The 142,861-nt window shown below is 43.0% G+C and overlaps 5 protein-coding genes and 1 long non-coding RNA gene across 19 annotated transcripts; 3 read left to right on the forward strand and 3 right to left on the reverse strand.

Annotated features, from left to right (window-relative positions):
* Positions 1-369: 369 nt before the first annotated feature.
* PANX2 (pannexin 2) lies at positions 370-25,740 on the forward strand. 6 transcript variants are annotated; one of them, XM_054821463.1, is made up of 5 exons: positions 370-861; positions 1,334-1,652; positions 19,807-21,258; positions 22,230-22,303; positions 23,149-23,224. In XM_054821463.1, exons 2-4 carry the CDS (start codon positions 1,427-1,429, stop codon positions 22,259-22,261), a joined length of 1,710 nt encoding a protein of 569 aa, XP_054677438.1. In that variant the 5' UTR covers positions 370-861; positions 1,334-1,426; the 3' UTR covers positions 22,262-22,303; positions 23,149-23,224. The 6 variants fall into 6 exon arrangements, 5 of the variants coding, with proteins under 5 accessions (XP_054677438.1, XP_054677410.1, XP_054677428.1 ...); XM_054821435.1 differs by lacking the exon at positions 22,230-22,303 and having other exon boundaries at positions 23,149-25,740; XM_054821453.1 differs by lacking the exons at positions 370-861; positions 22,230-22,303 and adding an exon at positions 16,560-16,646 and having other exon boundaries at positions 1,514-1,652; positions 23,149-25,740.
* LOC129204842 (endogenous retrovirus group K member 9 Gag polyprotein-like) lies at positions 20,018-54,055 on the reverse strand. Of its 5 annotated transcripts, none has more exons than XM_054821549.1 (6): positions 48,782-54,055; positions 47,382-47,432; positions 42,627-44,536; positions 39,376-39,420; positions 38,220-38,313; positions 20,018-20,142 (listed from the first exon to the last, which is right to left on the reverse strand). In XM_054821549.1, the coding sequence occupies exon 1, from the start codon at positions 52,685-52,687 to the stop codon at positions 51,701-51,703; it is 987 nt and encodes a 328-aa protein (XP_054677524.1). In that variant the 5' UTR covers positions 52,688-54,055; the 3' UTR covers positions 20,018-20,142; positions 38,220-38,313; positions 39,376-39,420; positions 42,627-44,536; positions 47,382-47,432; positions 48,782-51,700. The 5 variants fall into 5 exon arrangements, with proteins under 5 accessions (XP_054677524.1, XP_054677514.1, XP_054677532.1 ...); XM_054821539.1 differs by lacking the exon at positions 20,018-20,142 and adding an exon at positions 35,123-35,187; XM_054821566.1 differs by lacking the exon at positions 20,018-20,142 and adding an exon at positions 35,129-35,187 and having other exon boundaries at positions 42,830-44,536.
* A 7,394-nt stretch (positions 54,056-61,449) lies between these two features.
* LOC129213318 (tetraspanin-7-like) lies at positions 61,450-62,571 on the reverse strand. The gene has a single exon (XM_054843128.1). The coding sequence runs from the start codon at positions 62,337-62,339 to the stop codon at positions 61,623-61,625; it is 717 nt and encodes a 238-aa protein (XP_054699103.1). The 5' UTR covers positions 62,340-62,571; the 3' UTR covers positions 61,450-61,622.
* Positions 62,572-79,952: 17,381 nt separating this feature from the next.
* On the forward strand, positions 79,953-116,714 carry TRABD (TraB domain containing). Of its 5 annotated transcripts, none has more exons than XM_054818278.1 (10): positions 79,953-79,973; positions 91,359-91,421; positions 93,573-93,651; positions 96,266-96,432; positions 97,429-97,569; positions 103,384-103,494; positions 104,909-105,048; positions 107,318-107,490; positions 110,101-110,212; positions 113,127-116,714. In XM_054818278.1, the coding sequence occupies exons 2-10, from the start codon at positions 91,398-91,400 to the stop codon at positions 113,302-113,304; spliced, it is 1,125 nt and encodes a 374-aa protein (XP_054674253.1). In that variant the 5' UTR covers positions 79,953-79,973; positions 91,359-91,397; the 3' UTR covers positions 113,305-116,714. The 5 variants fall into 5 exon arrangements, with proteins under 5 accessions (XP_054674253.1, XP_054674234.1, XP_054674225.1 ...); XM_054818259.1 differs by lacking the exon at positions 79,953-79,973 and adding an exon at positions 80,496-80,626; XM_054818250.1 differs by lacking the exon at positions 79,953-79,973 and adding an exon at positions 80,497-80,622.
* Positions 116,715-116,968: 254 nt separating this feature from the next.
* On the reverse strand, positions 116,969-121,496 carry LOC129203588 (uncharacterized). The gene is made up of 3 exons (XR_008576085.1): positions 121,004-121,496; positions 118,732-118,822; positions 116,969-117,090 (listed from the first exon to the last, which is right to left on the reverse strand). It is a non-coding gene; the product is annotated as an uncharacterized LOC129203588 (long non-coding RNA).
* Positions 121,497-123,166: 1,670 nt separating this feature from the next.
* SELENOO (selenoprotein O) lies at positions 123,167-138,873 on the forward strand. Its single transcript, XM_054818238.1, has 9 exons — positions 123,167-123,761; positions 125,163-125,366; positions 126,307-126,487; positions 129,976-130,106; positions 130,513-130,793; positions 131,153-131,303; positions 133,233-133,418; positions 134,468-134,624; positions 135,306-138,873. The coding sequence occupies exons 1-9, from the start codon at positions 123,175-123,177 to the stop codon at positions 135,498-135,500; spliced, it is 2,073 nt and encodes a 690-aa protein (XP_054674213.1). The 5' UTR covers positions 123,167-123,174; the 3' UTR covers positions 135,501-138,873.
* Positions 138,874-142,861: the final 3,988 nt, after the last annotated feature.

A 142,861-nucleotide genomic window follows, 5' to 3' on the forward strand; every position in this document is an offset into this window, starting at 1 on the left:
GCTCCTGAATCGTGATGTGCCCGCATGTTCAAGACCTTCAGGGCACAACCTGCTCGGGGGAGGGCCTCTCTTTCGCTGACACACACACACACACACACACCGCTCCTCACAAGCCACTGGGCTGCGGGAGGCGCCGCTGTACCCGGGTCTGAGCTCCGGTGTGCGCTGCGGGGCGGCCTGCCGGAAAGAGAAGAGAAGGGAAGGGAGGGGAGCCCGGGCTTCCTCCTGCCGGGGTCACCCGCCCCCGCTGCCTCCAGGTCCCCTTCAGGGCCTTCCCTCCTCCACCTCCCCCGCCCCGCCCGCCTCAGCGCCCCTCAGCAGCGGTAACAGCCGCGGTCCCCGCCCGGCCCCGTGCCCGCGCATGCGCGGTGCCGGCGCGCGGTGGCTCCTGCAAGGGACGCGGCCACCGCCGCCGCCCGGGGCCGCCGCCGCAACGTGTTGCACGCTGCAGCCTCGCATGTGTTGTACCGGCTGCCTGCAGCCGCCCTGCTGCGGCTGCTCCCAGCTCAGCAGGCTCCAGCTGTTCGCTTTAAAACCTTAAAGGACCTCTGCGTTCCCGCAATTCATTCCGCTGCTGCTCTCGCCTCCTCCCCACGGCTGCTGCAAGCCCCTTCTTGAATTGCTCTGCACGTTACAGCTGCTTGGTGCAGGCGGGCATTTCCATGCAAGCGCAATAACAAGCATCAACACATCCTTCGCCTCCCGCTCCGAATCCGGAGCGATTTTATTACTTGTGGAGGTGCAGGGACCTTTTTCCGGCAGGAAGGTCCAGTGTAAGTTTATTTGCGGCTTCCGCTGTTATTTACAAGTCATCGGTTTTGTTCACCATTCCCTGGGAACGGAGGGAACCGAAGTTGCCAGGTAAATGCCCTCTTCCTTGTCTGCAGCACTTTAAGAGAGGCAGCTACAATATGTCTTGTTGCATGGCTGCTTCACCGCTATTGTACGGCATGAATTGCAAAGCGGAGGCAGCGTTTAATTGCATAGCTGTCACCGGGCAGTTCTTTTCGTTGCCCGCCTCTCGTGACATTTCTCTGCACGGCTCTGGGGAGAGGGAGGCTGCCTTGTACTGCACAGCTGCCGCTGCACTGCTGCTGGACTTGCGGTTGCCCGGCTGCATCGTTAATTCCGGCCCGTTTGCACCGCTCTCCCCAGGGCGCGGGGGTGGGCGAGGGGTATGTCCCCGCGGGGCTGTCGGCGGGGGAGCAGCGCGCAGGGCCCGGCGGGAGGCCGGGGGTGGCCGCAGCGTCCCGCCGGCCCAAACATGGTGCCGCTGCGGCAGAGGAGCCCGGCCGCGGCCCCGCCGTTACCACTGTCGGTGTTGTCCCCGCAGGCCGGGCGGGCGCCGCCAGCAGCCAGCCCGCCGCAGCGCGCCGCCCGTCCCCGGGGAGGCCCGGCGGCGTGAGGCCGCCCGCCGCCACCGCTTATGCAACACATCATCGATAACCACCCTGACATGGCCACCGCGCTGCTGGCGGGCGAGAAGCTGAAGGAGCTCATCCTGCCCGGGCAGCAGGATGACAAGGCGGGCGCGCTGGCGGCTCTGCTCCTCCAGCTGAAGCTGGAGCTGCCCTTCGACCGCGTGGTCACCATCGGCACCGTCCTCATCCCCATCCTCCTCGTCACCCTCGTCTTCACCAAGAACTTCGCCGGTAAGGGCGGCGGGAGGCCCTCAACGGGCAGGGCGGGCGGGCGGGTCCGTCAGCGCTGAGGGGGCAGCCGCCGCCCCTCGCCTTCGCGCCTCGGCGGGCGGGGGCAGCGGCGTCGCGGCGGCGGCCGCTCCCTGGCGGCCACCAGCGCTGAGGGGACAGCTGCTGCCTCTCGCCTCGGCTGGTGGGGAAGCGCCTTTCCCCGCCGGTGGGGAGGGGACCCGCCGCCCCCGCTCGGCGAGCGGCCTCGGGTCATTGGCCTGCGGGCAGCGACGGCGCCGGGAGGTGGAAACCTCTAGCTGAGAGCTGGTGTGGGTGGCACAGGATGCGGTTTTATGCGCCTTGAGGTGGATCTGGACAGGTCCTGAGCTGGACCCTGGCTGACTTCAAGCGTTTGTCCTGACGTTAATTCAGGTATCTACAACATGAGCGTTTAACTGGCCTGCTAGGGAGCGGCAGATGCTTTTGGGGAGACTGATACAATATATGGAGACACGTGCACTCTGTGCTTCATCATATTGTACTAGTCAAAATCACCAATGTCTGTTTCTGTTGAGGGCCTACATCTTGCATGCAGCCAGTAACAATTTAAAAAGCCTGGTTGGATTGCCCATCACTACCACTGCGGAGTCCTTCCAGTCTAGGAAGGTCAAGTTTTGATGAGCCTTGAAAATTACTGACCCAGTAAACTGTTATGACACCTTTCGGGCCATTAGCGCATATGTGAACACTGTTTCACTTCCTGAAGTATAGGCTTGATGAGCGTAGCTGCCAGTGCATGACTGCTCTGTACTGAAGATTTACATGAAATTATTAGCGCTTTAATATACAGGACTGACCTGGCTTGTAGCTCGTGAGGGTAGTGGAAATTGGCTGTATTCAATCAGTCTAAACATACCAGAATCAGGCTCTTGCTTTGCACACTGCTTTGGGATTGACTTCCAGCACTTACATATCCTTAATACCTGTTTTCAATATGAGATAAAGTTAAATTACCTAGAAGAATAACTGCTTGCAAATGGAGTCTTGAGATTTTTCTTAATTCTAGTTAAAACTTTTTCAGTCTACCTCATTTTTTAAACATACAGTTATATAGCTCAAGATCTTCAACCGCAGTTAATGGTAAGAGCCTCATGTTTTGGATGGTCATCCAGAGGCATCTCAAAGACACCATCTTTTCAGGGCATCCGGAGCTTGCTGAACATCTGAAAACTGTCTCTTCATAGCGACTGAAAGGCAGGATTCAAGGTCACCTTTGGTGATACTCTGTAGAATGCAAAAGTTTTGAGATCCCTTCCTCTATTTGGTTTGTAGAGAAGTAAACTAATAAAAAGCCAATCCTACAGAAGCTTACAAGAGTGCATACTTATATATGTGCCTTCATACTGTTTGTGATGTATAGGTTTGAACCTCCATAGGCCTAAAGATAGCCTTGAGTGCAGGAAAGGTCATGCCCCTTCACATGTACATTGTGCGAGTTTCCTAGCAGAAGTCCTTTGATGACTCACTGCTTGTGCAGACAGCAGTAACTTGTTCTATAGGAACAAATCCTCCGAGACTGCAGACTGCAGAGGAAGCTTCAAGTCTAAGAGACTCAGATTAATACAGTGGATGTCCTTCTGCAAGGCTAAACTGTAGTCCACACAAGTATGTGGAAGAGAGGGGATCTACTTAATTTCTGCATTTATTTTACGCTGTGAAAGAGTATTTTCTAGGCTGGTGGTTGTGTTTCCAAATTTGTTTTTCAGAAATACCACAAGCAGTATCATTTGTGTCTGCTTACGGACCACATATGCTCATTTACCCAGTAAGATATAGGGCAGTAACCTTTTGTGTCCTGCTAGGACAAAGCTTACAAGGCAACACAGAAAACACCCTTAACACAGAAAACACCCTTATGTCTTTGAAAAAATGTGGGACAACACTCTTCTGTCTTATGATGTCATGCATTTGTTCAGATGGCCTGCAGTTGGAAAAATAATAAGAAGGAAAAAATTAAAGATAGAATATAATAGAAACACTATGAAGGTCTGATGAAACTAAATAGATTCCTTTTGGGAGTGGAGTTTAACAGCCCAGGATTAGAGGATTCCATTCTGCTTCCACAGAGTTCAAGAGCAAAACTCGTATTAATTTTAATGTGACCTGAATCAGGTGTTACTCTTTTAACAAAATGGTATGTACTCAGACTCTTTGCTAAGTCAAGCTTGTCTAGAGACACTGATGGTGGTAATAACAGTAGTCCAGCTGGATACATGCTTGTTACTGATTCTGCAGTTTATGTTATGTTTCACCCATGCACTGCCATTGATATTTAAAAAAAAAAATCTATGTTCGTTTGCTTGCTCGGGATACTGCTCCCTGTGTGCAATTTGAGTAATACATTTGAAAGTTCAAACTTTGATGACAGAATTGAATAAGGTTCCTGCTGCCCTCTTGGTTGTGACTATCGTCGTAGCTTCCCAAACTTTGCTTTGAGCCCTTGTGTGCATCAGTTACAGCTTCAGAATGGGAAATAAAAACTGATGCTTATCATTATTCCAAATTCTGTTAATCATATCCAGTGCAAGCCATGGAAAGCTACCATCATGCCACTAAACTGACAACAACCCCCTTTTCATGGGTCTATCATGTCTTATTTAATCAGTGTTGGTAAAGCTCTTGAAACAGTGGTGTATGCACTCGAGATATAAAAGTGTAGTGATCAAAAAGCAGTGGTTTCTCACAAAATTTTTTTGCTCTGGATTGGAAAAGTCTGCATGATTAGTGCATAGAGGAGATAAAAGCCTATGTACTTCTCTCATCTACCTTTGAATTTATGTGTGTGGGATCAAGCGTAGCTTAAAGCATAGTCAAGAGCAACTGTACAGTCCAGTGCAAGTGTAGTGAGGGCTGCCTGGCCAAGCAGCAGGGGTGTCCTGCCCTGGGGTGCGCAGGAGGCACCCCATCGTCGCAGGAAGCCTGGGCATCCCAGGGCAGCGCTGCGCCTTCTGGGGACAGAGGCTGCGGTGAAGCACATATGAAAGCAGAGTTCAGCCCCGTGCCCAACACAGGACAAAGGAAGTGTGTTATTTATTTAAAAGATTATAATTAACAACTGTAAAAATCATTATATCTGTAGTGTAATATATTGTATACTGTAGTTTGCCAGTGGGTGAAGATAAAGTTATGTAGTTAATTGTGTTGGTTTAGTGCCACGGGCAAAGTCATTGTTTAGGTTAATGCATTTGCTGTTCATGTAAGCGATTTGTTTGTCCTTGTATTGGAGTGTTCTGCTCCTTACTTCATTTTTGAGAAATTACATCATAAATTTCTCTTTTAGTAGTGTAAAAGGCAAGACCTAATTGTTTAGCAGCTACTATGCTGATTTTCTGAATAAATCACAATCCAGCTGAACTTAATGTGTTACAAAAGGCTTTAAATTAGGTATTGGGCTGTTCTTCTATTACCTGTATCATAGAATGGAATGCTTTGGATTGGAAGGGACCTTTGAAGATCAACTAGTGCAACCCCCTTGCGATGGGCAGGGACACCCTCCACTAGACCATGTTGCCCAAAGCTCCATCCAGCCTGGCCACACTTCCAGGGATGGGGCTGCCACAACCCCTCTGGGCAACCTGTTCCAGTGCCTCACCACTCTCACCGTGAAGAATTTCTTCCTTACATCTAATCTAAATCTACCTTCCTTCAGCTTAAGGCCATTACCCCTTGTCCTATCACTCCATGCCCTTGTAAACCGTCCCTCACCATCTTTCCTGTAGGCCCCTTCAGTTACTGGAAGGCCGCAATTAGATCTCCCTGGAGCCTTCTTTTCTCCAGGCTGAACAACTCCAACTCTCTCAGCCTGTCCTCATAGGAGAGGTGCTCCAGCCCTCTGATAAGCTTTGTGGCCCTCCTCTGGACTCGCTCCAACAGCTCCATGTCTTTCTTGTGTTGGGGGTCCCCCAGAACTGGATGCAGTACTCCAGGTGGGAGGAGTAGAGGGAGAGTAGAGTAGAGGGGCAGAATCACCTCCCTCAACCTGCTGGCCACACTCCTTGTTATGCAGCCCCCCGGTGCCTACGGTATCCTTACAGTCTGACGCAATGTAAAAAAAAAAAAAAAAAAAAAAAAAAGGCTATCAACGTTCGTTCAGTTTTGCCCTATAAGTGAATCTGTAACCTAACCAAAATTTATTGGGTGATAAAATTTTGTGTCCAAATTTCACTACTGGATGGCAGTGCATTTTGGGTGAAATTGAGCCCTCTGCAGAGGGACGGTGTAGGGCATACACACTGCTAGCATGTACTCCTGAGAGTTAAATTCAGGCTGTGAAGGAGTCAGTAGGAGTTTGACTATTGACTTCAGTGGGGACAGGACTTCACTCTGATGGCTGAAGTAAGGTCCAATTCTTGCACTGGCCCATCTGCAAAGAAATGCATACAGCCTTTCTTTGCACTTCCTAAATTTTCTTTCACAAGAGTAAAGAAACTCTGTCAGCTAACCTGTTATCTTGTCATTTCTGAGTCTCCCAAATCTCCTTTAACGTTTTTCAAGCAAACCAGTGTGATTCCAGAAAGGACCTCCCTAGAAAGTTAATTAGAATAAATCCATGTGCCATATTTATACTGGGCATGAGATCGTCATAAAGTCATTTAGGAGCAATAGTCAGCTACCCCACACAAAGAAAGCCCACGTGAGTACCCACAAGAGAAGAATTAATATTGTTTCCCTTTCTAAAAGTCACCCATGGCCAGACTTCATATCAACCCAGGACATATTGAATTTAGGGGCCAGTGTATGTTGACCTTGAAGGTAATAAGGAAAGTTTTGGAGGTGTGTTTCTCTTACCCAGTGGATGGATCTGTATTTGAGTGGAATTGGTATTCTGGAGTCACAGGACTCTCAGCCCTGGTGAAGGTGCCTACAGAAGGCAGCATAGGCTAAGGGAAACCTTTCCCGCAGCAATGTTCTTGTTGAGAATAACAATATGCACAGTTGGTAGTCCCGAGGGAACTTACCTTGGTTTGCTCTGTTTTCATTTGGAAATTACTGCTTTAAATATAGCAATTAATTTTTTTATTTAAATATGAATGTCTTTGAATTTCTGTCGGAACAGTGACATAACCCCCATTATACCCTATATATTCTTAGGCATCTGCTGGAGCACTCGTGCAAATGTATATGCAGTGCTTTGCAAACGTCCATGCTTGTGTTTGACTCTTTAAGAGTCTTCTCATACCTGAAGATCGAGAAGCCTGACTTTTCATTCCCTAGCAGCTTGAGCAATTAGTTGTTCCTGTGCAAACTAGAAATGAAATACAACCAATGTGAACAGAGAGCTCAGATTTGGTAATACTGCACTGGCCCAGTGCAGGAGTAGGTGACTATACCAGGTTCTGGATGGTGGAGAAGTAAATTGTAAGCCTGTAAGTATAGGTTATCACTTTTGTCCTTCCATTTTATCTGTGTTGGAGCCTGCTGGATTGTTCCCTTTCCCACAATAAAAGGTTTGGGGTTCTTCATCTATCTATCTATCTATCTATCTATCTATCTATCTATCTATCTATTTTTAAAGTATTTAAAGTGTTTTCGTGTTGAAGCAGACTAGTCTCAGATGAATATTTAATGAAAAAACAGTAAAGCACTAAACTCTAAATGTTAGTAGGTAAGACTCTAATATACATAGTTCCAGTCCAGCTACAGTCTGTGTCAGTGTTCAGCAGTTGTTTTTAGTGATGGTGTTTCAGTATCTTCTATCAAGGCATGGCCAGTCTGGGGAGGTATGGACCTAGATAAAAAGGGATCGGTCTTTTAATACACTGCCTTTCCATTTTCACTTCCTTTCTAAAATGCACAAAATGCAGAGTATTATTAGACTGTAACATTCATTATCAGTTTGAAGTGGCTTTGTTTGGTGTTCCGTATGGTTTTCATCCTTTCCTTTACCTTCCCTGTTTTTACCATGGAACTAGTACCACAGCCATGAGTAGGATGCTGTTGAGTACTTAATACTGGTCTTCACCAGCAAGTGCTGTATTCTGTCCTCCATGAACAGCAACGATGCTACTGGCAGCGAGTGGCAGCTTTCTGTAGTGAAACATCTCATGGCATTTGCTGAACTTCCAAGACACTGTTCTACAGTCTAGTAGATGAAGAGATGCCTGGCTTTCATGATGTGATGCTTAATTTGTTTGTGTCATTTAATGTTTTTACTAAGTGGTTTAAATACCCTGTTTCAGTGTTGTGCTGTGTTCTGAAGCAACGCTATCAGTCATGTCTTTGGGAGGCTCTCTGTGTGAGGGACCAGAGAGTAGTGGGCCCAAAGGAGGATGCATTGCTGTTTCTTGTTATCTTCATGATATTGAAATATTTTAGTTTCCAAACTTTCAAAAGCTTTAGGACTGATGTGGTCAATTACAGGGGTTGCTAAGTCATATCCCTCTTGTGTAGTGCCTCAGACTTTCTATTCACAGTGAATTATTCTTTCTGTATTGCAGTCGTGTTTGCTTTTCCCTCAGAAGCTGTTAAATACTAATACTTTTTATTAAAGTAAAGCAAAACAGTCATCCAGCTGATTTTTATACTTTAGTCAAAAGCCAAGCTTTGGCATTGATTTTCTTGCTAGGTTTATAAAACAGTGCCTACAAAATAACAAAAAGTTGCTCATAAATACTGTATTTCTATGTCTCTTAGCAGTTACGTAGCTCAGCCCTCTACCACCCTTCTGCTAGAAAATTCTCATGAGGAAGTAATGGAAGGAGACAGTAAGTTAAATGACTGAAGGGTCAGTTCAAGTTTTTATGTTTTATTTTCTGATTTGTAACCATTTTGCATAAACAATGCTTACTTCACTGTGTAGTACAGTATATGCGTGAGTTCAATGTCTTTTTATGCATTTCACCCTACGGTATGTTTGAAATAGTATATGTTGAGGATTTCTCTATTATAAGGTGGAGTTTTATTTTGTACTTGTGGTCAACTTTTCTAATTTGTATTTCTGTTTCAAGTTGTGGGCAGCATATTTACACATACTTACATGACTTATCTTATTAGATGGCTTTTGAGCTTCTTTTCCATTTTTTCCTCTTTAATTGCACATAAAGCCACATACATTAAGAAGGTGAAGATGACATTTTTCCAAGTGATTATTGTTAGTGCTAAGAGTACAGGGCCAGATTGGTTTATGTACTTGACGACACCAGTGCAGAAATTGGTTCTGAGGTGGTATTAGCTGTGATAAGAGAATTTAAGGAGTGTCTCAGTACCAATTGTGTTTAAGTGCTTTCTAATCATGTATTTTTAAAAAGAACTGAAATAATACAAGCAACCACAGGCTGGCTGCAGTTCAGCTGCTGGCTGTTTGCACTGCTGATGGAATTTTTCCCAAAGGGTAAGGGCAATTCACACACAAACACGAGCTGTTCACAAGATACACGAGTTGGTTTTCTGTGAGTTTTGGTCATTTAAAGATTTGAAGTTACACAGTCAAATGTTAAATAGAAAGGTAATCTTGAGGAAATGCATGAGCCTCACATGTAATCATTCCTGCAGTTCCTAGCAGCTACAGATTTTTTCTTTTGTGAATTCCATTTCTTAAACTTCATTGACACATATACATCATCTTTTTTCATATGAAATTTCATGACCCTGTTTGTAGTATTAAACCCTTCATCTTCCTAAGTGTCATGTATGTGAAGAGGTCCAAAATGTGGATGAGATTTAGCTTAGTACATGCTTTCAGGTAACTTCAACAATTTGAAAATATTTTTCTTTAAGAACTACTTCATTCATTCATCTTAGTCAAAAGGAGACCTTATGAATAGATGATTGTAAGGTCAAGACTGTTTTTCAAAGCTACCCTGAAGTATTTTGAAGCTTTTTTTCTCCCTAAACTGGATATAAATCCATGATCTAGAAGAAATCTAAGCTTGTATTGTTTCTTAGAACTGTAAAGCTCTTCAAGAAGAATCCACATCATCAGTGAGTTCCTTAGCTTTTGTTAGCATTAAAAATTACTGCAGTGGGCACCTTCAACAGGGATACTTATTTAATTACAAAAGCTGAATAATTTCACAGTAGACTGGCATGATTCTTGTAGAGGTTTCCTTTGTTTCCCATGATACAGGATTTATTCTAAGAAAAACACAGAAATCAGTGCAGATATTTCCATCACCAGGGATTTTGTCCCAGGCCTGTATTACATACTTTTGCATTTGAACTGGGAAATACAGCAGTTCATTCTAATAGCAAAGTTTGGGGATTTGTTTGCTTTTCTCTACTGGCACCATGCCTGTTGTGCAGAGTCTAAGTTACCAGAGCAGTGATGCAGTCAGGTGCTGAGGTGCGTGGTGTGGTTTTTTGCAGCTTAGTGCTCAGTGACTATTTCTAGAGCAATTTAGTTATATGCTGAAGTAATTATTTCACCATTTTGAGATTGAGGTGCCTTGTCTTCTGTGGGATTCATGACTTGTTCAGGTGTGCCTGAGACCTCTAGACTGGAAATGGCAGAGCCCCTGGAGCCATGGGAGGCTGATTCTCCTGGCTCTGTTGTAATAGATCAGAACACTTCTGACACTTTACAAACCCAATTTCTCTGCACATGGAGGAACCAGTTTTCCAAAAAGCAGTAGACTGGCCATCTCTGCCTCCGAAATCCTATGTTATTAAAATAACATAATTACCTAATGAGCTAACTATTGGCATTTTTCTTCTTTTTCAATATGAAGTTTTCTGGGTACAGTGTTTATGCCGAGAGGTATTTAATACAAGCCATCTATTTTATTTCTAGTCATTAAATAACAATAATGCACTAGAACAAACCTGCCATTTCCCATTGCTTCCTGTGCTTCTATTTTGTGCTTAACTCTTGACTTAAGGAGCCACCCTTGCCTGTGCATCATCAGTTTCACTGGATTTTCATCATTCATTTCACTTTGGCATTTACATGTTCTTGCAGTTTACTTTAGGTGTTACTCTAGTCCACATTATCATAGTGTCTGGGTGCTTGCGTAGTTGCTTTGGGGTTCCATCTCTAAAGGAGAATTTTTGAATTACCCAAAAATATTTTTTTGATCTTTGGAAAACATAAAACACTTATTTTCACACATCACTTCTTCTCCTCTGCAGAAGACCTGTACATCACCAAAATTCCACTCATCTCCTCATGTAAGCACTAAATTTAGAAGTAAGTATTACATAAATTACTTTTGTAGGACCATCTGCATGGCTGAATTTCATTAATTATACTTTGATTAATACAGTCTTTTAAATTCAGAGCTAACCTTCCCTCAAATCTTAACATAATACAAAGCACCATTATAATACAGAAACATACCTCTATGTACAAATACAAGCATTTTAATTTCCTTCCAGGTGTTTTCTGTGGTCTCACAGAGCTCTCTTGAGCACAGGAAAAAACGCTCCTAGTGATGTTCAACAGTACAGGCACTATAAATAAGCTCTCTTTCCAATGATGTTACCACCATACTGCATGGCCATCACATGGTGGATAATAGCTCATTATTGAGGAAACATTTCTCTATGGGAACAGCGTAAGGGAATTCATTTAGGTGTTTCTGCACCTTCTGCATAACAGTTGCCATTTCGGGAATAATCTTCTCCAACAGACTTCAACATGTCAACCAAGTAGGAGTAGGTATCTTTCTCTCCTGAATAACCTGGGCAGGCGTTACGAGTCTTTAAGCCTCAGATTGCTGGTAAGTGAACTCAGCATACCAGCTGATTTTAGAAGAGCCAATGTTTATTACATACAGGGAATATAGTTCTGTAAGTTTATATATATACACTAGGAAAATACACTACTAATTTATTGATGATGCAGATCCAAAATACATGCAGTTCAAGCAGCAGTCCTGCAGGGAAAAAAAGACCCAAATTGTAAATGCGGGGACACCTGCTGCTGCCGTTTCATTGTAGTTACCCCTGTGGGGTACGCATTACTTATCAGTCTTTGAAACTGCTTATCTACATCTCACCCATTAGACTAATCCTTGTAGAGTATAGGCCAGTAAAACTTAGTAGCAGCAGTGGTTTCCTGTCTCATTTCTTTAGGGACTTTCTTTTCAAGATTTTTTTCTTAAACAGGACAAGTGGTTTCAGAGAGTGGGCAAAAAAGGCTATACCTTACCTTGTTGATCATGGAGAAATTTGTACCTTAGGAAGACTTCATGGGCATGGAACCTATATTCAGATTTGGAAAGAATATTCCCTAAGAAAGGTAAAGGTATTGTCTTTTTGTTTTGATAAAAGTAATAACAATTAGCTTGCTAAGTTAAGGCTTAGTTTGATAAATGTTTTCTTATTTGTTTGAGTAAACTCAGTGAGTTAAATAGGACTGTATGAGTTACAGTTGATACACAAAAGTAATTTCAGGAATCCATCCTCATGCTGTACTAATCTCTAACCTTTAAATATCCTTTAAATAAAGTAGTTGAAATAAACCAGTTAAATTAAGGGCGTTTTTCCTTTGGCTGTGAATTAATTTGAGGATTAGCCAACATGTGTTAAAATCACATTCAAAGTAGAGAGTTACATATTCCTTGTGGACTGTGTGACTGAGATGGAAAACCTGTATACTGTTTAGATAATGATATGATTCCTTAGACTACGTTTTCAACCTCAGTAACATGAATGGGTTTTGTTCTTTTTTTTCCAGAGAGAAGAGGATCCAGGACATTTCTTCTTTTCCATTTAAAAATTGCTGAAAAACTACTAAATAAATTATTTGTGTTTCTCAAAATAAACAGTTTGCTACCTGCTTTCTTGTGCAATCCTTTTAGTACCCAAGGTGAATGAGGCATGTATGTCTGATTGCTTACACGTATGTGATACAATGTAAGGAGAGCAGTGTGACAAGGACTACCTCTGTCAAATACTGGCATTTATTGCTGAACTCAGAGAGTTTGTCATTTATCTTGGCTGTTACAAACTTGTGTTCTGGCATCTGATGGGCAAGGAGATTCAGAGATTCTACCTAAACACTGAATTTCTCCTTTAAGTGGAGAGGACCTTAATGAGGAGTGCTTCAGAGAACTTTACTGGAATGCCAGCTTTTCTTCATAGGCAGGTTGGGCACCAGCATAAGAATGACTTAGCAGCCCTCTTCAAGAGGGCAGAAGGCCAATTGCTAGGAAGCAGTAGGCCCAGGGTGAGTCTGTAGTATATTTAACTCAGTAAGTAGACATGAATATACTTACCTGATACCTAACTCAGGTCTCCAGCATGAGGGCTTAGCCACTTGTCCAGAAGCTGGGAGATCCACCCTCTTCGGCAGCACCTAAGCACCACTTCTGCTGCCTACACCCAATGTAGGGCCGTGGTGGTCAGGCTGAATGTTTACTTCTAGATCCTCAAAGAATTGTTTGCACAGGACACATATTTACCTTTGTCTTGTTCTAGCAAGCACAAGAATTATCATCTTTTTTCATTTTTTAATTATATTTTCTGAAAACTGAGTTCCTTTTTTTTTTCCTGTCGACTGTTAGAAAATTGTGCTATTCCTTCTGCATTACTGAATTACTGCACTAGAATGCTGAAATCATGCAATTCAGTTGGAAAATTAATGAGGTGTGATTTCTTTTTCCAGAGTAAATTCTAAAAGCTGGAGGTCACAGGAGACATAGACCATTTATTATTATGGTTTATATTTTGCTTTGGGTGAATATACTTGATTTCACTGGGAATACAGTAGGTGTGAAAAGTTATTTGCCCTTTTATATAGGGGCATATACTGTTTATTCCTAATATTTTCCTTTTTTACTTTTTAATGTCTACCAGAAGCATTGTAAATGTGTTTTCCATATTTATTTAAATAACTTTTACTCATAACAGTATTTGAGAAGCTTGAAATTGACCCCCCTCCAGCATCAGTTCTTCAAAGAGAGATGCACATGCCAAATTTTATGCACTATGAGTAATCTCATTGGCTTCAAAGGAACTGCCCAATGCATGAAGTCACTTAAGTCTTTTTAGGAGCAGGTCTAATTTTTTACAGTGTTGAATACTAAGAGATTGGCATTGTTATCTTCATTTTGAAGGGGCAAGTGAACATTTGTGTTAGATGCAATTCACTCACTTTCCCAGGAAGAGTTGTAAAAACTTAACTTTGCGAAGGTAATGGAGAAGGATACGTATCTACCAACTTCACTGTGTCTTCTTGGCAGTGTCATTTCTCCATACTGTACACCAGCTCACATTTTTTGCAAGGTTTTTTTTTTTTAATAGATAGGCAAATACACGTGTGTGCTTGCGTGCATGAACACACACAGCCTCCTTGGTGAACTGTGCTGTTGATATCTCTTCCTTTGAAAGAGATGCAATGCTGAGACCTGAGTTCTACCCACTTATATTGCAATGGTAGCCTTCTAGCCATACTTTACCTCATGTGTTCCTAGTGCAACTGGCCATTGCATTCACTTTTGTAAATGGCCATGTCTCAAAAGTGAAAAAAATTACTCCTGTGTGAATCAGCTGTTCTTACTGGACATTACCTAAAGAAAAAGAAAGTTCACCTTGAGGACAGTCAGGCATTGGAGCAGGTTGCACAGGTGGTTTGTGTAGTCTCTGTCATTGGAGGTTTTCAGATTGGACAAAGCCCCAGTCAAGCTGGTCTGAACTCAGTCCTGACCCTAATTTGAGGAGGACGTGGGACTTGGTAAATTCTGATGTTCCTTCCAGCATTTCCGTGATTCTCCATTGGGATATAACTTCAGGGAATGGTTTAGACAGCAGTTACCAGATTTTTCCATTGGTAGCTCCATTTCCAGATCTGGGATTCATTTTTGCAGTGGGAAGTTTCACAGGAGTTCCAACGCCGAACCTCAGAACCTCAGCATCTCAGCCCCTCACCAGAGGAATTTCAGAACTTACAGTACTGTGTCTCCTGCGTGAAATTAAGCAGGAGATTTATTTGTCTAACGTATTTTCTTGCCTAGCACTTACAACCTGGCAAATGGTGTTGAATTCAGGACCTCTTGAAGAGGGCAGCTGAAGATATGCTGAAGTATGTGGAGATTGGGGAGCCATGGAAAGGACGTGGCTGACATTGCGTTGGGAACAGTACGAGTGGGAGCCTGTGCCTGCAGGAAACCCACAAGCGTTTCTCAGAGCCTTTACTAACAGGCAGCAGACTCAGCAGCTCCTAGTTTCCACACTTTGCTGTCACTCCTTTCCACACTGTCTATTGAGATTCTTTCTAAAGAGTTTTTTGAGCATAGCCCCTTCTTTCATCCCTTTCCCTACCTTGGCAATCTTCTCACAAACACATACCCTTTATCATTCCCCTAAAGTATGCCCTTTGTACCACAATACTTCCTGCAAGTTATTTTTCTCTATTTAAGTAATACTTAAACTGATGGATTGAGATGGTACAGAATGGAGCATGTGAAAGAATTTAGTTGTCGAGGGATTTTAATTCTTCAGGTGGCATAACCAAATCAAATATACCACACAACTGACTAAGTAGCTCTGCATTGATTATTTCATGTTCTTTGCATGTCCAAAAAATATAGTGAGATGTCTCTCATACCTTACCCATGAGACTGTTTTTTGTGGACTTCTAGAAACTACTTATGTGCACAGTGAGCAGGATAAAATGTATTTATGTATTATCTCATGTAGTGCTCCTCTGATCATCTAATAGTATCAAAAAAAGGGAAGCTAAGCTTCCTAGTATGCATCTTTACAGTCAAGTCAGTATATGATAAAGTATAATATACTTTATAATATATTAACATCAAGGACTTTTTTTCCAATGTAGTAATTATTTCTGCATAGTATTAACACAGGGTTGTTTAGTGTCTTAAAAATTATTCAGAAGGAATATTTCCTGGGAATGACAGTGACTGTAGGTAAGTATTACTGAAGACAGGATTTGTTCTTAGGGACTCTTAGTGATTTTTTTTCTGAAATCGTATTGAACTTCTTACTCTGGCATGCAGTTAACACATTTGTGTAGGTGGACCTAAGGGCAGATCTTCAGACTTTGAACTTACTGAGATTTTACTCTGAGCATCAGAACTAAAAATATCACAGTAAGCCCATCACATTTAATGCAGAGAAGTTGAGTTTAGTATTCCAGCCACCAATAACAATGGCAGGTGAGTTATCTTAGTGGGTTTTGTGCCTTTGCTGTAGATGCACATGTGTGCAAATCACAGATCCACATCCACCATGACCCATCTTTTCATTATTGTTTGGAGCAGGCAAAAGATTATTTTGGAAATGATGACCTTGCTCTCCAATTTTTTTTTTGGTGGGAATTTCTGGCTCCTGGGCTCACAAGAATGTAGTTATCAAGGAGAGTGGAGGAATAGGTTATATTCATGGTCTTAAGCCTACACAACATTCAGAAGGTGACCAACCTGCTCAGCAATAATAATGTCCCCTAAGCTTTTAAAAAAATTTCTTTACAGCATCTTACTCTCTTGTCTTTTCCTACACAATTGAACGGTTACACCATATGCAATTAAAATGTGGAGTCTTGGGGAAAAGCTGCATTTCATGGTGGCTGGAGTGATTATATGAAAAAGTTCCTAAACTGAGGATTTTCAGGATGAAAGAATATCAGTAGAAACTTTATGAATATAAAGTTAAAAGCAAATACATATTTTTATATTGAATGCTCCAATGACAGAGCTATGATTTTAACACTGCTACAACCTTTTTTAAATTCTACTTACTTGTCAGGAGAACATTGTAAAATAAAAAAATATGCCTGCTGTGCCTTCTTGAAACTGCGTTAAGTAGGGCGCTCACAGCTAGAGTGAGCTTTATGTGTGAGAACAACTTGTTACTCCCCTACCCTCATCAGATCTGCATGTTGAGATCCAGCTCTATGTTACTGTCATCTTTTCATAACAAACAAGATTAGTTATTGACACAGATTTTTCATTTATTCCTGATTGACAGAGATTGCAGTAGAGGAGAAACAGGTCCATATCCTACTACGATGGGATCAAACATCTTCCTGGTGTTAAATGCCAGGTTAAATGAAAAGTAAAATGCTGCCATCGCCTAAGAAGAAGCATTCACAAAAGCTAACTCAAACCTAGTGGCGATCTTGCTTCAGAACCTGTTGTGAATGAAGAGAGACAGGTTCCTCCAGGCAATGGCTAAATTAGTCTTCTGCTTTGAATCACTGTCTGGAAGGGTCTTCCTCTCTTTTCCATCGTATGGACAGTTTTCTAGATGAATGATTTGATGCTCGGCTTTGTGAGTCAAGTCCTGTGCTAAGAAGGTTAAGCTAAATTCCCCTGTGGAGTAACTTTACCAAAATTAGTGACATTCACTGATGGTGAGCATGGCTCAAACTTGCTGGAAGATACTATTTGAATAAAACTGCATTGTAACCTCACTGCCCCTGCTTGAATCAGTTATAAGAAATCCCACTGACTTCACTGAGGATAGGATTTCATCTGAAGGGTCTTGATATTTACATGAAATACAATGAAAATCATGTCAGTTTAACAAATATGCAAAGAAAATATTAGACTAGCATCAATAAATAACAAAACATTGAATAAGAATGGGACACCATGCTCAGCTATCCCACTAAATTCAAGACCTCTCACAATTTACCAGGCAATGGGAGCAGCTTAAAAAGTGCTTAACAGAGGAAAAGCAAACAAATTCCTATAAAATGGCATTTGCTTTCTTTACTAGGCTGGGCAGCCCATTTTTGAACTAGTCTCTAATGAAGCTGTTCAGTCCAAACTGGAGTTGTGAAGCTTTTCAGACTTTCTTCACTGAAGCAGTAGCAATGGACAGAGAGTAGAGTTAGTCTGTAAGTGATCTGTCCAACATAAATGTAAATGTTAAGACATTTTGATTGTTTACTTTTTTAATTTATAAAAACATAAACATATTTGATTGTTGTTGTATATATACAGTTTTGGCAGAAGTCACCTTAGCTTCCAGGTCTCAGTGAAGAGAACTGAAGAGAACTGTTCACAGTTTGTTTGGTAGCAACAACAGATACATGAATCCAAAAATAATCCTTACAGATTATTTGTATGAATACTTGTTGCCGTCTTCCCAAGTATTCATGGTGTTGAGACCCATGTATGTCATAGGAAACTAGGGTTCATATTGGCAGGTTCTGCTGAGACACCCAATTCAGAATATTTCTGCTTATGAGAAATGCACCAAACTGCTTTGCCTTTTTTTCCCCCATGGGAACATTTTCACATAGGAATCTACTTTGTCTCCTGGAAAATCATGCAGTAACTCTTTGATAGCAGGAGTTGAACTTTTTTGTATGCATCCCTTCATGGGTAGGGTTGGGAGGGCATGTAATTACCGAAACCGAGAGAGACAGTGAGCATTTTTCTTGTAACACATGGCTGTAAATACACAAAAATAGTCTAGATGGGAAGCTGTGTAACATAAGAGTGCTTTAAGCTCTCCTCTGAGATTGAAGTTAGACAATTTTAAAATAGTCTTCAAAAGTGATTTTAAAGAATTTGCCAGGCTTACTCACTTTACATGCTGTCTTGGGTAACATCATTTATTCTATCATCTCTGTTTAAATTGGTTGTATTTATAGAGAAGAATCCTCACTAAATCACTTAAAAAAAAACCCCCACAACAATTTCTGTGCAGTCCTCAGCATGTAGATCTCTGTAGGTGACAAAAGAGGTTTACACTTCAACATTTTACCAAAATACTAGTAAATGCTTTTCATTTGCTTGCATATGAGAAGTAGTTGGTCAAGTAAGGAGGCCTCTGTTAAGCCGAAAGGATTAGGGGGTTTGCCTACCTATTAATTTTTTATATTTATTGTTATCAAATGACATAATTTTTTATTATTTCCCTTCATGATCTGTATTATTAAGAGAACAGTACCACCACTCTGTTCCAGCCAGCTGTTCTCGATCGGAGTTGTAGACTGTGTTCAGAACTGGAGCAAGCTGCTTGTTCTTGAGCGATTCTCAATTCAAAAGAACATGCTTTCTCCCTGTGGGTCTCATTTTGGGAAGTTTTTTAAAGATATACCAGAACACTGTAAAATATATTCCCTTTGTTCTGCCTGCCAACACATGAAAATATGGTCTTCCTCTTTGAAGAGGGTGTTTTGATAATGGTCATTGTTCTTTGAGCAGTTAATACTACTCTAGCTTTCACAAGTTTTTCAATCTTACTTTCATGTATTGCTAGAAAAATGTAATTGTGTAAGAACATAACTTATCTACTGGGTGAAGACAAAAGTCCTTTTAGCCCAATATCCTGTCTCTGATGAAGGCAAAAAGCAAATTCTTAGGAAGGAGTGTTAAAATAGACAAGCATATTGTGTTACTTCCTTTGATAAACCCTTCCACCCTCCAGCAACCTGTGGCTTAAACATGTCCTGAAAAATTGCATCACTATCTGTGTATTTAATAATCCTTGCTATACTTTTCTTCCATTACTTTGTCTGACTGCTTTCTTGTTCCACAGTATTTGTTTCTTCCATAATACTGTATGACAGTGATTTCCACCATTTAATTGCACACTTTGTAAAAAACAATATTACAGATGCAAATGTAGAATTAAATTTTCATAGTGATAAATACAGTTAACACACCAGATTCTTGTCCTGGTCAGTCGCACTTTAATGCAAGAGTGTTAGCTGGGAGGGATACAGTTAACTAAATGCTTGTATGTCTTTAGGTTTTAATTTTTTCTACCATATCCAATGAGTAGACTTTGTTAAAAAACAAACAAACAAACAAAAAAACCCATTGCCTTCAGCTATATCTAACTTCTTTCTATTTAAAAGAATATTTAGCTGGGGTGAACCTTAAATTTCAGCGAAACGAGCCTTTCAACATTTGCACATAACATCCTCAGCTGCTATATAGTGGATATCAGGTCTTTTAGCTTTACAGAGTTTAGGTCACAGTTGCTTAGAGTATTGTTCTCAGTGAGGTAATTAAACCAAAATGCATATTTATTGCTGACATTTCTAGCTCAGGTTCATTCTAAAACTTCCAGGTAAATAGTTTTGCCTGGAGGCTTGTGAAGATATGTGCAGGCTGAGCTGTCTCATAGACATGGAGGGCTTAAAGGTAATGTAAAGATACAGTAAAATAAAATTGATATCATTTGAAATGTTTATTTTCCAGAGCTCCTTTTGTAGGTTAAATGCACAGCAGTGACTTTTCTCTCTGTTATACAGAGGAGCCAATATACTGTTACACACCACACAACTTCACCCGCGATCAAGCCTTGTATGCCAGAGGATATTGTTGGACAGAATTAAAAGATGCCTTGCCAGGAGTTGATGCCAGCCACTGGCCCTCCTTGTTTGAGCATAAGTTCCTACCTTATGCGCTGCTGGCTTTTGCTGGTATAATGTACATTCCAGCTCTGGGCTGGGAATTTCTGGCCTCCACCCGACTGACTTCAGAGCTTAATTTTTTGCTTCAGGAGATTGATAACTGCTACCACCGTGCAGCTGAGGGGCGGGCACCAAAAATAGAGAAACAGATTCAGTCCAAAGGCCCGGGGATCACTGAGAGAGAGAAGAGAGAGATCATTGAGAATGCAGAGAAGGAAAAAAGCCCTGAACAGAACTTGTTTGAGAAATACCTGGAAAGAAGAGGACGAAGTAACTTTTTAGCTAAGCTTTATCTTGCGAGGCATTTGTTCATCATCTTTTTAAGCATCATACCAATTACATACTTATCCACCTACTATGCTACGCAGAAGCAAAATGAATTTACATGTGCACTAGGAGAGCCTCCAGACAAAACGAGCAGCTCCAAATTGCACATCAGAGTGAACTGTAAACTGCCATCTGTCCAGCTCCAGCGGATTATTGCTGGTGTAGATATTGTTCTCCTCTGCTTCATGAACTTGATAATCCTCATCAACTTAATTCACCTCTTCATATTTCGCAAGTCCAACTTCATATTTGATAAACTGAACAAAGTTGGAATAAAGACCAAGAAACAGTGGCAGAAGTCCCAGTTTTGTGACATCAATATTTTGGCCATGTTTTGTAATGAAAATCGGGACCACATAAAATCATTGAACCGTCTGGATTTTATTACGAATGAAAGTGATCTGATGTATGACAACGTGGTACGCCAGCTGCTTGCAGCGTTGGCCCAGTCCAACCATGATGCCACTCCAACCATGCGTGATTCAGGGATCCAAACGATAGACCCAAGCGTTGATCCAGCAGACATTGATGCTAATGAGCAGCTCATCATTAAGAGACCAAGGAAGAAGATGAAATGGATCCCAACTACCAATCCCCTTCCTCAGCCATTCAAGGAACAGTTAGCCATTATGAAGGTTGAAAACCATAAACCTGAAAAACCGAAGCCTGTGCGGAGAAAAACAGCAACGGACAGCCTTATAGCTCCTTTGTTAGAGTCTGCTGCAAAAACCTCACAGCAATCGTCCGCTCATAAAACTGAGCCAAACGCCATCCCAAGCACAAGCAGTGAAAAAAAACACACACGACACTTTTCCTTGGATGTTCATCCGTATATACTTAGTAGCAAAAAACCCAAGCCAGAGATTCAAGCCATCCCCTCGATGCCTACGTCAAAAAGCCAAGAGGGTGGATTTTTAAACCAGGAAGAGAATGTTGTAGTACACGTTACCTCCTCTCTCAAAGGTACAGTATGCCATAATGCCCGTACCACCTCCATAGACCATAATTTGCGTAGCGATCTTCAGAAACTCAAAGCTTATCTGAAATGTTTGACCTACCTTGCTAGATTTTGGGATAGCTAATAATCTTAGGGCTTGCAGGCCTCAGAAATAGGGGTTCTCTTTCTTTAGCAGCTATATGGAGGATAAGGATTATTACAGGTAGAGCTGTAAAAAACAGCCTGCAGGCTGTTGGTGCAGAGAGTTTTTCAAATGTAAGCAGATTTTCTCAATTACAAATATGGTCGTGCCTTGCCAAGGAAATGAGGAGAGTTTGGCCTCCTTGATACCCTTCCTGCTCCACCAGCACCTGGCACATTTCAAACCTGCCATATTTTCAAGTCATATGGAAGCTGTCATGGTAGATGACTAGTAACAGCCACTTAGGAGTGTGTGAGAAACTGTGCTAATGGCAGTTAAAGCTGCCTGTAGAAAAAATTCTCTTTAACTACCAGTTCCTAGGGGTTGGCATGTGTTTGTCATCTATGAAATCACAACTCGGATCATTTATATTGTTATTCACACAAGAGACATTTTAAATTGCCCTTCGTGTCATGTGGACCAGAGAGGATGGATGGTCTGAAGTGTCGGTGCTGGTCGGGGATTCAGGAATTCTGCCATTCCCTTCTCGTGTGGCCTCACAGGAGATTATGCTCTTTCTGTGCCTCAGTTCCCTGTGTGTGTCTTGGAAATCCTCTCCCTTTCTTACCTCAAAGGAGTGTTTTAAATATATCAGTAATTGTTAGGTGCTAGAGTGATGGGGAAAGCCACGTGAGCGCTAAAGAAAAGTGATAGATCAGTAGATAGACTGATAGACAGATAGCTATCTTCTTGTTTATTTTTGTAAGCTACTGAGATAAGAAAGAAGCACTATGCACTTGAAGTTACAGAAAGATTTGTACTTACTTAAAGCAATGGCTCTCATCTCATTACAAGCTAAGACCTCCCTCTGGGCCTCGACAGACTGACAGCTACCGTCACCCCACTGCCCAGCAAAGAAGTGATTTGAGGTATAAAAGTTTCTGTCACTTCCAAATCCTTATGCTCCTTAGAGCCCTCCAACTCCCCAATGTGCATGTGAGCTATTCTACAGCATTCCTTATCCAGTCACCTGCTCTGATTTCAACTCCTCAAAACTACTGGAGTTTTCTGGTCTCAATTACCTTCATCTAAATTAGTGCTTGAATATTTTAAGGGCAAAAAATAATTACTGTAGTTTTGGGGCTCTGTTACTCCCCATTCCCATTAAAAACTTTCAGCTTTTCTTTTGAGTTACACCAACGCTGCAGTCCATCAGGTAAGGTAGACTTCTCTGGAAAGAGACATCAGTTAATGTCAAATTGCTGAGTTCTTTCTAAAGGCAAGTGGCTTACTATGTGTAACCACTATTTTTTCCCATTGAAAATATCAGTGCTTTTTGTATTCCATGCTGTGGATTTCAACATTCATAACGTTTGTCAAAACATTAAATCATAACATTTATAAAACACCTGCCAGACTGTAGAGGAGAATAAAAGATACTTTTGAGTTGTTTTCCGTTCATTTTACGAAAACACCATTCACATAAGGAAGCATGAGCATGCGTAAAAAATAGCAAGATTTACAAAACCCATTTGTTGTTTGTCCTGTTTCCCTGAGCTTAAAATCCTGTTGTTTTGAAACAGTCCTGTTAGATTTCTGAAAGGGTCCCAAGAAAATTTCTGAAAGGGTCCCAAGAAAATTCGGGTTTGGGTCCACTCCTGAAATCAGTGCCAAAACTGCCAGTGGTTTTTATTGGTTCAGAACACTCCTCTCTGATGGACTGGAAGGGTGAAAGACTACCTGTCTTTTAACTGGCTGTTTTGTTTTCTTTTAGACACCTCTCATCCTGCAAAAGAGATCCTATACTCATCTGAGACATGCAGAACTGTGCCTGCTGCTGGGGCTTTTGTCACATGTAACCACAACCATATAGCCACGACTGCTGCTGCAACAAGTATGACTTTGAACCAAGTCAAGCCGGACCCCACGCCTGCACTGAACTGCAACCCAGCCCACCCATTGCTGCACATCAACACACTGTACGAGGATCACGAGGAGGACGTTTCAAACATAATGGACAATGGTATTCACTCCCCGACTGACACTGGGGAAATTCTCTCCATCCCAACCCCAAAGCAGATAAGGTTGGCAACGTTTGATGAACCAATGGCAATCGTGAGCTCGGTGGAGTACTGAAGACGCCGGGCTGCAGAGCTGTGCCCTCCTGGCCAGGCCCAAGACCACCGCAGTGCCGGCCGTGGTCCTCCCAATGATGCAATTCACTGCATGAGCATGGAGAGTTTTCACACAGACTACAGCTTTTGGTAATAACGCCAAACGGTTTTTCAGGATCACATCATGAGCCCTGTCAGTCATTTGCAAACTAGAATAAAGAAAATCTGGTGGAATTAGACCTTTAACGCCAAGACAACCATTAGCTCTAGCTCTAAACTATAGCTTCCTGATTTAAATGGGGATTAGCACAATTTACGAACATTAAGAGTCTGACGGCATGCCACAGTAATTTTAGTGAGTGTTTAAATCCTTTGCATTCAGAATCACTGATTAAAGTTAAAACAACATGGAGGTGAGGTATACTTTCTTAATGGCAGCAGTTAAATAAGAGTTTTTTTCTAAGCAGAGAGGGTTTTTTTCAATTCAGGATTATGAAAATGTTATATGCAAGCAAAATTTTTGTTTGTTTGTTTCTTTAGCTCACTAATGTTGGGCTTGATGGAGACTTAGCTGAAAGGGCCTTACTACCACCAGCATTTAAGTGCAAAAAGATTGATACACTTGATCTCTTGCATTTATAAATGAAAATACCTGAGGTATGCACTGCCCTTTAACAAGCTTATATGTTTGATGGAAGATGATGAAATGAAGAGTTTATTTTTTTAAATATATTTTACCATGGGAAAAATTACTTTAATAACTTTTCAAACCAGGTGTTGCTTTTAACAAAATGTGTAGAAGAGAGTCATTGTAGCTGCTTATTTTTTCATAGTGTATTTATGAACCAGGTTAGAAACTTTCATGGGTGCTTCACTGATACGAAAAATCTTAACGAAGGTCGTTACAAAATACCTTACAAAAGATGAAACCAGCAAAATTGTTTTCAAATAACACACGGTTAAAGAAGTCTATGAATTTAGGTCTGCAGACTTGCCTGGTCCTTGGTTCAGCAAACATTTAAGGCCATGGATGGCACTGAACGACTCACATGTCTAAAGCTAAGCACACACTGAAATGGCTTTGCTGGATCTGGGCTCTAGTGCAGGCAGACAATAATCCTGCAGTATGTGCTATCACTCCGATTCAATATTTGCCTTTCTTGGCTCAAAGCACATCTTCATGCCCATCTTCCTATAACTACGGTATGTGTGATTTAATAGAAAACTCTAGTATAACTAAAACATCTATTAAAAGTGTATCATGCAATAACCATTCTCAGCAAAATTATAGTGAAACAAAAAGTGACTGTGTTAAAATAATATCCTAGCTGCATTCAGAATTATGGACTATGTGTGTTTGCTTCAAAATTATGTATAATGGTAGAAGAAATATGCAGCACAAATATGGGACTGAAATCTTGAATTTATTTTTAATTTATTACCTCAGACATGGATATATGAAACCAATATTTAATGAAAATAGCACTGAAAATAAATACCTATTATTCTGAATAGTTTAATGTGTACTACTTCCTAGCTTAGTTACGTACAGGTGGGATTTTATTATAAGCAGTGGGCGGGATGTATAAAACCACCATTTCTCCTTACGTTACTTCAGTTCTGCCCAACCTTTTTGGCCTGAACAGGCAAATACAAAAAGGCAGCAAGGCAGAGGACACGTGCCGCAGACGGGAGGGGGCGCTGGGGACAGCTGAAGGACCTGGCTGTAACACCCCAAGGTCTCGGCATGGAGCTGACGAGGCAGATGGAGCTCGGGCCAGGGCAGCTGGGAGATGCTGGCTGCAATGGCTCCTGCTGGCTTGTCTCCTTCCAGCCCTGGGCATGTCAGCATTCCCCACAGCCCGCACGCCGGCAGAGCCGGGATGGGCAGGGATTTGAGCAGTTTATACGCCACCTGTGGCTCCAGGGCCGTAGGCTAGTCACCCCTCTACTAACTCGCTCAAACACAAGCTGCAAGGTGTTCGGTATCACCGGCTGCGTGACCGGTAAACTGGTGTGACTTTTTACATAACAAATCTGCACTTGTGTCATCAGGGCTTCATTCTGCCCCAGGTACGGGAGGAAGCTTTCTGCAGCGAGGCAGCCATGGCATGGAGCATCACCTGTGACGGCACTGCAAGGAGGGTCTCTGCCCGGCCTGATGGCAGCTGCCGTCCGTTCAGAGTCACCTGAAAGCAACGGCACATCGAGACTCCAGACGTGAGCCGAATGCCCCACTACATCCCAGTCACTGAAATATCCAGTACTGTAGTTAGAATTAATTTTTTTGGGCAAATTAAAACCATTATAGGTCAGTACTTCTTAAACATCAATAAATAATTAGAAAAAAAGATGGAAAATTGCCTTAAGAAAATCAGGAACCTGTTAATAAAAGCAGAGTGAAAGAATAGGACCCTGAGGCCAGAGTTAAAGAGCTGCAACTCCCTTACGTCACTGTACTTTCACCTGCCAGAAGGCAGCACGGTGAATTTCCTCAGGGTTGCAGCAGCTCAGCTGACAATGTTATAAATGCATGAGGAAATCTTTGGGGTTGCCTGTTCACTCTCCACTTGGTATCACACATTGAGCAAAATATCAACCATACTGGCCTGAGCGACAGTGATATGCCAATATTCATATATATCGGTATCAGGCAAAGCAGACCATGTCTGAAAAACTAAGGATCCAAACTTTGTGTAGTACATTGAAAATAGCAACATTCAGTAATTAGAGGGATTTTCATCACGCAGAAAATGCAGGGCTGGGTTCTCGGGCGGGTGCAGGTACCGATCTAATGAGGGTGGTGTTTCTGAGGAAGGGTTGCCCGCTAAGGTGCACATGTCCCCTATTCATTCAAGAGCAGGACTCAAGTCTGTGTGGACACACTGTCATTCCCTGTGATATCTCTGGTTTCTACTGATTTAGGATCTGCTGGTGCCCTTGTAGAAAGCAACAGCAGACTTGACTGGACCAAGTTAAAGAAAAACATACAGCTTTCCTCATCCTCAGGACAAGGTGGAGTGAGAGAACAGCCGCTTTACTCATCTTCACTTGTTGTGTTGCAGGACTGTTGCACCATCCTATTTCACAAGCCGGAGGCTGCAGATACGGGCACCCAGCTGTGGGTGCTAACACACTAACTACTTGCTAAGGGCAGGGTGGTGGCCCAGACATGGTATTTCACTGACCAAGCAAGTAGAGAGCGAGTGCAGCTTAGTCTCAGCTGCTGTGGGGTGGATAGATAGCACTGATGAAGGCACATAGCAAGCACTGTCTTGCTGAACTGAAAGGAAGATGTTAGTGCCCTACTCACTGAGAAACTTACCTAAACTGAATGACCAAAGATGAGAAAGATGAGACACATTCTCATTTTTAAATGCCTCTTTAGTGTGACTCACATTAGTGTCTCCATCTGCCTAGTCTCTGCCTCATGGTTTCAGCTTCACAGATCAGATGACTCATATTCTCCAAGGTTGCTTTCCCATTTACTTCTCTGGGAAAAGGACCGCATGTTGAGAGCACAGAACCCCCTTCCTTCAGGGTACTCTTATTCAGAGTACGTTTGACAACCAAACAGGAAAGTCAAGTGTGTCAGAAGTATCTTCTGAGCTCTATTTAGGCTGACCAAACCAAGCAGATCAGCCATTTCTGTCTCACACCCAGCTAGAGAAGTGCTTCTGTTGGGATTTTTTTAGTGCAATAATGCTTTTTAGTATTGATGTTACTAACATTTAGCTGTACTGAGTAAATGTGCACATACACACACACGGATATTTATATATAGGTACATATGTAGTACACCTACTGTATACCTACAAATTCTATATATATAATGTAAATATGTATCTGTTGCATAGAAATGTTCATCTTCTCTACTTTGCTTTGTAAATGAATTGTACTTAGTCATTTCTTTTCTCTTCATTTGCCATTATCATTCATTAGGCCCAGCCTAGCAACGCTATGCATCTCTCTGACTTCACTGGGATTTTCTGATGCTGGGGCGTGCTGGTGAGGACGCTCTGTTCCGTGCAGAGTTAGGAGTGCTGCATAGTTTATATTTTGATATTGACTGAGTCAGGCCCTGATCTTGGGAGCTCTGTTCCGTGCTCCTTGGCACCAAAACACAGAATTTATCTCTGTGCTGGGGGTGCAGGCAGTATAGCTGACAGCTATTTTGCACATCCTTTGTATCTCCAGAGCTGGCTCCCAAAGCCAGGGTTGGATCCCGAGGCAGGCAAAGCAGAGTTGAAGTTCCTCTCGCTTGTCCCTGGTTACCAGCCTCCAGGTTATCTGCCAGTTAAAAGCACCGCGGGGATAGTGCTCACAGGCTCTGTGTCTGCAAGAGAAGGATGCTGCACTGAGGGTATTTCATCTCTAGCTTTGAGAAAGCTTGTCACTGCCCTTTCTGGCTTGCATCAAAAGGAGGACTAATGAAAAGCTAAGTCTGAGACCGTGAGCCCAGGCTCCTAGAGCCACTGACTCAGTGAAAACCGAAGACAGCCTTAAACACCCTTGACCTAGCACTGTGTAAGGGAAAATTCTTCCCTTCAATCATAGTCATACAAGAGTATTAACAGGAACAGTGAAAAGCCAGCTTTAACCTTTCAGTCAGAAGGTTCAACAAGCTCTAGAAGCACTCATCATCGTTGTCCCCAGCTTACAGATGCAGACACTGAAGCACAGGAAAGTGAACAATTTGTCCCAAAGCTACTCAGGCCGTGTCTAAGCTATCTAAACTAGAGCTGAGAATATGCCATAGGTAGGGCACTGCCCTACCTGCCAGCAGAAGCAAGTGAAGCTGGGTTTGGGTGCTGCAGGAAAGCTCTCTGAATTCTTCTCATAGCTTGCTTTTTTTTTTTTTTTAATTCTCCCAGAAACATTGTGGAATATTGATCAAGGAATGTTTTGCTTTAAAGAAACAATGGGTTTTCTGATTAAAATAATTCTGCTAAAATACAAGTCACAGAGCACACTGGGAGTTTTAAACAGGACAATTATTTTTCAGACACCTTCCAATATTTTATGGCTTTGCATGAGGAATATTCCACTCTGTCTCTAAACACACTGTAAATAATGGGAAAGCATTCTATGTACATTATTTACAGGCAAGAATTTTTCAGCTTTTGCTATTCTCTGAACAGTTTTAAAGCATTTCTTAGCTGTTTTTACAAACAAAAAAATTTATGGATAACTGCCACACCAATAAGGATCTCACGGCTCTGCCGGTCAGATTCAAGGAAATGCTGGCCTGGCAATCCTGTTGTCCTCAGTGGTTATTGATGCCTCTGACTTAATGCTTTACTGACTTGCTATTTGTTCACAGAATGAATTTGCCTGGAGTCAGAGCCAGCTTAAGCTGAAAGAAGTTGTTGGGCCTCCTGCTGGGCTCGAGAGCAAAGTTTACTGACTCTTTTGGTTAACTAGAAATAATTTTCCTTTATAATCTCAGGGCTCATAGCATTCACCAGTCCAGCTTTCCAAAAACATATCCAGGGAGTGCACAGAATACAATAAATCCCTGGAAGAGGAATGCACGATTCACAAACAAAACTTGATGTCTTGCATGAAATGAGGCAGAAACCACCCATATCCTCCACTGCAGATGCCTGCCTGTAAAGAAAAACTACATGCTTAAAAGATTATACCAGTTTTGGGTCTTAGAGCTTTTATACTATGTCAGTAAAGCCACGGCAGTTTTCTGCAGTTATTGCTCTGGGATAGCAAGCCTGTGCCCAGCCCCTGGGGCGCACAGCAGAGGAGACAGATGGGTACGTTTTGTTGCTGAGGGAAGGAGCTTCTGTGAGCAGTTTGGGAACTTCGTTTGCAAAGTGATGGATGTGTTCATCCACGCAAACTTGGAAAAAGGATGTGCCAGAATGGGGGCTAAGAAAACTCTGTACTATTTGTCCTCTATGTACAGTCCTGCGGACTTCACATTGACAGATTGATCCTGGTTTTGGAAAGGCCTAAACAATGTAAAGGAGTGAATAGAAGTACAGAAGAAATTAATAGCCTGGAGAAGAGAAGACTCCGAGGAGACCTTATTGCAGCCTTTCAATACTTAAAGAGGGCTTGTAAGAAAGGTGGAGACAGAATTTTAATAGGGCCTGTAGTGATGGGACAAGGGGTAATGGTTTTAAACTAAGAGAGGGTAGATTCATACTAGATATAAGTAAGAAATAGTTCAAAACAGCAGAGCTGAGAGCCTGAGGAACCAGGTATCCCAGCAGAGCAAAGGGATGCTTCAGATGACAAGAAGAGCGGCAGAAGAGTCAAAGGAGCTTCTAGGAGAAGCTTTAAATATGAGAATGACTCCAAGGCAGTGGCAGAGAATATTTTAACGCCTGGGAAGAAGACATTGAGTGAGGGGCCACAAAGATGATGGAGGTACTGAGGCATCTCTCCTATGAGGAAAAGCTGAGAGAGCTGGGACAGTGCATACAACCTTTCAGCTCGGCAGGCGGTGCCTGTAAAGGGACAGCATTCAACACACCTCAGGTCTCTCCATCACGCGGACCCCTGACTCCACGCTCCCTAGCAGCCTGGCTGCTCTCCTGGAAACTCCTCTCAGACCACGTGAAATCAAGGGACCCTCTGTGGTGGAAAGAGACCATCAACCTGGGAAAAGCCAGCAATAAAATACACATGCAGATATGTATTTTTCCCTTCTGTATTCCAGGATCTTTGCAAAAGTCTGTTTAACTCTTTCCCACAGATTTGTCAGAATGTCCCACAGCAGCAAAGTATTTCTCTGCAAGCCTGTCTTTACTTATAAGAGTTGCTGGCTTGGTCTGCCACTACCTAATTTGCTCTAAATCATCAGTTTCTACTCAAGTGCGGAGGAGGCCTGGTCTCCTGCCATAAGTCCTTTTGTTTAAACAAAGTCTCATATCAAAGTAACCACAGGATAGGAACCCAGGGCAGATTCAAGAGCAAAGTCTTGGAAAGAGGCACTTGGACATAAAACAAGAGCTATTTCATTTCCTTATTTTCCCTTTTACCATCTAAATGCAGGTTTATGTTACACTGAATCTCTGGGAAACGCCAGAGGAAATGTGGGCTGGCAAATGAAATGTCCTCTGCAGGCACACTCCTCTTTTTCTCAGCAGACCAAGCATCTCCTCTGGAGGTTCTGGCCCTGGGCTTTACTCAGTTACAATTAAAACTTTATGGGTTTATATTGTACTGACTTCCTCAGCAAATACATATTAAAATAGAAATGTCATTTTCACTGCGAATGGGAATTTGCTTTTTGATTTTTACCCTAAGCATTGAAACCAAAATCCATGAAAGATTATCTAATTTCTGCAAGTTTTAAGTCATATAATTTAGTTTTGTAAGTTGTGTAGTGAATTAAGATTAGTGTAAATCACTAGGGTTTTTTTAAAATGTTTCTTGTTTGGGCTAACAATAAATTGCAAGATACTTGATGACAGGTTTCATGTGCAAAATCAAGGCAGGAGACTTCTGATGAGATAACTTGCTAATTTATTACATGCTACTACCTAGTGCTTGGGCAGCAGTAACAGTTGGGAGCTGCTGTCAGAGACCAGTAACACAACGGCGGCTCCAGCCAAGAAGCCAGCAAGCCCACAGCCTTGTACTGCTCCTGCACAGGCAGCTTTGCCTCTTTGCCTGGGCTTAGAGCTGCCCCTGCTTGGAGGGCTCCTGGGCAAGCACTGAGCAGCCTCAACTTTTTAGTCATTAAAACGCACCCTCTGTTCTGGAGGGCTGCCCACTTTTTTGTTTCTGCAGGCCAAAACATTGCCCACCGAGAAATGAAAGCCCACGGATCTGCTGCCTGGGCCGTGCAATGCGCGGGGCCACGGGAGAGACTGCTGGACCTGCTGGCTTGTGCAAGAGAGCAGGCGGTGAGCAGGAAGCGGGCGAGTCGGGACCCAGAGCCACCGAAGGCAACAGGCATCCTCTGGGAAGCCAGCCACAGCCCGAGGCCACGCAGCCAGTGCTTACCCTTTATTGGGCAGGTCGCTAACTTATTTCTGCTGCCCTTCACCCAACGTCCACAGTCTGCGACGTCCCTGCCTGCTGAGGCCTCCTCTGAAATTCTGCCCTCTTCCCCTGCCATATACCTCTCTGCAAATAAAAACTACCCGTCTAAAGCCAATTCTTACCGACACCGTGCCGAGCTTTCACTGACTATTTCTTCATTAGCCAGTAACATGGTGTCACAGGAGCAGGTCAGTAAATTGAAGCAGTCGGTGCCGATTTCCTCATTCCTCATTACTCCAGTATATGGGGTTTACTCCAGCCTGGGAGTTTAAATTCAGGGGACATTTAGCGTGCTACCCTGGACTAAACATTCCTGCCAGGTGTGCATGAGACCTGTCACGTGTCTGGACCCTCATTTCTCTGTCAGGGGCTGGTTTGTACATCAAGTGGAGCCTCCAGGGCTGTTTTCTCCTGGAGAACCTGCATTCACAACAGATCCACTCTGCAAAATGAACCAGCGTGCAGCTGGCAGGTCCATCAGGGACCGTCCTCCAGAACTACACTACTTCTCCAAGCCAAAATGCCAAAGCTGATGCCGTTGTTAAACGCTCTTCTCCCGTATTGTCCCTCCCCCAGCCATCCTGTGAGCGTGCTCCCCCCCAACCTGACCTTTTCCCGTAACCCTGCTCAAGCGATAACCGCCAGCGGTGGTCGTGATGGATGCGTCTGGTCGTGATGGATGCATCCAGCTCAAACTGGATTCGGGGGGAGACAGATAACAACGCAATAGCCAAGGGCTAATTTATGGCAACACGCCTTCCTGACCACAGAGCTGGTCAAAGTCTGACTCAAGCCAAATTTGGAAGAAACTAACACCTGCAGTCGGTAGGTAAATATGACCATGAGTCAATCATCTTACCCCATAAATAGTGTGCAGCCCAGGAGCCCTTTGAGCTCTCCTGCACGGCAGCAGGCTGCACACCAGGATCTCCCCTGGAGTAGAGACACCTCTCAAGGTTACTCCTCAAGGTTGAGAGATTCCTTGCCACAACGGATTCTCGGTAAGTGACTAATAGCATGCTAAACTTTGAAATCTCAGCTAAGTGATATAAAGGATTGATTGTGCATATATAAAATCCTTTAGACATAAACCGTTGATCAAGTCTGGGACTAGGACTGGATCCAGCCGCACCTACGCTCCTCTCCAAGAAGTTTAGAAAGCAAGGGGGTCCTTTCTGAACCTCATGACTTAACAGGAGGGCCTCTCTGATGGTTTTGTCTGACCCTGTCCCCTGTGCAGTAAATAACCCAGTGTACCTTGCCATTGAATCTTGTTAAACTACTGTCGCATTTACGGTTGAACTTTGTTAATTCATTGTTTTATATGACTAAAGTATATTGTTGCTTCTCTCTTACGAGTGAAGTGCACCACTCCATCCGCGACACATCCTCACGACAGCTACAGATCCTATATTGGCTGTGCAGCACCTTGCTTTGGCTCTGCCTCACCTGAACACCTGCCCGGTCGCAGCACTCCACCACAGCTGGCACAGAAGAGGCTGAAGAACTGTCTCCTCTACCAGCGATGAAGAAAATGAGGAGAACCAGGAGGTGCTAATACTGTTCACCAGATCTGGACAGCCAAACTCAGTGGAATTTATCGGTTCATGTGCAAGGTGAATTCTGCCCGGAGGGTAAGATTATGCATGTGAGTGTGGTAACATTCAGCTACCATGAAGTAAAATTAGACTGTGGATTTACAGTGTATTAACTAGCTCTGTATGGCAACTGTGCGCATGCATACTCTTGCCCCATGCTAAGTGTTTAATAAATCCCCCATTCTCCCTGAAGAGCAAGCTTTTCTTTACCATAGGATGGACATGTATACAAGAGTTGTTACCCCAGAGTACCTCACACCTCCTACATCCATGTCGCAGCCTTTCCCACCAGCTTCTTGTATTCTGTGGAGCTGACTCTATTAGGAAGCTCCTTAGAGACAGGAACATTAATGTCTCCATTGCAATATTGAAATTTTAAATGTTAATTTGTTGGTTTTGCTTAAGAAGCCAAAGACCATGTGATAAGTGATACCAAATGTGTCCAAATAAGCTATGATTGTGCTGAGCAATCTATCAGGTTCAGAGTAATAAATGACTACACAAATAGCTAGTTTTAATGATGTTTCCTCTACAGATTTATAGCAGAAATAAAACCCCAAAGCATTTGGCTCCTGAGGAGCACTGACAAGACTTGTTTAGCATGGATGGCTGATACATACAGATTTTGAGGCACAGAAGTTGCTATACCCGAATGCAAACTGGGGATTTTATGGTATCATTTCCATTTTCTTCCCCCTGAATGTTAATCAAGCAGCAAATGTATGAATAAGATAACATTGATTCTGTTAGCAGGCTGGCAATCAGCTAATTGACTTTCTCTGTGCACTAGGTAATGTGTATGTGCTGCTCCAATTATCTCTTACTCCTGAAGAAATAATTCCTAATATTTAGCAGAACCATTATTCCAATGATACATTACCTCCACATGTTTCAGTTAAAATATCTTCCCCTTGATAGCTCCCTTAATTGCCTTTTGAAATGTTAACATGTATCTGCCCTTGCATTGATATATTAAATCCTTTTCTTTTAATTAGGGAGTTCAAAGACAAAAGCTTTACAAACGAAATAGAGTCAACTGTCCTCTACATTAGCCTGGACCATTTATTTTGCAATCACTTGGGTTGGAGCAGGAGTGTTTCCCGCTGACCTGCCAAGCATGAGTCCTGCTGGGCAGTCAGGATGGGCTCCCTCATCTTCAGCAAGACAGAGGCAGCAAATGTCTTGGCCCTCATCCTCAGACAGGCTGTGACCAAAAGGCCACCCACCTGTTGAGTGCCCGTCACCACGGCACATTTGGTCCGATGAAGCCTGTACTTCTAATCCCAGGCCATATAAATTCAGGTGGAATTCAATATAAACTTCTTTATTCAGACACGACTGGCACGGGACATTTTTCATGACCTAAATTATTTTCATTATTTATTTATGTGTTGGGTTTTGTGTGGCAAGGTTTTGGTAGCGGGAGGGGCTACAGGGGTGGCTTCTGTGAGAAGTTGCTAGAAGCTTCTCCTGTGTCTAATAGAGCCAATGCCAGCCGGCTCCAAGATGGATCCGCCCCTGGCCAAGGCCAAGCCAATCAGCGCCTCTGTGATAACATATTTAAGAAGGAAAACAAAAGAGTCAGAGAAACTTTTTGCAACCGGAGAGAGGAGTGAGAAGAGGTAAGAAGCTCTGCAGACACCAAGGTCAGTGAGGAAGGAGGGGCAGGAGGTGCTCCAGGCGCCGGAGCAGAGATCCCCCTGCAGCCCCTGGTGAAGACCATGGTGAAGCAGGCTGTCCCCTGCAGCCCATGGAGGAAGGATGAGGGGGTGTAGAGATTCCACCTGCAGCCCGTGGAGCACCCCACGCCGGAGCAGGTGGAGGCACCTGAAGGAGGCTGTGGCCCGTGGGAAGCCCACGCTGGAGCAAGTTCCTGGCCGGACCGATGGACCCGTGAAGAGGGGAGCCCACGCCAGGGCAGGTTTGCTGGCAGGACTTGTGACCCTGTGGGAGGGACCCCACGCTGGAGCAGTTTGTTCCTGAAGGTCTGCACCCTGTGGGAGAGACTACGCTGGAGCAGTTCGTGAAGGACTGTAGCCCGTGGGAGAGAATCCATGTTGGAGCAGGGGAATGTTGAGAGGAGTCCTCCCCCTGAGGACAAAGAAGCGGCAGAGACAATGTGTGAGGAACTGACCGCAACCCCCATTCCCTGCCCCCTTGTGCCGCTGAGGGGGGAGGAGGTTGAAGCCGGGAGTGAAGTTGAGCCCGAGAAGATGGGAGGGGTGGGGGGAGGTGTTTTAAGACTTGATTGTATTTTCTAATTCCTGTACTCTGTTTCACCTAGTAATAAATTAGATGAATCTGTTCTCTACATTGTCTGTTTTGCCCGTGACGGTAATTAGTGAGTGATCTCCCCCTGTCCTTATCTCGACCCAAGCCTTTTGTTATACTTCTCCTCTCCCATCCCGCTGGGGGAGGGGTGAGTGAGCGGCCGCGTGGCACCCAGCTACCGGCTGGGCCTAAACCACGACAATTTATTAAGGTTAGCCAGAGAGATCTGAGAGCTCATTACTTTGGAATATGTCAGTAGAAAAAGAAAATAAAGCACAGTTGTAAAATATTTTCTTAACTAGTGCTCTTTCTCTGTCTCCTGCAAAATGTTGGGACACGTATACAGAAAAAGGGATGAACAAGACCAAAAGAGAGGACAGGAGATGCATGAAATTACTAAATGAAAACTCAGTGATAATATAACCAAACCAGCTTGCATTTTCCTGTCATGAAAGCAACCTATTCAAAATTGTACATCTACCTGTTCTGTTGGACTGCACAGGTAAAATAAAGGAATGCTGTATGCGATACCTAAACTAAATGTCAAAATCAAATGCCAGGCTGCAAGACTCCTCTATGAAATAGGTTTTTATTGACCATCCTGCATCACCCCTCTTGCCTTTCCCCCTTTCAACACACAGTGCCAAACAGTGTGGATAACAGATGCTGGTTTTGGGAAAGGGGTTTGGTGGGTGGAAGCCTCGATGGCTTTTGCTGGGACATTAAGATTGTGGCCTGTCTGGTTGTATTATTAACATGTCTGTTGCCAGCTGAGTTACCATACACGAAGAGATTCATCTGGGCAAGCATAACCGCTCCTTCTCTGAGGGGTTTAACATTTTTTAATTCGAAGGTAGCAACACAGGCTGAGGCACACCTACACCCTGCATCTCTGTCCCTGAAGCATCTCCTTCAGCCAATGGCACGTGCAAGCCTGCAGAAATTGGGCTCCTGCCAGGCTGCTTTGGGACTCTGAAACGAGGATTTAGATACCTGTCTCACCTGCAGGAGCCACTCCAGCAATGTTCTGGCTATTATCTGAGGCCGTGTAAAAAAAAAAAAAAAAAAAAAAAGACAGTTCTCCACCTCAGACTTTTAGGGTGGACTATATGAGTATAGGCAAGTACACTGATTTATTCAGTGGTTACAATAATTCCACTCCCTTCCCATAGCTGACATGAAGTGAGGAATTCAGCTCAGTTCTTACATTTCATAGAAAAATATATACAATTAAAATGTACTTGGCAATTTTGGATCAGTGGATAAAAACACTGAAGTAGAGGGATTTTTTCCCCTTTTCTTAGAGACTAGTGTTTTGAAGTAGGGCGAGGTTCTTTCTCTCAGCACCAGCTCTGCTTTACTGTCAAAGTGGCCTGATCTTTAAGAAACTTGCAATAAGAAAGATTTTCTAGCCAGTAAGTCTGATACCTTTACTAAGTCAGAGAGCGAGTTAAGGATGTGCGGTATGAATTGTATTGAGCTAAAAGGTGCTGTTCAGTATGCACTTGCTGCCTGACGGGAGCCTGACAGGTCTGCTTAGCGGGAGGCTGGCTGACCAGTGCTGTGCGCATGTGGGAAGTATGGGTAACATAGCATTTCTACATACACTACATAACAAGCATTTCTAATTAGCTTATGCCAGCTCCTCCTCTCCTCCTAGGAGACTTGAATAGTGTCGACAGGAGCTACGTTCAGTACACACATGGAAATTAACTCCACTAACTTGAATTCTGCATTTGGTCATAGTCAGTGGAAATGAAGGGGAAATGAAAGGTTTAGAAAGAAGTGACTTTCTATTCCCTCTGATAAATTAATCCAAAAGCTGACATTTCATATGTGATTTAACTAGTCCTGAATAGACTCATTAAATGTCCAGTTTTGTTGGTTAATATTCCCACAGAATCCATTACCAATGTCATTAGAGGAGATAAAATAGTATAATTTCTTCACTTGATTATGAATGATTTTAAGGTTTAGTAACAAGTATTTGTAACAATCTCAGCCATTATCTAGGTAACTAGTATCAATAACAGGCTTCCTAAATGAATTATAAGAATTAATCGGACAATACCATAATTGCATATTGCATTAATTATACATTCACCCAGTGACAGCAGTCAAAATTCAAGCCTTGCCTAAAGGTAGACTTAAGAATCAATAAATGCATTTTTAACAGCTTAAAGGTAAAATCACCTTCTATGTAGTGTCTTATTAAGAGATAATCATAACATTCGACTTGCAAGACACAGTCATTTATCTGTTTTTTTCATACATACTCATTTTTTGTTATTACTCATTTGCTACCATCCAATGTACTTAAACATCTTTGCACATGTTGTACAATCTTGTCTATCAAGAGTTTTATAATCAGTTTGTCAGGAAGAAATTAAAATTTTTCAATTGCAACATTCAATCCAAAACTAGCGCAACTGCAGATGACAGAAATATAGAAAATATGTTTCCACAAAGCTTGTGTAATAAGATCTGAATTAATCTCAATGATGGACAGGGAGTAGTAATTCTTTTACTAAGCCTTCTGCAAATAGACACCCTCCTAGCAGTAAGCAGCAACGTTTATTCTTTTACTATCACGAGTCATATGTAGCTAAAAACATTCATCCCTCACTTGTGAGCCTTCACTCACAGCTTTGATAAATAACATATTCATACTGCACAGAAAGGACTTGGAACAGTTTCCCATATACCTATCGTGTGCTTTGTGTTTATGGTAATTTATTTTACGGATTTAGAGTGCTCCCAGTGGTACTGCAATGAAATCGGTGCAGTTATTGTAATTGGATTTACCTTGCCGGAGGAAAGGTCAGCTTTCAAAGAAGAAGGAATTATTTTACCTTTTCCTTCATCAGCCAGGCACCTCTCCGATGTGTACACGTAAAGCTTCAATTTCCATATCCTTTGTTGACTAACAATTTTACTGCATTCTGCCTGGAAAAAAAAAAAAAAAAGCCAGAGTAACCCTCAGCTGAAAGCATTTTCCAGCTGCATTTAGAAATCACTTTACCCACTCCTGAAGTGCAATCACCACAAGTGAAGTGAAATGGCTTTTCTAATAGGAAGCCGCGACAGACAATTTCAAAGCGAAATTTCAGGGGGAATGGAGAGAAGGCAGGCTGTAATTACACCTGGTGAAAATTACCTGGGATCAAAGGCTAATAGAGCATCTCTTTTTAAGTCCCACGGGAATGCTTAAGGGACTGAAGGCAGCAGAGAATTCCCATGGTGGGACAGGAGCGGATGAGGTGGAACAGACAGACAAGCGCAGATCTGCTGAAGGGCCAGAGGCGATGTAAAGGATCTGGGCAGTCACAACGCAGATGCTGAGGCTGGCTCTGTGCGAGCTACCTCCAAATTGCCGAGCAGGGTAACTGCTCGCTGAGGCGTGATACTTATTGCAACTGTGGGTCGGGCTGCTTTGGGGCCCGAGCCCATTTCTGTGTGGCCCCACGGGGCCCTGCTTGTCCGCATCAGCGCAAGCCAGTGCTTACTCAGGAGTTTCAGCATCTCCATGCAGTCTGACACATTCCTGTGCTCTAAAGTATCCGAATAAGTGCATTTATAGATATCCAGAGACCCCAACAGTTCCCACGGAAATTAAACATCTTTTTCTGGGCAGGCTTTGTTGAATCAGCCTGAAATTAAACTCCTTTTTGGGAAGCGTTGACTTTGTATAAACTAAATTTCTACCAAAGTGCTCTGAGAGCAGTTTCACAACTGGCATGCATGGCTCCGGGTAACGTAACTGAGCACAGCTGGCAGCTCAGCCCGTGCGCAGGATGTATCCGCAGTGTGCAGCAAATACAGCGCTGCCGGAGCCAGTCTTTCCCTCAGGTCTCTGTGTCTCTGGCTGCAAGAAGGATTAAACATTTTTCACTTGTATATTTTCTGATGGGCAAGGTCAGCCTCTGACATGATGGGTATTGGATCATGTCACGCCTGAACAGAAGCGTAAATGACCCATGAAATTAAAGGACATTTTCTGGCACTCACTCAGGACAGCTCAAGTTTCCTGAAGGTAGATCAGCCTGGAAAGTCCTAGCAACAAAGAGAAGATATTCATCTCTAGGTGGAAGAAATACCCCACACAAAAATACACAAACAGCAAGAGCCTAACTTGAGTCCAATGAAACAAAAAGATGCGTTTTTTTCACGTTAGAGAACAAAATACGAAACAGGGAAAGAAAAACAATTCTATAGAAGTGTCATATCTTAAAATGTTTAAGGAACTAATACCATATAACATCAGTGATTAGGACAGCTTATAGCAAGCATCGGACAACAGCACTGCGGGATCTGCAAGGATGTGGCTGCTGCCTTGGCTTTGGCAAGAGTTTCAGTCATCCGAGCCTCTGCGGGGTGGGACAGCCTGTGAGGAGCCGTCTCTTTCCACTGCTGTGGGCACAGAAGAGCTCCTCTGATATTTCCCCCCAGCCTAGGGTCCAAGACTGTTTACTGTGAGGTCTCTGAGACATCCAAGTCTGCTGCCCTCCGAATCTGAAACTGTCTAGATTTGGTGATGCACCGAGCGAGCTGTCGCAAGACAGCTAGGATCTGCCTCTCTTCTACAGGGCTTTGGAGGGGCTTTCCACAACTCCCAAAGGACATGACACAGCATCCAGCTGCCTGATCTGACCCTAGAAAACTAACTTGCTAGCTTGGTATCTACCACCTTTTGGATTTCACTATGGCCGTTGCATTGTTAAAAACTTGCTGGGGTGCCTACAGCCATATAGGCATTTCTGTCTTTTTAATAACATTAATAAATACATTTTCAGAAAATCAGTATAACAGCATCAAGCTGTAACAGTCCAATCTTGCCCATTAGATAAATGCCAAAAGTTGTGCAGTTACTGGGTGACTAAAAATTGCTCAGCCTGATGGTCTCTAAAAAGGGAGACAAGAATTACTTTTCAAGCACAAAATCTGCGGGAGATGACAGATGTTTGCACCTAGCAAAATAGTCATGTCAGCTTTCTAATATCTAATACAATTATGTCAAGCACTGAGCTCTTTTTTTATTGTGTAAAAAGGGCCCTCTGTGAAAACGTACCTATGCACCATTTTAATCTGAATGACAAGCAGCATTGCCAGGCATTGCAGTGATTTCTCCAACCTACCACACCTGCTTGGTAGTTGGAGCCTTCAGTTATATTCATGGTATCACCCCAGGGTACAAGGTGGAGATTTGCAGGAGAGTGAAAAAATAGCTTAGCATGAAACTGTATACTACAGATGTTGTAGCCAGAAATGGCATTAATAGTAGTGACATACCGGCCCTGTCAAAGTGCAAACATTTTCTTACAGTCAGCTTTATAAAACACGTAAAATAATCTGCCCAGAAATGAGATGCCTGGGAGTAAGGTGAACAACTGACTTCTTGTCTGTTCTTTACATAAGGGGCTTTAAGTGCCCTACTTATTAAAAAAATAATAGTATGGATTTTGAAGCTGGTAATTACATGTTTTAAATGCAGGAGTTTGTTTAAAATACAAGTGATAAACCAGGAAATCATTACATACGAGCATTATGAAAACATTTCTGGCGTTAATGAGATAAACTTAAGTTACACAATATTGATGTTTTCTCTAGTGTTCTATAATCGTGTTTTCAGAGAGATGTTCCACTAACCCATTGAATTACTCTATTTTTTCCAAAATTTAAAAAGTGAGCTGAAGTATTTATCTTTTCCTACTTCTTATTTCCTACCAAAAAAAGTGCTAACTGGATTTCATGATTTAGCTTTACCCACGCCCAGTAAAGAAATTAGGAATATGGTGCCTTCTACTTTGAGCTGGTTTCATTTTTGAGCATCCCGGGTTTCCAAGCACTGTGTCAGATGACATGTCAACAACGAGAATAAGTCTATCAGAACAGCTCTGCTTTTCAGTAACCTCTTCATCACTCCCAGGGAGAAGATCTGTGGCCCAGAACAGCCAAACCATTCCCTCTTGCATTCTCAACATCTTTGTAGTCCACAGCAGTTGAAGTCTAAATGAGACATGGGCATGTGCTTGGTCTTCTGCTATTTCTTACAGAGCAAATGTCTCTTACTGCTCTTCCTGTGTCCTTTACACCTCTGGCATAGACCTCTGAGTGAGGTAGAAAATGTCCCTATTACCAATCTCTTTTCCTAATAGGGACTTGAGACATAACGAGCCAACAACATACCGGTAACTTAGTACTTACTGTCTTTCCAAGTATTTGTCAATTGACAAAGCCCTCTAGATACTAATCTCGTTTTATTTGTGTTAGAGATACAGCTCTGCCACTTGCATCACTGGACAAACAGCAAGATTAGGAGAGTGCAGGCTGCCGTCCTCACATTGCACATTCTTTTGCCAGATGAAAACTGGTTTAGAAATGACTGATGAATTCTGGACATCAGTGATTTTTTTTTTTTTTTAATTTACTGCCCTGTAAAGTCAGTAATCTTCACTGAGCATTTAACAGCCATCTAAAGTTCCTAGCACTGAACATGTGAGAAAAGGTGACTGTATCACTGCCTCCTGTTTTACATGTGCACACAAAGGTATACATGTAAGGTATGAATCTCTTCAGAATAATGTTTGCCCTCACAGGGCCAAGCTTAATGTCCACGTTCCTTGAATTTTCTTGCAATCTACTGCTGCACAAAGGACTTAACTGAAAGGAAACCTTCCCACTGTGTCTGTAGAATTCCTATTTCCAAAAAAGCTTTGTCCCAGCAGGCAGTGTACTTCAGCAGAGTGCCTAAGGGTACCTCCTGAGACGATACCTTTGGTCTCCTGCTTTCTAAAATGTGCCCACACAAATAAAAATACACAACTATAACCTCAAGGCACACTGTTTAGTAAGTACAGTATCACGATGCGAGCATGCAACCATTCTACTGAAGATTACTGTAAACAAAATGTAGCTGAATTGTGCCAAAAAGCATTGTAGCATATTTTCAAAATCAAGTTTCTCTTATCAGCTTAGAATTTATAACATATTTGTAATAAGCATTTATCCTGTTCTCTACAGAGCATATAACACATTCCCGTGACACAGAACATAAAAATGCAGGACTGTGTTTAGCCATATTCTAGTCCAAAAGCGGCTGCGTGCCAAGGCAAGGCCTCAAGAACACTTGACTGGTCTAGTCACATCTGTTACTACTCAGTGACTATTGTTCAACATTTGGTTATATTTTTCAAGAGGTTTCATTCAATCCTTCTATGAACCAGCGGTTTGACTCGTGTGTACAATGAGTACAGACTCACCCAAGCTGGTAACCACAGTGGGTAAACCCCAGAAGCGGCATGCAGAGATGCTTCAGTTAGCTCTGCGGGAGCCATCACTGCAACCAGAAGCAGGGTCAGCTACGCCAGTGTGTGCTCTGCCTCAGCTGGACAGACCTGCCAGGAAGCCTCGCAACCCAGGCTGGCAGATTTACACGGTGCTCCGCTGAGCCACAGGGACTCACCAGCTGGGATGTCTGTCCTGGGTTCCTCTGGGTTTCTGCTCGTGGCTATGCCATGGCTCTTCCGTCCCTTCTAAGTGGAAAACTTCCTCAAGAACGGGTGAAGGAAGGACAACTGCACAATAGGAACTCATACCACTTCATCCCAAGTGCCTCCACTCAGTACAGTTTCAAATCAGTCAGCCCAGCTTGAGAATAGGAACAGGAGATGATGAATGATGTACGAAATCTCCGGACATAAATATTAACTGAATTGTCCTGAAATGGCTGGATACGGTAGTGAAAAAAGTCACTGCTTCTTGTCCCTGACATAGTGGGACTGAAATCACGTATTCATCTTCCTTGCAGGTTAAGATAGATTGCCAGGATCCATCTGGAGGTGCAATGCTGTAACTTCCCAGTAGCAATATCCTACACACTGTTTGGCAGTGGTAATGGCTGTTCTTTCCCTCTCGGTTTTGCCTCAAACCTAAAGTGTGATTAACGTGTCTCAGTTCCTACAAGTGGCCACTGTGTGACAGGAGCACAGGTTCTGCAAATGTAGACAGCTCTGATAACCAGAGAACTGCATATTGAGCATCCTAAAATCATGCCACGAGACAGGTGAAGACAGCAATTTGATGTCCCACCAAGCCTTTTCTTCTCTGGACTGAACAAACCCACCTCCCTCAGCCTCTCCTCATGTATCATGCTCTCCAGCTCTCAATCAGGCTCGGTGGCCCTCAGGCAGATGAGTTCCAGCTGGTCAACTCCTTCTTGTCCAAAACTGGACACGGCACTTCAGACAAAACCTCATGAGTGCCAGAGACAGACAATTAATCTTTTCTCTGGTCCTGCTGGCTACAAATTTGTTAATACAGCCCAGAATGTGTTTGACCACCTTTGCTGCAAGAGCACCCTGCTGACTGTTGTTCAACTCATCCTCCACAGCTGCCAGGTCCTTTTCTGCAAAGCTGAAAATGGAACAAAATTATAGAGCAACGGACTTCAAAAGTAATCCCAAGGAGAATGATTCAATATTTTCATCTCGCCTCCAGTGTATACGCTTTGATGAATTGATATCTTCAGCTAACATTCCCATTTCACATTAGCTCTTTATTTCCGAACCTATGCTCACCCGTGTCAGCAAACAGCCCCTACATCAGCTACGATCACTCACGGTGCCAGCACGGCACAGCTAACATTGCATTGACCCATTCCGTATGGACTTACCTGCTTATGCACACTAAAAACACAGCACCAAAAGCTGTAAAATCACCAAGAGGATACAGCTCCCACAAGCCCTGCATAAATCAGCACAGATGTGGGCAGCTGTGGTGGGATGGACAGTGAGGTCTGCTTTCTCCTTGCTGTCTGGCAGACGGGGATGCGTTCTTCACAGAAGGTTTCTGTCCAAGGCAAGACAAATGCAAGCACTCCACTCTCCCTGTTGCCACCTGTGTACAGCTCAGTAGCACTGTGCCGCACTGATTGAATTAGGAAGAATGACTGAAGAAGAGCGCTTTGCTTTGACCAGCACTGGCAGTGATAGAATAAAGAGAGGGTGTTTCTCCCTTTCCTCCTTTTTCTTCTTCTCCTGCGACCACGTTGTATCACAGCTGGCTGCTTTTAGAGGTGTCAGCTGTTTTGTCAGAGCAGCTTTATTGAATGAGAAGGTGTCAGGAAGCATGTAGGAAAACTCCTCCTGCTTTTAACTGTAGAAAATTTGCCCTGAGAAGAAAAAAACCCAGTTATTCCAGTCAATTAGACTGACATCTGCTTTCATAAGTGGCTTGCTTGGAGTCAGCACCCCAGGAAATGCCATGTGTCACAACCAGAGAGTCCTGCAGTTCGCCTTTCTACATCCTGAACTCTGCCATCTCCCTTACACGCTGTTGCAGTTCTTACAGACCGCAGCTGCCCTATGCCGAGCCCTTCTGACTTGCCTCTGTCCCTCTTCAGCTTCTGACCTGCACAGGGACCTCTGCCTCTCCCCAACGGTGGGTTTAAAAGCACCTTCTTGTCTCCGAGTGGGATAGTGGTATGTCATGGGAGAATCACAGCGTCGTGAAACAATGGTGATAAATGCCAGATGGGAAATGGGACATCAAGATAATGTTTACTTACTAAAAATACACCCAGTCCTCAGGATCCCTCAAAATTGCCTTTTTACCTCTTCCTTTACTCAGTGGCTTCCCAAATCTAAACTAACTTGTGGAAAAAAAGCTATAACGTCATGTCTAGGTCTTCCACAGCAAGTGCAAACCTGAAATATGAACAGCTTTATGAAAAGTATAGGGGCACTCCTCTTAGTATCATAAAAACTAATGACTTCTGGGTGATAAGCATTAATACGACAATACTGAGATCCAAAAGAAATGAAGGCTTTGGCCTCAGCTAATATGTGTTTAATAAAAAAGGCATTTTTAATAAAAGTACAGCCTTAGCAGAAAGCTGATATAGTACAATTTCCACAAGGCAAATACTCTTGGGAATAGAATATCATTTAGATTTACAAAGGGATGATTTACAAACCAGGGGCATAAAAGAGAAAATTTGATGGTTGTGGTTATGTTTTCTGCAATGACTGGCAAAACAAAGGTATAATATACCCTAGAACTATATTTTATATAAATTGTCTAATCTTAAACAGAACTAAAAAAATCCAAACTTGTCTTAGCTCAGATGGGAGGTGTATTACAGCTAAGGATGAGACTTGCAAGGCATCTCATAAACTGCAGGAATTAGTGCTATTAACAGATTGGATATAATTATTTGAAATTCTGTATTAAACATTAAGATTATTTTTTCCCTTTTGGTCAGAACATAGCAAGAATTTGTTTCAGCTGCTTGTGTTGCACAGGGGTTTGTGCTAAGCTCTGTTGATTACCGGGAACCAGGCACTGAATGAAACCACCCTGATAAACACCTTGGCTGTAATCATAGAATCATGGACTCATTGAACCGTTTAGGTTGGAAAAGACCTTTAAGATCATCGAGTCCAACCGTTATCCTAGCACTGCCAAGTCCACCACTAAACCATGTCCCTAAGCACCACATCTACACGTCTTTTAAATACCTCCAGGGGTGGTGACTCAACCGCTTCCCTGGGCAGCCTGTTCCAGTGATTGACAACCCGTTCAGTGAAGAAATTTTTCCTAATATCCAATCTAAACCTCCCCTGGTGCAACTTGAGGCCATTTCCCCTCATCCTATCACTTGTTACATGGGAAAAGAGACCAACACCCACCTGGCTACAACCTCCTTTCAGTCACAGTCTACACCCCAGTCAGAAGAAGGCACCTTAATGGAGCAAGGCAGCAAATGCCACAGAAAGACGCTGCTTTCCGTAATAAGGCTTCTGTCTGAGCAAGGAGAGCACAGAGCTCGCAGAGAGATTTCCACAGCACGCTATGCAGGCACACGTATCATCAGCAATGTCATCTTCTCTGTTTACTTCTCAGGTTTACAGGTTCACATGGGCTTTGGGTTTCACTAAGCAGTGTCTGACCTTTCTGCCATCAGCAGTGCACAAGCCACTGATAACGGAGCACACCACAAACTTTCTGTGGGCTGGTATCTGAAGGGTTGGTGCCAGCTGCCCCGACCACACACCCTTCACTGCGTTGGGCTGGTCAACATGGCCCTTCCCATTTCTGGGAGGATGAGTGCCCTCAGAGAAAACACTGAGCAACAACTGCTGATTCCCTGTGTTTTAATCCGAATTAGCACCGTCCTTGGTGAAATTGTTCAGTTTCTACCAGCTGTCCTGGCCCTGCTCTGCGAAAAAGGGCAGTACTGGTTGAAATCCTGGAAGACCATATCTCTATTTCTGCCAATGCAGTCATAATGTCTAGTGGCTGGGCCTGGGGCAAATGATATATGGATACGTGTGCACACAATGGTATAGGTTGCACAACCATGCTTTCTATGCTCGTGTACACAGGTCTCCATCAATAGTGCTATAAACCAAAAGAACCTAAGGACCCTACTTTAGCAAATGAAATTTTATTTTAAGTTCCCAATGGCTTCCAGCTTTGTGCCAACCAGCTCTGGAAAAGAGTCCCAGGAATCAATATTGTAATAATTTGGATCAAGTTAAATATGAAATAAGTGATCTGACATTTAGGGTGTCAAATGCTTTTAAAATCTCATTTGAAGCAGAACAGTATGTCCTGAAAACATGTAAATACCAGATAGAAATAATCAATATGATAAAAAACAGGGTGAAGAACAAAGGAAATGCAGTTCCCAAAAATGTAACAATTAAGGAGCTGACCAGAGTCTGCTGATTGTGCTACAATGTCATAATTAAGAGCTGGAGAGGAAGCAGCATCAGGGGAATTACATGAATAAAGCTTAGATGGTACCATTGAGCAAACTCAGAAAAATAAATGGTTTAAAGGCAAGTAATGGTTTTTATATGATAGAAGGCTCTGTGGGCGAGAAGATTAATCTGTGTTTCATATTATAAACTAGAAGCAAACAAGATATTGCACAGTGTAAACTCAGTGAAAAACAGTACTGTCTTTTTTTTAAAGGGTGAAATATGTAGGAAGCTCTGGAGAAATCTTACTGGATCCACTTGCAGGGACAGAATGGTGTTTCAACACTGCTGCTAAGCCTCCTGCAAAAGGAAAAGACCATGATGAAAAGTGTCTTGAGCCAAAAATTCAGTATTAAATAAATGTGACTGTCATAAGCACATAAGGAACATCATACAGAATGGAAATAAAGGATGACATCCCTGATACACTGGAAGCATGACATATACAACATATGCTAGAAAGCTGGCTTCAGAACAGCACTCACATCTCCATTTCTACTTCTTAGAGAGAGCTATATTAACCAGGTGTATGTCTCAGTGCCCTCTATCAGAAGAATTAAAATTAATCTCTATTCCGCTTTCAAACCATGAAGCTCATTTTCTGGGATTCTATCTGGAAGAGAGACCTGAATTCTACCTCTACTTTCTCCAGGAAGTATCTGATTACACGTTTATTTTCTGATGAGTTTGCTCAATGGTACCTTCTAAACTTCGTTAATTAAATTATTAACATAATCACTAGAGCTGGTCCAAACCCACTTACTTTCCTTGTAAAATAATTAGCTTAGCTTAGTATTATCATTCTAACAAAACAACAGCAACAACAAACAATAACATCAAGCCAACAAAGAAAGAAGATATACGAGAGGTGGGTGGTGGTGGTGGTTGGTTTGGCAAGAAACAAGTATTATCTAATAGCAAAACAGCTATCTGAAATTATTGTTTAATTTTGACTTTCTGCCAAATTTTTCATGTAATTAAAAAACATAAAGGTCACTACTAGTGCTAGAAAGCTGCTGCTACTAAAGCCAGGCAGATCAAGAGGCTTCTTTTAAAAATCCTGCCCAACCAGGAGCTCAGACCTGGAAGGACTGCCTGACTCCTGGGGTGGGCAGCTCGAAAAGAAGGAGGAGTTGTTCAAGGGACCCAGAAGGCAGCAGAAAATTAACAGCTGAGATGAGCATGACCGATAATAACACTCTGTGAATAAGAAGTGGAATTACAGACGTAGGTCTTGCAAGGGCAAAACGGACAAGAAAGTGTGAACACGCTACACTGCTGGGAAATTTTGCAATGAGTTTCCAATTCTGCTTATTACCTAGCCATCCTGGTGGTCTTTTTACCAGTTTCAGTGAACAGATCTATTCCAAATCACGAGACAGATAAATTTAGCTGTTGGATTTGTGCTTTTCTTTCGTTGTTATTTTGGCTGAACTCTGCGCTGAAACTCAAGGTGCTACTGCAGATGGCAAGGCTCCACCTCTATCTCTTCTGAGAGTTCCTAGACAAGAATGACAGTACCTGGGTGTGGTGTAAGATAGGCACGGACTCCGTAGGATGCAAGTACAGAATCCACTTTATTACAGAATTTTCTGAATACATGGTATTTCTTGTTAAAAGGGGAGGCTCTCTTATTCCCCAATCATCACCCGATTTGTGTTCCCTGCAAGATCTGTTATTCTGTTTTTCTCTTGCACCTGACAGGCGCCTGGCTGTCTGTTCTCAGCTCCTTATCTCCTGGATTCGGCCAGTCACATGTTATTTACAAGCTACTGAAGAATGCAAGGCCCGTTTTGTGCATATCTTTTCTTTGAACCGCTGTTTTTCGCTGCTTTAGCGCACAGGTCGAAATCGCACATTTCCCACACCATCTTTATTTGCTAAAGCGTTGTTCTCCATATCTCCCCCTTTTTTGTTTATGACAACCCCGTTGAGCAACAGTGTGTCCATAACACGTGCCTCTATCTTCTGCACTCGTCAGATAGCCAACCGTAGAATCTGTAAAAAAAACCACCAAGAACAAGAAAAACAACACAGTGCCTATGCCAATAAAAAACCCCCATTCAAAAATTTAAACCACTAAACCAAGTTTTCAGATTTAGCCATGATAGGTCATTTTTTAATGTGTCGAATATACTTTGACTCATTAGTTCCCGTAATTTTTTAATTTGGTCCCCCAATTGATCATGTAAAGATTGAATATTATGTTGAAGAGATAAATCAAATGTGCTTGTAAATGTTGTTCCACAATTCCAATCATGCTGGGTGTCATTCCATAGAAGAGACGTGACACACAAGGCCTTATATTTATGTTAGTCGAGATAAGACTTATTTTATAAATCGCTAAAAGTTATACAACTCCTAAAGTCTGGTGAAGACAGAGTAATACAAAAAGATCCATTACATGATAGAATAGTAGCATTGGAGGTTAGAGCAAAAGATAAGGATGGGTTGTGCAGACCATGATTTCTGCTTCAGACAAAAGCGTTACATTAGCCTTAGTTGCGTTCTCCATCATTAGTACTTGATATAATTGTCACTTAAAAAAGGAAAGGCCCATCTGCCAAATATTTGAATGAGCCGGGAAAAAAGATAAATCTGATGTGTTAAAACTATCATTATAATACATCTGCAATTCTATAAACCACCATATCTTAATTTTGAGGTTGATCAATCCCAGATGCAACATCATCTTGGTGTTTCTTATCGTCCTGTTCATCTTCAGTATGCATTTTCACTTGCGCTGGCTTTACATATCTTGCAGGGATCCAACAGGGACCTGAGGGAAGAGAAACACAAGCATATCCCCGTCCCCAGGTAAGCAAGGGGACCGGTCCTTCCCATTGACCAGATTCCAAATTTTTATAAAACACCTGAGGCTTCATGGTAGAGGATTCCTCAGTTCTAAAATGTCTATCTACTGCGGAACTATATTGCTTAGATCCAGATAGATTAAGAAAATTTAAAACATAAGTAGCTTTGTCTAATATTTCCTGTGGTGTTGTCCCTACTGGATTCCCCCTTTTTTGTTTATCAAAAATAGATTTCAAAGAACGGTGGGCACGTTCTATTATTGCTTGACCAGTAGGGGAACGCAGAATTCCAGTAATATGTTCAACTCCCCAATCCTGTAAGAATAACAGAAAACGTCGAGAAACATAAGCTGCGCCATTGTCTGTTTTAACTTTCCATGGGACCCCTGTGGTCGCAAAACATCTTAAAAAATGCTTCACAACATCTCTGGCACGTTCTCCGGAATGGGCAGTGGCTACCAGAAAACCAGAGAAGGTGTCAATAGAAACATGAACATACTTAAGGCGTCCAAAAGAAGAAATATGTGTGACGTCTATTGCCACAAATCATTAGCATTTAAACCTCTGGGATTAGTCCTTGGCAAAACTGGCAAAGGGGACAGGCGCTGACAATCCGAGCATGCTCGAATTATATCTTGAGCCTGTGCGGTAGTTAAAGAGAAGTGCTTTCGTAATGAGTGTGCGTTTTGGTGGAAAAATTCATGAGCTAATTTTGCCTGATCAAAACGTCGAGGAAAAACCGCAGCCATTGTAAATTGGTCTGCTATTGTATTACCTTCAGCAAGGGGTCCTGGTAAGTTAGTGTGAGAACGAATATGGACAATGAAATAAAAATGCTGTCTTATTTTTAAAAGTTGGGCTAGCTTTAACAATAAATCACACAACTGTTTGTTGTCTACCTCTCGTATAAAAGTGGATTCTAAGCACTGAACAATACCTGTAACATATGCAGAATCTGCAACGATATTAAGAGGTTCCTTAGAAAATAACTCAAAGGCACGGACTGCTGCAGCTAACTCTACAATCTGCGTCGATCCAGATAAGTGAGAAACATCTGAAGCCCACTCCTCGCAGTTTGCTTGACGCCATACAACTGCAGCCTTACCTGTTTTGCCAGAACCATCGATAACCACAGTACAAGCATTTTGTAGAGGAACAGAACTCAACAAAGACCGTGGTTGAAGAGGTAAACAGTGCAGACAACCTAATAAACGATGGCGTGGCAAAGAATACAAAATAACATTAGTATAATCAGCCAATGCAGCCTGAAAAGTCAAACTATTACACAATACAACATGAAATTCTTTGGCTAATGGTAGATGAAGGAAGGTAGGATCTTGTCCCGTCAATTGTTGACATTTCAAACAACCCTGCGAAAGAAGTCTAGCAATCATTTCTAGGGCAGTGGTCAATGTTTTCACAAAAGAATGTGGCAAAAATAACCACTCCAAAATGCGTAAAGCATGCTCTTCCTTCCGCACCTTCTCATCCCACTGACCTAGGAGAGCATATGGTTGAAAGGAATGATAAATGATAAACAATCAAACTGGCAATTGCAGAGAAATTCAATAAGCAAATGTAAAATTAATTTTATCTATCACTGTCTGCAGCGCTGATTGGGCTGCTTCTGTAAATTGTCTAGAAGAAGTTGGTTCAGGATTCCCCTTCAACAACGAAAACAAGGGGGACAGTTCGTGTGTCATTATTCCCAACAGTGGTCGAAGCCAGTTAATTGTCCCCAACAACTTCTGTAAGTCATTTAGAGTACTCATTGTAGTAGCAAGTCATATAGACTGTGGATATACATGCGAATGTCCTCCCGTTTCCCGAGGTATTCTCAGGGAGTGGATTGCCCTGTTTATCAAACTTAGAATGACATTGATTACCCCAATGGTATCCCTTTTGACAACGAGGGCATAATCGAGCGAGTTGTCTTCCCTGCCCTCCTTGTCCTCGTCCTCCTCTTCTCGCTTTTGGACAATCTTTCTTCACATGCCCTTCCTGACCGCAGGAGAAACATTTAGTAGCAGCTCGTGCAACTGCCAACTGCTGAGCTAAGGCAGCAGCTAGCATATCTGCCTTATGTTGCTCAGAGCCCACATTTTGGCATGCTCCAGTAAGATCATTCAAAGTTTTGGCGTGATTACGAATAGGATCAATGGCTTGCCTGCAGTCCGTGTTTGCATTCTCAATAGCGAGCTGCAACAATAACAATTCTGCTGCTTCAGAAGAGTCTATCTGTCTCTGTATAGCAGTTTGTAAACGATCCAAAAATTGTATGTACGGCTCCTGAGGTCCCTGACGAACGGAAGCAAATGACGACTCTTGCTTGCCGAAATCCGGCACCCGTCGGAGTGCCCTCAAGGCTAACCCTGTGGCTTGGGTAAGAACATTCTGTGATAGTCCAGCCTGTGCTATCCCGGTAGCATAATGACCTTCTCCCATTAATTCATCAAGACCAATAGCAATTCCTGCCGTTAAATTGTTCATCACCTGAATTTGCACCAGCTCACGGTATTCTGAAAACCACACAGAGTACTGTGCTGCAGACAACACAAGACGTAGGATGGATTTCCAATCTAAGGGTGTCAGTACGTAAGATTCCCCTATAACCTGTAACAAGTTCATTGTGAATGATGCCTGCAAACCATACTCCTTTATCGATTTGCGGACCTCCTTTATTACATCATATGGTAAATGAACATATTCGGGGGGTCTATTCGGTTGATACAACACAGACATGGCTTGAAGAAGTGATATGTCCCCTCTTTTTAGTGCCTCTGTCCGGCACTTGTCAACTAGTCCACCCGAGATTCCAGACTGAACAGTTCCTTGTAATGGGTAACTCGAGGGGAGGGGTGGGGGTGCAGAAGGGGGCGGGCGCGCGCCAAGTGGGGGGGGTGGGGGGGGTGGGCGTCAGGGATATCTGTGAGAGAGTCTTTTGTCTCTGTTGTTGCAAAATCTCTTCTGCTGTGGGGGCAGAAGCAGCCATCGCTTTTACAGGAGTAAGAGGGGGATAAAAATCCGGCTCTCATTCGGGGTCAATGGGACCTGGATCAAAAGGATCCCCAGGGTCTGCTCCACCCTCCGACATCGGGGGTTCAGTCACCACCTCAGCATAGTCTGACTCCAACTCAGGATCTATTAATTCAAACGAACGAGATTCTTTTTTCGTATTTGTCTCAGCGGGTGGTAATATGGAGTTATTCACTTTCTGCAATACCTGTTCAGCAGGTAGCACAGTCCTGAGAGCAGTATAAACCACACGCCAAGTAATCAATATATCATCGGGGAGCTCCAACTACAAAAGCTGCTTAGCTTGCAGCTCCTCTCCAACCTTCTGCCATTGAGTGAGATCATATGAGCCTTTAACAGGGAACCACGGACAATAGTCCCGAATCCATACAAGCAACCTCACCAACTGCAGCGGAGCGACCTTAAAACCTTGCTCTCGTGAAATACGTTGTAAATTCTCTGTATGCAACTTCTGTTCTCGAGTCGCTGACTGTCCCATAATGAAAAAACAACAGTCTAAAAAACTTCCCCGCGGCTGCTCAGCTGTGTCGTCCAGTGACCGGTGATGAATATGAGCGCTCGGTGCAGTGCAATTTCCTCCGTCCAGCTACGCAGGGGTACACCACCGGTAATTATCCGCACTGCCTTTCCTTCTTCGGTTTTTCAAGTCCCTGTTCTATTTTTCAAGTCCTTCTATTCTTCAAGTCCCTGTTTGGGCGCCATTTGTGGTGTAAGATAGGCACGGACTCCGTAGGATGCAAGTACAGAATCCACTTTATTACAGAATTTTCTGAATATATAGTATTTCTTGTTAAAAGGGGAGGCTCTTTTATTCCCCAATCATCACCTGATTTGTGTTCCCCGCAAGATCTGTTATTCTGTTTTTCTTTTGCACCTGACAGGCGCCTGGCTGTCTGTTCTCAGCTCCTTATCTCCTGGATTCGGCCAGTCACATGTTATTTACAAGCTACTGAAGAATGCAAGGCCTGTTTTGTGCATATCTTTTCTTTGAACCGCTGTTTTTCGCTGCTTTAGCGCACAGGTCGAAATCGCACATTTCCCACGCCGTCTTTATTCGCTAAAGCGTTGTTCTCCACACCTGGGATTACTGGGACACGAGTACACTACGTCAAGGAACATGACATAATACTCCAGCACAACTACTAAGAAAAGCATCTTGTCAAAAAGGTGGTTTCAGGAAACTGAAGTGCTGATGAACTCCAAAGTCTAATACTCAAGGCAGTCCCCTCTCAGCAAACCGCTATGTGAGAAGAGATTCCTGCTGCGAACTTAGCACAGCAGAGGCTGACATAAGCAGAAGGGACACCATCACTCCAGTCCTCCAAGGGAAGCTTTATCATGTGGAAAAGCTTTCATGAAAAAAAGACGTATTTATTACCCTTTCAATAAACAACAACAAAAACAATGTAAAAGACATCCGCTACCTAGAGAGGTTTCCTTTATATCGCAGCAGGGACGTTGAAGGCTCAGAAAGCAGAGAACTGTATTGCACAGGTCATTTTCCCAACAATACCACTTGAGTTACTTTGCCTGTAAATTACTAAAAGGTAGCAGGCACCCTACATAGTGCTGTCTGCAAGGTCAGGAAACCAAACCACAGAGAAACAGCCCTGGAAGATGCACTCAGAACAGCAATAAAGCAGAAATATGAACCAATCATTGTAACGGGGAGTGCACCACTTTGTAATCTTTGTAATATTTGTGTATAAATATGACAAAAAAAACAACGTTAATTGTGCTAGATTTGTGGGTACCACCTAGCACCCGGCGCCGAATAAAGCAGTATCTCCTCTCTAAACTGGAATGAGTTTTACTTTTTAGATAACAGTAAGACTACTCTAATTGATACTGACATTTTAACCAAGATATTATCAATCCCAGCTCTCCAGCCGATCCTAGAACTGACCAGGGATACTGCCAGCACCCCATCTCTGTGACCTGGAAGAAGTGGAGCTATCAGAAATGATTAACACTAAGCATGAAAGATCCCTTTTCTTAGGTTTTATTATGAAACCATATCCCTGCTTTAAAGTGCCGATACCTTAAGATGCATGCATCTCATGTAGGCAGAGTAGAGCCGTAGAACTGTTATCCTGGGCAATCCAATAATGTGAATAACCAAGTGGTATTTGACCTATTTGTTGCAATGTTGGGATGTAACATTCTCTTCCAATAACCTCCAGTTCCAAGGAGTTGCTGGTCTTGGTCAATATGAGCATTGCACCTCCCTTTATTTTGCTGTGGTCTTGCTTAACACTCAAGATATTGTTCAAAACTAACAAACACAGATGTTATATCAGTCTGAGTACACTAATATGATAAAACGGGAGTGATATTTACCAAATGGGAATAGTTTAAGATTCAAGCTTCAAACACTGCTTGTATCAAAACTTTTCTGCTGTGAAGCCAGCCTAAGAGTGACTCCAGACATTAGCAGAATGAGAGAACAGGAGGAAGAAGGCTTCACAGAAATCACTTGAAGCAGATTAGAGAAATCTTTATAGAATTAGAGCATTTGAAATAATGTTTAATTTGATGATTTTAATCCTGTAGCCCAGATAAGATTCTCTACTATATTCTATCACATGGATTAAAGTCATTAACAAAAGATTTCCTCTCTACAGTACTGAGCGTTTGTTGCAAATGAAAGCTGATGTCAAGGACGGAACGGTATGTTTCTTCGATAGATCCTTTTTTTTCTGTCACCGTCTCATCCACAAGCAAATCCAAATATCTGACCAATAGATACAGAGCTTCTGAAAAATGTGTGTGTGTGTTCTCTTTGATAACATGGGAATGCTATATCCTTTGATATATGAATTTTACTGGCCCAGAAAGTACATCAGAACAGTAGACGGCACAAGAAAACAAGGTTAAATTGTGATACTTTAATCGTGTTTTCAGCAAACTACAATGGCATGTCGAATAGATTAAAATTTATGGTTTTCAGTCAAATTGATTTGGCTAGAAGCATGCATGTTTACCATTTTGAAGCATAATGGGTGCACAACCAATGAAATATAAACTGAAGTAAAATTACACAGATGGATACATTTAGCCAATTAACATACTGGTGTCAAAAATCTTACCTTACAAAGAGGGTCAGTCTCACTGCATCTGCCTTCACCTTTGGGCATTTTCTTTTTCTTTTTTTTGTTTTCCTCCTTTGAGTCTCTCGTCAGATCTAAATTCTTTTAGCTGTACTTTTGTCTGGAACTATTCCTTCATGCCCTGCCACTGGACCAACAAGCCCAAGAAACAATATGGGGGCAAAATAAATCAATGTGAACTATCTGCTTCCCCAGTGAAAAAAAAAAAACAAAACAAAAAACTCCTCCCACAAATACTTTCTTTAACTGTTTGAGACAGAATTTAGGATGTTATGGGGAAGTGACTGTGGCTTCGATAAGCTCCCTGAGGTAGAGATGTGTGGTTGGATGAAGAGGAAGGACTGGACATGTAACATCTTTACAGATGTTCCCCTGATCCTTACAGATACCTTCAGAAACTACAGAGATCGTTTGAAGTTAGGACTATCCTTTGACTTGCTCTGCTCCATGCTGGTGTCAGCGCAGCTCAAACGAATATAACATCAAAACCAGTGCTACCTTCCTGATGCTATCTGCTGTCCTTCTGGGCTGAAGAGATTTCACGTGAAAAGAAAGCCTCAGACTCTGTTAGATGTGTGACTTTTAAATTTCTGACCAATATTTTGTGGTGCTTCAGGACAAGACTGTGGTCAGGCTTCTTAACTTGACCACCCAAACTTTCCATGGATGTGCCTTTTTTATTGGAAGCCAAAATATTTGATTGGGAAAACACTGAATTTCCAGCTGTCTTCCCATGCTACCTGATTTACCAAAATCTCCCATAGATTGGCAGACCTATGAAAAAGGGCACCTTTACTATAATTTATCTGTGGAAATAGAAGGATGAGTACTCTTCTTGCCATGGGCTTTATACAACATCAGCTGCTATGAGTGGAAGTCACAGAGGTAACAAGTGATTGTATTTTCTCCAGAAGAAAGAAGATAGTGTTATAATAAGTTAAATACATAAATAAAGATGAAAATTACTTTTTGACAAAAGAAATCTTTTTTCTTCTCTGATTTACCCAGTCTTACTGCTTACTTATTAAGTTTTCTGACCCCAGAAAAGCCATCTCCTCTCTAAAAATTCACAATCCATTCTAAAGGTCATTTTTAGTTCTGGTTATCTGTAATGTCACGTTCAGCTACACACAAGTCCAGTGAATAATTGATGTTGGACAAAATATCAAAACACTTTTGAAGTTTGAAAGGGTCATATTCTTGCTATTCTAGATCAATGTTATAAAATAGTCCTTGTTTCATAACAAGGGTCTAATCTTACCACCGTGTTAATCCTAAATCTCAGTTTGTCCAAACAACAGAGCTATTGTTTCTCTGACTGCCACACAGCTTGCTCCTATACTTAATTTGGTAGGGTTTTTAATTGATTAATTAACCAGTGATGTTAAAATTGAGATTAGCTTTTTGTAAAAGATGGGATTGGCATTTATTAAATCATACCATTTTGATGAGTGACTTTATGCTGAAGAGGATGACAGAAAAAAAAATACGTATTTCAGCAAGGGGTAGATGGTGCTGTCCCATGTAACGTTTTCCAGTTACAGACATTCTGACCATCCAGAGCAAAACCAACATTGAATCTAGATAATTTTAAAAATTAAATTAAAATTTGGTTACTGAGCACAAAGAATTCAAGACCACCAAAACAGCTACTGGGAATCTGCTAGTCTGAGAACTAATTAGGGAAGAATGACATTTTTTTCTATACATCTACAAAAGTTAATGTTGCTTTTTATTATTCTAGGAAGTAGCAGTAAACATTCAACTAAAACTCACAGCCAGTCCATGAAATCTTCAGTGATATAAGTATACTTAACATTTACGTGTCATTGCCAAGGTTTATCCTATTTCAGTGAGTATAGGCCAGGAGTGCAGAGTGATGGTTTACATTTTGAATTATTCATTACATTAAGTTGATGTCCTGAGATTCAGGCCTGGCCACCACACAAACATGGACTGATATGCTTAAAACTTGGTTATATCATTCGTATTTTGACATTCCTAGCGACTTAAAAACACGACAAACTGATTGAAGTGAGTATCTACACAGGGGTTTGGTTCAATGTGTTTTAACAGCGTCCTTCATTCTGACTAACTGCTGTGTGTCATACAACGTAATCAGGGTCAGGATCAGAAATAATTTTAGTAATCAGTGGAGTGAAAAAAAAAAGAGCAATGCCATATTCTTGTAAATTTTCAGAGCTTATTGATTCAGATAAACAAGACCAGTGTGACAAACCCAGTGCAATTCCATGTCCCTTTCCCACATTCTCCACAACGCCTGTTTTATTGCTTCTTTAATGGATCTTCTGAATAAAAAAACCACAATACGCTTCTGTCTTTACATTTCAGTGTACACTTCGTTTCACTTGCACTTAGTTGAATCATGCAGAAACATACAGAAATACAAATATTGAATTAGATTCAAAACTGGTTTGCTTGTAGGACTTGCTAAACTTTATTTCTGATGTACCATTTCCCATACAAACTATACTTTTTGCCCATTGTTAAAACTGTAGGGCATGACATTGATTTCCAGAAAATAACAGGAGTTCCACCAGTGCATAACTCAAAAAAAAGTGGTGTTAATACAGGGACATTTACAAACAAAAATAAAAAAATATATTACATAAAACAATAAACATCAGTGCTAAAAAAATGAAACATTGTTTTCTCTATAAAGACTGGTTCCCGACACATTTTCAAAGTTCATCTGTGCAGATGAATAGTCAAATGACTGAGAAGCCTGTTCACATTGCACTCTTCACCTGGAACGTGACCATCGTAGTTACATAGCCACCTAACACCCGAGCAGAGGGACAGTGAAGACAGAGCCACAGCTAACACCCCAGCACAACGTAACTCTTAACGCAGAATCCTAAGATCCATTCATGCGGACTAGAATCCCTCTCCAAAAAGGAAAACTCAGTTTCTCTTTCTCTGCTTTTGATCTTGTGAGCTTCGGTTGAGAGAACTGACCCTGAGGGAACTATTTCTGTGAGCAAAGATAATTTTTATAAATTTAGTAACATCGGTTTGTGTGCCTGGACTCCAGTGAGTGCTGGATACTCCTTCCTGGTCCTTGTAAATACCGTTCTGGATTCAGCAGACCTCAGCTCAAACTTCATTTAAACTTTAGACTATTTTGCATGTGTGGAGAGTAAAACATCACTTTTGCATGGAAACACCTATTTACATTGTTTTGGCTTGTTTTTTTCTTACATTCTCAACTACCATCAAGCTTGTGCAATTGTTAATATAAGTTGGGGGAATTCCCTTTATGTTTCCTGGACAAGCCTGCGTCGCTCTGCAGGACCACTGCACCTTTATGAGGACAGTCCCACAAGGTGGGGGCTGTTATTAGCACGCCAAATTGCAGCACTATCCCCAGGTCAGAAATAGTTACAATCCTGAAGGTGGAACAAATTCACCATAGAATTGAGCAATCCCTCTCCCAGAAAAGAAAATTGATGGGAGAGGAGGAAAAAAAAGAAAGGGGAGGCTTATCACAAAAGACAAGGAAGTGGTAGCATTTCCAGGTATTTTAAGTGGTATAAAGCATTAAAAGCAGTAAAGATACCTGAAATCAGAATCTTTCCAAGTGAATACACATTTTGCCCTGGTTTCACCCCCAGCAGCACTGTCAAACAAAATCCTAGAAGCTTATGTTCAGCAGGGAAAGCACAGAAATACCAAGGCAGGGTTCTTTTAAGTGTAGAAACTGTGAAGATTTAAACAGCGGGAGGAGAGTTAGCTCTGCATTTGATCTGGCCTTCCCCGTGGAGAGGCAGCGATGGGTTTGCTCTCCCTTTGCCTGCCTCACCAGGGTGAGCAGGCATGGCTGCTCAGTGGGCAGGAGCAGCTCCAGCTCCCAAAGCCAGCGGGAAGAGAGGCTCTCGCCTCCTGCTCCGGTGGGACGGAGGCTCTGCCTGGCTCGTCCTTGCAGCCACGCAGTCGCTCTTCAGTGGGAGGAAAAGAGAAAGCCAGAAATGTAGTCAAAAGGCAAGCACGGAAGAAAATGGTCAAGCCTTCCTTGCCCTCACCCCATGCATTCATTGCCCGGGCACCAGAGCTTCACTGCTATTCCTCTTTCCCCCAAGGGTACTCCACTCCTCCCATGAAGCTATCAGTCATCTTCTTCATTCAAGATTTCCTCTCCTGCTCGTATTTGTTGGCATTTGACCATTCTCCACAGCTTTGCTAGTCACGTTCCTAAAAGACACCACATCCTGGAGTTCCTTTGTGGTTCTTGGTTCTTTCCTGAAATCCTCTCTCCCCAGTTTGCTGGGTAAGGCGGCTGTTCAGCAAGTCTGTGCTGTGAGACAGAGAAACATTTAATAGTCCAGTTCACAGGTTTTAATGAAGTGGGAAGAAGCAAGGGTGAAACTTGGAAAATTCAGGACCCTCTAAAGTGCAGGGTTTGCTTATCCTAAAGCTCAATATGCAAACGCAGAACTGTTGGGAAAAACAAAATCCTGTAGATTTACACTGCTGTCTGTCCTGCACACACCCAGGGCTACACGGCAAGTCTTGATGTCCTCCATTTACTCCCAGGTTGTACAGAACTGGCTTCAAAAACACAGGTAGGAGCATACTTCAGAGACAGATACTTTGAAAAAGGCAAAATGTCAAAGAGTCTGAGGGCTGGTTTTTAGAAACCCTTCTATAAAACAGAGAGTCTGTTCCACTCACCCTGAAGTTAACAGCAAAAGTCGAAAAGAAACTTCTGAAGGGCAATGTGCCCTTCCCTCCTCTTGCCACCCCTAGTCAGGTCCCATCCTGCAGCTTTTGCCATCCTCTCATGTGACAGGGACCCAAGTTTAAGGTCTTCTCAGCCCCACAAAGACATAACCAGTGAAGCAGTGGCTACCAGGACAGGCACATCCTGAAGGAGGGAGTAGCACTTGGAGCTGCAGCTCCACCTTTAGATGGAGATCAGCATCGGAACACCACAGCGGGAAAAGCACCCGTGGCAGCCGGACAGCTCGAATCTGCACACAGCAAAGGGAGGAAATCTGCAGCGGTGAGATGCGTGCTGCTGGGCAGTCCCTCGAGCAGACCCCAATGGCAGCTGCTGGCATGGCTACCTGGGTGCCCCTTGTGCACTCCAGCAGTTTTCCAGTAACGTAACTTTCCAGTCTCAGAACACTCACCCGGTGTAATGCTGAGAGACACCTCTCTTGCTCTCCCAGACCCCCTCCTCTTTCCTGGCCCCCATTTCAGTGCCTCGGGATGTTTACATCACCCAGAAAACTGGTCAGCCTTGACCCAGCTGTCCTCACTGCCCCAGCCAGCCATGTCTGTCCGTGCTGCCACCACTATCTGTGGGAGGAGTCCAGAGGCTCCAGGGGGGCAGCGGGCATGGCCAGACCAGGAGGCACCTTCCCAGGCTCCAGAGGGGGAATGGAGTCTGGAGGAGGAAGCTCAGGTGGAAGTGGGGAGGACGAAGGGACGATTTTCCCAATGGACTGCACCCAGATCTGGGGGAAAGACAGGAGCTGGAGGGGATAAGGGGCAGGACCAGGGGGATGTCAGCGAGGGGTGGCAATGACCAGCAGCTGGGCAGGGATGCGGATAGCCATCAGGCAGGCCAGCACAATGCCGATGAGCTGCAGCAGTGCCAACCCCAGGGAAGCTGTGGCAACATAAAACATGTTGCTGCTGACGAAGGCCGACACCTTGCTGAAGCACCCATCGCGGTGCAGCCCGCGTGCGTTGGGTGGGCTGTGCTGGCAACCCCGGCGGATCCGGCAGCAGCTGAGGGGCACTGAGCCATTTTGCTCCAGTCCCCAGGGTGAGGTAAGCCAGTCACGGTAGCTTTCCACACCACAGCAGGACAAGGCATGCTGCAAAGAGTCCAGGGCATTCGCCATCCCCTCGTCCTCTCCATAGGCGAGCAGGGCCTGGCGTAGCCCTTCCTGGAAACCCTGCGCAATGTTCTGGCGGTAGAGGAGTGCCGAGAGCCCCGCCGTCAGCCCAGCCGCCAGCACAGCAGTGAGGAAGGTGCTGTAGGCACGCAGGAGGCCCCGGTGCTCCGTGGCAGCACCGAAGCAGCCCAGGAAGCCCCAGATGATGATGGCGGCGCCGGTGGCCAAGAGGATGGCAGGGGCGCTGGGGTAGTCATTGGCCGACAGCGCCAGGTAGCTCCCCAGAGACACCTTGGCCCAAAGGCCGATGATGAGCATGGTCAGCCCCGCTGCCCAGAAGACGAAGCTGAATGCCATGAGGGACAGCTTGAGCATGGTCATGGTGCCGTGGTGCCGGCTGCTGCTGTTGCGGTGAGGGGGTGCCGCCGCCGTCGGTGCTGCCGGGCGGTGGGGGGGCGGGGGGGCCGCGGCCGTCGGTGCTGCCGCTCCCCGGGGCTGCCGGTCCGCGGCGCTCGGCGGGGAGGAGAGGGCGCCCTGGCGGTGCTCGGGGCGCTGGCGGGTCCCGCCGTGTCTCCCGGGCGGCACTCGGTGCGGGGCCCGGCAGCAGCCTCCCCACGCCGCAGCCGCTGCGAGTCCCGCCGCTCTTCCGCCCCGGCCCCTTTTTCAGTGCCCGGCGCGGGGGCGCGGCCGGCGGCGGTGCTTGTCCGCGCTGCGGGGCTCGGCGGGACGGGGCGAGCCGGACCCAGCGGGCGGCCTGCCCAGCCGGGACGGGGCGGGACGGGGCGGGACGGGGGTCCCCGGGTCCCCTCCGCTCCTCTGGACCGTCCTCCTTTCGAGGAGCAGCCGCCGGACGTTAGTGCGTATCCAGCAACCTGCGACAGCCGGAGGGAGAAGCACATACATACACACACTCCTTAGCTCTCCGGGGGCTTGTGGGGTACAAATGGGTACGGTGTGCGGACTGGCAGTTCCGGCTGACCGCGGTACTGCGGGCCCTCAGATGGAAAGGTTCTGCAAGCTGAAAACTCAAGACCAGCATTTGCTGGAATATGCCGCAGCCCAGGTTTACCCTGGGCAAAGGATTAAACTTTTTCTTGTGAGCATTAGGAGTAGCACCTAAAAAATCCCACAAATAACCCACTGGAAGCATAAGAAATCTATTAAATGAGAGGTTTCATTTTTATTTCTTATACTGCACCAAGCTATGTTATTAGGACACTTTGCAGAAACAAGCATAAATCCATACCTGAATATTAACTACATGGTCATTCATTGTCAGTCAGTCAGTCTTGATTTTCCCAGCTGGTAACAATTACCCGGGTGCCCTGACTCTGTTAAATATTCACTTGATTTATCCCATGATAACACTGAGCCACAGGGAAGGCATTAAATGGCCGTGCAAGCATGTGCACAAAGAGATACTGTTATATAAGTGGCCCTGGAAAGTCCGATATCAGATCCCATCATGAGTGGTACAGTCTCACCGCAAAAGATAAGCTACTCCTACAAGCCAGATAAGTAAAAGATGAAAAGGAAACTGTAAATGAAGCAAGATCTCAGGCAGGGGTAGAATTAGCATCCTCAGTGCTAATTCGATGTTTAGGGAGTCTTCGATCACGCTAAGTGACCAATTTCTCTTTAGCATTTCTTGACAACACCACAAGAGGTATGTAGTACTCCTCAGTTCAGGATTTTGTACCATCTTCATTACTATGGGTCTTTGCACCGAATATGGAAACTACTAAAAGGCATTGCGAGGCATGGAGTTGGCTTTCGTATGTCTTCAGGCACTCAAGAAATGAATTTTGTTATATGCTAAGATACTGTCAAACTTCTATGAAATGTTTATATTGCTTTTTTAAAATGTTTTAATAAAATGGTTATTATTACAGTTTCATTAGTTGGCGAAAGATCTTTAACTTGTGCAGCTTAATGGATCACTGTGCACTTCAAACTGTCAGTCTTTTGTTCGGTAATTCCTCATCCTGCAACAATACTAATTGGGGTTTTTAGTTTGTATATGCAATAGTCACACCAAAACATCAGGTCAGAGTATCCTCTTGTTCGCATCTTTATCAAACTGCTTTGGGGCTGAATTCTAAGGTTTAATTGTGTTGGTAGTGGTAATTTTTGTGTCGAAGTTTGAGAAAAACATTCTGTTGGTTTCCTTCTGTTACAGAGTCATGGAAGGAAAGGAGGTGCTTTACATACCACATTTTAACATAGTTGTCAAAGCTTTAATACGGCATCATCATCACCATTGACACATCATCTGTTCTTTATTAGAGGCCTTAATTTAATTAGTAGAAGACTAATTCCTGCATTTCACAGATTCTCTTCTTTTGCCTTTTTACAAGATTAAGCTCTTCATCAGTTTCTTGACAGACCAAGTCTGAGCTAGTTCCTTTGATCCCTAGATCTTCTCAGAAGATTCCCAGATCTTCATGTCAAGATGATTTAGGAATGATGATTTCTGTGCTCTAGAAGTACTCCACAGTACTTTGCATTACATTACCCATTTTAGCGCTAAATGATATGACTAATATCCACAGTGAAGAATTAAAGCTCATGGCAAAGACAAACTAGAGGTCTGCAGATATGGAATTTCATAACCAATGGCCAAAAGGTGATGGTTTTCACAGTTTCACACCTAAGTGAACCTACAGCGTTGGGAGGCTCTGAAGGTGACATTCATGTTTCCTCTGAAGTAGCGAGTCTCTGCTGGCCAGGCAGTTGTCAGCCGTGCGGGGAAAAGTCCTTGCTGTGCTTGGAATGGGCTGATCATTGCTGTGCTGCCGTCTGCCACCACTTGTTTTTTCTCTTAGGATTTTATACCTTTTCATAGCAGTGTTTTTTTTCCTGTTAAATCCTTGAACTGCTAACTATCCACATCTCAAAACTACCCGCTGCCGGTTTGCCTTTCTAATCTCGCATGACTGTGCACTTTCTCACAAGAGAGCAATTTTTTCAGAAGTTTCTCAGAGCTGGTGCTCTCAGAACTAGCCTTGGATCGCAGACAGCTGAAACCTGTAGGAAGGCTAAGAGTGGCTGCGTTGGCCAGTGCTAATGGGGGCTACAGCCCCTTTTCTCACGACAAACCTGTGAATGCGTTGTCTGGAAGCTGTCTCGGATCTGAAGCCACATTTGGCTTCAACACCAATACAGAAACCAAAACGAACACCAATAAGTGGTGTTTTCTGTTACCCTCACCCTTCCTTACAGCGAAAGCAGCTAGGCAAAATAGCTTTAGAAGAGGGTTGTACGGTATCTTGGGATGCGTTATGCCAGGTAGGAGCAGTCAAAAGGGCGTATGGGCAGATCTGTTGCCACCCAGGTTCCTCTAGCACGTGTCAGAGATGAAGGGTGGTGCAAAGGGTACAGAAACCTAAAAGTGTCTTCATAAAGATGTTTTATGATCTGTCGGTGCTGTTGTGAAGTATTTAGCGCATCATAACAACTATTGGTTTCACCGGCAGTGAAGTGCTGAACTTCCTCCAAAAATCATGTTAAGCATTCAGTGTTAGGAGATGCCAGATGATATCAATATTCGTGCTTTTTTTAACCGGGGTGAAATGGGTATACGGGGACAGATTCTGTCCATTCTCATAAGCTGTGCCACTGGAACTGTTTGGATAAGCAAAGGAGGAAGGATTGGGCTCCTTGAGTGTATGTAAAGCCATAAACGATGAAACAGCTTCAGTGTCTGAAAAATAATCTTACTAGAATGGCTTGATTTTTCAGACACTGGCAGAATCATAAAACATGTTTGCATCTTAATAAGAAAACTTACAGAATCTCATGAAATCGTACCAGTGAACAAATGTTCATGATACTGCATGTGATATGTGGACTGACAATTTGATGAAAGAGAAGTGATACCGCTTTACATGTCATTTTGGAAAGCAAAGTGTTGCGGAAATCCCGTAAGAAGTGAGGATTCAGAAGTGCCTAACGCGCTAGTGAGAGCAGTAATACCGATTATCGAAGAGTGGTTACAAACATGGGTAGCAAATACACTGAGACTGACCTTGGAAAACGCAAACTGCTATATCTTAGAGAAAACCGGTACTTAGTGGCAGGAAGAAAGCTGCCAAACAGTGTGTCTGAAGGATATGTGGGTGATAGCAGATAGCTAATTAGGCGGCGCTTTGCAATGCTATTTGGCAAGGAAAAGCAGTCTGCTTGAAGCCTGAATTTTCCTCTTTCCTTACTGTTTTGGTATGGGCACGCCTTAAGTGTTACATCTCTTCCCTGGCAGAGGCATGATGATTTTAGTGCAATTTTCCATCTCCGCTGTCTGTGATTTTTTTTTGCCTGAGTTTACACTCGCAATTCTGAAGTGACTATTTCCTATCAGTCCGTAACAGAGAGAAAACCGATGCAGGGATTTTTCATGGCTTCTCAAGGAAACTGAATCCTTTTGTGGTCCCCAGTTCATGGCTATTTAAGGGAACTCCGGCTACAAGGACAAGTGGCCACACTGGCACGGACAGCACGATCAGGTAGTTAGGAGCTTCACTGTAAAAATACGGGTAGCAAGAGTAGCTTCAAAAAAGCAATATTAGTTTAGTGTTCACAGGCGTGCTTTCCTTAGACACCTGAATGAGATTTTCATGTCATGACACATGGAGAGGTATTGTAGCTGCCAAAGTACCTGCATTTATTTACTCTGGCAAAAACTGGAACTCCTGTGATGCCACCATAGTGTCCTGCTGATGTTATACCAGTGTACTTTTGATGTCGTAACTATTTATTATTGGTATTTTCTTGTCTGGTTATATGCTCATGAGCTCCTCCCATGGACAAGATGCCTACTGGGTATGGTAAATACAAAACAAAAATTTTTTTTTATGTTAAAGTCTGATTTTTTGATGCTTTGTCACGTTGAGTGATCTCTTACACCATAAATTCAATTCCATTTAATTCAATAGAACTGTTAATAAGAAAAGCAGTTATTCAGTGTGAGGAAAGTTACCAAAATCCAACTGAAATTATTTTTATGTAAAACTGAATGATATCTTTATTCTAAATTGAATCAAATGGAACAGAAGTCATAGTTTTACACTCTTCTAGGGCTGTGCAAGCATAGATCTGGTGCAAGTCCAGGCTGGACAGGAAAAGAAGATGGACTTGGAGGAAGAGACAATTTCTCCTTGATCTTCCCATTAACTCTGGGAAGGAAATGTGTTAATATTTCATAACACAACTCACTTCCAGCATCAAGCCCCTTCCAGAAAAATGAATAGATTATAAAATACCACCTTGATCCAAGAGGAAATATTGGATAAACTGCTTCTACTCCATCAGCGAGACTGAGGGACGCAGCCTGAGCAGACCGGAGCAGCATTCGTGTGGGATTCCCGCCAGCTTGCTTAGCTGAGCAGGAGACGTCTTCGCCTGCAGCAAGTATGGTCCTAAGGCAGAACCCAGCCTGCTGTTTCTTGGAATGTACTTCACCAACAGTAATAGCACAAGTGCTATTTTTTTCACACTGAGTTTATTTTAGGAACTCAGGTATACAATCTCTATTACAGATCAGCCACTTTGCTATTAATAGCAACAATCAGAGCTCCTTCGGATTAATGATTTACGTCTAATGTGTTTTTTAACCTTAAAATAAAGCACAAAAATTAATTTTAGCTGTAGCTTCCCCATAGCTACAGAGGATAATATGATCCATGCCTTGAGCAAGTCTCTCAAGGAAAATTCAGTGCACGTTCCAGTTACCTCACAGAAAAATACTATGATGTCCTGAACATCAGATATGTTTAAGCACTAGTATATCCAAATAACATGCAGGCTAGATAGGTGGGAAAGACTGCCAAAATACCATGTCAGAGGTATTAAAAAAGAAGCAGGTCATTAGGCTTTTCATTTTAGGAAGCAATGGGAAGACAAGACAAGGTTAAACACTGTCAGATTTTATGCTTGATGTTAAAAAGATCTGAGTATATTGCTACTAATTTTCAGTTCTCACTTATTGTATTAGGAGCTGAAGGCATTAAGTATTTCACATATTGGAATCTGTGTAATGTGTACGTTGACAGCAGTTAAGTGTACTTGACAGGTCATCATTCATATAATGCTTACCTACACTTATCAACACGGATTTCCCTATATGAGGAGGATTTCCAAGATCTGCAGTAGTAAAAATCTATTCCGCTTTTCACTTGGTTGGTATAATTTTGTATAATCTTTGCTGGTTTTGAAAATTAGAGACCTTGTTTCTATAAAATCTCCCCCTCCCCATTTTATCTTAAGAAAATGTCATTATACTAATTATGTATGTACTAGTCGATCCAAAATAAATTAAGGCAAATTAGGGAGTCATGTAGCATAGCACAACCATCTCTCTGTCTACTTTTATCGCAACATTGGAGGCTTCCAGTTCATGAATGCTGACGCAGGATAATAGTGTAAGGGAGAAGACTGTTCATCTGTGGATGACATAGACCACAACACACCATGTAAAATTATTTTGATATATTAATGAATAGTAGGCTTTTTAGTAATATTGTAAGCATGGATTTATAAAATGAACATCTGTCATTGCTGTTAAAATTATTATGTACACAGCCTGATACCTAAAGGTGATCAATACATTGCCTGTAACGTATGTATCAACAAATATCTACCAGTAGTTGTCCCTTGCTTCCTACTGGTGCTTGGCACAATGTTAGTGGGGAGGAGGTATATTTGATCACAAGCAAGCTTCATGCATTCTGGGTCCCTGGGTCAGGAATTGGGAAATCCCATGGATAATTGCCACAGCTGAAGCATCTAGCAGACAATTGAGGTCCAATAAAAAGGTAGGTATTCCGCATGCACTGTCTGATTCACACCTGCACATGTATCTTCCTGATCTCTGCCATTTATCCAGGTTTTGACGGGTAATGCCATCACAGAGGACAAGGTGACCACGCACTCTCTGGGGCGTGGTTAAGGAACGCCGTGGGGCACCGACTGTTATCCTGGGGTCACTGAAACCTGTGTCCTTGCTGAGGTGAATGTTTCTATAATACAACAACATTAGAGCACCAGAGGATTTTCCAAGCCTTGGGGTCTGGATCTGTGGACTTTTACAGCTTCCTTGTATTGCTCACATGGGGTGTGCGGTCCTCAAGCATCGCTCTTTCCTGCTGTAAAGGTCAGGAAAGGCTTACTTAAAAGAAACAATCTGCATGCAAACAACAGACCACACTGGCATCACTGCCTTAATCAGGGCGATAATTTGTCAGCCTGCCTATCATCTCGCGTACATGAAAATTCTTGTTTAGCTCTCCTGTGATGGTAAAATCTTAAACATTCTTACTATGATTTTCTTTGGAAAATGCCAGTTGCACTAGTCATTAAATTACATAGCTTGCCTGTATGCAATAAAGCATTTACCAGCATGGTAGTGAACATGAGGATTACAGGAAGTTTTCCTTGATTTTCCTATAGGAAGGACTACTGAATACTATCTCTTTTTTTTCTTTTTTTTTTTTTTTTTTGAGACAATTTTCATGTACTTTAAGGTTACTGGTCTTCAGCTACCTAAGCTAGTATTTTCCAGGGCAGATTTTTATCTGAGTCTGAAATACAATTTTTTTAACTTCCAGCAACAATGGTTTCACAAAAACTGTTTAAAAAAAGTTTAGTGTAAAAGACACTATTTTTCTCCTTTAAAAATAGCATTTCGGTCATCTCCTTATAGCACTTTCAGGCTTTGGACTACAGACTTGAAAGCTGGCAAAGGACTAGGAAGGATTTTTTTCTGTAATTTTCACATGAAACTGGTTAAATTTGGCAAACTATAAGTCTCTGCAACCTTATCTCACACCTCCTCAGTCAAGATTTTGTCTGGAACTGCTGGAGATATCTTCTGAGCATTGTCCAGGCCAGGTTTTCATTCTTTCCCCAAAAACCTGTCCTCTTAGCTACTCTCATCCCCTTTGGCCAAGTATTAGAATTCTAATTTTCCTGTGCTCTCCATGTTCCTGCTGATGGTACCCAAGCAGGCAAGAAGAAGAAATGGGTGCAAATGCAGACAGAAGTTTGTCCAAAGGACAAAGTTTGGCTTGGTAAAAGGGGTCACTTGGCAGTAAGTTGGGAGAAAGACCTGGAAAATGGAATTACAGGCCATTTGAACATACTAATCAAAATAAATTGGGAGGGGGCAGGAAATCAGAGGAGATTTGGAAATCTGACGGAGAGGAAGAGGAATGAGATGTGGAGACAGCCACAGTCTTCCCACCCAGACTAGCCTGTCTTCTCTAGGAGATGGTGAGTAGAAACTGAGTTGTGAACATGTTTATTTTTAATTCATAGTGTTACTTTTAAATACTCTGACAAAAAAAAAAAAAAATCAGACCTTCAATGTCTCAGATGGATTACCTGGAACTAGTGCACAGTTCCTCATTCTAAAATTTCACGTCATCTCCTTTGACAGGGTATAATGCAGATAGGTTAATCCAGGTTTGTAGAACAAATCAAAACTAATAAAAAGAATAAGAAAATTCTAATATCCAACACTGGAGAAGAAGAGAGTTCTTATTTTACATAAGTAATTAATTAAAAAATTGCAGTTAATCTTAACTATACACAATTCTTCCTTTACCCTTGATGAGGAACAAGGACTGTTGAAGTCAACTCAGGGATGCCTAATTCTTCCCTAAAATAAAAAATACAGTAATCCATCCTTACAAAATCTTACAGATTCAAAAGACACCTTTTTATCTTTGATCTTGGGACTCTTAATCCCAGGATCATGAGTTTGAGCCCAGAGGCTCCGTGCAATCCTTGGCGCATTCAGGAGGCATAGCAATAGGAACACGCTGGTTCGAACATCCCAAGGATATTCAAAATTCTCAAGAGCTATTGTAACTGGCCTGGAGGAGAACGGGAAGATGAAGGAGTGGGGGAAAGTGTCCCCCTCTTGTCTCCCCCATAGATAGACTCTCCGAGGAGAAAAGGGTAAAGAGTGCAATGATTAATAGTTTCCGAGAGATGGCTTCTGAAGTACAGAGATGACAGCAGTGCTGAGTACAAATACCAGATTCCTCTCACAAACAGCAATTTTATCATATCATAACCCAGTGTTACACAGTACAACAAAACAGTAACCGCGATCCATCTTACAGAGATGATAAACAGCACCGCAGGGAATATATACAGCAAGCTAGGCATTACAGAACACAACCTTGCTTGAGAACAAACAATACAACATTGTGATTAGAGACTATTAAACTAATATAATGGATGCTTATAGCAAATTTGTTTTAACACACTCTGGTCAGACCTTTCATGCCCCACGTTGGGTGTCAAAAGGACTGTCGTGGTTTAACCTGGCAGACAGCTAAAGCAACTACACAGCCTCAGTGTTCACTTGCTCCCCCATCAGTGGGATGGGGGACAGAACTGAATAAAAGTAAAACTCCTGGGTTGAGATAAAAACAGTTTAATAGGACAGAAAAGGAAGATGATGATGATGGTGGTGATGATGATAATAGAATATACAGAACAAGTGATGCACAGTGCAGTTGCTCACCACCCACTGATTGATGCCCCGCTAGTTCCTGAGCTGTGGCACTCCCAGCCAACTCCCCCCAGCTTATATACTGAGCATGACATCATATGGTACGGAATATCCCTTTGGCTGGTTTGGGTCAACTGTCCTGGCTGTGCTCTTTCAGCTTCTTCTGCAGCCCCTGTGGAAGGTTCATACCTTCTTGTTGGCAGGGCCTGGGAAGCTGAAAAGTCCTGGACTTAATTGTAATCCCTGTTTAGCAACAACTAAACATCAGTGTGTTATCAACATTATTTTCATACTAAATCCAAACCACAGCACTATACCAGCTGCTAGGAAGAAAATTAACTCTATCCCAGCTGAAACCAGGACAGGCTTCCTCCTAAACCCTAAAGGAGGATTTCGGCTGCAGAACAATATTTGAATTCTTCCTAAGCAAGTAGATACAGCAGACCATACTCCTAGGCACATAACACTTGATTCTTCACTGCGTCAAAGGTCACTAATTAAAAGCAAGCCTACATTTGAGTACAGAGGTATTGGGCTGATGCAAAGCCAGACTAAACACAGGAATCAAGACCTGTAAATTTTGATGGGAACTTTATCTTACCTGTCATCATCCAAAATATCTAGATGCTATCGTCACCTGCCACATCTCTAATTTGCCCCCTTCACCTGTTCTACGACAGCTTTGTAGACAACTATCTCATTAAAAGAAAAAGACAACCAGGGAAGCCATGCCGCTCACCTTCTTGCTCAGTTTTTTGAAGTACTTAGGAAAAAATCCAGATTTAGCTAGCAGATCACAGCTCTCTAACACAATTCTGGTCATTACTACTATCCCCAAGATAAGTTTGCTTGTGAAGAGCTTCACTTTTGATGTGGAATCTCCACATGTGTGAAAATAAGTTCCCAATTTAAATTGGGTTAAGTTACATCTACAATTGTTTGTAAATATTGTACCAGAAATGCTTCTGCTTTGTAATGACAGCTCTGAGATATGTCAACAGGACATTTATCATGCCAAGTAAAGCTCTTGGCACTCATATTTACCATCTGTGGATTTGCAAAGTCCTCTTCCTTGGTCCTTCCTTCTTTCACAGCTAAGTAGTATTATTTCACAGAGTTCTGCTGACAGCAAGGCTAACTTCACAAGAAAAGGAACTCAGGGTCAATACGTTTATTAGAACGCTCAGAAGACATGGTGGTTAACTCTGGTGTGCTATCTGTGAACACTGCTTTAAAATAATTTCTTTTGAATGATGCCCAAGCCATAGGTATCATACGCTTTTATACTGTTGTACTTTGGGTTTTTTTTCCCCAAGAAGAGCAGCAAATTTAGGCAGTAACCTGGGTGGGAACTGTTCAGTTTTTCAGACAGAGGAATTTTGTAGCCCTTAAGCGAGTGGTTTAGGAAGTTATTGCTGTTAGTTCCTAGATTCTCATTGGAGATGGAGGGACAGATTACAAGAATGTTTGAAGGCCACTGTCATGCCAGGTAGGATGGATTTGCATAAATCCTTACAAGTTCATTAGGGACACTAACCTCTAAGTGAAGGGTGGCAACCCTTTAAGTCACTCTACCAGAACCACAAGCCGTAGTGCAGGTGGAAGCTGTCCATTGTGGTGTGATGGTAGTTTTCACCTCTTTTTTCCCCTAACAGAGTCCTTTTCAAACCTGTTGCCCTCATTTCCCCAGTAAATTCTCCAGCTTCTCAGAAAACATTTGGTTTAAGGTGAAATTGCTGTGTCCAGATCATAAGCATGTGCAAGACCTCCCTGTTCCATACCTTCAGCCTAAGCTCAACAAAGCAAATAAGGAGCATTTCTCTTTCTTGATGCTGTCTCCTTCCTTCTCTTCATTCTTACAGTTAGGTGTATGCCCCCAGACTTTCTGCAGAAAATTTGAAGAAGCTGTATTTCTCAGAGGTGACACCTCATTTCAAGGTCTGTTAGAGGACACAGGCACAGGAACTGATATTTTGACTCAAATCCATGGGAGGTAATCAAATATCCTGATACGCAATAGGTATAACTTTGGATTTTGGGTTCTGATTCTACATTGTACAACTATCCCCTGCTATTGAAACACATCCACAAAGACAAGGTAAGATTAAGGCAGGCTAATTAGCGACTTTTTTTTCAGGAAAAAACAGTATGAAGGGACTTTTCAGGAATCAAACACTTTTCCCATCTAATCTATGAAGGCAAAAGCAACTGAGATTTGCAAATCAAAATATTTCTAGATATTAGTAATAAAGGGATTGTAATAATGTGTCAAGATTGATTTTTTTAAATCAAATTACACAATTGAAGGAAATAGGATATTAACAATATTGATACTCTCCAGCCTTAGCCCACTTGCAGCAAGCTCCTGGAGCCAGTTCCTTGAGTCACTGTAGTGTGACAAAACTTTGCCACGGACTTCAGTTGTGCAAGCCTTGTCTTTAAATGAATGCATGTACACATAAGGAGTTTTAGAGCTCATGCAAATAGGGGAGTTGATCAGCAGGCAAGCTGACCACAGCACTTTGACTAATTCCCCATACGGACATTGTATGTGGGGAAGCCACTGCACTACCTACTCCAAATTAACTGTTTGCTTTGAACAATCCCCCGGGGAGTCTGGAGAGCAGGCAGCACTCTGCTCTTTCAACCCCCAGTTAATTTGTTGTAGGACAAGCTGTTAGTCTTTATGCATGCCCCAAAGCTTGTGAGAAGGAAGGAATTTAACAGAAAAGTCCCATTGCTAAACCAGGGTTTTCAATACAACTTTAAACCAAGATTCTGGATCCATCATTTTATTCCTTGTGTCCACATCTTGTATTGACATCAGCAGTGATTTTCATTGCTTCATAATCTGGCCTTTATCTTCAACTCATTTGTTTATTTATTTACAGGGATTACACCCAAAGTCTCCCATAATGCCATACAGCTTTTAAATCTGAGGCAGACTAGTTTGTGTTAAGGATTGCAAACTGGTTTTAGAGCAGACTTTTCTGCTCTGTAGTTCTAATCCAGACTGTTATTAGCTGAAGACAGCACTGTGTGATTTAATTGTTTCTGTGTAAGAAGAAGACTGTATGTAATAGCTCCGTTGTCTCTCCTTGTTTTTCAAAGCCTATGGGCGTTAGGCTCTGTTGCGGGACTTCCGGTTACCTCCGGTCAACAGAAAGATTAACTTGTGCAATCCTAAACTCCCTCACAGGGGCACCTCTCTGGTTTGCCTTCTTTTCCAGCCTTTCCTGTAGAGAAGCACAAGCTCTGATTTGGCTCCTTCTCCCTGGATGAGGAAAGTCCAGACCATGTCTTTCAAATCCATCTTGCTGTCGCAGCGATGCCACATTGCTTGCTCCACATGCCTCTTGCACAAATGATCCCAAAACCAGCCCCGTGCTGACACAGCCAACAGCTTTGGCCACTCGAGCTGCGTTACTCACAGCTACTTGGAGTGCCTCTACACCGCACAGCCTTGTGCCGTGCAGGTTGGCTGCAAATTTCATGGGATGGGGGGAGAGGGAGAGGAAGAGGAAGATGCAGAGGAAGAACAAGAGGGCTGTAGCCCTTCCTCCCCCTCTGTCATCAGCATCATCCTCTGCCACATGCAGGCTGCATGCCTGCCTGCACCCATGCCGCTGTGTCCAGCACAGCAGCTGGGGCTGCACCTGGGGTACCAAAGCATTGCTCACAGTCATCAGCTTCCCAGAGTTTCCCCTTGCAGCAACCACTCGTGATGGACTGACCCCAAGCGTCATGCAAATTTTAAGGGTAAATTGTAAAGTCCAGAGGTGGTTGAGTTAGTCCAGTGTGTGGTTTAGTCCTTCTGATTTATCAAATCGGCTTTGTTGGAGCCAGTTCTAGACATGTACAGCAGCTCAGTCGTCAAAGCAGTGTCGAAGGAACAACTCTGAGAGCTTCCCAGCGCTGCTGTGGGCTGTAGCCTTCAGGAGCGGATACACTGATACCACGTAGGGTCTGGCTGGCAGTCTTTTGATATGGCAATCTGCAATCTCTGCCCTGCCCTGGCCATCTCTGCACGAATAACAGAAAGGCTGTATAACTTCTGCTCGCAGCAGCTCTGCGCTTTAATTTCCCTTTCAGCACATTGCATGCAGTTTAGATGATGCTATTTTACAGAAACATAAATATACTCCATACTCTTGACCTTAGGGAATGACATATATTAAAGTTGGCCCACAGATGCTTTTTCTGAATTATAACAAAAATGCAGCAAGTGAGATTGAAATGACATAAATCTGTCTCTCTTCCAGGGAAGTCAGTCAATTCAGTTCTGTGCAGGAACTAGTCATTCTACCTGTCTTTCGCCTTCTCAGTCACCGCAGTCTGACATGGATGGTCTCTCCGACAGTCACGTTAGAAGAGAAAAAAGAGGAAAAAGAGAAAAATGAAGGGGGGAGGGAGAGAGAGAAAAGTGAAGGGGGGGTGAGGGTTTGTCCCACGTTTCTGAGCGCGGAACCCCCGAGGGGCGCTGACTGCAGAAGGCCGCCAGAGGGCGCCATAGCTCCGCGGCAGGGCCGCGGGCCGCCCGCGCACCGTTCCTGGCCGGCCTCTGGCGGCAGCCTCCGGGGCGGCTCCCCGGCGGCTCCTCGGAACGGCTCCCCGGGGCGGCTCCCCGGCGGCTCCCCGGCGACTCCCCGGCGCCCCTTGCAGGGCTGGGCAGCAAAGCCTGTGTTCCCCCGCCTCCCGCGTGAGTTGTCCCAGCCCGGTGGCGTCCCGAGCTGGCTATTCTGTCTCACAGGCCTTGGCGCTCGCCTGCGGGACGCTCTCTCCAGAAACCTCCGTTTTGTCAGTCGCTGGCTGGCAGAACGGTCGCCAGGTAAACTCTTTAGTCACCACAGGTGACAGGAGGGGGAGGGAGGGAAGGACAGAATCGCTTTTGTTATCAAATAAGCATTTTTAAGATCTTGCCCTTTATAATTCACAGAGAGATCTCTGAAATGAGCTGGGTAGCAGGAACACAAACACAGCACGCGTTTCCTGCAGTCAGGATTAGACGGCAATCATGAAGCAAGGGTTGCCGAAGGTCACCAGGTTTGTTTCCTGGCCTGTGTTTTGTGCTGTCACTCCAGCTTGCCCCCTGTCCGTATCCCTGTGAGCCCCTGTAAGCTCTGGCAGCACAGACGGCAGTGGGCACGCCGCCGCCATCGCCATGTTCCTGTGGTTGGGATGCCAGAGGTGTGGTAAAGGATCCTGCTGAACTGGGGAGGGCCTCAGCAGTGGTCGGCTTGAGCATGTTCCAGGCTGTACATAGTACTGGCCCCAGACTGGGGCCTGGCACCCACCTCCATGGCCCAGAGGCTGGGACTCATGGAGAAAATCTTAAGACTCACTAGTCTAGAGAAGGCAAAAGGAGACGTGACAATGTTTCAAAAGGTGAAGACATAGGGAGAAAGTTGTCCTCCAGACCTGCAGTGAGGAGGGCAAGAGCTACTGGGCTTGGATGCAAGCGAACACCAGTTTAGGTTGGATGCTTGAACAACCCTCCTGATGCTCCAGGTTTTCAATGGTATGGTTGTGTTGGGGGGGGTGGGGGTGGTGAATCCTTTGTTATTGCAAGTTCTTAAGAACCTATTGTGATAGGGACAGACAAATGCCGTCCAGGAAGCAGCCTGGTGACTCTCCTGGCAGTCTATTCAGGGGCTGATTCAAATGTCACACCTGGTCTCTGTTTTCCATGAAGCAGACATCACTGAAGACAATCAAGCGACTAATGTCACCATCACTGCTATCAGTTCCTAAGAAACCTTATGTAAAAATAACTTGTCAAGAAAAAGTGAAAGAAAGAAGAGAGAGGAAGGGATGGAAGGCTGAGAGAGGGAGGGACAGAGGGAGGGAGGGCAGAAGTACACATAGCTCCCCTCCTTGCTCCTACCCCATCCTGGAAACACCTATGCCTAAGAGCAGTGTCATGTGCATAAGGAACCTTTCTGACTCTACACAATAAAATGACCTCAGATATACCATGCTGTGGCTGGTAACTATTCAGTGAGAATCAGGTTTGGTTAAAAAAAAACAACCTGCAGTTCAAGTAGAGTTGAAACACTGAAGAAATCCATTAATCACCTGCCAACTCCTCTCTTCACTGCTGGCATCTGCCATTGACCTCAAAACAATCCCACGTCAATGGTGACATTTAAAGAAGATATACAAAGTATTAAAAACAAACTGTTAAGAACCGGATTTCTGTGTTACATTAGGCCACTCAGCAGACATCAGGGACCCATCCTGCAATTGCTAATTAATGAGGTATTACTGCAACCCTCTGCAAATATGGATCAGAACCCAATTCGCAGTCGTGTACACTCCTGTAGTGACACCACAGCTGTCAGTGAGATCACCGGCACAGTCCTGGCAAGAGGTTGCTGCCAATGACAGCAGCGCGTCTGCTGCTGGCTGAGCTGCGGAGCCTTACTGCCCTGGGATCACTGGCTACAGCAATGTCAGTGACTTGATAAACTTCCTCCCGTTTCAGTGCTCCCTCTCTGCTTTCAGAAGCAGTATGTGCCACAGACCAGGCTGAAACAGCACAGGCAGAATCTCCACCTGCACTGTTTCACGTCAGTAGAGACCTGCACCTTACCTTGGTCCTTGTAAAGGCATGTTCAAGCACCACAGCTCTCGCTGAGCCAGCAAAGGAAACACTGCCTGAAGCAACCATATGCAAAAGCACTGACACTGTTGACATAATTAGGGTGCAGCATCATGAGCGAAAGGAAAAACAGGCTAGCAACAGGTTCACAGTATTCCCACAAGCAGAGGGCTTGCCAAACAGACCAGATCAGATCAGGTGAGGTATTTCCCGCAGTGCTCCCCAGCTCTGACCAAAAATCATTGAACCTTTGCAGCTGAAGCAGCGGGAAGCTTGGGAACACATCTGTAGTCTAAGGGGCTCACAAAGTTTGCACAAGACACCAGTGGTGGTGTAGCAGGAGGAGCTGCAGCTCAAATAACGCTGAACTGTCACTCAGGATGTACAGCTTGAACAGAATATGTTACACTGGAAATAACAAATAACCAGGGCTTGAGTGTACGCCTGGCACATACTGATAGTTGAAGAAATCAGAGTAAGAGAGGATAAAATGTATGATCGGTTTTGTAAGGGACACCAGCATGACTCAAGATTCAGGTTGCTGAGTGGCAGGACCTCTGTCACATGCTGCTTAGCCAAGGCTACGCAGTGTTATACCTGCTACCTGCCATGCTACAGCGCCCGGTGGATCCAGCGCCATGAAAGCCTGTGACTGGGCAAGGCCAGTGCCTAGAAGAGGTGGGGTTGGAACCAGACTCGGAAGCAAGCAGCTGTGGTCGGTGGGGAACAGCTGCATCTAGAAACAGCAGTACTCAGAGGTGGTGGCCTTGGGTGCCAAGAAAGCCAGTCCCCGAAAGCAGCAACCACCTTGCTCTTGTCCAGTACAGTGTCCCATCTTTCTTGTTGGCTTTCACCCACCAGTTGTGGCGGCAGGGGAAAAGAAAAAGATATTTGAAATCAGTGTACAGCACTAGATTAAAATGCCCAAAAGTTAAATTTTCTTCCTTATCTGTCAGGCACTGGATGACTTTTTTTCCCAGGAGTGAAGGTCTGCATAGCTTATACCTTTACTTGATTATGTGTATTTTGAACATTCATGCATGAAATGCCTGCTCTGTGCTCTTATAGCAAGTTGAAACTATTATTACACCAAACGGGAAGTGAAATTCCCAACTGTCTCAACGTGTCTGTACTTGATTTCTACATATCACGTACTTCCAAAGCTCAGCCCAATCCTAAACTAACCCTGGCTAGGATATTTCCATGAAGTAAAATATTTAATAAAAGATCAGAAAATGTACCCTCAAATCTGTTTTAGTGAAACTGTATTTAGATAATAAAATACATGCTCAGATTAAATGGGCGTTTTAGCCATACTGTCCTTGAACTATGACCTATCAGAAACAGAACAGAGGAGCAAGAAAAAGAATAGAGAAAATTTCAGAAAACAGTCAGCAGCTACAATCAACTCTTGACACATCTTTCTTGCAAAAAAGTTTTATTGATCAATAAAATATGTCAGCCTAATAATTTGAAGTATCATAAAATGCCGTTTATGCTTAAACAGGTGGTGCAACAGGGATTTTTCACGATTCATGGGTGAAACATTAACTATTCTCCAGCAGAAGAGGAAAGGTCCACTGGAGGAGAAAAAGTGAACGGACGGAATAGCAGCGGTAAGCAGCAGGACTGCACGCAGTAGGTTCAGAGATGACGCAGTTTGGAGTTTGATTTCCCTACGTCTTCCATCTCCCTTAGACCCACGACCACAGCATGTTTTCACATGGACACACCGTGCAGTCCCACAGGGCAGGGACCGACGTCTGTTCACATTTCCAAACCACCAAAACAGGGGCCATGCAACAGCCAGCACGCCAAAGCAGGAGCCTTTTCGTTAGCAGTCCGACAGGCACAGCCACCTGGAAAGCGCTGCTGGGTTAAAGCTCGGGACTTGAAGGTCGGTACCAAACCAGACCTGCTGCGCCGAGCTCGGCAGGCCTGGCTCGGGTGGGAGGGCAGTTACAGCGGCCCACAGCGCTGCCTCAGCTGACCTGGGAGAAGTGGCCCCAAAGAGGATGCGGCTGACGCCCCCTGCTCCCGAGGGCAGCCGAAGAGACCCGCTGCCGGCACCCCCGCGCGCTCCCCGCTCCGCCGAGCCTCTCCCTGCCCCGGGGCTCCCGCAGAGACACCAGTATACTCCGGGACGCCCCTTTACTGGCACAGACCCAAGCGGCCCCTGCAAGCCGGCACAGAAACCGGGACGCGCAGCTCACGACACGAAGCGACCGCCAGCGGAGGGCAGCCGCGCCGGGGAAGGAGGCAGACGGGCGCCCCGCGGCTGCCGGGCCCCGCGGCCTATGCGCCCGCCCGTGCGCCCTGGGAGCTGTAGTCCGCTGCCCCTCGCCGCCGCGGGGCCTGGAGGCGGCGGGGAACTACAAGGCCCAGGCTGCCCAGCGGCGCCGGCCCCGCCCTCCTTTATGAATGACTAATGCCGCATGTTGTCCGGCCGCCGTGTCCCTGGCGCCGGAGCTCCGCGGCGCCGCCGACGCCTCCCCCTGCAGCGCCCCAGCCAGCGGCGGGACCCGCCGACCCCGCCGCCGAGCACGGCAAGTGAACGAGCCGGGGGAGGGGAGGCGCGGTGCCCGCTCCCTGCCGGGCCGGGGGGCGGTGGCGGTGCCATGTTGGGGCCGACCCCATGCGGCCGGGTGTGTGCGAGGGGCGGGGAAGTCGCGTTCGTCCCCGTGTCCGGTGCTCCGCAGGTGGGGAGTCGGCTGTGAGCGGCGCGGCCGCATCCCCTCGCCGCCAGCCCCTTCACACACACCCGGCCCTGCCTTGCCAGGTGGCCGGCCCGGAGGTACCGTCGGGCGGGAAGGCAGCCGCGGCGCGGGGCGAGGCGGCTCCCCTCCCGCCGCTGGAAGCGCTCCCCGGGCCTTGCGCCCGCGGCGAGTGGGTCGAGACTGCTGCGGACGGCGCCTCAGCGCCCGAGGGGAAGGGCGGCCGGGGCCGGTTCGGCGCTGCCCCGCCGGTGACCCTGCGGGCGGCGGGGACTGGGGGCACTCTCTGGGCGGGGGCAGCCTCCCGCCAGGCGGGCGAGCTCCTCCTCGGCCTCGTAGCGGGGAGGCTGAAGCGTAAATCCCCGCTCCGGAGGGGAAGAGGAGGTCGGGAGGCCGCTGCCCGTGCCCTCCCCACCGGAGCCCTGCAAGGAGGCTCGTCCTGCCGGCCAGCGAGCTGCAGGAGGGCACGGAACTTGGGGAAGTGTGTGGTTAAACCAGCGGCTGCCCCTTTCCATTCGCTTCGTTATGGCCGTTTCCTGGCTTTGGGGCTTCATGGAGGTGGCAGCGTGGCGTGGGCAGGGCGCTCCGGGGTGTCATACGGTTTGTAGGTGCTTCGTGATGAGAGCGTGGGATTTGTTTGTGGGTTTGGTTGATGAGCTGGAGAAGAGAAAAGCAGAAACTCACAGTTTTTCTTCCTAATTTTTTTTGATCTCTTAACAGCTGTGACTTTTTCAGACTGTATTGTGTATCACATGCAATAAACTGCAAAATCAGGATTTTGAATTCACCTCTGAAAATAGTTCTAATTAACCCAGGTCTCAAAAATAACTTGTGTCCCAGGCATAGCCTGTGCTTTTCTCTTGAGGAAAATACATGTACCGATGATCCTGCACGCTGGTATCCGTACAACGAAGGCGCTTATTTTTTGCTAGCTCTAAGCAAGAAAGAGAATGGTTTTGTTTCGTAAAACTTTGCAGAAAGTTGCAACTGCCGAGTGGTTGCTGCTGGATTGGAAAAGCGAGAGGATGGTTTTTTTAAAAGTTAGATTCTACTTTGCACGTGTGGTGGTGTCAGTAGTAGTCCCAAGAAATACCAGTGGTGCCTGGAATGGCCTCACTTCTCCATTTTGTAGAGATGTGTATCAGTGCACCTGCTGTTCAGCTCGTTAATGCATGTATTCCTTCTTGGAAAGCAGAGTAAAGCAAAAAAATGAAGGAAAAAAAAGCCACAAACCAAACAGATTTTAGGTGTTTCCGTGCTGTATTTTAGCAGGTGATAGACCTTAAGCAGTAGGGGAAAAACACACATACATTTAATTATCCTAAGCTAAATGAGTTTATTAATTGAAAATACTGGGTTATGGCTGTGGCATTGGTTTGTGCCTTGCAGTTTGTGGCTTTCGGTAGACTTTCAAGCTTCAGTAACTTGTGTTGCTGATTGTAAATTTGTCAGTCATCGCAGTGTCTGGCACTCTTGTGTCTTAACTGTAGATTCAGATATTGTTTAATTCAGTGCTAGGAGAGTTATATGTATTTTTCAGTGCATTCTTTCTTCCATATGGTAAATATAATGAAACATTGCTGCTGCTGCCACCACAGCTGTGAATAAAACACAGTGGCATTGGCCTTTTAGTTGTGGGAGAGTCATCCAATTGCTTTTTTTAAAAATAGTACTTCTCAGAAAGCATCTTTTTCCTTATTTGCTACTCGGAAAAAGCAAAGAAGGGGATTTGGGACAGTCCTAGAAATGAAAAAATGAGAGCAGGCCACAGATAAGTTTGCCCCAGATTTAATGGGAGTGGTGCGTAACTACGGCTGTCTGAGGTGATACACTTTGCCAGACAGCGCCAGTAGGAAGGAGGGATTCTGCAGCTCTCCTTGTCCTGCCAGGGAAAGTCCACGGTGGTTAGCAGCACTGGTTGTCTGCCATAGGTGATTTAGTACTAATCTTGGCAATAAATTCTGTTGGTAATGGTTTTTACTAGATAAGTATTTGCAAATAGGTTTCCAGTGTGAATAATTTCTGATATCAGACCTTCAATTATTGAAGGTTTTTGTAAAGGGCCACTCAGATTTGAGATGCTGTGAACACGTTAGCTAATACTGTGGTTCTGCATTTGAACTTAAAAACTCTACAAGTAGGAGTGAATTTTTTTTCCTGCCTGCAAAATGACTCAGGGACATATAATTTAATATTAACCTCAATTTATAGATTTGTATGAAAATGTGCGTGCACTCAGTGACAAGCTCTCTTCCTTTCTACTTTTTTTTTTTTTTAAAAGGCTGTTTTTTCTTCCTGTCTCCCCCCCACCTTTGGTTGGCATGCTATGGAGTTTGAAATCACTGAGGGATGCAGGGACTTAGCATCTCCACATAGAAGAATTTAAGCGTCCTGATGACACCACACGTCAAGCTGCAGGAGAGACTACACTGGAGCTCCAGGAGTTCATGTTTTCCAGTCGTTAAGCCTGCAGGCTGTCTGCAAAAAAACCTTGTCTGTATGGACAGTGCAAGGTCACACACATGAGAGGCGTGTGTGTCTGTGCAGGAAGGGTGTGCATGCGTGCGAGAGGGAGCAAGAGCTTGCACAGTAGCTGAACAGCAACACAAATGCTGATGAAGTTGAAAAAGATCTCCATTTACCTGTGCAGTACACCTGGAGATCCTGATCCTACCTCGGTAGGACATGTACCTTGTGTGTTGCACAACTGGGAGCCATCCTTCAGAAGGACAGTAAGACAGCTAGTTACAGGGTAATCGATAAGGTCTGTGTGTTAGGAACCCGAATCAGGAATTGCTGAGGGGTCTTCTCGTTTCTTTGGAGGGCAGCAGATAGGAATGGAAATGGAGATAATCTTTTGAGGAAAGATCTTTTTTTAACTGCTGAACTTGTCAAGTGCAGGGTGCTTTACATGTTAAATGAGCAGTGCAGCAGCTGGATGGAGTTGCAAGCGAGAGGACTTTCCTGGTTGCTGTGAGTGTATCTGTAGTACTGAAGGGTTAGCGCTAACATATGGGGCTCCTGGGTCTGCAGGCCAGCAGGCTGGAATTAACTTGCTTTCCTGGGGCTTTGTCTCTTTTAGGTCTGTCTTGAAACCTGACCCTCTTTCTCCAGTTCCCTGCCACAGCAGAGCTGTGTGTCTTTGCTTGTTGCCAGCATGTGAGCCCGTGTCATGTAATGATGTTCTCTGCTTTTGTGATCACTTCATGTTTTTGAAAAAGAGTAGATCAGCTTGTTCCCAGCTACTGTTTGGAGACTGGGATGGAAGGGACGGTCAGAAGAGCACTGATAAATATTGTATTTGGCAGTTGGGCAAAATAATTTTTCCCTACAAAATGTCAATTTTACTGTCATAAAGATTGCATTTAAAAGTGTTCATAACAAAATGAACAATAACAAAACGAATGAATGAATGTGAGTGTCTGCCAGTACTCGTGGAACCCAGCTTCTGCACATCTCAGCAGACAGCCGTTGACTTGCGGAATAAATGCGTATGTGCAGCTTAAGAAGACTTTAGCAACATGTTTGTGGACCACAGTCAGTTATCTTCCAAGCCACTAGTTAGCTGTCCATGGCAGAACTTCTCTACCCATCTCCTTTGCTGGCTGCTTGTAGGTAACGAACAGAGAGTGGAAAATTTGCATCTTGTAGAACTCCGTAGAAACTGTGCATGCAGCAACTGTGCTCTTTTCCTGTTGTTCTGCTTGGGAGTGTTTTGCAGAGGGTTTCCCAGAATCAGAAGTATCATTTGGTTCATAGTTTTGAATGGCCTAGTGGGAGGAGATGTGCTCAGTGGATATCTGACCTCAGTCTGCTGATCACAGGAGAGTCTAACAAAATTATTTTGGTTCCAAATCTTCCCCGAATTCAGATGATTCGAATAAAATAGAAAAGTGACTTGGGTAGATGTGTAGGTTCTAAGAGTGTGTGAGTTTCTGAGTGGCTGACCAGACTATGTCACTCCGATCTTTCTGTTCCATGTTTCTAAATTTAGCAACCTCTTTACAGCCTCTTAAAACAGTAGGGATTTGGCCTATTGTTTGTTCTCAATTCTGCTCTGCATTGGCATCCTGATTCACCTCCTACTTAGTCATTTTGCCTAGTAGCCCTAGTCAGTATAATACCAGTAATTTCTAAAAACACAAAAAATATATGGGAATGCCTTCCTGTCTTTCACTGATAAATGTGTTTCCAGTGCATCAGTGTCCCAGGCCAGGTATTCTCATGTTCCAACACCTCCTTTCAAACAAAATTAATTTAGTTCTCTGACTTTTATTATATTTTAGCTTCCAAAGTATGCAAATGGATATTGGCTCCAGCACGCAGGTACCTTATTTTAGGCTGCATACATCAGCACAGTTGATGTTGCCGGAGCATCTCATTGATGCTCAGGGTAAAAATCTGTGTTTTGAAATTTGTGAACTTCTGAGTCATGAGAAACCAGAGCCACGATCTACAACCATCTGTGATCACAGAACCAGTTGCTCAGTTAAGTTTCAAAGGCGTGGGTTGTGTCAAAGAGATACATGCAGTATGTAGAGTAGGTCACCTTGGTGATGGTTTTGAAACGTGTTCCAATTTCTGAATTTGTGGCTGATGCATTAATTGGCAGTCAGGCTTCAGCTGATGTATCCTTCTGAGTATGAGCAGTCTATCAACAGAGAAGAGACACCATTTGGAGCTGATGATAGTTTGTAAACATTTGTAAGATTTCTGTACAACAGCATGGAAGAAGCCTCATCAATCTTACTCTGCTTCCATTGCAGAGGATGGTGCTGAGACATAAGTGGCTATCTGTTCATTTGGTTTTGCCTTAGCAGGTTAAATGTTAGGCATGGAAAGTACTTTGTTAGGTATTCTAGGCAGTGCGTAATGAGTGCAGTGGATTGTCAGTGGGAGAAAAGCTGTGTCCGTATCTTCTGAAGCATTGATACGCCTTTTCTGTTTACATAAAATAAGTGGTACTGTTAATGGATAGCAGCATTCAAATGAGATGTGCTCGTGCAGTGCATTATATGAGTCTGAAGCACACAGGCTGTACCAGCTAAATCCAATATCCATTGCTAGTGAAACTGCAGGTTTAGAGGATAAAAGGAACACGGCACACTTCGTGCATGTAGATGTAAGTAAATTTTTATTGCTGCATTTCATACTGAGGGGATGGAGGCTGTGTTCTGGCCCGGGATATTGTGGTTAGAGGGCTGGGTCAGGAGGCTGTTCATGAAATAGTTGTTTGTATGTGCCCTGTGGCTTACATCCAGTGCAGGTCAGTTCTGGCTCAGTTTCAACATGACCTGTGAGAGGTGTGCTGTATTCTCAGTAGAGGATGCCCACTTTATTGTTCAATTTGCTCTTCAATCAAATTCAGTCCTTAGCACACCTCTCGTCCTTCCCACACTGACTCTAGAGGAACAAGAATGAGTGATGTTGGCGTGTTAATGTGAGGAAGTGCTGTCCCAGGGGCTGTGGGGGAACAATTCCGAAGGGCCAATGATTAAAAGCAAAATCGAAATGCTTTGAAAGCTCCAGCAGCCTCCTAACTACTTGTTTAGATACCAGAGGTCAGGTTTGTAGATGTTTTTAAGTATTCATATGCTTCGGTTTCTTATTTGTAAAACAGGGAAGTACATATAATCCCATTTTACAGGCTGCAGGATTAATACTCCAAGTATTGAGAGATGTGGATACCTTCTGCAGTGCTAGTGAATATTGTAACTATCTAAAGCAGTAATACATGCATTTAGATTGGGGGGGGTGGAATCAAACATAAAAATTGTTGACTTTCCCTTTCAATAGAAGGTGAAACAAGTTGTGGTAGTTTTGTGCTTGTTTCTTACTAGTTATTCTGATGTGCATGCATGAAAATATGGAGCAATTAGAAGACTACAGAGAAATTTATTTCCCTTTTGCAGTGTCAACATGTTGAGGAAAGCAAATGCTGCTCCTGAATTTCTGTATAGCTCAGAAGGAAGAAAATATTCAATAAAAATCTTCTTTTTAAAGAGTAGCTGACTAAGTTGTTTTATAGGTAGGAGCATGATAGTTTTTAAAAAAGCTTTTTTATTGATTCAGTTGAATCACTGTCTGAAGGAAGCAAATTTAGACAAGACAATAAAGGAAGAAATTCAGTCCTATTGTAGGAGGATACCTTAATGAACTGCCTCTCCATCCTCTGTGTTGTGTTTGAATGTTCTCACTGACCCACCTAGTTGAAATAAAACTAGAAAGGGCATTTGTTATTTAACAATAGCTCACATTTTAGTGCCTGTAACTTGCCTTGCTAGAACCCCTGACTTGTGAGCATACCTCTTTGTCTCCTCAAGACTGCTGGCTGAGAGTTTCAGATGCCTAAATATGCAGCTAGAATCGAAACATTTAGGTCAGCTGAGACTACCTGGTATGAAAAACGAGGCAGTAGTTCATGAGCAGATTTCACACAAAGAGGAAGCTCTGCTGAAGCTGTTTTACATTAGGAAAGCTGGAGGACTGATGTGAAAGAGCATGGCAGAGAGGTCTTTCTCTCCCTGCTTTCGTCAGCCACCGTGCAGGATAAGCATTGCTAGAAGATGTTGCACTTACCAGTGTGCTTCTTTCTGAGCTTTTTGTGTTGGGAGGAAGAGAACAATCCCCAAAGTGTAGTGGAAGAATATAGCCCCTTTTCCACGGTGCTGTTGTCAGTGTGAAGGGCTGCACTGCATGTACTGCCAGGACAAGAAGACCTTGAAAGGAAATAGGTGCCTGTCGGTAAGATCAGTGATGGCTAAATTTTTAGGCTTGCCATTCTTTGGTCTCAAAAATTCCTGTTTGGTTGCCTAGGTATCTTAAGAGTTGGGAGAAGGGCTTCATTTGTTCATACGTGTATACATAAAGAACAATATTTAATCACCCAGTGAATGGCAAGCCCTCTAGGACTAGCAGAGATGAAACAAACACAAGAATTCCACTTGCTGGGTAAAACATGATTGAATTAGGAATTAAATCGTGAAGGAGTCCTTTCAAGAAAATTCCAGAGGCAAACCCCACTCTTGCTTGATCATAAGGAGCCAGGTCAGGCTCCTTGTTTCTTCTGGTTCCAGGAATTTTCTTGGTAGCGCTCTCAGCAGAAGGAATGAATCCCAGATTAAGACAGTGTCCTGGCAGATAAGAGAACAGAAATACTTTCTAATCTCTGGTCTTTGAGTGCCTAGAATCTGCATCTCCCAGTTTGTCTGAAAGAAATGCACTGTCATATCTAAGATTTTCAGTATGTGATTTATCTTATGAGGGCCTCTTACAGGCTTTTGAAGTAGCTGGAGGAAAGGGATTAGATTGGTTTCACATGTTCATGCCAAATCCCATGGTAATTAGAAAAACTTGAGGTTATGAGATGATGTGGTATACATATTATGGGACACAATATATAATTGTCTGAACAGCTGCTTTTGCCTGTGGCTTTACAACTGGGGGTTGAATTTCCTTCTGCTCCCTGGCAGGTTCTGCCGACCTCCTCTTTTTCACACACTTATGCACTACCCCCTGTAATCTTCAGTAATCTTTTTTTCATGGCTGGGAAGTGCTGTGAGCTGCACCTCTGAATGAGTGTGAGACTCTTACCTCCCTGCCAAGTTTGTTTAAAATTCACCTGTGGCTTAGCAAGCACAGAAAAATATGCTTTGCCTTGTTACCTAGTCTCATTTCTTTAGGAAGTTGAACTTTATTAAAAAACAAAAAGAAGCTGCAAGGTTGAAAAAATCAAGTTCTAAGACATTTGGAAATGCTTGGATTTAAGTTGCCCAGATGTTTGCCAGGTTTTGATCTGAATCAGCACCATTTTTCTCTTTGTTGGATGTGGTGGGAGGAAGTGCGTACAGATTCATGTGCTTCAGGTCCTTAACTGTGTAACAGCAAGGTATGTTCAGTCCTCCCTCAGAAGTTTCAGGATTAGTATTTCAAGTATCGTGGGATGTGGATATCTTCTGTGAATACATGGGCATACAGGGATGGTACCTTTTCCACGTGGATGAGCTAGGTCAGCCTGGAGTCCGTGGTATTTGACTAGATCCCGGAATATATGTACTTTCTCCGATGTTGTTGATGAGGACACTGGCTAGCTGAGTAGCCAGCCTTGTCGGTACTCTGGTGTTGACATGTTTTGTGCCTGTCATCCCTCACGCTAAGGAAAGGCTTGAACACACACAGATTTTCATGACAGTTGTTCAGTTGACGGAGTTTGCTGCTGACAACAGCATTTCACCTCCAGTGGATCTTGAGCAGATCTAAGCATCTGAGAACAAGATTTCCTGGAAGAAAGCAGCAGCAGACTTGCCTGTTGATGTGGCTGCCCAGCCTCTCGTGTGACCATCATGGTATTGTGCCAATGGTTCCCTGCAGAAGCTGGAACCCGGCTATGGTGGAGCTGGGAACCACACTGAACAGCTTTACTTTCTCCAAAGGTTATACAGGTCAAGTAAAAAACAGTGCTAGCTAGTATGAGTAAACTTCAGAGATCTCTCTCTGTCCAGTATCAGACACATCATTTACCCAGTGGTGAGAACGGGATGAGGTTTTCTAAAATGTCACTTGGTGGAAAAAAAAAAGTCACTCGTTGCTTCTGTATAGAAGTCTATTCTTTAACTGAAACTTGCACTTCACTATTTTTAAGAGCACTCCCATAGATAAGAGACATGTTTTAAAACCTTGGCAGGCCTTAACCAAGCTTAGAACTTCAGTTTGTGTTTAGGGCCAACTGATTCACTGGCAGAAAACCACTGTGGTATTTTGCATGTAAACCAATTGAGAACCAAGCCCGGAGCTGAGCATCAGAGTGTTGGTACAGCCCTGACTGATGTTGTAGTTGGACAAATATTTTCTCAGAGGCCAGTGTTTGTTTCAGCATCTCCACTTCATACTTTCCCTTCAGTTTTGCTGCCGGAGTTGTTCCTGCAGCTGTTTGGTCATTGGAGCTTAAAATGCCTTGGTAGGGTGGGGGAAAAAAAAGGTGGGTTTTTTTAACCTGAATCCACTCTCCAGTCTGGTTTACTGCACAAGTCAACAGGTAGTTAAACCAATCTAACAGAGACAGGACAGCGTAAAAACAGGTGCTGGTTTCAGTTAAGCCCTCAAACACCACCACCCAGCTCTGGCCAGGCTGTCTGGTGTGAGGTGTCAGTGGGCTGGTGCGTCCCCCTTCAGGGTGTGGGTCTCGGGGCAAGGGGTTCCTTCTTTCCTTCTGCTGTCCAACTGCATGTAAATCGTAGAAACACTGAAGCAGAAAAGAGCATTTCAGCTTCACTTGCTGTTTCAGCTTACTCTGAAATGCATGTTTCCTTCACTTGACTCCTTCAAAAGGGAGAAGGCGTGGTCATAGTTTTAAATTTATATTATGCATTGTAGCAAAACCAGCTCTTGGCCAGTCTGCATTTTTATTGCCCAGCCTGCAGCTGTGATTTCCGTTTCACTGGCTGACCACTAGCAGTGGACAAAACGAAGGTGTGAAGTCCCTCTGTACATGTGTGGAGGGAGGTGTGCCAGGTGTCTGAATTACACTTGCATGTTTCACGCTGCCCAGGCGAATGCCCTTTTTATAGAAACGTAGGAGGTCACCCAAAATGCTGTAGTGAAGAAGCAGTACTTTCTCTGAGTGCTTCAATTTTAGTGGGGTAGCAGGGAGAATAAGCAGAATGAGCACTAGTCATGCATTCAGTGTCCTGTGCAGTCCTCTTAGAATGCCGTCAAAGGCACATCATAGCACTCTGCCAGCCTCAGAGAGAACTTCTGCACTTGAACAATATGGATGGAAGAAGGAATCTTAAAACTGAGACATGGAAACCATTCACTAAGGGTTTGAAAGTCCGGTTCCCAGGGTATTTCACACAGGCATGATCTGACTGATGTTCTGACCATGGCATATTTGTAAATATATACATGATAGCATGGCACAGATCAGATAACAGTGTGTGTGGTGCTCTAGTTGAATATTAAGACCGCAACTGCTCTCCTATTCCTTCTAGCAGTGAAGTCCTAGAAATATAGACGATTCCTAAAATTTGCCTAAAAACTCTTGATGTAGTTTCTTTCGACAAGACAGAACTACTGATCTAGTTGAGCAAGATTGTTGCTATTGCTTAAACCTTTTTGACAGCCATCCTGTATCTTCAATTACTTGGGAGTGATCTGGAGGAAAAAGGCATTTTTTCAGAATCTAAGACAGCAAAAAAGGCAAATTCTGAGTTCCCATGAAATGCGCCCTTGTTTATCAAGATATTCTCATTGTGTGTGAGAACAAGACTATGCTCTGGATTTGGAGCCTACACAAGAACCATATTGAAACAGACTAGTTTTAACCTACTGATGGGTGGCGGTGGGGTGGTGTTGGAATTTTTTTTTGTGGTTTGTTGGGTTGGGGTTTTTTAATAGCAGCGGAGTTGAGAAGGTGGCATTTGTGCATCTTCAGTTTGCCACTTTTGTTACTTCAACTTTTATTAGAAATTGTAGACACACCTCTGTGGTTTTTTTTTCCCCTTACAGTTCTTAAATAAATATTCCTGTTTATGCCACTAATTCTCTTCCATTCCTTTTACTTCTTGCAGTTCTTGTGTGCTTGGTGAAAATAAGCCTACGCTGCAGGGATGCAAGAGGAACAACAGCCTGAGGTAGGGCTTGGAGCTGAAGATTTTTTTTCTTGGTAGAATTGTAGGGAAGGTCAAGAGACCGAATCAGCTGGGTCCTTCCACTCATCCCCACGGAATGTCTGCAGAGTCAGAGAGTCGAGACTACCAGTGTGAGATCCCTTTTAAAACGGGAGTGGGAGCTGAGTGCTATTTTTTTTACCATATTTAGGTGGTTCTTTTCAGGGTCTTTTTCCTTCCAATTTAAGCTAAAAAGGGTCTTTTGTATTAATTTACTTGCAAGTGAGGAATTGCAGAAAATAGCCTAACCTGTGAGCTTAAGCTTTTAGGAGGAAAAAATGTTTTGTAAGTTATACAAATTGATTGAATACGAATGATCTCACTGTACATAGGTTAAGTACTGTCCATGTATCTCAAAACCTTTTTTTCTGGTGTAATAGGTGAAGCTGAGGAAATTTTTTTTTCTTAGGAATGATAAGAATGTCAGTTCCTGTGTCATGTTAGTTAATTTAAAAAAAAAAAACAAAACCACAAATGAACAGCAGACTCCTAATGTGGTGCTTACTGCTTTTCCCACTGCAGTGTTGTAAGGTTGTTATGATGACAAAGCCAACATAAGTGACAGGATTAATTCCATATGTTAGAGATGGATACATTTTTCCAAAATATTTTTGTGACTGGAGTTATGTATGCAAGCAGTGGAGACAAGCCATATGCTGTGATCAAAAGCTGAGCTGGTGTTAAACTAGATTTGTGAATGTAATTGCAATTTGCAGTGCAATTGCAGTTTGCAGTTGTCAGTGAACAGACTTTTGCTTTGTAGTGAAAGGATGGTATGTTGCTGTGAGAGTTTTAAACTTTGCACTGTAAAGCTGTTGTACTTTTTGGTCTTACTCCATGAAATGTATGATAAATTTTGCCTTACCTTCAGTGGGGCCAAGGTAAGATACTCAGGATTTATTATCTGAAAAATTACTATTTGGCATAATGGAATGCAAGGAGAAATTACTCTTGTTGAAAGCTCTTAACAACTGGATGTGCTTTGTACAGTCCTGTTTTAAATCCTACCAGGTTATGTACAAAGTAAATAAACCAGTCATTCTAGCTAAAAAGCTGACATCCTTCAGGAGAGCTTGGCTACTTGCTTGTGGACTCATTAATACTGCCTTTCATTTGGAAGGTACTTGAATGATGATGGAATCACATCCTGTGTCTAACTTTTTGACTTATTGTTGTTCAAGAATTCCAAATTCTCACAATGATCATCCTGATTCAACTTAGAATTAATACAGTTGCCTAAAAATAGTTTATACTTGAGCTTTCTCTGATTCTTAAGTCTCTCTTTCTGTACTGCCTCTGCCTCTCCAGCTTGGATGACATAGGCTGAATGACTGGAATTGTTTGAATTCTATGCACGGGTTTTAAAACTTGCCTGTTACTTAAAAATAAGAATAGTTTTGTTAGCCAAAGACCTGCCTCATACACTTTTAGTGATAATATTAAAAGTCAGTCTTTGGGAAACTTTTCAATGACCTTCTGATCTTTTAGAGAACAAAACTATGCAGATGCTTTGCATCCTTTTGATTTTTATTTCTGATGTATATAAAGATACACGTAAACTTTATAAGATTGGGTGTGCATGTTACGTGCATATTACCTTACACTTATTCCAACAGAGTAAAATATTTGAGCATGCTCTTCTAGAATGGATGTGTATATTCTTATAAGTGCTGATTAACTTTGTCAGACTCCTGACAGACTAATGCTGACTGGTAGTTGAGTCAAATACGGCATCTTATAAATGGCAATGATATTATAATAATCAGTGCACATTTTAGTTTCCAACACAGGAAACGCTATAGTGGTGTTAGAGACAAATTTGTTCTTTTTATTCTAGAACCAGATTATTTTTTTTAACTCCATGTCAGGTATAAATATTGCGTTTTAAAATAGGCATGAAATGGGGGGGCGGGTTTATATGTTCTTTCTCATACTTATCCAGCTAGGAGAAAACCAGTTGTAAAACCACAATGTTTTAAACTGTTGACGCTGCTTAAATTATTTACTTGCTTGAATATTATATGTAGGTTCAAATCGAGCAGACTCACAAGGGGAAAGATGTATTAAAACATTTCATTATAATTCCCAGCCTCCTTTTGAATTTGTTTCATACAGGCTGCTGCAGATCCAATGTCCTCCTCTGATGCACCAGAAGATGGCCCAAAGGAAACGTCAAGTGTATCGCAGAATATCTGTATGTTTCTGGTTTGACTGGGGAGGGTGTATCACATTCAAAGTATATTAAGCTAAATGTCCATGCCTCTTCCTTACCTAATAAGGATGTGGCTGTTAGCACAAAAGGGAGATACGAATGAGGTCATATCTGACTTAATCTGTTTGTGAATTGTAGAAAGGCCCAGCTGCATAAACCAAATTTGGAAAGAGCAATGACATATCGATTGTCAGTTTGCTGCTCCCATGCTTTCAAAAGAAAGTAAATGGGTTTTGATTTAATAAATATACTCAACTATTGTTTTAAACTCGGTTGTTGCTCTCTAAGCCAGAGATGGATAAGTACGTTTGCTTTGGTGTTCTGGCATGTAGTGTTACGATGTTCAATCAGTTGTCCCAAGAGGAATCCTTTGCCCTTGCCAGCATGATAATGTTTTGATATGAAGGCCAAGCCTGCGGGATGTCGAACAGAAGTATGCCAGCCAAAACTGTCTTGTGAAGCCCAGGAAGAGTATCAATCCTTACCTTTTAGTGGTAAGGATCAGATAATGACAGACATTTCTTTCTCAGGAGGAGAAAACAAAGACTACTTAGGATTTACTTTGTGTTTATTGATATACTGGTGTGATGTTAATGTATATGATGCTCCTTTTGGACAACAGGAACGTTCAGATTGTGCCTTCTGGCAAATAATGGGCTCTGAACCACCTTAGGGCAAATTAACGGGTAACAGCAAGGTTACTATAATGCTGAAGTTGCTAAATAATCCCTAGGGATTGCAGCTTTCAGAAATAACAATCATGGGAGCAAACAGAGCCTTGACTAAAGCTATGGGAAAAGCATTCAGACCTACAGAAGCAGATTAATTTTTTATGTTGCTTTTTTCTCCAGATATAGAACTTGGTTTAATAAAAAACCATAGCTGCTCCTGAGAATGTTTTCCTTGATTATGTTCTTAAATGATAACATCTGGTACTGCACTGTTATAGCAGTTTTTCTTCACATGAAACATTATTCAGGCCAGTTCTGAATATATGTATGAGGTGAAGACTTGAAAAATTAATAGAAATTTAAATCCTGTAAGGGTTACTGAATAAGTAGAAACCACTTGCAACTTGGGGAATCTGAGCCATAAATGGCTTCAGACCAAGAGAGTATTTGGGGAAGGTATTCTGCGCACTTTCACATTTCTTATATTCTTCCTTAGATATCCACTTTTGACAATTGTGGGAGGCAGGATATTTGTTTAGGTAGATTTTGTTTGATGTACTATGGCTGCTTTTATGATAATGTGACTGAGAGTGCTACAAATGCAAAAGCTCTACCTCTTCTCCTTCCTTTTACAGTCATGTTTTCCCCACTCTCTCCTTAGCATCACCATCTATTTTAGCAGCAACACAGTCTTTGATCAGACTGTACTGATTGCAGCACTCTGTGTTCTTGAGTATTGTCCATGAAGTAGTAGGCTGCTAAAATGCTAAGAAGGATGTTGGAAGGTGGCTTTTGTTTGGGTTTGGGTTTTTTTTTGACATAAAATCTTGTGAGATAAGTATTTGTGGGACAGATCTGGGGCTGGAGCCACACAGTTAAACCAGATTCGTGAAACGAATGAATGTATGGTAGGAAGCTGTAATCTACCTGCATCTTCGACATCCTGCCTGCGAACTGTTCACTAACCTTTTTTTTTTTCCCTGGGATTATGATCCTATTCCAGGCTTCTGGACCATTTGAGACCTCTGCTAACTTGTGCAGCAGCTTGCCAGAGAAAGAGAGTTGGTTGGAAACAAAACTCTGCTTTCCTACTTGGTGCTTTTTTTTTTTTTTCCTAAGATGCATTACAGCATAAAGATGACTCATTCAAAGTTACTCTATTTCCCATTGATGTAAAACTGAAGCTTCTGTATCTTGGTTAATGAGGCTTTCTGACGTTTAACAAGCAGCTGTGATGGAACTGATAGATCCTGTTTTCCATGGCAAGCTTGACATAGGTGGGCTGAATTCATGTTGTACCATTTTGGTATTAAATAGTTTGTTGTTGAAACTAGTGAAGAATGATTGGTTTCCTGACCTGAATACCTCTTAAGGTTTAATTTTCAATTGTATACTGATCCTTGGTGTGTTAATCACAGAAAAGGCTAAGATTGGTACTGTAGGTATCCTGTATATACCAGTACGTGCAGGTAACTTTACCAGCGTACTCACACCATTGTACATGTGTTGCTATTGTTGATACAGATAAAATCCCAAAAGGGAGCGCTTTTGTTCTAGAATTAAAAAAATGCTCTTTTTTTTTTTTTTCCAATTTAGTGTATACCTTTTCTAAGTATTCTTTGCTTCTCTATCCACCTTACCTGCCACACAGCTTCTCTCTTTCCCTTACTGAACTGCGTGGACAACCTGTCCCAGTGTCCACAGGGTAGGAAACCTGGACTGAGACCCATGCTTGGAGGCAGCCTCTCCAGTGGTGGCACTCTCAATGATGTAGCCTCAGAATTGAATGTAAGATTACAGTGGTAAATCAATGGCCTTTTAGCTCTGCTCTGCTGTTTAGTGGTGACATTTTTATTTTCTGTTTTACTTACCTGCACTTTATAGTCATGTGTGCTTTGCTTTTCTATTTTTCTGTACATTTATAGCTGATGCAGATGCATTTAAAATTCTTCTGGAGGTGAAGATGAAGAAAAGGCAGAAAAAGCCTACTTTACCAAGCACTGTGACTGAGCTTGACACCGAGGATGGATCTAAAGTATATGTGGTTGGAACAGCCCACTTCAGTGACAGCAGCAAAAAGGATGTAGTGAAGGTGAATACTAAGTGGGAACCCTTCAGCAGCCTGTTCATACTGTTGTCAACTTAGCATTAAGTAGAATGAAGTCCATCTCTCTGACTTGGTTCTGTGCTGTAACCTCTAAACTCTGTTTTTTCTTGTTAGCTGTTGGAGACCTAACAGTACTGTGAGATGAACTAAGAGGCAGACATTATCTTAAAAATATTTGATGCAATACATTGGTGTCCCATCTCAAATACTTTTATTTGTCCTTAAACAACAAAGGCAGGTACAGTGCCAGTGTTAAATGTAGAAGTCTTGCTAGCGAAGCTTACGTTGCCTGTCACCATACAGCATCATGTCACACCGACAGTGCATACTGTGGCTGTTGCGTACTCACTGTGATGGGGATGTGCTGAGAAGATGCAAAGCCAAGAACAGAAACTGCAATTTACAACTTCTCTGTGCCTGGGGTGTATAATACTGAGCTGTAAAACCATGCTGCCCCAAACTTGGATTCTGTTCTCAAGATGTGCAAATAGGTCCAAAGCTCTCATGAAAGTAGGAGCTATTTCATACTGTACCTCATGCAAAGTCTGCGGTTTAGAGTGGTTTTATGCTCCAGGAGCTAGAGGGGGAGGAATCTTGTGCCAGAATCATCAACCCTGGTTCTTACAAAGCTTGTTCTAACTCAGATTGCAAATGGTGGCAGAATATGGTCAAAGGAACTTTGTGAATGTGAAAAGTTTAACATCAAGTTTTTCTTCCCCCCTCTCCCCAGCGCAATGTGTTCTCCATCTTCCTGTCCCAAAGCATCCAGTAACTAAAATGTTTCACTGTCACCTTCCTTAATGTTTTTCTCAATGCATAGCTATTTGGAGAAGTCTTATTTACTCTTTCACTGTTCTTTTAATTGAAAATGATTGCTGGAGTGTGCTTTTATTAAGTCCCTTTTCTCATTATGGTATTGGTACTGGCTGCACTTCCGTTTAATGCTTCCTAAACTGGTATAAATAAATTCATCTTTTTCAGACAATACAAGAAGTGCAGCCTGATGTAGTTGTGGTGGAACTATGCCAGTACAGAGTTTCCATGTTAAAGATGGATGAAAAGACATTACTAAAAGAAGCCAAAGAAATAAATCTGGAAAAACTTCAACAAGCTATAAAGCAGGTATGTTTCCCACAGTGAGAATTAAAGGCTTGTGTTAAGAGCAATTTGTCAAGTTACAACCAGAACTGGGAACCTAATGCTGATCACCTAGGTGAGAGTACTGTTAGAGTGGCAAAGTTAGGTTTGGTTGTGGGTTTTGTTTGGTTTTTTTTCCAGCTGGAGTATTGAGGGCTTCTGTTCCACAACGGGATTGTTTGGGCAGTTGACCTCGGCAGGAGTCCTCCTGGGTTTAACAGCTGCTCCATTTGCAGGACACAAGTCTAACTTTGTAATTGTAATGCTCTGCTAATACATTTAAATGTGATTATTATTCCTGCAATCTGCATCTGTATAACAGCTATTTAGGGGAGCACTTAATTTTGGTATTGTTTGTCATGATCTGTTTAGTTGCATTCCTTCTTCATCCTAGTGTGTTGCTCTCTCTTTTTAATTCTTGTCCACTTGTCTCTGGAGTAGTCTGTAATTGACAGTAGGCCTTGAGGGAGGTTTTTGAAAAATTCGGGATGAAAAATACGGGATTCTATTCAAATTATAACTACTCTGGCAGTTTGAGGCTGTCTGGGATGTGTACGCAAAACAAGTGTCATCCTGTATTTTTTCAGTTTCACTCAGCTTGTATTTAAGTAATTTTAAGCTAGGCACAGTGAAACAGCAGCAAGTTGACTTAAAAATGACAGGACGTTTGATTAGAATGTCAATATGTGGTCAATAGTAAAAAGAGTTTCCAGGGTCCAGCTGAATTAACAAATTTATAGATTGTTTTTTTGGTTGGTGATAATTATATATTGGAATTGTTTTATTGATGTAATTGGGGAATTTTCAGGATTGCACCCCTCGTAAGAATATAATCTACATCCATGCAGAAGGCTGGGGGCTAGTCTACTTGTGAGTGTGTGTGTGTACATAATGTCTTAGGGCAAGCTTTCTGACTCAAGAGTTAGGCAATAATGCGTCTTTCCTGTTTTCTGTATTTATGTCCTATCAAAGGAAAGAACATTGCAAAACGCTTGCATATTGCATGAATTACTGCATCCATCTGTTTATTTTAGGTAAGGCGGATTGTTCTGATGCTTGTAGGCAAAAGCAGCGTATTCACAACAACCAGAACAGCATAGCTGGCATCTTCTGACCTAGTAAACAGGCACAGAAGCTTTTTTTAGTATCAAAGCCAAATGTAACAGTTTTTGCTGTGCTTCTCTGTTAAGAAGAAAAGGGCAATGACAATAAAATAGCAGACACTTTTTTTTCTGTGATGCAAATTCATGTTGGCAGCTTTGTAATTAGCACGTCCTACCAGGGCTTGAAGTGATCTTGTGTGCAGACAGTAGGAAATGCAGACTGTGTTGGCTCCAAAGCCAAAGAATAAGACAAAGACCCTTCCTATTGTTACAGCTCAATCTTAGTCTCCTTTGTCACCAGGGATAACGCAAATAATAAAATGTGTGCCTTTTAAATACTATATTTCTCCGTCTATACTGTCAAGAAAAAAAAACCCAACCCAGCCTTCCCCCTTTGATTCAGTAGCAGCATGGGTTATATAGGGAAAAGCAGTATAACTGTCTCATGCTAAATTATAGTGTCTTTGTTTTTCTCTAGTAAAAATCAAACCAGCTGGTAAGTTGCTCAGTCATGCTTCAGTTGTCCTCTGTCATTGAAGTGTGCATTCAGGTCCAAAAGTTACACCAAAAGTCAAAACTGCTTGCAACTTTCATCCTTGAGTATGAAATTAGGAAAAAAAAAAAAACCTGTGTCTTTATAATCACTTGTATAAATCTTAAGCAGAAAATTACATTTCATTGCTCTTACTTGAAGTTGGAAACCAAGCAGAGTGTTAATATGAGACAATTACACACTTGCAATGGGTCACTGGTATTCACAGCTTATCAAGCAACTGGTGCAGGTTAAAAACAGCTTTCCTCCAGCCCCTCCTTGAATTTCAAAACCCTTACAGTTGTTTGCAGAGAACTACCTGTTTGATTTCCGGTAAGCAAAGCAAGGCAGTGCAGGCTGGTATCTGGCTCAAATGCTGATTACCTGAAGACGCACAGTAAGAGTTGGCTTAAACCAAACTGGTAAGACTGGTTTTGTCTTACCTTCTCCCCTGGCTTCCCATTTCCACTGTCCCTTCCGTGTCCGTACCATGACCATGCAGCAGTCTGACCAGGGCTTGCTTTTAGCTGCATTGTGTCCCTGTGGGGCTGTGTGACTGCTAGTCCTGACACAGAGGAGGAGTTGAGAAACCTTGATCTGGGGCAGAAGAGAAAGTGGGCTGGTGGCAGCAAAATCTTAGCTCAAACTCATTTTTTTAACTTGCTCCTTTAACTTCAAGTTACCTGTGCAGGAATATATTGTAACATTGGGAGGTTTTTTATGCTTCTGGCCAGTGAAAAAGCTCTTGTTTTGCACCATGTAATACAGCCCTCCATGTTTAGGTAACCTACAGGATTGCCCCATTAAATAAACCAGATATAACATGTATTCATAGATGACGGGTACATCCATATGGACAGGAGCAGGCTGCTGTCACTTGCTGCCTTCACTTGTGCTTTCAAGTCTAACCTCCAGTGCGCTTGCAGCAGTAGGAAAACCAGTTCCAGTCTCCAGGTGGCAAAGCTTTGTTTGCACAGGGCTGTATCCGTGGGAATTGGGGTTTTTAAAAGAAGAAATCCAGAAGACTAAAATACAAATGGTTTGTTTCTGCCTGAAGTTCTGCAGTTAGTACTGGATCTGTGATTTGGTGTACTGTTGAAGAGTAGCCCCAGCGCCCGCTCTTTAGGCTGTGTTCCCATATGTAGTATAAGCGTTTCTGTGCTGAGTCCGGTGGAAGATTTATCTGCTTCAGCAGCCCTCAGGCAGCTGCCAGTAACAGGTGCCTGGGGAAAGGCATTAGATTCTGCAGTTGTACTTTGCCTGGGTATTCCTCTCTCTTCCTGTCCTTTTCACTGTCTCCATGCTAGTCGTGGTGTCTGATAGTGTATCATCCTCAGTCATCCTTTCCCAAGCCTCATGAGTATTAAATATGTTTAATCTCTTCTCGTATGTTTGGTATTTCTTTGCACATTTTCTAGTTCAACTATCTTGTTTTCAAGACAGGAGTCTTCTAAAGATTGTACAGCAGCACATTGATGTTTCTATTCTGTTCCTTACCTGGTAATCCCTCTCACTCTTCTTGCTTTCTGACTGCTATTGAACACTGGGCTGATTAAAATTGACTCTGCATCCGTCTGCCTATGCAGTTAAGTTTTTCTACTTGTGCATTGCTTTGTGTATATGGCTGTTGCATCTAACCTGTGAAATTATTGCCAGCCACTTGGATTTAATGTTATTTTGTGGTCAGCTTTCCTTTCTCTGACATTGAATAATCTGGTATTGATAATAACCTCTTACTGTTTTGTTCCCGTTGTTTTTCGTCCATTTTGTTCTTTATCCCCCAACACTTTCTGGCTAGCCAGTCGTTACTGGTTGCTGCTACATACGGCTTCTTGCCACTTTTTATCTCGTTGATACTGAGAAAGTACGACAGGCACTGAGTTTTGTGCAGGTTAAGAGCACAAATGACTGGGACGCACTTCAAAGACACATCCTTCTGTTAGCCAGCAGGATGAATCTTTCTGTCACAGTGTAAAAATGCAACTTCAAATACATCAATCCTGAAGGGGAGATCAGCCAGCAAATAACCTCGGGCTGCATTATCCTAGTTTAGTTTTCTTTGTGGGCATCTTTTCTGAACTTCTGGAAACCCTTATCCCCTGGGTTTTTGAACTGGATCTTAAGGATGCTGAAAAGCCTTTTTCTCACTGCCCTCTTTCTTCCTCGTCTCTCCCCAGGAGCCCAGCACCCTGTGTTTCTGCCATGCTTGCTAGTTGGTAGCATGATCAAGGAGATAATCAACTGGCTTTGAAAATAGCCCCTCTCTTTTGCCAGTTCTGGTCCTCAGTGAAACTTGAGTCTACTTAACTGCAGAAACTGCCTACAGCCTTTGGAGAGGTCACACAAGCATCAGATGTGGCACAGGGTGGGTCATTTGAGCATGGCCCTGGAAGCAAGGAATGGAGACCAGGACCTTCCTCTGGTCTCTTCAAGCAGTTGTATTAACTCAAGCTATCCCATGTAACCTCATCTTCAGTTGCATGAAGCTGGTGATATAGAAGGAAATGAACCTTTGGCAAGGCGGGGGGGGGGGGAATGTCCCTTTTGGTGGCAATATGGACTGATGGGAGTGTTGATTGATGAGAAGTTCAACATGAGCCAGCAGCGTGCACTTGCAGCCCAGAAAGCCAACCGTGTCCTGGGCTGCATCAAGAGAGGTGTGACCAGCAGGTCGAGGGAGGTGATCCTGCCCCTCTACTCCACTTTTGTGAGACCCCACCTGGAGTACTGCGTCCAGCTGTGGGGGCCCCAGTACAGGAGAGACATGGAGCTGTTGGACCGAGTTCAGAGGAGGGCCACGAAGCTGATCAGAGGGCTGGAGCACCTCTCCTATGAGGACAGGCTGAGAGAGTTGGGGTTGTTCAGCCTGGAGAAGAGAAGGCTCCGGGGAGATCTAATTGCGGCTTACCAGTACCTGAAGGGGCCTACAGGAAAGATGGTGAGGGACTGTTTATCAGGGAGTGTAGTGACAGGACAAGGGGTAATGGGTTTAACCTGAAGGAGGGTTGATTTAGATTAGATGTTAGAAATTCTTTACCATGAGAGTGGTGAGGTACTGGAGCAGGTTGCCCAGAGGGGCTGTGGCAGCCCCCTCCCTGGAAGCATTTAAGACCAGGTTGGATGGGGCTTTGGGCAACGTGGTCTATTGGAGGGTGTCCCTGCCTATGGCAGGGGGGTTGGAACTAGATGATCTTTGAGGTCCCTTCCAACCCAAACCATTCTATGATTCTATGATGCCAAATTGGAGGAGCTGTGTAACCAAGGTACAGGTTATGCTTGGGGACAGCCATAAAAAGTCATAAAAATAACTGGTTGAGGACAGCCAGAGCTGGACAGAAGGAACAGCTCTGAACGGATTTGAGATGTTTTTAATTATTTTTGTAAAAGGATAGGGAAGGGAAATTTTGCATACGTATATATATATGAGATTTTTTTTTTTAAAAAAAAAGTCTTGGTTTTAGGTCTCTGTACAAAAAGTAATAGACTGTGTGAGGAGGGGCCTTCAGTCTGCTTGTGGGAGTGAGTCATACTCGGGACTGTGAGGTCTTTTCTAAGGTCTTATGTGCTGAAGTCATGCACAGCAATTTCTTGCACAGCGCTAGATTCTCTGTGTTTCTGTGTCTTTTAACCTAACTAGTCCCTGACCTAGTGTTTCCCAGGATTGTGGAAGTGTTTATGATTAGACCACTAGCTATTTCCCTTTCAGTATCTCTGTAACACGGGATTCACTGCACGTTCAATGGAATATACTCTTGTGGTCTTTTTTTTTTTTTGTAACCAGATAGATCAAGCAAAATTAAATGCACAGTATGAGCTGTTTCACCATTCAGTTATTCAGACACTTTCTTCAAGCAGGTGGAGTAAATATAGACTGAAGTAAGTCTGGCTGCCCTCCTTTCTTTTCTTAACACTGCCATACATATTTGTTGAAAGGGAGAATACTTTGGCCACACATTGAAGTGAAAAGGTACTTCACAACTGGTACAAACCGAAGTAAGAGCTGTCTTGATCAGTGAATTGGCTCAAAAAGGTAGCTTCACTGCTGCTTCTTCACTAAGATGATTAATGTTTTTTTCATGACTCTGAACAGTGCATTCTTCTGAGAAATCCACACAGCTTGTTGATTTTTTTTGTTTGTTTATGTTTTCCTCCCTCTTCCACCAGAATGGAGTCATGTCTGGATTGATGCAAATGCTGCTTCTGAAGGTTTCTGCTCACATCACAGAACAGCTGGGAATGGCCCCAGGAGGAGAATTCAGGGAAGCTTTCAAAGAGGTGCGAACTTGAAATGGCTTTTCTGAGGTCAAATTACTGGCCTTTTGCTCCCAGAGTCGAACTAAAACCATTTGTTGGTGACAAGAAGAGAACACTCTGGCCGTACTTGTGCTGAAGCTTATGAAGTAGTAAGAATCATCTTGAGCTTCAAAGTGTACTCAAAAGTACAGAGGTTTGTAGCCCTAAGTGGCATGAAAGCAACTCTGAAATTATAAGGGTTTTTCCTGACGATATTTTTGATGGCATTTGCTCTCATTTCATTAACAATTTATTTATTTTGTTCCTGTTAGATAATTGGTTTTGAATTCTGGATACGGATCCTGGTCCCACAGTTGGTGGTGTCAGGGTTTCAGGCTGTGAAAACCAACTCTAAAGCGTTAATGAGATCTAACACATTCATCTAGAAAGATTGTTTGGGGAAGTGAAATAACTGACTGGTCTGTTAATCCTATCTGGTCTTTTAATGTTCCCTTTTGTACTACTGCCCGCTGTGATACTGGGAAGTAAATAGTAGCTGGACTTCTACTGTGTATCACAGCTATTCCTTTTTGTCTGGCAGTAGTGAGACACTATTTTCACTGCAGAATGTATCTTGCTATTTGTATGTAAATTAGGTACTAGTAAGGAAATCTGAAATAACATAGCTGTTAAAGAATCTGGAATAATTTAGTATATTTATCCTTAATAAAAAGAAAACTGTTTCAAGGCTTGTTTTCCTGAGCATTCCAGACTAGAGTGAAACATTTAAAGTGTTTCCCATTTTAAGGGGGAAAAAAAAAAAAAAAAATATATATATATATATACACTAGCTCTGTCCTGTTGTAAAGTAGTTGTTTGAAATTTTTAAACAGGTATGCATAGGAAAGAATTTTCTAGAAATTTCATACTGTTCTAAAATTTGTCAGTCTGAGCTACAGCAAAGTCTCACCTCACATTGTCATGTATCTGGCATCAGTTCTTGTTTCATAAGCTCCTCCTTGAATATATTTTGCCATGACAAACTGATAGGTTAGTGATCCTGACAAACCCTAGGTAAAAGCAAAATGACCACAGTTGTTTCACCTTAGACTTTATTCAGACCCAGACAGATACTGAACCCCATCTGTTCACCTTAAGTGGTCGTAAGCAGGAGTTTTCTGCTTAGGTAAAAGTAACTTAAAGAGGGTGGTATTACAACTTCATGTTTTTACTGTAATATCTACTGCATCTTGTAGCTGTTGTATTCCTTGATGAAGTAGTATTTTGGAAATTTTACTTACTGCAAAGCCAAAATATTTTTTGATGTTGAAGTATGACACTACTTGCTCTTTTTTAAGATACCTTGTATAACACAATAAAACAAACGTCCTCTTAATAAGGATGTACTGTGCTGCAGTATGAAACGTTGACTAGTGATTTGTATCTTCCCTTTCAGGCCAGTAAAGTACCTTTTTGTAAATTCCACCTTGGAGACCGACCCATCCCTGTTACATTTAAGAGAGCAATTGCTGCACTTTCTTTCTGGCAAAAAGTCAAGCTTGCCTGGGGCCTTTGCTTCTTATCTGACCCAATCAGGTATGAGTAAGCATCACATATGTTTATCAGGGTGAATTGTTAAATTCTTCAGTTTGACTTTAGTATGAGCTGGAAGTCCTCAGTACCCAGCCTGATGCAGTGAAACTTGAAGTTAGTCAGAAGGATAAATATACAAACTACCCTGCAATAATCCATATTTTTTTAAAAGAAAGCTGGCTTTCTGATCTTATTCCAACTCTTTCTTTAATTGTCTTCTGATACGTTAGTTCTAGGTCAAGTAAAAGATTTGGTGCCGGAGAATTCCTAGTGTACTTAAGAAAAAGACTTTTTAAAATTATTTTTTATTTGTATGCTGAAAATAAAATCTTTCCCGCTACTGTGTGTGGATATTGTAAATGGAAGAGAATAGGGCCTTGCTATGCTAATTTATACCTTCTTAAGATTTCCAAAGGACTTGGGCCAGCTGTGCTAAGTCACATCTGGATCGGGGCAGTTTGAGAACTGAATCTGCTGTCTGAGCAGATTTTTGGAACAAGAGAAAATGTTTAAAGTCTGTGGGCAGCATGTGGACTCTTAATGTTTATTGTCTTTATAAAGGGATGTTAAGAACTTTTGCTTTACAGTAATATTTCACAGACTATCCTCTAGCTCAGTTTGGTTTCCCCTGCCCTTCAGAGACATCCCTGTGCCAAGTTTGCTTCCTCTTTCCACGAGTAGGTGTGCGATAACTTGCTTGTACTGGGTGAGAACACATGCACAGCTGTCCTCCTAAATTCAATCTGCTTTTACCAGATTCGCAGTGGTGGGAGGCTTGCCAGAAATGGGTTCCCTGTCCACGTGGTCCTTAAATCTCAGTGCCTTTCTCATACCCTGTGGCCAGAGCTCTGCACAGCTCATGAAGTGATCTGTGGCATTTTTTTTCTAAGCTTTTAAAATTGGGCCAGGGCTCAAACTGTAGTCTGGTCAATCAAATCTTCCATTTTCCAGTTTTAGCATTTACTTAATTGTCCTTTCCTGTAAATACTTGCTGTTACATTCATCTGTAAAATGAGTTTTACCCTCTTTCAATCCGTTAACTGCAGTTCATGTGCAAAGTAAGTCTTGTTACCTACTAGTCTAATACCAGCAGGAAGCTATTTGCAGGTTTTTGGGGGGCATTGGAGGATATATTTCTCTGGAAATTCTCTCATTCTTTCATCCATCCTAAGAACATTTTGGTTTTCACCCGCAATATTAGGATAATTACAGTGTATGCACACTAGCTTCCCACTGAAGCTTGGACGTAATGTCTCAGTTGTCCTTGTACAATTGATCGATCTGTTATGTTGATTTTTAAAAAATATCATGGGTATGGGTTTTAAAGGAAAGGTGTTTATAATTGGGAAGTTGTTGGGGAGAGGGGGGTATTGTGCACCCAGCATCAGCATGAGATTCTACAGAAAATGGAGTCATAATTGAGCATCAAATTTGTGTCAGTCTGATAGCTTTTCTATGATCTGTTGAAAGCTAGCAATGCATTTCTCTTTTTGGTTGTCCCTGTTGACATTTGTAGTGTCCTTTTGATCTTGGAAACTAAAGAAAAGCATGTTTGGCATCATTCTTCAGTAGACAGTGATGCCAAACCAGATGATTTTGTTGCCATAAACTATGGCTATACCACAACTGTGGGTGCAAACAGAAGTTTTAACATCACCTATAAAAATATAAAAGCTCATTACATTTACTCCTGCAGTTTTTATTTGTTTATTTCCTGCCCGTTTCCTATTCTTCTGTTCAGGGAATTGATTTATAACTTTGACTTCCCTGCTGAAGACCTGTGATTGACACTAGGAACCTGCACAACTCTTTCCATCTCCTCAGACTGTGCCTTATGGTGTGCTTTTTTCTTTAAATAGAGCCTCTGTGTGTTCAGTGATCAGATTTGCTTCCTCAGGAGTGCTCTGTGTTGCCTCTTCTGATCTTACTAATATACACCGAAAGTGGGGCACCGTGATAACTTATTTCCTTTGAAGCTCTAGTGCTTTTGCTCAGTTGAGTTGTCAGCCTTCAAACTGAGAAGGGTGAAAATCCAGTTGTACTGCCTAAAGGCAAGTGACCTCTCTTCTTTCCCTTTCCCTCACTGTAGAGGTATTGTTAGGTATCCGGTTTTACAGGTTTAGGGAGTTCGTTTTGCTTTTGAAGAGGAGAACTGTGGAGTGTGGGTTTATGTGAATAATGTGTATAATACTCAGTTGTTTTTATTCATTGGTTTGTCTGTATTGGCCTTTAAAAGCATAACAGATACTGAGAAAACTTACCTTTCTTTCAGTAAAGATGATGTGGAGAAATGCAAACAGAAGGATTTACTGGAGCAGATGATGGCAGAAATGATTGGAGAATTTCCTGATCTTCATCGAACGATTGTCTCTGAACGAGATATTTACTTGACCTACATGCTGAAGCAAGCAGCAAAGCAGATAGAACTACCTCGAGCTTCAGAAAGTAATTTTTTTTTTTAAAGCAGATATAACCAGCAAGGTGTTCGTTGTGTACTAATCCAAAGTTCCTTCCTTCTCAGGAAATCTGGGTTGTTCAGTGCCACATGTCACATAAGACTACAGTGCTTAAAAAACTAAAAAGGGATAATACTCTTTTGTTGCAACCACCTATAGAAGTAAAGAATTTTCATAGAGCAGTAGACTTAAAATTACAATTCCTTTCTTATTTTCTGTTTAAAACTGTAAAATACTAATTAGCCTGACAACTTTTGAAAAAGCCAGGCATCTGGTATTACAGCACAGCATGGGACGGTCTAGACTTTGGTTCCCTATCTCACTTCCACCTTGTTACCTCACCAAATTCATTGTCGTTTTTCAAGCAAGAAATGCATTCCTGAGCAGCTAGTGATGACAATGAATGTGTGACTCTGCATGTTTCAGCAAGGTATAAGGATACAGAATAATTGCATTTCTCTAGCCTTTGGAAGTATTTTGCTGCTGTATGTGATCTGCATGCCCTTCCTATATATAAGCATACTGAGATATGGGTTACCTCTTATTTGCTGTCTTAAGGTATCGTTTGTAATCACTTTAGTGCAGACCTCTGGCACTGTCTTGTGATTGCAGAAACAGTGAGAGGATTGCACTTGTGTTCTTGGATCTCCCTTGCCTAGAATTACCTGAATGCTGCCTTCATAAAGTTTGTCCAAACACACAGTATTTCCTGTTAGCTCAGTTGATGCGGCTGAAGGGAGGCACAGCTGCATTTCAGTTACTTGATCTAAAGAGCAGGCTGAACATTTATTGTTGGTCCTGGCTGGGTCATGAGCCACAAGAGGAACTGTTTAGCAGTTCCCCTGCTCTTTTTTTTTTTTTCTCCTTTTAAATCTACCTTCTTAAAAGCCTCTGGATCACTGGTTTAGTGAATGCCTATGAAACTGGAAGGGGTTTATATGCATTATGAAGGACTTAAAATAGAAGATGGGACCATAAAAGACAAGAATGTGAGGGACTACCTGATTCATAGTCCTGTATCTCAGTCTCTTAGTTAATAAGAGACAATGCCAGAGACAGTTTTGTTTAGAAGCTGTGCATTTATATTATATATGTATAATCTATTCTATGCATTCATGCTCACGAGAGGCAAAAAGAAAAAAGGGGGGAAAATGGCAAATTATATACTTAAGATTCATAGTAAAATACAAACCCCCACAATTCAAATGAGCAGAAATAGGGCATCATCACCATTGTCCAAATCATTTGCTATTGTAGGGACATAGTAAGGGGAAATTCCTGGACACTATTTGCAGGACTCAAATATACTTTTAGTCTGATACATTCCTAAACTAGGTCTGATTTGTCATTCCTAGCCTTTGTCTGACTATTTGCCTGGGTGAGCTCTTCCAAAGAGCTTGCAAATGAAACTTTCATATTTAGTTTTTCGTTCTATATTTACTCCACACAAAATATTCTGAGAGGGATAAAAGTTTCTTGCAGGACAAAGTTTCAGGCAGAGCTTTAAACATTTCTGGTGTCATCTTTGAGTCCTGCCCAGAAGCAGACAGGAATGTATAGGTTCCAGGAGGCTGGAGAGGATGTGGTGTGCTGTGGACAGCCCATTCTGCTGAGGTGCTGTGCTCTGCCTGTGGTGTGGTTGCAGCTCTGGTTTAGAGCAACCCTAGAATAGGCTGAGAAAAGGCAAATCCAAAGAAAGAATTTTGAAAATGTGAATAATAGTTCTAATGTTTTCAATAGTTTTGCTTCATTGGCGGGGGGGAGTGCTTTTCGGATTTTTTTTGCTTACTTATTTCTGGAAAAATCAAGGGTGGATGTTTAAAACAAGACAGTGGAACTTATATTTATGTATAATTTTCCCCATAGAAAAACAGCTTGATTACTGTTACTTAAAAAGTTTTCTGTGAGTTGTTTTTTTATTGTGGCATGATGCCTTTTTTTTTTTTCCCCGATGAGGGGGAGGTAATCCCAAAATGTTCAGGAACGACATTTTAACTTCCACTGGGCGTTGTGGAATTTGGATGGCAGATGGGAGGTGAGGGCGAGAGCTGGCATGTGTTGCAGTGGTCTAATGGTGACTGGCTAGCTGCTGCACACGTATAGTACAGGTTTTGCTGTTACTTGCTGAGCCCAGGTCTGCAGCAGTAAACAGGGCAGGTGTGGTCTCAAGCACTGTTCTCCGACTGTTCGTTCTGCTTGTTAGCCCAGGTCTTGTCACAATATGGACGTGTGGCAGCTGCCACTGTCCAAAGTGGTGGAGAAAGCTCTCTGTTCGGGAGACAGCAAAGACCAGGGCTGTTCCTGATAAGCAGTACAGAAGCGTGACCCACGTAGGGAAGGAATTCAGCTTGCATCTGCTGAGCTGTTCACTCTGAGGCTGGACTATGAGCCCTGGCCAGGTCTTTTTACTGAAACAAACCTAAGAGGCAGTAGATGAGATGAGCATTAACTGTTAGTATGTAACAGTTTTAGTATCTAGTCATAAGAGTCCCTACCTCTTGGAAAATTCAGTTTTGTAATCTCACACATTACCTATTTATTTATAGCTTGAAATTAGTTCTTTCACTAATGTGTTCCTTTCTCTCCATCTCTTTCTAAGCTGAACCTAGAAAATATATCCCAGCTGTTGTAGTTGGTGTTGTTGGGATGGGTCACGTACCTGGAATTGAAAAGAACTGGAACTCTGACTTAAACATTCAGGAAATAATGAGGTAACAGTTATCCTTTCCTATGTGGTGACATAACAGCTTCTGTTGCTAAAAGACAGCAGTGATTGGTTTGTTTGGGGTTTTTTGGTTGTTTGTCCCAGCATGAACATCACTGCTGTCATCACTGCCCTGTCAGCTCACTGACTCGCTGTGCGGTGCTTGCAGATTGTGCTTGCAGCAAAGGAAAAGAAAATATCAAAGGAAGAAAGCTAAACAGTTGGATATTGAGGGAAGTAGAGATGAGAAGATGCCCATGTCTAAAAAGAAAATTTGTTGATCCACATTTAAGGCTTTTAAAATGAGAATTCAGATGAGGGCTGTAGAAGATGGTGAAAACAAAACCAGGCTTCCAGTCTAGCTTAGGTAACTATAAACTGTTGGATTCAAAGCTTTTGTTGTGTCAGGACACTGCTGGCTGTGGCAAGCTTACTATCACAGTTGCTGATATCCTATTTTTAACTGTAGATATTTATAAGTAATAACATGTTTTAACATGTATACCTAAATATGGGCTGTTTTAAGCCATGTATCTTGTGAACTCTCACTCCAAAGTACCTATTAAAATAGATGTATGTGCTTTGTAGAAGAAGGAACTGAAGAACCAAAATGTTCAGACTATGTGTATCCTATAAAGCCACAAAGGTCAGTAGTTTAGAAATGTAGGAGGGATTATAGTATGACCTGGTAGTACTGGTCTGCGGTGGTTTAGCATAATGGAGCCTTTCAAATATTGGCACTTTACCTTATCACATGCGTTTACTGTGTTTATGTAAGCACCTCACCCATCTCTTTAGAGACTCTGAAAACCAGAAAAGACTGTGCCCCACCTGAACGGTGTGTTTAGGCATCTAAAATACGATTTAGAGAAAAATATAAATGGCCTTGCCTAGCCATTTTATAAGTCTTTTTCAAGGCTAAGCCCCACCTGGAAGTCACAAACTAGATGTCCATATCCCTCTGCACTCTCGCAAATAACCTGTAAAATGAAGTTGCCCCGATCCATGTAACTGTACAGATAGCATTGGTTGCATCATTGATGTTACAGAACTGAATAGCCAAAAGCCTGACTATGTGTCCTCAAGTTTACCTATAGAGGGTCTTTTTCATCAAAGTTCCGGCTCTTTGACTTGATTGTCTTTACCATGCCAGTGCCATAACTAAGTGGAATGGTTACCAGTATCTTTCATAAGACATGAGTATTGCGTTAACTTGACTTTCTAAAATAATATGAAGGAAATGACATAAGATTACAGTGTTTGAGACTCATTTCTCATTAAACTTTTTTACCCCTCGTGCTGTTGCACTGCAGTTACAGGTGGGGTTTGTTTTAGTGGTTGTCACCTCTCTAAAGTGAAAAGTTTTAAAAACTTTCACAGGTATTTAATTAGGTTTTACAAGTTGCAAAGTGATCTTGGAAATCATCTGGATAGAAACATATACATCTCTCAGACTTCCAGTTTTTAAGTTCATGCATTGAACCTGACTCTGAGTGTACCTTACTATTTGCTTCAGGCTGTTATGAATTGATTTTTTTTTTTTAAGTTGTGCTGAGGGACTGGAATTGAGGAAAAAATAGGTAGGGAAGCATCTAAGAAGGTGTAAAGGGATGACTTTACCCCATCCTTTGTTCAGTGTGTATGTTTTTTTAAAATTCTTCCTGTATATTCCCTTAATATGCAAAATCTTACCAGTAATAACTTTGCCCTAGTTTGAGCACATGGATCCAAAGTCAGTCTAGTTGTATCCTAATCTCAGCACATCTAACCTGGTTTGAGTGTGCCCATAATGTTTTTGCACTACTGTAACTGATTGCTTCTGAATACATGAGAAACATTTTCTAGATATAAATAAATGAGTACTTGTGGTGGCTCTGAGAAGACACACAGAGCCCTCCCCATCCCCTGTGAGGATTATCCGAGTTGCGGTGTAGGCATTCTGTGGGTGCAGGGCCAGCTGAGCTACTGCAGAGCCTGTTAGTGAAGATGCGGGGCTACTTGTGCCTGTTGCTGTGCTTTCAAAGACAGCTTTATTTTGAAGGTAATATTAACTGTCTGCTTCGTACGCTGAGTTAATAAGACTGCTTGAAGGCAGGAGTACACCTGGTGTGCCTTTTGTCCTCTGCCCTCCTGGTTCCGGGTGGCCAGCGAAGAGACTTCCAAGTGACTCTGTGAAGATCTCAAAGCCAGCAATAGCTGCCAGACCGGAGACAGCTTTGTGCAAAGCCTCTCTGATTTGTCTGCACTGTCCTCTACAGCTGCAGAGGCCAAGAGCGCTGCAGGGGCTTGGCCTCTGCCGGCTCATGCTGGAAGCTGCAAGCTAGGCTGGTATGCCTGCCTGGCATCACCTTGGTGAAACACCGCCCCGAATCTGTGCAGGGGTCAGACTCGCTCCAGAGTCGCCCCTTTTGGCCACACAAACTTGACCAGGTCCTGACACGCGTTACCCGGAATATCCAAGCTGTTTTCCTCCGTTACCCTGAATGACAGCGAGTTGACTGTACAGGTGTTGGACTTAGGCTGCGTCCTCTGTGTCTTCTGACTTCTGCCTCTGTGCAGAGATATGCATAGTAATGTTATAAACAGTTCAACAAACAATATTAACTTCTAGTATTCTTCAAGAAGTCTTGATGTTGTCTTAGTTATTTTGATTGGGTGATGGGCAAGTCAAGGTCCATAGCCATTAAGAGTGGCATCACACATAAGTGGAAAAAGCTTTTGTATTTGTTGTTGTTACTGTTTAATTTGGATGTAGCACTTGAATGTGAAAGAATACGTTGTTCATTCATGACACATCTATTACCTGAAAGTCTCCCGCACTGTAAGGGGGAAGGGGAGAAAAGATCCTTGATTTGATAGGAAAATGCCTGTTCTTTCCCACTGCTTTCATTGTTAACATTGTTTTCTGTGTTCTGCTTCAGTGTGCCTCCTCCATCAGCTTCAAGTAAGATTTTCAAATTTGTCATAAAAGCAACAGTTTTTGGACTGATGGGATACGGCTGCTACCGAATAGGTCAAAGGACAGTTCAGTTTATTCTCTCGATGCCAGCAGCACAGAGCTATCTTCAGAAGCTGACAGAAGTAAGGTCTCAGCATTGAACATCAAGTGGAGGCACTATGTGAAGAAGGTGGCTGAAAAAGGGTGATAGAGGCAACAAATGTGAACTGGACTGAAAGAAGAGGGAGATGAAGATTCGAGTCAGAGATCATTGATGCTGAGCAATGCTGAATCACTGTATACTAAAAAAATTGATACTAAAGTTACACCAGCTATGATCTAATGAGTAGGTTTGCTGGTAAGTGTGTTGCATGAAACCACGTGATTCCAGATTGAGGTAAAAGAAATATGTACACAAATATATATATTATATATATGCATACTGTATATATAATATATATCGCTGATGATGTAGTACAGACAGCTTAAAGAGTGTATGTTCATGACCTTTTCCAGAGGAACAGAACAACACAAAGTAACCTAATTGGCTGCATTTGCTCTGAAGTTCAGGGACACTTGTCTTGAGTGATCTTTGCTTTTTTTCCTTAGGTATAATAATACCTAGTGGTCATTTCTGGTGCCAGACACTTTTACACATAATTTAGAAGGACATCTTCTCAATGTGTGTTTTATACTTAAAACATTTAGGCTTTTTTTTAAACTTAAGAGCTTTCCAAAAATTTCAGAATTGTACAGGCTGTCATATGTACACTGCTCAAATTTTTTACAAGCCTTACTGAAGAACAGGAACGTTGCCTTTAGATTGCATCCCTTGTCGTCACCACCAGTTGAATTGTCTTTCTCCTGCATAGAGAAGGTATAGCCACGCCATCAGAACGCAATGTGGTTTGTGTCGGATGTTTACAGGACACTCTGTTCCTTTAGATTAGCTTATTTAAACTGTATTATTTAGCCAAACCCTGCTGGATTCAGTATTGTAAATTTAAGAGACTAGAACTACTGTACAATTTACTTTTGTTTCTCGGACTTTTCATTATTGGGACAAGAAGTCTGGAATTGATAGTACCTGCCCCTCATTTTTGATACATGAAAATATTTTATTTATCAATGTAATTTTCTCAGTGGATGAATATTTTAATCTATTTAATAGAAAAGCAGTGTTCAATTTAGTTTTTCAAACTAGCTGTAGCATTTTGTTTGGGTTACCTGCTATTTATACGTAGAATTATGGGTACTTCAAACTGCTGTGATTTTTTTCTTTCTTGATTTTCCAGGACAGCCATCCATCATCAGTCTTTTTTTAATCCTAGGTTTGTATTTCATAGGAATTTTTTTGGTACCCTGTATTGAGGATTGTCAATGATTGTGAAGTGCCCTCTGCAATCAGCTAGTCCCAGTTCAACAACACAAATAACTGCAATTGTCATATCAAAGTTTTAACCTGATGTATTTGAATGGCAGAGTCCCGTTTGCTCCTCAGGCTCACATACCGTTGCTCATGGCTTAAAGTGAAGTTTTTATCTGTATTAATTTCTTTTGGAAATGGAAGACAGGAACCAGTGTGTGAGGCAGGAGGAGGAAAAAGTGATGTTGCGTTTTGTTTCTTTGTTGTTTTCAGTCAGTTCAATAAAATCAACAAACCACTTTTAGTAGGGTGTATTTCCAAAGCCTTGTGTTGGAAATCGTCCCACATGGTCTTTTGTTTGCTGAAAGTACGTACACGTATCTTCTGTGCAGTGTTTTTTTTTTTTCAAGCTTTTTTAATGAAATTAAGGGTCTAACGCTTTTCTCTGTGACGGCATTGACTTGCTGGGAGCTGGTCTGTCCATGCAACCTGATGCTTTTCTGCCTTGCACTTCGAAAATTTTATGAGTCCCAGTGCAGCAAATCATTTAAGTGCATGTTTCTCTTGAAACCTATTAAACCTAACCTGATCCTGCAGAGCTCTTAAGACGATGCTAGGTGCTTGCCTGGATCTGGGCTGTACAGTTGTGCAGGCAATAAACCTTAGCAAGTGAGAATGGCAGCAATTCACACTTCTTGGACACAAAGTCTAAATGATAATACAGAATACAGTGGAGGCAGGTCCTTTTATTTTCCGTCTATCAGTGCTTAAGAAATCACCAGCCATCTCTAGCAAGAGGAAAAGCAGCATTTGTAAACAATTTATAGAAGACTAGAGTGACTGCCTGGATTTTGATTCCTGATTTTTTTTAAAGGTTTAATGTATTGTTTACAATTAAGCAGTCCTATTTGAATAATTCTATTACATTTTATGTACATTTTTAAAAGATGAAAGCAAAAGCTTAAGCTCATTCTTCTCGTGGCTTTACTGACCTACCAAAATAATGTTTTGTTGGTTGGGTTTTTTTGAGAATTTTTAGCTGGTAGAATTCAATATATTGATGTTTTGCTTTAAGTTATCTACAGATTTTTAAGGTATCTGCAGATATTTTAAAAGCGCTGTAGATCTTCGATATCTGTGCTCAGGTGATTTTACACAAAGGAAAACAAATCTAAGGTAAATTTTAGATATGAGCCTTAAACTTGGGTGGGACTAATGCTAAATGATTGTCATGGAGCATTCTTGCAGACTTAATGTTTTATGCTTTTTAGCCAGAAGTGATTACCATGTAAGTTGTCGGTTCATTATTCAGTTATTCTCTCCAGTTAATACCTTCAGTCTACTTTTTCACACTCTTTTTATAAAGCATATCAGCAGATTCTTCAAGGAGCCTGTTTGTAGAAGGAAAATTTGCAATTTATCTTCCCAGTATTGCAAACCGGCAGATCATATGCATGCACTGTTTATTCAGTGGCACTGGAAAGCCTGATGAATTTGCCGAACTAACAATCCTATGAATCCATACACGAATGCTCAATGTTGTATATTCGATGTGTTGTACTGTTTATGTAACATAATCAGTGTTTTAGGTCCATTCTTTTCTGTTCTAGTCAGTCCTTTCAGTGTTAACAGCATCCTGTAAAATTTAAATATATGTTGAATTGTCCCAGCCCCGCCTCAACCTTATGAAGCCATATTGTATTTTTTTGGTGACATGTACATCTGTTTTATGCATTTGTACATGTGATGTAAATTTGAAGTATTTTTAACAATGTGTGCCTTTAAAGTGATTTAAAGTAAACAGCAGTATGTTCTATGATATAAAAAATAAAATATTTTAACCACCATTTCTCGAAGGCATTTGTTTTCCTTATTAATTCAGTATTTTTGAGAACAAACACTGCTTAGCTAGATCTAGTACATGATAATTTCACCATCTAACACATTTTTCTGAACAAGAATGTCAGTTGGAGTAACTACCTCCCACTGAGAGGCAGCTGAGTGTCATGCTGAAGTAGGGAAACTAGTTTACCTACCTACCGTATGGAATCAGTTAAGAGGAAAGGATGAGTTTCCCTGCCGTACTGAACATATGCAGGGAGACTGACTTCTCAACCTGAGTACCTAAATTCAGAGTCATTTTTGTTGTTGCTTTTCTTCTAACATCTCTGCAGTGCTCGGTTGTGCAAGGAATCGATGGCCTTAGTCCCAGTCCAGCAAAGTGCTCAAACACTGGCCTGACATCAGGCACAGTCACTTGTGCTTACAGTGCTGTCCTCTGCATGGGAATTAAAGACCCTTTAAGTGGAAAAGGTGTTGAATTTAGTGGCAAAAAGAATTTAATCTTTCAATTGAGCCAAGTAAATCAATATTACCATTACTTTAAAAAAAGTTAATAAAAAGATCCTGTATTCATACTGATAAGCTGTATTCCAGATAGATAATGCACCAGGTGAATAGTCTGTTGATTGTGCACTTTGTCAATCAGTGGTCCATACTTTTTGACCAAACGTGTGAAGCGAAGTGCAGTCCTTTTTCCTTCATCAGGCAAAGTTCCCTTCGGTTGCACGTGGAGCTGCATCTGCAAAGAAGTGCTGGGTTAGCTGTGTAGGTGGAAGAAAAAAAAAGGTTAAATACTCTAGTCAAAACCTGCCGCTGGTGCTGGCGGATGATGTGCTGCACAGCACGTGTGCTGCCAAGCACTGCTGGGTCAGGCAGCCTCAGCTTTGCACAGCCGCACACATGGAAGGCAGCTGCCTGCTGTCAGAGGGTATTGTTCACCAGCGTTATGTGCACACTGCCGGCCTGGGTTGTGTTTATGATGTGTCTTTTCTATACTGAACCAAATTAAAAAGCATTGATTTTTGAGGTGGATTAATATTGCCTGGGTTTCCACTGGAAGCTGTTTTTCTGTGTGTATTGTAAAATATCTAAAAGGCACTGAGAAATATATCGTTATCTCAAAGTGCCAAGCAGTAGTGGAACTACACATGGAAAAGAAACAATACACTGTCACTTGTGTAACTTTAAGATACTCATGTACTTATTTCCCTGTTTCTTTCTAAAACTGAAATAAACTTTAATTTTAGATGTGAGTGTTTTGAGACTGATTTTATTGGGAGCCTTGGGGGGTTTTAAGTATTTGCAGAGGGGTCACTTCTCTGGCTCTGATGGACAGACAGACTTCAGCATGGTGCTGAGCCCTTGCACTTGGCTGTGGAAATGCGCGTGGAAGAGATCAACTACAAGGCACGAGTAGCTCCAAAGACACAAAGCAGAAATTGGTCTCCTGACTCTTCAGGTGTAAAAATACAACTGCTGCGCATGTCCCCGCAGCAGCGGGTCTGTTGTGTCCCTTTGTATGTGAAGGGGGAGGGAGAACAGCTGAAGTTGTTCAGCAGGTCCTAGCTGGAGAGGCTGGCGAGGGGTTGTCTAATTCTCCCCTCCCTTACCACAAATGAAGCTTTGTGTACTCTGGGGAGGAGACAGCAGCAAAGATGGAGCTGGCCTTATCCTCACTCCCAGTAGGGAGAAGGGTGGCAACTGGGGCATGCGTGCTCTTCTCCATCACAAGACCTTGCCCTTGGGTCCTGCTGCCTGGCTCTGGCTCCTGCTGGGGTAGCTCCGTGCTGGGGGTGGCCGTGGCGACACGTGTGGAAATGCTGACTTTTGCTTGTTTGATGTTTGGTCTGTTGGTTCATTTGGTACTGTACGAGGAAGCTCTAGTGGTGTCAGTTTGAGGGGGGGAAAAGATGCACGCTACCGTTTTCACACTTGCCTCATCCACAATACTTGATGCTGATGCATCAAGACTGATGCATGAGGGAAAGTGGAAAGAATCAGGCTTAATCAGACTTTAAAAAACAAAAAAGAAAGCCTTGTTATACACTTCTTTCAGTTTCAGTAGGTTGTGTCCCCTTCCAGCTAAGTGATATTCTTTCAGTGGTAAAATGTCCCTGCTTTTGGCTACGGAGATGATTCACAAACTAGGCAAAGTCATAAAGACCGATGTTGTGATTAGAGTGTGGTGGTTATTAACGTGCTGTGTCTCTGCAGCACCTGAGCTGCACACCTGCTCAGCAGGAGCGTTTGTACGCTCCCTGGAGCTGTGTGCAGCCAGGGCTGGCAGGACCGCTTGGTGCTTTACCTTTGAGGAAGTGCAGCAGGTTTCTTGGTGTGCACCACCTGCCCGTGAGCATCTCCCCTCCACCTCCCTGCTTACCTCCCTGTGTTCCCTCTCCCCTCGTGATCACAGCCCGAGTCCTTTGGAGCCGAGACCCAGTGTTGTGGTTTTATTTCGCCTTCTGACTTAGCTGAAAAATACAAGCAATAGTAATAATTTAGTGCCATCTACCGACTGCAGATGGTTTACCTGGTATGTCTGGTTTTAAGTGGAGGTGTCGACTGGAGCTGAGGCTATTCTTCAGAGAGGAAGGTAAGTGTGCATACCTCCGAGAGGTTTGGTTTTGACTCACAGATGTGGTACCTAGTATTAACTGAAGCGACACAAAACAGGAGCATCCTGAATAATTACTGACTTTAGTACACACCCATTTCTCTTACTTCTTGTGATTGTATTGATGCTTGAGAGGCAGATTCTCACTGAATTGGCAATAATGTATTAACCTTCACTTAAAAAAGTTAAGTATCTGCCAAAAAGCATGAGTACATTGCTGCTAGGGTACTTTATGGAAAATACAGAATTACATTGCCAGAGAAGAACATCCTTATTAGACCTTAATTTTACTATTTTGTAAGAATCATAGTTTTAAACCAATTGAAATTAGTGTGGATTGCTTCATTTGTAACATTTCACGGATAGGCTTAATTTGCCCATCATATAAGACCCAACCTCAGCAGACCTTTACTTTCATTCTTCTAGAAGTTTAACATATTTTTGTTTGTTGTGTTGAGGGACTGCTGCTCTTCTAAGGCAGCTTGAGATTCTGTGGGCTTCTCACCCAAAACCACGTCTACTGTGACCGCTTGGGCAGGCTCTCAGTGGCGCTCTTTAACATGAGGCAGAGTGGGAGGACTCGGGGAACCTGCAGTAGCCTTGATGGTTCATCACGGTTATCAGTAATTTCTGCCTGGCCACTGCATAGATTTCTACCTCTCTGTGCACAGACAGACCACTAATGGTGCTCCTGGGCATGTGGTGGTCAGACCTTGTCCTCCACATCCTCTCTGAGATGCCCAGGCCTGTTAGAAGAAGGCTCGTGGCAGGCAGCACTCCCATGGCATGGACTACAGCTCCGTGGTGTGCCGAGGTGTGCTTCCCCTCTCCCGACCAGTTACCCGTGACATAGCTGAGTCACATTGTTTATTGACTGGTGAACACACTATGAGGAAACTAGCAAAACAGAAAAATAATCAACAACCCAAGTACCATACCACTGATCAAGTTATGTATTTATGCACACCATAAGGCACAGCTGTGAAGTTACAGGCTCTCAATCTCAGATCTGATGACTCTCATGCATGGCCAACCCTCAGTGACAGTTTTGTAAGTCCCAAGGTGCAGGTTCATCCCCCCACACCACGACATACAGCCAGAGACCTGATGGAGCGAGCCCAGTGGGTTGTCCCAGGCAATGCCTTCCAGCCTCCCAGGGCTTGAGTCTGCAGGTCAGTGTTGCTACCAGCCGTAGGCGTCCACACTCCTACCATTAGCATGAGGCCTCTGGTCTTCAGAGCCTCATCCTTCATTCTTCAGCATCAGGCCTCACTTTTTTGCCACCTCCTCTCCTCCACCCCAATCACCGCCAAATAAACAACCTGCCCCTGATTACTTCCTCCCCATAGGCCCTGGCTTTGCTGCAGCCATGCCTAACCGGGGTACCTCTGATGCCATTACCAGGCAGTTGCAGCCTTACACAGTGTTACTGGCAGGAGTACCCACTGTGGGCAGCCTGGCTTCCCACAACTCCCCTGTAGCTGTCCCGTTGGGTTTAGTTTACCTCCTGCCATTACTAGACAGAGCTATTCCACATTAGCCTCGATCCCCATGCGAGCTGACCAAGTGCTAACAGGACCTTATCTGGCAGTTTACATACTGCAGAGCAGCAGCAGAGGCACTTGTCACCCTTCTGCCAGCACTACTGTGGCCTCTGCTTTGTGGGGCTGCATGCTCCAGTGGGACCTCTTGCTCACAAGCCACCCCCTGGTCTGCCTGACCCCCTCCAAGGACATTCAGACCATTCTGGGTGCTCGTAAGCTCAATCCCTTCCAGCTGGAAGCCATCATGACTGTTAGGCTAGCAGTGCATGTCAGATGTTCAACTGGGTATGCAAGTACACTCTTTCCTTTTGAAACAAGCAAAGCATATCGAGAAGGATAAAGAACAACATAACTTCTATCATAACTAAAACCAAGTACAGGATTAAGTGCATTAAGTGCTGCATAGTAGGAGCTTTCAGAAGCCAACCCATGGATATGTCATACCAACAATGCAGAGTTCACCATTTCAGTCTCCAGTTCTGACAGATCCTTACTTGCCAAGGTGGTCCTCAGGCTTGCAACTTGTTGTCTGCTCTCTGGTTTCTTGGCTCCCTTCTGTATGCCGTCATGCTGTCTGAATGCCTCATCCCAGTGAGGTCTCTCAGCTCATAGACATCATTAGTCCCTCGGTCTGGGACAAAACCCTGCTTTTGAGAACAGGCAAGTATGTACACCGCCAACAGATGCAATGCCACATCTCTGGTCTTCTCCGGGAGCCACAGAGGTCATGTTATCCTCCCACTCTCCCATTACAGGTGAGGCAATGCATACACAGCCTGCACCCGTGTTCCCACGCTGACCTGCTTCACCGACGTGTGCCACTATCCTCCTGTGGTCCACAACCAATTGCACGGAACTAGTACATACGTTTCATTTAGTCGTCCATCTGCAACAGCAGTTGGTGAAACTTTCCTTGTAATATGGGACCTCTTTGTCATACTAGCCATGAGAACAGAGCTAATCCAACTGAAAAAAGCTCTTGTAAGAGCTAACAATTGAGCTTGAGTACAATACATAGAAATATTATTGAATTTAATCCCTTATAGTTTGTTGGTTTGTTTTTTTAACTTGGCAGTTGCTTTCACCACGTGCCACATTTGGTTATCCCAGGTAGTTATCATTGCTGTTGCATCAAACAACAGGCCGAAGTTTGTTACCCATTTACTTCTTGTATGATTCAACGTTGCTGCCATTTTCATAGAATGAATCACAGAATGGTAGGGGTTGGAAGGGACCTCTTGAGATCATCTGGTCTAACCCCCTGCTCAAGCAGGGTCACCTACAGCCGGTTGCCCAGGACCATCTCCTGACAGCTTTTGAGTATCTCCAAGGATGGAGACTTTGCAATCATAAGAGAGGCACAACCTCTATACATACAGGTCACGCTCTGGATGTATTCTTGAATGGTTCATACCTCACATATCAATTCCCCATCTTACAGGATTAATATGGACACTGTCCTACAGGGTTTGTGGATACTTGTGGATGGTATGATTTTAGTTTTGGATCTGCTTGGTGGCCAAAACTAAATCTGCACCATCTGAACAATTAAGAGCCCATCAGGCAATACAGCTGCACCCCCCTATTATCACACTGGTTGCAAAGGTGCCATTTGTATCCCATGCAACTTCTGTGGCTGACCCATATTGGGATCCAAGGTGAATATCTATTTTATTAGTGCCAGCTTTTTGTCCAGTCTGTGCTCTCTTACTGGTGAAGTCAGTTAATACAAACCCTCCTTCAACCTCATCGAGGGGCCCACGTAATCAATTTGCTGCTGCTCAAGCGGTGCCTGCTTCCAGGGGTCAAAAGCATAAACCAACATGGATTTACAGTTCACAGAATGGTTTGGGTTGGAAGGGACCTTTAAAGATCATCTAGTCCAACCCCCAAGGTTGCAAGGGGTTTCTATCATCCACATACTCCATGCCCCTGGACTTCCACAGAAATTGGGATTTAAAATCCCTATTTTTACAATGTATTCAGCCTTTGTTGCACCCCCTGAGTCTTCTCATGACCCTTCTGTGCTTTGGTACCATAGGGGTACTGGGACGGAAAGAAGGGGTCTCCAGCTGCACCTACCTTGTACTCTTCAATTACTACCCTTGTTTCTGTTGTACTTTTAGATTGGCACTTCACTGACTTGGGGACTCCTGCAATCACCTCACTTTCTGAGGCAGCAGCACAATACAGTTTTCCCTTGGACAGATCTACCTTGAACTGAGACAGGAAATTCATTCCTAAAATGTTTGCCCTCCTCCCCCCCACCCCTTTTACCAGAATCATCCACCCATCCAGTTTATCTTCCCCTACCCACAACTGGGCTTCTACCTCATCTTCCCCTTCCCACTCCCATTATCCAGATGGATTTAGCCGAGAGTGAAGGACCTCGAAATCTAATAACATCGTCTCTGATCCCATAGCAACCGGCTGCCCCTCGCGATGCCTCCGGGTGAGCTGAGCCTGCCCCGCCGCGGGGCCGGCTTTTACACCCACACCCGCTCCCGCTCCCGGCGCTGAGGCCGCTCTGTGCACCCCCTGCCACCTCCCTCCCTCCCACACGCCGCCGGACCCTGCCTTGCTACGTCCCCGCCCCTCACCGAGCGGTGGGCGGGGCTCTCCGGCACCGTGGCCCTGGCCCCGCCTCCGTCCCGCACGCAGGCGGATGGCCGCGGCGCTGCGTAGTGGCCGGCGCTTTTCCCTGCTGCTACTGCCGGCGGCGACGGGTCCGGGTCGCCCAGGCCGGCTCGGCTCCCTGGGTGCTGCCATGGAACAACCCGCCGCTCTCCCGGCGCGGCCGGGCAGCCCCGAGGGCGGCGCGCAGGCAGGCGGCGGGGGCTGGCTGGGCGCGTTGCGTTTCGACAACCTGGCGCTGCGCTCGTTGCCGGTGGACGCCTCAGAGGACGGCGGGCCGCGGGCCGTGTCCGGCGCCTGCTTCTCCCGGGTGCGGCCCAGCCCGCTGCAGAACCCGCGGCTGGTGGCCATGTCGCTACCGGCACTGGCGCTGTTGGGACTGGAGGCGCCCGCGGCCGATCGGGAGGCGGCGGAGGCCGAGGCGGCGCTGTACTTCAGCGGGAACCGGCTGCTGACGGGCTCGGAGCCGGCGGCGCACTGCTACTGCGGCCACCAGTTCGGCAGTTTCGCGGGGCAGCTGGGCGACGGCGCCGCCATGTACCTGGGTGAGGTGCTGGGCTCCGGGGGCGAGCGCTGGGAGATCCAGCTCAAGGGCGCTGGCCTCACCCCCTTCTCCCGGTAAGGCCCTGCGGGGCGGCCCGGCCAGGCCCAGCCCGGGGGGGGAGCGGGGCGGCGGGGAGGGACGATGCCGGGATAGCCCGGTGAAGCCCGTTTTTGGACGAGTTGCTCCTCCATGCCCCCCTGCGGGGAGAGACTGGGAAAGGGCCTCCCTGGGTGCTAACTGCATTAGCACGGTGCTTTTCCAGCTGGTTTTGTGCCGAGGGTCATTCCCCGAGGCAGAGGTCGTCTCTTAAGCCCTCGTGTGTGTTTGTTTTATCTTCGGTGCAGCAAGTGTAATGCTTAAATGCCAAACCAGAAGGTGGCAAAATTTTCCTCTGGAAAGTAAGGCTGTAATTGCATCTCCTTCAGGCGGTACGTTACCTCGGTCCCTGGTTATCCTCCTCTGAGGTTTTTCCCTACTTAGGAAGAGGCAGACAGTGATGAAAGTGGGGAGAGCAGTGTGTAATAGCCACCTGACTGCTTGTTGCCGTATTGTCCTATGGCCCACACAAACGGTATTTAAAATGCGGGTGTTCAGTTTGTGCTGCCGGTCCTTCTGCTTGCTGCTGGCAGTGCCTTCCCTCTGTCCTTCCCGGCTGTGGGAGGGAATGGCATACTGACCAAATCCCTGCAAGGGATGGATGGCTATCTGCATTAGCTGGTTTAGTCTGCACTGCTTTAAATCTTTCAGGTCACTTTTCCCACTTGCATTTCATATATTTTCTGTTCCAGCTGTACACAGGCTCAATAACACCTTAGTTTCATGCACATGGTGCTCTGAAGACCTTTTTCAGGTCTGTAAAGGTTAAGGAAATCCCAGTGAAAATCCTAGATATGGTGGTAGCATTGTAGGTCTGCCCTGGGCAGCTCTCCTGCTTCCCTGTGGCTTCTGCAGTGCTGGGAGCGTGGGCTGAGAACCACCCGTGCCTGTGCCATTTACTTGATATCTATTAAATAAGCTAGTTTGATATCTGCTGTCTGTTCAGGTGTTTGGTTTTTTTAATGCAACTGCCATGCATGCCTGTATTTAACACCCCATTTCTACATTGCTTACCCAGAAAGATGAAAAATAATACTGTTTTTCAAGAGGTATAACAGTAGCCATTTCAGTAAGAGGAAACCAGTGCTTTATTATATAATATACTTGTCCAAAACTTTTTTGAAAGACTCTGTTGCGTCAATAAACACAACAGAGTTAATGATTAGAAGAGATATGTGTAACTGGAAGGTTTATTTTCTTTGTCGGTTTAATCAAACTTTAACAGAAATTTGAAGGTCCTGCTTTTGTTCTCAGATCTGCGACTACTTTGACTGTGGATGGAGTGTGTCACTTCTGGGCTTTTGTTTCTCCACTGCTAAGGGGGAGACAGGAGTTCCTGCCTTTATGGCCTGAAAACTGTGCGTGTCTTCTTGTTGCAGACAAGCTGATGGTCGGAAAGTCCTGAGGTCAAGCATACGGGAGTTCCTGTGCAGCGAGGCTATGTTTCACCTAGGAATACCAACAACAAGGGCTGGAACATGTGTGACATCAGACTCGAAAGTCATCCGTGACATATTTTATGATGGGAATCCAAAAAGTGAAAAGTGTACAGTTGTTCTGAGAATAGCTTCTACATTTATAAGGTAGAAGACTATTTTGTTGTTTTGTTTTGTTTTTAAAACCAAGCACAGCAGTCTTTTAAAATACCAAAAATACCATTTTAAGTCTATTTCCATAACAGTGCCATTTGCATGTTTCTTGTTCTGGAGGCTTGGAACTCTTGGAAGCTGCTGCTCTTGTCCAGCAGATGGGATGTGCTGGTGTCTTTGCACCCAGGCAGATAAGCACTAAGGATGCGAGCCTGGTAGAAAGAAGAACTAAGTTCTGCAGACCTCAAGAGGTTTTTCATGCTTATGCCCACCCAGAATACATGCTTTTTTATGTTGGTAGTGGTGGTGGATTATAGCTCTACCCTTAATTCCAAAGCTATTCTGATGTAGTATTGTCAAAGTTTGGGTGTACTTTCCCTGCCTGAGAAGTGTATGAGGTTCCTGCTCTGATACAAAACATTAGGAGTTTCAGGAAGTTGCATTGCTTCTTGTAAGGTGATATAATATTAGAGGAGGGGGTGGCATAAGGAATAGGTACAGGTACATGTATGTGTGTGTGCATGCCTGTGTACATGTGTGTGTATATATATGTGGAAAAATCTCTTACACACGTGATACGCAAGCTAGTGTTTTAAATAAGTCCTATTTCATTATATTTACTCAGGATAAGAATTTTTCTGTAGAAGTGGTTGTAAGAAACTAATGAGCTGGTCTTCAGTACTGGCTAGGGTCTTGATCTGTCAGTGTAGTTACATGTGGATGTGTGCACTTCCTTGCCTTGAGTCACTGAGCCTCCCTAGGTTTGCTGTAGGTATCTTGCGGCTCTTTTCTCTCACTCAGTTGAGGGATTGGTGTTAAACTCAAGAGATGCTGTGTTATTGCAACAGCAGTAAATGTTTTTACTACATGTACTATTAACTTCATTTCACATTACCAGATAATACTAAAACATGTTTTTATTATTTGAAAACAGATTTGGTTCTTTTGAAATCTTTAAACCTACCGATGAATACACAGGACGCAAGGGTCCCAGTGTTAACCGAAATGATATTCGAATACAGATGCTTGATTATGTGATTAGCACTTTCTATCCAGAAATCCAGGAGGCTTATTCAGACAACAGTATTCAGAGGAATGCTGCTTTCTTCAAGGAGGTAAGAAAGCTCAGATTATCTTCGTAAATCCATAGCGGTTGTCTTTAGGAGCTTCATCTGCAAGCACAGATGACTGAAGTCGGTTAATAACTTGTATTGTCCGATTGCCTGAACTATTCTTTGGAGAAAACGCTCTTATTAATAGAGCTGCTTATCAATGAAAGCAATATTGACAGTGATCAAACTAATGAAAGCGGTTTAACCTTTTTGATAGTATATCATGATTTCTCTGCTTTGGGAGAGCTTCCCAAGACTGGTCTCCATTTGCTGAGAGTGTTTTAGACTGCGAGGTGGAATTCTGGTCCGACTGTAAGATGATGAGTTGACGGTACCGAGACATCACTTGCAAGGCATCATCTTGTAAAATATTGAGAATGTTGAGTTACTTCCTGTCTCATTTTCCATATTACAAACAGGAATGTTGACTGCCAATCACTTTAACTTCAGGCTTTAGAATTTAAATGTTTAAAGGCAGTCAGGCACTGCGAGGGCTTGCCTGAGGAAGTTGCAAAACCTCCAACTTTGGGAATGGGAAGATCAGGTGAGAGAAATATGTCTTAGATGTGGTGTAGTATCAGGTTGTTCTGCAGTGGCCCAGAGGAGAGGCTGGGTGATTTCTGAGACCCATTTTGAACCCATTTTCAATTACTGTATAAATTTAGACCTTAAAAATTACAGGAGATCCATAATAAAAATCAGAACTATAACATTAGTAAGTGTAGAATTGCTGTATTTCTAATTGAAGTAAAATATAGCTAAATTAATTGGTATCTAAACTTTATCTCCTGTATATACTTTTTGCCTCACCGATGATATTGTATTGCTGTTCTTGATGTTGCATTTCTATTGCTATATTCCTTTGTCTCAGTGAGCAAAGAAAGAATTTGGAGTGAGGGAATAAGATGCTTCTCTTCGTGTTTTAGTGATTACTATATAATAATGTTAGCCTTGCAGAAGGCATCCAGTTTGAAATTACTGGAGAACTGTAATAAAGGCTCCGATTTGGATCACCTGAAGTTCAACTAATGTTACAACCCAAATCTAGCCAGTAAACAGAATAATGTAAAAATACCACAGTCCAATATATTTAATTAGTCTATGTAAAAGCAGTCATGATGCTTTGAAATCTGAAATGATCTGGTAGGGACTGAGGGAATGGCTGCAACATAATGCATGTTCATAACAGACCAATAAAGGGTCAGAAGGCAGGCTTAAAATCTGACATTCTCTAAATTTTGTGGGTGTTGAATTTGTGTTGTGGGGTGGGTTTGTGATTTTTTTTTTTTTTTTCTTTAACACAACCTGTGCATAGTTGCATTAGTCCTTCAAAAGCAGGGTGTGGTGTAGTCCACCACTGGCTGCCGAAGAGTTTAACTTCACTGGACAGGCCTTTTGTGTTTGAACGATCGGAGTTGATGAGAACTGTCTTGTCACCCACAAAGTGCATGTCTAGCTCTGTAGTTGATGGCACGCTTACTTTGATGGCAGAAAAGCCGTGGGACTTGGGGATCTTTGTGGACGTGTGTGTGTGTGTGCCCAGTCCTGCCTCTTGCAGCTTTTCCTGGCCCATTTACTACTGGTTTACTCCTCCCATCCTGGCATCCTTTCTTTATTGCCCCCATCTCCATTGCTGTGTGTGTTTGTTGTGCTCCTCCAGCCTGTGCCTGTCCGTGCTCCATGTGTGTGCTAGCATTGCCTCCCGATGTTTTCTCTCCTCCTTAGTGGAGACTTCCTATTCCTGTCTCCATCTGAAAAGCATGTCAGTCCCTTACCTAATTTGACAAACACGTCTATCTTTTTTAATAGTGGGGAAGTGCTGTGAGCTCAACTCTGATGTGTTTTATCTTTCTTTTTCTGTTTTGGAAGAAATGGAAGAAAAAAGTATGAGTGATAGCATTTGACACCGCTGTCTAGAAAGTAAACACCATTTTCCATGCTTCTCAAATAATTTGTAGGTGTTATTTAAATTTAAATGAGCATGTCCTTGAGATAATGCTCTTATTTATATATACACCATACTTGTTTTCTAGCATGGCCAGCAGTAGAAAAATGTGATTAAAAAGAATAAAGGTCAAAGTGAGTGCAAAGCCATCTCTTTTTAATCAGTATACACATCTCTGAAGCTTTACGTGCCCAAGCTTTGCTTGCTTTCAGGTGTTCTCATTAGCAGCATTTATTTTTTATCAGAAGACTGGCAGCGTGTGATGCATTCCTACAAAGACATCCAGCAGTCATGAATTGCCTTACCGCTGGCGTGCTTTCATCCCAGCCCTGGTGGCCTGGATTTTTTTAAGTTTTGCCATCATCCTGGCTCAGAGCCGTTGTGCAGGGTGTGTCTCCCCTACTGGTTTATGGCATGCTGGTAATCAGTTTTGGACACATGTAGCTACTTGGAGTGCCTTCTCCTCTGCTAACTAGCTTGGTTTTGTTCAACCTTAATACAATGCACTTACATTGCATTTGGGGAGAATAGTTGCTTTAAATTTCTGTGCATTGATAGCTATTTGGGAAGATGAGTGATTTTTAGTTATGAAAATAGTTTGATTTAAAAGTTTTGAGCTAATGACTACATAAAATTTTTATTTACAGCAATTTGGTAAAGTATTTAGAAACACCCAGGCTTATTTAAAAGCCAGGTTAGCTTCCTGAATTTTAGATTTCATAGGGCATATCTAGTTGTAGTTGGCAGGTGGGCTAATTTAATTAAATAACTAGAACTATTTTAAAATATTACACTATTTATTTGAAGAATGAGGCACATGCAGTGGTTACAGTCAAGGATTCCACAACAATAACTCTCAGTTAAGCAACTGAAAAACCTCTGGTGAAGCATGCGTTTGAAGAATTGCATTTAAATAAAATTCCTGTTCTTGGAATATTTTTACTTAACTTTGTAGCTTTTTTTCCACTCTCAGCAAATTAAGGGAAGTGCTTATCAATGCTAAAACTTCTTAGCAGGGTATAATTTTTTGTGTAAACCAGTTGACTTCCTGTAAATCACTCCTATATACCAGGTAAACCAAAAGACTAACTTTACATTTGGCTTTGTTGCACATAGTTAATTTTATTTCTTAGGCTTTGCTTATGTTTTCTCCTGCCTGTAGTTAAAGGGTCTCTAAAATTAGTAGTAAGCAAAAGAATATGTTTGTGTAATGTCTAGAGTAGTAGGCAAGCCTGGTGTCAAACAGTTTACCTTACTTCAGTGTTCTGTCTGCAGTACATTTTGAAGCTGTCCAGTTGACTTGCAAGTCAAGTGTGGAAGGAAAGAAGAGGAAGCAAGCAGAAATGGGGGAGTGAGAAACAGGGCAGTCGCTAACAGGAGGAAAGAGGCAAACTGTCTTTAAGATATTTCTGTGTATGGCGTACTGCCAGAATCAGTTTCCATCAGAGCTGTAGAAAGATCAGTTCAGACTAGGAAATGCTTGGAAATACGTGAATGTATTGGAAATACATGGTGTTGAAAAAGGAAAAAAAAAAATCTCTTTTAGATAACAAAACGGACAGCAAGATTGGTTGCAGAGTGGCAGTGTGTTGGGTTTTGCCATGGTGTGCTGAATACAGATAATATGAGCATAGTTGGACTGACCATTGACTACGGCCCTTTTGGATTTATGGACAGGTCAGTGTGGTATAATATTTGAAAAGTGCGTACGTATTTGCTATGTAGAACAATCCTGATGTTCATGATTGCTTTAATATTTTAACTGTAAAGTAAATTTATGAACCCTCTCTATGGCAAAATAGATTAACTTAGTTCTAGTTGTCCTGTAATTCTTCTTTTCAACTTCTTTTTAACTGTATTCACAACATCTCTAGCTGTTAGACTGTTCTTGTAGCCTGTAGAGTTTCTGTTTGTGAGGGTAGGAAAATATCTAATAAGGTAACTTTGGGAAAAGAATCAAAAAGGAGTGTTCCTTTTCCAATTTTTTAGTTTCCTAGAGGAGACTAAAATAATAAATATGATACTTCTCACAATATTGGTGTCCAGATAACTAGAAGAATGCTAACAATTTCTTCATTTGTAGATATGACCCTGAGCACATTTGCAATGGTTCTGATAATACAGGGCGCTATGCTTACAACAAGCAGCCAGAGATTTGCAAGTGGAACCTGGGGAAGCTTGCAGAAGCTCTAGTTCCAGAGCTGCCCTTGGAAATAAGTGAACTCATCCTGGAAGAGGAATATGATGCAGAATTTGAGAAACATTATTTGCAAAAGATGAGGAAGAAACTAGGCCTAATCCAGCTGGAATTAGAAGAAGATAGTAAACTGGTGTCTGAACTCCTTGAAACCATGCATCTCACAGGTTGGTCAGGAACACCACAGTGGGTTGTTGTTTCATAGCCCGTCAGTATTTTACAGTCAAAGCAAAATATAGGTTTTGTCTTGCCCTTACAACATAGCAGCCTTGTGCAGGTACCTTGTCATCTGAGAGAAGAGCAAGAAGCTGAAAAATAATTACCTTCTTGTGAACTGTGTTCAAGGCAGTCATTGCCTTGATAGAAGGCTCCCTGTGTCTCGCACTTGCACCCTCATTGAGGGAGCAGTTTATTTCCCTATTCAGAGAGGTGACCTGTACTGCTGCGCAGGGTGGGTAGGAAGAAAATATCAGACCTGTTTTCCTGCTGATTTATTAGTTGCGTTACTCAGAGTTTTCTTTTTCAGGTGGAGATTTCACAAATATTTTCTACTTGCTGAGTTCATTCTCAATAGACTCTGATCCTTCAAAATTGGAAGATTTCTTAGAAAAGCTTACAAGTCAGTGTGCATCTGTGGAAGAACTGAAAGTTGCTTTCAAACCACAGATGGATCCAAGGTAATACTCTTCTTTACCGAAATGCTTTTGGCCCATGCTTTTAGTTTGATCATAACCACAATGAACTCTGCACGTGGTGTAATATTTGACTAAATAATCACTGCATTCTGGGCTAAGTATAACCTAAATGCACGCTTTGGGCTCTGAAAACTGTGGTGCGATACGTATCCCATTTGATGGGTTAAGTTCTACAGCTGAGCTGCTCCAGGCATGGAAAAATGGTAAGTTTTGTTCAACAGGTGCTTAGGATAGGGATTGCAGCGTTTTTCACTTTTTAGGGCAGTGGAAAAGAGGGAATGAACCCATGAATTTGCCTTTTTTTTTCTTTTTTCTTTTTTTTTTTTCCTAGCATCTTCCCAGATGGGGGGAAGAAATTGCAGTGGGGATATTTTGGATAGGGTGTTGTGTCTTATCTTCCCGCCCCCTCCCTGCCCGCCCCCCCCCCCCCCCCCTTAGTTAATAAGTGTTCCCTGAAGGTAATGAACCTACTTTTTCTATGTGTTGATATCACAATTAGCTTGTGGAAAGCAGGGAGTTGGGAAGATGGGCTGGTGTGAAACTTGTTCATACAAGTTTGGTGTTATGCCAAGGTGGTTGGCTATAGTAATCTATAATTTTTGAGATATTACTGATTATTTAAGTTTTCGTGATGATACAGTAAAATGAAAGGGAACTAAATTAAGGTGGTGGATACTGCTTGTTTAATTAAAGTTCCAGGTTTCAGCTACTTTGAAATTGTAAACAGGTATCATGCAATATGAGGATAGCTCGTGTGACAGATAAGACAATGTTTTTTTTAAACATGATTTTCAGGCTCAGAGGAGCGTGAAAAGTAGCCATAAATCATCTTTATATGGATGTAAAGCTTTGCAGGGCCATAGTCCTGTGTTAATGTGAGTACGTAACTGATTTTTGTCACAGCACTTGGATATCACAGAGCTGGGCACATCAGATGTGTAAGTCAGATTTGAATAGTAATTTTGAGTTTATATAAGCTCAAAAATCAAAGCACCTAGCTTATCTCTGCTTATGAAAAGTAGGAAAATATAGTCTGCTATAATGAGTAGTCTGTTTTGAGGCCAGGGAATAATGTTTCTTTTCTCCTTTGTTTATAAATGCCTTCATAGAAGGAAATAAAAATACACTTGGTGTGTTTTGATACGCTGCAACTTAACGCTCTTTGGGTTTTTTATTTTACTTTTTGCTCTAGTGCACTTACTAATCCAGGAAAAATAAAAGTTGTCTAGCATGGTATCGAAAATAAGGTGAAGCTATTGTACAGCACCAGCTAACATAGGCAAATGTAAAAAGATACAATCCTAGTCAAACTTGCAGCAAAATAGCCTGGATATTGTTAGGAATTTACTACCACAAAGCAGTTCTCATTTTATGATTTAGACTGGCTAAATAAAATAAATAAATAAACTGTTGTCTCATATGATTTAAATGAAGTATCTTTCCCCATTTGATTTGGGGTTTTCTTAGTACTGGTAAGATTAGTAGGTAAGATTAGGATCCTTATTCTGCATGCTGTTACAGTATTAATGTTAGGAAAAGAAATTTAAAAAACCCCAACCCTATGGATTCTGTATTATCTTGGTACCTAAGTAAGATCAAATTTCAAATTCCTTTCGAAGTTCCAAGGGTGTTTTAATGAGAATTGCACATCTAAGCCCAACTGGTAATTCTGAAAATCTACTGTCTGCACTTCGGGTACCATGGGAATGTGAATTAAACACACTGAGGAAGGGGAGAGGAACAGTAAATTTAGTATAACTTAGTATAAATCTTTCTGTTAATTATAAAGTACTGTTATTTAACTTCTCTAGAGAAATCATAGGTTATTGGGAATGTTTTCATATCTACTTTATGGTTGCAAAAAGATGGTTCTTGACAGGCAGCTCATCTGTTTGTTTCTCTTGTTCCCAGACAACTGTCAATGATGCTAATGTTGGCTCAGTCTAATCCTCAGCTGTTTGCATTAATTGGAACAAAAGCTAATATAAATAAAGAATTAGAACGCATTGAACAATTCTCTAAATTGCAGCAGTTAACGGCAGCTGATTTACTAAGCAGAAATAAAAGAAACTGGAAAGAATGGCTGGAGAAATACAGGTAAGGTTTGTCAGTATTCCGAGCAGTGTATTTGTTCTGCATTTTATTTGAGAACAGCATGCCTGTCTCACAAAAGACACCCTGTCTCAAAGTATATAGGTTGGGAGGGATGTGAGGGGCATGCAGCTCCAAATATTAACTACTATAAGATCAGTATCTGTGTTGCTGTGAAAGTTCCAGGGCACCTGAGTATTTTGTTTAGTAGATTTTGGAGAGGGGTGGGGGTATATAAATCACCGTGCATCAAATCTAGTATTAAAAGTGCTTTGAGAATGTTGATTCTAGAAGAGACTCATTTCATTTGTGACCTATTAAGTGCTCAATAACTGCAGCCAACTGGTCTCAAGTATTTTATCCTTTTACATTTTTTTTCCTGAGAGAAAAGTCTGTGTATAGAAAGCAAGAAGTATTCTTTATCAAAGAGTAACATGGCCAGAAAAAAAATTTCCAGACTATTCTAACAAGCATGATTTAAAATCCTAAAAACTCTGTGTTGGCAGGAATTTTTCTATAAAGAAAGTGGTGTCTGCTGCCTGGATTAGGTCAGGACTCCTTTCCTCACCTGGCTGCCTGTGGTCTTGTTCTCCAGTGGGCCTGAGAATTTTAGCAAGGATTCCTGCTAGTGGGTAGATCAATCTGCCTCTGTATTGTATCCCTTTGCTTTTAACAGAACATCAAAAGCTTTAACAAATAAATATGTGTAGAAATATTTAAGCCACATTCTGAATGTGAAGGGTTTTGCAGAGCAATGCACCAGTGTGTGTGTGTGTTGGGGGGGTGCTGGGGGTGTCTTAATCTGACTTTTCAGAGAATGTGCAAGGTGTGCCACTTCCTCAAGCCTGGTCAGGACCTGCTAACGTCTGTCATGCTGCTTTTAAATGAAATGGTGTTTTGTAATCTGTTGTGCTGGATTTTATAAACCGAGAGGATTATAGATGGCGTAATATTTATTAAGAACTGTAAACTAAGGATCTCAAGACAAGGAAACGGGTCAACTTTTCCATGTGGATCTTGAACCAAACCAGTTGCTTTCACTTGCTTAATTTCAGGGTCCGTTTGCAAAAAGAAATAGAAAGTGTTAGTGATGCTGATGCCTGGAATACTGATCGTGTGAAGGTCATGAATTCAAACAATCCAAAGTATATCTTGAGAAATTATATTGCCCAGAACGCCATAGAAGCAGCTGAAAATGGGGATTTCTCAGAGGTATGCTATTACTACTGAACATCTCTCTAGGTTTGTGTGGATATATAGTCTGTTGATGACGGACATTATGTTAGGCAAGATTCATTCTGGCGTCTCAGGCAGTTAGGGGATTGGGAATTTGCTGGTCAGACGGTCTGTAGTATTTTTGAGGGAGCCGTGATTTTGATGACTGCAGAACAAAGAAAGGAACTGAAAATCTGAATCTGAACTTCACCAGCTTTTGTAGGCTGATCCCAGGACAAGGCGCTTACCTCTGCTTTTACTGTCTTATACATGACACTTACCATGGGAGGCAGTTGGGGATGAATTTATACTTGTTCCGTGCTGTGCTGTTATCTTTTAAAAGTCCTGGCTTTCACCTGTGGAGTTCAGTATGTGGGTTGTTACATGCAGAATATGGGAAAATTATTTTATTTTGAGAAATTACATAAGAACTTGTATTTGAGACTTGCATTTCAAGTTATTTGAGCTTGAGTTCCATACAGATACACAAACTCAGAGAGTTATGACTTCATAGTTTTCTGTTTATTTGATATGCATATTGTTCATCTATTTAATATTTGGCTTGTCTGGAGTTTGTGTCTTAAATACACTCAACCGTTATTTGGTGTGAGATTCTTCTCTACATGATTCTGCCTTTACCTTCTACATTGTCATAATCGTGCTATCTTTTTTTTCTAGGTAAGAAATGTACTGAAACTCCTGGAGAATCCATTCCAAGAAGCAGAAGGCTTCAGGGAGGTAAAGGAAGATGCAGAAGAGGAGGGAGCAAGTGCTACAGCAGCTGCTTGTGCTCAAGAGACCAGAAGCAGACTACCATACTGCAGTAAACCTCCACTATGGGCTTCAGAGCTCTGTGTTACATGATCTTCGTAACTGCCTTGTTTTATTTTTTGCTGTAAACTGAAGACTCTCATCCTCCTTCAGCAGTGAAGAATTCAGCAAGGCAAACATCAAAGTGCTATTAAGTTATCGAGACAACCCTACATTTGGATGCATCTGCAACAGTCTTCAGCTGTGCTTGATTTGAAGCACTTGTGGATATTGGAACAAACCAATGACAATCGACAGTCCATACACATCAGTAATTTAAATGTTTTGAGACTGAAAGTCTTCCCTTTATTCATATTGCATTGCAAGTAGAGCAATATTTTCTGTTGAAGCAGGCTGAATTTCGAACATCCAAATGGAGTTGTTATGTGAAGACAAAAATAGCGAAAGTCAGGAATCTGATCTGTTTTTGTCTGATGTCTTAACTAATAGTACTTCTCACGTTTATTTACTGCTTTCTCTATGCAGGGACTTGTAGTCCTCTAACAGAGGAATAGATTCAGTGTTGCTTGTTTTAAGCTATGTTTCATTTAATTAAGTAGCTCATTTCTTGTGAACCTTCAGACTGGTTATCTATTTTTACAGAATTTATGCAGGCTAAGGTGGGGTGAGCACTTGAATGTGGTGTTTTGTTTTTAAATACAATAAGAGCAGAATTAAGGGAGACTGTGTATATTTGCACTTGAAAATCATGCTGGTAAAGTTTATTCAGGTTCAGTATGTTTGCATACAACATGTGTAAATATTTACTAAAATCATGGATGCAGTTTGTCAGCTGATTGACTCTGGCAAGGTCAGTTAGCCAAATCAGAATGAACCTTAAACTACCGCAGTACTCAAATCCAAGTTCATTGTCTATATATTTGTGTACTCTTCGTAGAGTCTCCTTGTATGAGAAGCGCACAGGTGGGGCACCTGTTCGTTCACACTGGTCCATGGGATTCTTTCATTCCGCCTCTGGTCTTGTACTGCTTAGTTTGCTTCCATGGTCTTTGAAAATCTTTACACTGAAAGTTGCTGTTCAGGAACACGCTGTTTGAGCATCTGTAAAAGATGATAGAGGATATGGGAGAAGGATGGGAGCTGACTTGCTTGCAGGTTACTTATTGATAGTATTTCATGTCAGCAAAAAAAAGTCGTTCCGTAGTTAGCTATTACTTACCTTTCTAAGCTTCTTTCTAAAGGACTCTACTACTGATTCAGATACCTGAAATCTTGGGAAAAGTTTGATTTAATGCAAAGGTTTCTCTCTTCCAAAGAGACCGCTGTCTTACACTGTGAGTTTACGCCTACTCTAGTAAATTCTTCCTCCACCTCTGTGCAAGCTTGGTATTAGCTCAGGTTGAATTGTGCTCTTTTAAGTCTTCCTCAACATACGAGCTGTGGAAAACCAGGGAGAACAGCTGGGCTACTGCTTATCCATCTGTGCTAATAATGAATTTGTCCTCCTTGCTGCCACAGTAAATAGGTGATGCTTTGAATGTAAACATTCATTCTGTCTTGCCTTCGACCTGGAGAAACTGATGCTGGATAATGAGTTGTGACAGACTAGAATCTCTGACAAAGACGGCGCTTTCTGTGACATTTCGGAGTCCTTGCGGAAAAGGACAACCTTGAAGGTGTATTTACCTAGTCCATGGAAGAATGGTGTAGTTGAACGGGGAAGTACCTTGAAGAAGTGGGCAACAAGTGATGGGAGCCTGTGCAGCTGGCTGTCTTCTAGAGATAATGCGTTTTTGTAGGTGTTTCAGACCGTCATCGGGGATTATCCTTCCTCTGCACTCGGGGGTACTGGAACGAACCATTTAATGGAAACTTGAACAGAAAGTCAGTGCTGGATAAAAAGGACTGCGCCGGGGAGGGACAGGGAAGGGAAGTGTGCTGGAAGTTTGAAAGATGCTTCAAACATACCCCTGACAAATTTGCAGAACCAGTGGTCTCTTACGCTGTGCCCAGTCCAGAAGGGAGTGATGGGGGGCACGTTGCTCCAAGCTGATCCACAGAACTCTGTGCTGATTTTGGTTCTCAATTTATATCTTTCGTTTTGAGAGGCAGAGGGGAACAGTGTTTTGCAGGAGCTCTGCCCAAGCTTTTGTCTTACCAGAATGGTCTAAAAAGTAATGATTTTACACCACGCTTAAGGGATCAAGTCTTTTTAACAGCATTCTGATATTAATTTGGGGGGGTTGAGTAGATCTTTATTAATAATGGTGTGGAGAAGGAGAATGATGATATAACCCTGTGTTTGGACATAGGAGAACTTGAATTAACTACCAAATTATTTTGCATTTAAAGATACATTTTGCACTTACAATGCCAAAATCATGGAGAGAGACTTCAAAATAACTTGCTAGCAATTTTATCCTTAAAAAGAGAAATTGAATGTAACAGTGAGGAATGAAAATGTGGTGTCATTTCTTGCTAAATACATTCTTTGCTTACCTGTAGATCAAGTGCAAGAGGTGTAGAAAGCTTGAAATGATGAATGCAGACTCTTGGTGTGGCTGCTTTGGCGTGCCACTCAGTAAAGTTGTATTTGTAATAGATGTGGTGTGTTCGCTGACTGATAGAAATCCTAAGAGGGTATTCGCGTAGTCTTAACTGTGCTGACATTCAACTGCTCGGTTTCTCAGTGCATGCAATAATATTGATGCTTTGGGTTGGAAGAAGCATGATGATCAGAAGCCACATGGAAGGCCTGTGCTCTTCTAGCACCCTCATTTCAGAAGACGGATAGTAGTTTCAGCTCTGATGATAATGAGTTTCTTTTGTTCTTGTTCTGGAGTAGTGTGGAAGCAGGAGGTTTTTCAGGACAATTACACCAAATTTTGTCCAGGTAAGAACATTATCTCTAAGCTTAGTTCTTCAGAGAGAAGGGAATACAGCTTGTAACATTTGGGAGTCTACATACTTGAATCATAAATTGCTTCTTGATTTTTACAGCTTGTATTTGCAATAGGAAAACCTGAAAGTAATATTTCTTATTAGTCAAATATTCTACTTATTTAAAAGCCATGGACTTACGCTCAGAATGAATTGGTGACTCTTCATGTCAACAGCTTTCTCTGGAAACACTTGATCAGACTTTAATCTGTGGCTGTACAGCCTGAACTACCCTTGCATAAAAGCAAGTGTACCCAGATTACAAAACTGCAGTGAGAAGCTCTTGGAGACGTGTCTCTGGGTAGTCTCATGTGGTAGTGGGACTCCACTTATGACTTCAAAAGATTTCACCATAATTCTGCTTCACGAGCTTGTAAATCTACAATTGCTGAATGTTTTGCTGTCAGCTCTTACTTTGGAATGGTTCGTGTTGTGGATTTGTGTTTGTTTTGGGTTGGTCTGTTTGGGTTTTTTTCCAAACAAGTGCTATGGCTTTCTTTTGATTCTTTTATTAAAAAAATTAAAAATGCAATTTTAATATTCTTGTCTATACCTATTTCCTGGAAGAGCTTTGCTGTTAACCATACTGTGCAGACTTCGTTTCTTTAGAAGTATTCGCTCTGTGTTAGCATCAGATGGCCAGGTCATATCACAGAAAGCTCACTACGTATTTTTGCTGTGCTTTGAGGAGTGAATTATTGCAGGTACAGTCTCCTGCCTCACCAGTGATTTTGGCAGTGTGCTTGGAGCAAGGTGAGGACCTTCACCTTTTTCAGAGAAACCTTGCTTTTAGTTACTTGGCCATAAAACCTGTATGCTGACCCGTTTTTAATTCAGTGATGTAAGGAAGAATAAAACCCACCACCTGATGTCAACAGATACAGGATGTGATTTTAAACTCTGCTTAGAGAAATAGGCCTTTGCATAGAAAATGAAGATGCATTTTGTTTGTTTAAACTTGATTTTATAGTTTATGCAGATAAATTTTTTTTAAAAGACATCAGTGATATCTTAGAGAGTGGGACTCTTCAGAGAGGAAACATCTAGTACAGAGCAAGTTGGATGAGATGGATGCCTGGGCATGTGGCTGCATCACACATGAGGAAATGGTGATTCAGGAGGTAGCGATCTGTAAATTTGCTCTGCAGCATTTCAGACCTCCTCTTGCTGCTGCAGTCCAAGTACAGGGGACTTCCCTTCCAGCTGTGAGGCCCTGAGGCTCGCAAAGTAATTCACTGGTGAGGGTTACTCTCTACTTACTCTTCAGATAGTTATTGGCAGAGCCGGGGGGTTTACATAGTCCTGCACTTAGCGCTAAACCAAAACCAGTCCTTCATTAATGTTAAATCAGCTATTTTAACAGATTACTTGGGTTGTTTATGGCTTCCTCGAGCAAGGCTTACACCTTTTCCTTGGTGGGAAAGGAGAAATGTGGGTTTGAAGGGGAGGAATACTTGCCCTGGCAGCCAGGTGAGCAGTGGCGTGTATGTGTTCCGGGCCTCGGTGGTGTGGGCAAAACTGGCTCTGTGCAGAGCAGTGGTGTGCATAAGGGAGGTGGGGAGAACTGGGTTTCTTCAGCCTTGGGAGAAGGCTAAGGGGAAATGCTCTGCTGTCTACAGCAGCTCCTGGGAGAGTGAAGAGAAGGTGGGAGCAGAGTCATAGGATGAGAGGCAACGAACAGAGCTGCAACATGGGAAATTGAGTAGACATAAGGATAATACCTTTTTTTTTTTTTTTTTTTTCTACCATAAGAGCAGCTCAACTTGGAAACAAGTTGCCCAGAGGTGGTAACATCTCAGTCCCTGGTGATCCTTAAAATGTCACTAGCACAGACCGCTCAGGGCTTTGTCTGGTTGGACCTGCGTTAAGCAGGGATTGGACTAGGCATCCTCCAGAGATTCCGGCCAACCCTTGTGACCTGTGACTGCTCAGGGCTGACTGCAGGTCAGTGCAGGGGTTCCTACCTCCTGGGAGATCTCACCTGGGGACACTGGCAGCAGCTGATTGTCCTCGGGGGCCTTCAGTGATAGAGCAGGTTCAGAGGAGGTTGTTAGCTGGAGTTCTGCATGGCTTCTTACCTGTGCTGTGCTTGGCCACCCAGGTCCCCATGTAGTGTGATTTGTTTGCTTGCAGGCTAGGTCAATTCAGAAAGGGGAGGGATTATATAAACTGGAGAAGAGGATGGGAAAGTGCATTTTAGGTGATACTAAAAGTAATGAGTAATTTGTTCTGTTGATCAATTGGGAATGTTGACAAACAGCTTGTGGTAGTGCTGGAGTGTCACCCAGCTCTGATGTAGCTTGCTTTCCCACCTGAATACACATACGGCTCCTCAGGACGCTTCAGCTGCGGTAAACCTCTGCACTCCAAAGTATCTGTTGAACAAGGCGTTTCTGGTGTTCTGCGTGTCAAGTTTTTGTCTGTGGTGGACGTGCATTTAGGCCAAACCTGCTGCTTGTCCCTTTCAGGGAGCACATCCAAGCAAAGGGCTGAGGCAACCCCCAACTCCACTCAAAGAGCAAATTCAGGCCTCGGTTATCCTGAATTTACTGTGTCAGCTCTATGCTTTACACGTCGTGTACCTCCACACCCCACCACACACTGAGTCTGCTCAGTCATGCTCAATGATGTTCAGGCAGCCACCAGGCCCTTTCTTAGCAGACCCTTCAGCTCTGTTACGCAGGTGGATGGGACACAAGCAGCTTTTACGTCTGACCAGAGTCAGTATGAGACAGATAGAGGCAACAACCTGCACTTACCCCTCCAGAGCCAGGTGATACTTGAGGGTAATGGATGTAAACCCAACAGGAGGGTTTATATTCTAAATAATGCAGCCAATACCTGTGTTACATCTTCTTTTCATTTGGCTTTATGCTTCATGCATGTACAGTGGGAGGGGGTTTTTTTTGTGCAGAGTCAGTTCTCGGTTGTTCTCAACTGTAAAAAAAATGTTGCACTAGGTCCCCTTGCCCCCCTTAACACCTCTATTTCCCCCCCAGCCCCAAAATCAGCCTCACAACCGAAGGATGCAGCTGCCCTGTGACATGGGACAGGTACTGTAACACATAAATGAAAGGACGTGAGGGGCAGTGATAAACTTCCAGACAGAGTATAGACTTTTTTTTTCCCCCATACATGATAAATACCCAGTCATTCAGTTTTTACAGCAACTGCCTAATTAACAAGGGAGTAGAAACCGGGGGTGGGGGGGGGAGTAACTCTTATCTGACTCCATGGCCAAGGCATGCAAAAAATCTGAAGCTCTGTATTGTTCTTTTCCTCCCCTGCTGCTGGTTTGGCTGGGCGAGGACAGTGCCGCGGCACTGCAGAGCTCTTGCTGAGCATGCACGTTCAGCAGGTAAACCCAGAGGGGAGATTCAATGATACTTTGTGCAAGTATAAGCAGAAACATTTTTAGTAGGCTCTAAGCTGACCTACAAAGCTTATTTCATGTGTTTTCTATTCTGGACTTGATTTTTTAAAAAAAAGAAGTTGCCATTTTAATACAGTAGAACAATTGATACTTACATTGCTATTTAAATAGCTTCAATTTTTTTCTTTTTTTTTTTTTTAAAAAGGTTGCACAAAGATGAATACTACTACCAGTTTTCAGGTGGAGAATCTGAAGCACTAAGAGATGAAGTGATGTTGCTGATGCTGGCAAAGCTGTGCTGGCTCCCAGGCCTGGCTGGTGACTGAGCAGGTTCTCCGTACCCTAAGCAGCTCCTGTTGTGCGTGAGCTGCGCGCAGAAATGAGAGGACCTGGGGTTGATGTGGGCGGTGGTGGGTCTGTCATGGGCAGCTACCTCCTCAGCCACGGTGACCCAAGCAGCTGCGCAGGAGGCTGGCTGGCTGCGGGGTGCTTCCCTCTGGCCCTCTGCCTTGCCCTGGTGGCTGGCAGACAGGAAACCTCGTCTCTGAAATGCTCTTTTTGTGAGTTAATGAATTCAGCACCAAGCCTGGCATTGTAACACCCTGGTTTTCTAAACTAGCTTCTCCCCCCCGTTCTCTCCAGCCACAGCCAAAAAAAACCCCAGGTGATCCATCCACCTTTAACTCTTCCTCTGAAGGGAAGACAGCAGATCCCTCCTCACTGACCACAAAGCCAGGGCAAAAGGAGGGGAAGGAGGGAATGCCCTTCAGCTGCCTCCGACAGACCCTGCACACTCAGAGCTGAGCTGGCTGTCAGCTCTTCACTGTGCTGCCTTTAATTAGGAGTTACCAGTGTCAAGGTGTGGAGCAAAATTCTGATTTGTAGATGTTTCTGGATGACTTTCAGTCCACTGCACTCAAGTTTTATTGTGCAGAAAAGCAGAGAGCTACTACAACCATTTCAATACTGAAGTGCTCATATAACACCACGAAGTTGAAAATACCCATTAGTTTTCTAGTTTGAGGTCATTCTTGGTATTTCCTAACTGCCTTTTCTAAACAGGCAGTGTTTGCCAAATCAAAATGAATGATCTTTAGCGAGTGCTAATCTTGCTCTTTTCCTTCATCATAGAGGACTCCTTTAGAAGATG

This window comes from Grus americana, chromosome 1 (genome assembly GCF_028858705.1).
Source record: "Grus americana isolate bGruAme1 chromosome 1, bGruAme1.mat, whole genome shotgun sequence".
Classification (NCBI taxonomy): Eukaryota; Metazoa; Chordata; class Aves; order Gruiformes; family Gruidae; genus Grus; species Grus americana.

Coding starts and splice junctions, on each gene's coding strand:
- PANX2 (XM_054821435.1), top strand. CDS start 1,427: ATGCAACACATCATCGATAACCACCCTGACATGGCCACCGCGCTGCTG. Junction 1,653..19,806: donor CTTCACCAAGAACTTCGCCG/GTAAGGGCGGCG, acceptor TCTGTTATACAG/AGGAGCCAATATACTGTTAC. Junction 21,259..23,148: donor CGTTACCTCCTCTCTCAAAG/GTACAGTATGCC, acceptor GTTTTCTTTTAG/ACACCTCTCATCCTGCAAAA.
- LOC129204842 (XM_054821549.1), bottom strand. CDS start 52,687: ATGTCTGTGTTGTATCAACCGAATAGACCCCCCGAATATGTTCATTTA.
- LOC129213318 (XM_054843128.1), bottom strand. CDS start 62,339: ATGACCATGCTCAAGCTGTCCCTCATGGCATTCAGCTTCGTCTTCTGG.
- TRABD (XM_054818278.1), top strand. CDS start 91,398: ATGCAAGAGGAACAACAGCCTGAG. Junction 97,570..103,383: donor TTCAACAAGCTATAAAGCAG/GTATGTTTCCCA, acceptor CTCTTCCACCAG/AATGGAGTCATGTCTGGATT. Junction 110,213..113,126: donor AACATTCAGGAAATAATGAG/GTAACAGTTATC, acceptor GTTCTGCTTCAG/TGTGCCTCCTCCATCAGCTT.